At 38.8% G+C, this 111,181-nt stretch overlaps 2 protein-coding genes across 6 annotated transcripts; both read left to right on the top strand.

The window, feature by feature from the left end:
• The first annotated feature begins 34,666 nt into the window (after window positions 1-34,666).
• Window positions 34,667-51,926, top strand: FBXO30 (F-box protein 30). 3 transcript variants are annotated; one of them, XM_021527007.2, is made up of 4 exons: window positions 34,667-34,827; window positions 39,267-39,371; window positions 46,040-48,125; window positions 48,967-51,926. In XM_021527007.2, exons 3-4 carry the CDS (start codon window positions 46,056-46,058, stop codon window positions 49,168-49,170), a joined length of 2,274 nt encoding a protein of 757 aa, XP_021382682.1. In that variant the 5' UTR covers window positions 34,667-34,827; window positions 39,267-39,371; window positions 46,040-46,055; the 3' UTR covers window positions 49,171-51,926. The 3 variants fall into 3 exon arrangements, with proteins under 3 accessions (XP_021382682.1, XP_021382683.1, XP_085431485.1); XM_085575359.1 differs by lacking the exon at window positions 34,667-34,827 and adding an exon at window positions 35,089-35,346; XM_021527008.2 differs by lacking the exon at window positions 39,267-39,371.
• A 145-nt stretch (window positions 51,927-52,071) lies between these two features.
• EPM2A (EPM2A glucan phosphatase, laforin) lies at window positions 52,072-102,184 on the top strand. 3 transcript variants are annotated; one of them, XM_085575360.1, is made up of 6 exons: window positions 66,660-66,783; window positions 74,671-74,853; window positions 75,100-75,249; window positions 78,374-78,548; window positions 98,697-98,938; window positions 100,350-102,184. In XM_085575360.1, the coding sequence occupies exons 3-6, from the start codon at window positions 75,174-75,176 to the stop codon at window positions 100,628-100,630; spliced, it is 774 nt and encodes a 257-aa protein (XP_085431486.1). In that variant the 5' UTR covers window positions 66,660-66,783; window positions 74,671-74,853; window positions 75,100-75,173; the 3' UTR covers window positions 100,631-102,184. The 3 variants fall into 3 exon arrangements, with proteins under 3 accessions (XP_021382679.1, XP_085431486.1, XP_021382680.1); XM_021527004.3 differs by lacking the exons at window positions 74,671-74,853; window positions 75,100-75,249 and having other exon boundaries at window positions 52,072-66,783; XM_021527005.3 differs by lacking the exons at window positions 66,660-66,783; window positions 74,671-74,853 and having other exon boundaries at window positions 74,865-75,249.
• Window positions 102,185-111,181: the final 8,997 nt, after the last annotated feature.

Genomic DNA, 111,181 nt, shown 5'->3' with positions numbered 1-111,181 from the left:
TAACCCTAAGCAACCTGATCCACCTTTGAAGTTGGCCCTGCTATATGTGGTGTGTTGGACCAGATGACCTCCATGGATCCCTTCCAGCCTAAATAATTTTACAGTGTACTGGAGATCATGCTGTACAGACACTCCAGGAACTTTGAGCACAGCAACATTCCAATTTCCTCATCAGCTTCAGATAATTTTGATATTATATGACACAATGTGACTCCACAAGAAACCTCTATTCACTCTGAGAAATAATGTATCTGTGCTACAAACTGTGGAAGCACATAGTGTTTACATTCATAGCTCCCATTTTAATTAACCAGATGTGGGAAGAATAGTTGTCATGAATGTAAAGACAGAAAGGCAAACTGAAGAATGTCAGCTATGAGAGGTTTCCCAACCTCTTCATGCTTTTGGTCCCAACCTCTTCATGTTTTTGGCTTGATGCCTTTTTCGGGCTTACCTGGAAACAGAGTCCTGACAAAGTTAAAAGGATAAAAGCAGATATATATAATGAAGGGCCTTCAGGTACATCAAGGGCAGACAAAGCTTCCCTAAAGGGCTACACCCAAAATGGATGATGGTCATGAGTCTTCCAGACAGATAGAAATTTGGTCTACTTGCAAATCAGGGGGTTAGTCCTCCAATTACAGCTTCAGGTAATGAAGTCATATTCCCCTAGTCCGTGCCCCCAGAATTCACTTTTCATTATACTTTTCGAAGCCTGAGGCTGTAGGGTGTCCTTGAGTTTTAGGCCTAGAGCAATTGTTTTGTCTAACCAAAATGCGAAGACAGTAGTTAACACTTCATATAGAATTTAGAGTTATGCACTAATGCAGTACAGGATTTGAAAAACAGGCAAAATCATAAAGCATCAGGCTTATTTATATAAATATTGTGGTTTCATTGTTTATTTATAAATATGTGGCTTTTGAATTCCTAACCAAAAGCATAGCTTCTTATCAAGCACTGCATGAGTCCTTAGTCCTGGCTTACCTTGTTTTATACTCATATAACAGCATGGAATGCCAGAAAATCTGGTTCTAGGTGCTCTCCTGGTTGCCCTGGAGCAACAGCACATAGAGCTCTGGAGATATTACATTAAAATGTGGCATGAGTTGTGTTACAGCACCTCTTGAAATTGGAACCATCGGAGTATATAGTCAGTGTCAGTACAAAAATGAATTCTTCAAGTTTTACATAATTCCAACACAGACACCAAACTTAATGCTATTTTCCTTTTTTTTTCAATATTTAGTATGTTTGACAAAGGTTTTTCTTTTGGACATCTTAAGAGACTTCTCATTAAATGTTTTTTTTTCTTCTTTATTTCCTGCTAAGTGTGTGGCTTGTACATCTGCAGTGCTTTTCTCTTATCAAAGCACAATAAGCTTGTTTTCATGGTGCTGTCATGGTTTTCTTCTCTATCAAAGCACTTTGGAAAGACAGTATCTTAGCTGAGAACAAAGTCTGCCCTATGCTAAGACTTCCAGTATACTCATAGAAATGGGATTTTCCATTGAAGACAGAAACCTATAAATACTGACTGCAGTGTTTTCGTAACATTTGTGTGTTCCTACCAGAGGCATATACCAGATTCTTGTGTGTTCTCCTGCTAAAACATGTAAATGTGATCCAGCTTAACAGTATTGCTTACCTGAAGCTTCACCTGTTTCCAAATACCTCAGTGCTGACTTTTAAACTCTTTCATTTCATGACAAAGAATGTTAAGAGGTTTTTTGATTGTAGCTGGTGAGGATTTTGGGACAGGTTTTCTCACTGTATATATAAAGTTTAGTGCATTGTAGAAGAGAGCTGTCATTTTAATATCTGTAAAAGCTTGACATTTTTGATATCTGTAAAAGCAAACAGTGAACTTCCTTGTTATGATAATCTTGGAAACTGAGGTGTTAAACTTCTGTTGTTAAATTGAGCTCTGTGAATGTCAGTGTGGATCTTTAAGAGAATTTGTAAGTTAAGATTCCCCCTTGCTCTAAATCAGTCTGTGCCAGGAATAGGTTTACATCTTAACCTGTTAAGTAACTTTTTAACATACTAATGAAAGTCCAGGATATAAGAGAATTTTCATTGTAGTGTATTTCAGGTCAGGTACGACAGAAGAATATTTACCTCAGCCTTCTCTTACATATTCAAGTTTCATATTAACAACTGGACAGAGATTATGTTGATTTTTTGTGAGACGGGCCTTCCAAACCACATGTCTGCCAGTGTGTGCAGATTAGAATTATCTGTGAGTGGGATCCTACAGAGATAAAAAATAATTGTGTCCAGTTAAACCCATAATTAAACATAAATCCTCTTGTAAAATTCTGTCTGGACAAGTAGCTGGGGGCTAGCTTACAGCTCTCTACAACTGTCTCTTTGGACACAAACAGCACATCCATTTTTGCAGTCCTTATGACTATATTACCTCTCTCAGGAGTCATAGAATTATTTGTTCAGTTAAAACTGTGCTTTGGTTAATTTGGAGAGAAAAAGGTCTGTATTAGTCAATCTTGCATTGACAAGTGTAATAAAAAATTAACCTTGAAATTTATTGCTCTCCCAAGGTAAGTAATTAGATGAGTTTCTATGGAAGACCTAGAAATCTAGGGGTTTGTCTAGCTGTAAATAAAGCCCATTTCTAAAGCTTAATCTAAAGACTTACTGCTTAAAATCTGTATGCTATGCTTTTCTCTAGACTGAGAGGTGAATTATAAAGCCACTGTGCCTGTGGTTTTTTTTTTCTTTCCTCCTTTTTTGGTTGCCTGAAAGAAGTGAGATCTTTACCAGATTATATGCTATAAGTGTAGATTAAATTAATTTCATAATGGAGAAAAAACATAAGGCGCAAGACGTGTCTCTCCCTCTGCCTGTGTTTTTTTACTGTGTCTGTCATCTCATCCCACTCTCCACCCACCCCCAACTTGCTCAGTTTGTTACAAAGGATGTTTGTGTTTGGTCAGTGGAAGTAGAGTAAAAGAGTTCTAATCCATAAAATGGCAACAGTAAAATTAGCTTACTGTATCAAAGGAGAGGTATCTGAGGTAGAGAGAAGTGTAGCCTGCAGGCACAGAGTTTGTGGAAATTGTGAGTGGGGCTGTGGCCGAGCCTCATCCCCCATGGGCTGCAGCTGTGAGGAGCAGGTGAGCGGCACTGAAGGAAATGAGCCCTGGAGTGTCCAGGTGCACTGACCATCACCAAAGGGAGCAGAGGGCACACAGGTGCAGTGCAGGAACATGAGGGGTATGAAAGGCTGGGCTTAAGAACAGAAGGAGTAGATGCTTACAGCCTTCTGAAGTGATGTGGTGTTACTCTGTATGAGCAGGTGCTTGAAGCCTTCTGATGAGTTATGGTGTTACTGTGTATGGGTTGAAGCATTCTGAAATTGTATTATGATACTCTGTGTATCTTGGCCATCTCAACTGTGGCATTGCTGCAACAGTGGCCCTGTATAAATTCTTTTTTGTACTGATAATATTTTCATTCACCCATGTTCTTCACCACTGTAGAATCAGATACTGAATTTCAGTCTATTAACTTTCGTATATCTGGTTTTATATTGTACAGCTGACACAGAAAAAGAACCTCACTAATCTAGTTACTGAGTGAGCAGTAAGGCTTAAAAGTTTTTACTTGCCAAGTCTATAGTTTTGGAATTCATAAAGTGTGCCACAAATCACAGTGTATCCACTGACTTCTCTTCTTTAGAGAAGGGGGAAGGAATAAGTAGCTACTGATTCATGGTAGTATTGGATTCAAGTCCCAAGTAGGCACTCTGTATTCTACAGTCATACACGGTGTAAAGAGGACAGGTAGATGGAATTGTAGCTTTCAAATGTTGGTAAGGAATTAAGTCACCTGGTGTAGATGACAAGGTTTCTAAGTACTAGAATAATTCTTAGATAATTGGATTGTGAAATACCTGTAAACCTCTGATTTGGTTTTCTTCTGTGTACAAGATATCAGCCTTCCAGGGCTGACTTCCAAGTTCCTTTGTTTTGTGTATTTATAGAGCTTATACAAGCAAGTTCCCAGCCCTATTCATTGAACTGGACACAAACCAAATTTTATCAGTTGAGGAACAGGTGTCATTGTTTCCATGATATAATATCTCTTGGTTTGATAGCAACCTTCACATCAGGTAGAAACTATCTTTCCAAATGCTACCAATCATAAAGTCTGACTGCTTTTAGAGTGTCTCAGAATGTAAATTGTTGGTGTAGGCTGGCTTTGATAGTTGTGGGGTGTTTTATGCTGGTTTTCCTTCTATCCTGTGGGAACAAGTGAGCTAATGGTATTCATATTATGTTGCTATGAATTGTCGCTTCCTTATGCTAACAGATGTTCTTCATTTGTCAGACTTTCTCTTGACTGTATGATTTGTTTAAGGAAGAAAATCTAGACTGCCTTTTTTGTTATCTTGATGGAATTTTGCCTTGTCACTCTTGGAATCTCCTGAGATGGAGGCTCACAAGTGTGAGAACAGTGACTTCCCATTTGTGAATGGTAGGGGACTAGCTGTACTGGCTGTGTGTTCACAAGTTCATGGGGCCTGATGGGATTCAGCCCAGCATTCTGAAGGAGCATGGTATGGAAGAACCCCTCTTGATCAGGAGCTAGTGTATGATATGGACATGCCAAAGGTCTGGGAAGGTCCCTGCTGACTGAAAGCTAGCTAATGTTCTTCCAGTTTACAAGGACATGAGGGGAGACTCAGAAAACTATAGACTTCTAGTCTAACCTCTAAGCCCTAGGTTTTATTATACCAAGTATTGTTGAAATGTGTTGTTTCTCTTTTAGCCTTCTACAAAATCTTAATGCAGTAAGGTAGGAGTTGTGGACATGATTATACCAGGTAGCATTGTTAGATCTTGTAAGATCTGCTTAGAAGACATTCTATCCTACAATTCTGCCACAGAGGTTGAAAACCCAGAGCACTTCACCACCAGCCAGAAAAGAGATGGAGGGGATATCTCTGAGACCAGGTGATCCATTAATATCTACTGCTGTTGTATGTGCTGCAGCAGAGGTGGAATCTGTACTAGATGGAGTTGGAGGAGATGGGAGGAGGTTGAGGGGGAAAAATGAAGAATAGTTGTAAAATGTTCCTCTGAGTGCCCTTCTGCTGATTTTTCTGTGGGAGGAATGAGTCACTGATATGAGCAATGAATAAACAAAGGGTGAAGGATTGCAAGTATAGCCTATTCATTGGAGCTAAATGTTCATCTAAATTCAGTGGCAACATTTTTGTGGTCCAGATTTGAGATATTAGTCACTTTCTTATTGAAAGTTCTTGGGCTCTGAACAGACAGGGCTTTGCCGTGGTTGAACAAATGGGAATATTGAAAAGTTTTAGCCCCTAGGATGCATGTTTTAATTTGCACCTAAGTCACAGGATTCCCCAGTCAAACATATGCTGTGGATTTGTGAAGGATAATGGTTCACACTTGTAATATATACTTTTATAGATTAACCTCCCTGAACCAAACAGGCAAGTTTTGCTTAATAGAGGCAAGGTAATTAATCACTTCTGCTGTAAACTAACAAGTGTCTCTGAAGGGGCAAGACAATGGGCTTTGTAATCACCACTTGGGAAATTCTGCACCTTGAGAACGTGTGCAGTGGGGATGAAAGGCAGTAAGCCCAGCCCAGTCCTCTTGTGCAGGGAAATGAGTGCTGAGAAATCTTGCCAAAAGTTTGAGCCAACACTGTCAAATGAGAGACGTGCCATGGATATTTTTGGGGAAATCTCTCCTTCTGTGTACTGTAATCTTCAAACATCTTATAAGCATAGATTTTCTGGAGTTTCTAGAATTCTTATCATATGCTTCGTTCATCAACAAGCTATCACTGTTCAGTAGGACTTTTCTTTTTTCCCCGTGGAGTGTGTATTTCTTTTCTGTTGCTTGTTCTTAACAAAGGTGAGTGAACCTGAATCATTTACAACTCTTATTAAAAGCCTCTATAATAGAATTAGAGGACATGAAACACCAAAGGGGTAGGAAAAGTGAATGAAGTGAGGGAAGTTTTATTTCTGCTTCCCTAGAGCTGCTGTAACACTGAGGACAAATGTGAGACCGGGGGAGTGATAGAGAGGGATGTCCAGCCCTGTCCTGGGGGATTTGATTCTAAAGTAGAGAGGAAAAGTTTTCTGAGCAGTGTTGAAGTTACCACTTGTTCCACACTTCAGGAAATCTGTTGTTGGGCACAGGATACCTTTTGATCATGTTTTGGAGCCCTTGATTCCATGGAGAGGTTTAAAGTCGGTTTAAAGTCCAAAGCCACAACCCTGGACTTAAATCTGTAATTACACACATTTTGATAAAAAGTGTTTTCTTTCATATAACTGCATATTAACAGATGCTTTGCCAGGAATTTGCAAGTAATTTCATGTCCTGTAATTTAATTGTTCGACTAATGGAACACTGAAACTAATCAGCTTTTGCCAGCAGCAAGTAAGTGACTTTCAGCAACCAACCCACAGGAGAGAAAAGAACAGTGTTCAATTATGTCCCAAAACTAAAATTCCTGGATGATATGCCAAGAAAAGGGTATTTTGATTACCTCTGTGTTTCCTTACTCTATATAGCTATTTTAATTTCAATGAAATAACTTATTTAGAAAGTAGCAAAGCTAAATTTTTATTTGAAAATTATCAGCTATGGATAAATGTACAACCTTGTGTTCTCTTGGTCTCTGAGTTAACATTCCCATCAATAGCCTTTCTTTTGCACTCAGAGTTTGCTCTCAAAATTACATCATAGTGTCTCTTGAGCTTTGCAGCTATTTCAAAGCCTTTGTGAACATAAATTTTTGTCTTAAATTAACCTGCTACTGAAATAATACTGACTGATGTAACATTCATTACCTTTCCTTTCCATCTTCCTGGTTTGTGGAAAAACAGCTGGTGCCCCCTCTAAGAGACAGCGCTTAATCATTTGTGTTCCTGTTCGTCAGTGTGTAACTGAATTATCTGATAGATGTTACCTGTTAGACACTATTCATTGATAGGAATGCTCTGCAAATATGTAAATAATTGCTATTCAAAACTGCAATTACAATATGTTTAAAAGCACAGGGGTCCATAGTTATTCTTTCCCATGAGGTTGGTTGAAGCCAGCTCCAAAACTGCTGACTTCTGGAAACAGCTCACTCTTCCCTACAGCAGTTCTTCCTTACAGTCTCCTGCTCCATGGAGACCAAGCCTGTGACATCTCCTCGATGAAGTTATCTGTTGGATCAGTTGTATCATATTTTCCTTCCTAGAACTGTAAATCAGTCCTGGTCAATCTCAATATATACAAACTATTTTTAAGAGAGGGGTATAATTAGGAGACCTTTTTGGCCCTTTGGTATATTGCAGTTCATGTGTTACTGTTTATAACTCCATTTAAGATTTTCAAAATTAAATAAAATATTTAAAAAGTCAACTTAGTTATACCTAGATAGAACCTAAAGAATAAAGAAAATAGCTGACACATCTCATAAAACCAAACTTCTTGACAAAGCATGAGAAACTATTTTGAAAAAGGTATCTTAACTGAGTTTTAAGACAGAACTGCAGCAGGGCCTTATTTTTCCTGGCACTGCACAAGTGGATATAATCCAAAGTACAAGTCATAATAGGCTATTTTCTGTGGAGTTAAATGGTCTGTGGAGCAATTATACAGGGAAGAACAACCTGCCACACTGCACAGAGGCTGCAAAGGACCTGAGGGTGGTGAAGGGACTTGCCCAAAGCCAGATGGCAGTGGAGCAGAGATGGAGCCACAGACTCCCCCCTTCTGTGCGGGGAGCAGGCTCACCCATCTGGGCCAGGGGCAGCCAGCACTGGCACGGTGCTGGGCCTGGGCTGCCTGTGTGCCCAGGGCTGCTGGCACGCTGGTGTTGGAGCCATTCAGCACAAGCTGTCATGCACGGTGCCTGCTGGCACAAAACTGAATCCTGTTCCTGCTCTTACTGTGGTATTTATTCTCTGTTGATGCAGCTCCACAGAGACTCTTGTGACTTGCTGGGTTCCTTGCAATGCTCCCTGCTACTGAGCATTGTGTGCAGGCAGAGCAGGATTGTGTTCCATGTCCCCCACACTCAGCTGACAGCTTTAGACAGCCATCCCACACTGACCAGCCAGGCAGTCCTCAAGATGTGTCAATTCTGTCAATAAGGCAGAAAAAAGTGTGACCTTGGGAAAAACACCACATTTATTAACAGGCCAGAGCATGCTATGGCCTGATATACTGAAGTATTTTTGGTGTAAGTAGGCAGGAGATCAAGTTTTCCTATCAAAAAGCCAGTCAGTACACCAGCCAAAACCACTGGAGCCATTGATCAAGGCTCTTATACATCTGTTACACTTTGGAACAAACAAACAGTGTGAAGTGTGTGAGAGGAAGGCACCAAGGCTCTTTGGGGTGCAGTTGTTAAAAGATGATGGCACAGAAGGTCCACAGTGGAGTCTTGTTGACTCAGGAGCTGGTGTGGGTGAGTCACAGGCTTTCATTACAGCCTGTTATGGTGAGAACACTCTATGGCATCACCTGTACCAGCACTCCCACTGATGAAGTTCACTTACACCTTGCTGGAGACAGATACCCCTTCTGCTCCAAATACAGTAGTGTGATGTACAGGGTCAGAAAGGAAAGGTGTGATTTCAGTGGAATCACCCTGAAAACATCCATTTCATATTGAGGTTTGGCTGGGAAGGAGTCAGAAAGCCCCTCTGGCTGTGGGCTTTGGGCAGGTGGGGTTCTGTTACCTATGGCATATGGCTGAAGACTGCACCCAAATCTGGCTCCTGAATCCCTCCTGGCTGATATGGCACAGGATGGTCCCTGTGTCAATTCCGCGAGCCCCTGAAGAGAGCTCCTGTCTTATGGAGCTGTGAGTGCATGACTGGGACCTGTAAGTCTCACCTAGGGAGGATGGGAACAGTGATGTGTGAAGTAGAGCTGCAATAAGTGAAGTGCATGGATAATGCCTGGGGGGGAGGAAACTTTTTCTTTCTAGCACACACAATAAGAAATTATTGCTACATATAGTTTTCCTTTGCTTAGCTATCCATGGTATCCTGAATAAGGAAGATGGTGTGTTAATAGAACAAAAATTGTTAGGCATTTATATGGGAAATGGAAAATCTGGACTTTGAATAGTTAAAAGCCAAACAGAAGTCACAAGTGGAATGAAAGATCAAAAGGCAAGGTATGCTACTGGCCATTTCCAATGAGATGTTCAAACAAGTTCATTCCTTTGGGTATGTTTCAGTATCTGGGGACATGTCTTACTGTCGGTCAGTCCACTGTAAATCTGGAGCTTTATGGAGTTTTGTCGTGCTTGTGCCTGTGCAACTGAGAGTAAACTTTGGCTCTGGTTACATCCATCTAGAGCAAGCTGCAGCTTGCCTTACCCACAGAAGAATTCCTGTTGCCTTCATGGAAGTTTTTCATGACTTGGGACATGTCAATTTGGTACAGTAATGCTTAACATTGTGATGTTGCTGTAAACACCAGGATGTTTACAGAAAGGAGACACAGATCAGACCCCTGCTAACTATTTCACAGGAGCATAGGGTTTCTTCCAAGAAAAATATTTGAGCTCTTTAGGGCAGCATCTGCTCCCATATTTCTGTTCTGCAAGAAAACCTACATTCAAGAAGATTAAAAAAAGCCTCCATGGATTCTTGGAGTCAGCTTGAGAATTTCCTATGTCTTGCAATTTCTAATTGCACTAATTCTTCTAAGTGTCAATGAAGCTGTAATGGGTGCTGAGCAATTGTCTCCCATCCCTTGGGAGTTCCAGCCTCAGTCTACCCTGAGCCAGGGTATGCATAATTTGATAATTACAGGCTTAGCCTCTGTTCCCAGAGAACAGTAAGTGAACTACTGTGAAAACTGAGGATGAAGATGACGAATATTTAGAAAGGGAAAGCTGTATTTTAGATGCACTTCCCTTGTACCTGGGCCTAAATTTTTGAGACTTTCTGAGTTGGATACACCATATGGTTGCCTTTTTGTTTCTCAATTGAACCCCTTCTTAAATACAAACCATCCATTCAAAGCAGAAATTAATTTAGCTTATTTTTTATATCCTGCAGCTCACAAGCCACTCCAGCATGTAAAGTTAAAATAAATAGCCACTGAGACAATTTGGATGACAAACCATCATAAGCTTCAGTTACAGTAAGAACTAAACCGGTCCTAAACCAGCAGGAACTTTCTGTGTGCAATGTGGGAAGAGCATTTGCAGAGCTCTGTGCCAGGGGCTAGCTGGCAGTGAGAGGGAACTGCTGCCACCAAGGTGGAAGTAACTGGCTGCAGCTTCACGTGGATTGGTCAAGTTGATGTTGAACCGGTGACTCAGTGGTAAACAGAGAGCTGGAGCTCTCCCTGTGCAAACTCTGCAAACACAAGAAAAAAGCTTCTCTTCATTTTGCAAAATACTAGAGGTTGTACAAATAATTGCAAAAGTTGGATACAAAGTATCAGGGTTTTTTCGCCATGGCCAAAATAATTGAAATGCTCCCTGGCATGATCACCTTCTTGGGATCTTAGCCCCAGCCTTGAACCAGAGATGTTGCTGCAGTTCTGTCTCTTGTTTACCAGAGAGGGAAGTCTGGTACTTCTTGTTGCTGTTTTCAGCAACTCTACCAGCATGGCTTCCCTTGGTCAGGAACTGAGCCCCAGAGGATGTCACAGTCAAGTTAACAGCTCATGTGGCTGGAGATCATCTCTTCCACATTACCAAGTGGATTTGCTCTTACAGCGAAGTGAAGCTGAATATTGCCTGTCTATTACTAATGCAATACTCAGTATTTCCTTGTTACTTTTCCTGGAGAGTTCAGGTATAAACTAAAGGAAGGGGAAGACACAGCTGGACTTTCCTCTATCAGATAATTTTTCAGCTTGAGGTCTGCTCTTTCCACTGCCAACAGGAGGAGATTACTACAGTCTTCTGTGGAAGTGTCTGTGGGTCACTGCTCTGGTGCTTCAGGAGGTGTTTTTCAGATCAGCTCCTCTGGTACTCAGCTGTGGTTGCTCTGCTGCCAGTGCAGCTGTAAATCAGAGTGAGCTGTGCATGGGAAAAGGGAACTTTCAGGTTTGTTGCACACTGGTGTGGAGTCAAGCCATCATTTGGTGTCAGAGTAGACACCTCCAAAGCTGCCTGGTTCCAGCAGCCTTACTGGGCAGTTAATCAAAATTCCCTTTTCACAATGAGGGGCAGAAAAGCCTCTTTGGTACAACAACTGTGATAAACATTCCACTCTTCCCTAGCCCATCCAAAGGTGTCAGTACATCCCTGATGAAAAACAATCTACACGTGCCCTAATATGAACTCCACATTCAGATTTGTTCCTTGCACTGATTGCTGAGGTCTGAGCAAAAGGGTCCTGCATCTGACAGGAAAAATAAAGGGTGTTCTTTTTCATTTCTGCCTTTTTTTCTGGAGACATGGTGTGCTAGGCAGAGAGGTGAGGGAAGAGATGCTTCAGCTCTTGCACACAACACATAAATATTCTGGATCTCCACCAGCCAGTCTCCAGTTCTCCAGAATCTATGGAGACTAATGAAACTTAAAATAAATACATTGGATTGCATTTACCAGACTGTTTTTTTGTTTTTTCCTTAATCCCTTAACTATTCTCCAGGTTGCTGTACTGGTTCCCAAATTTGAATTCCAGAGCCACTTGACAACTGAGCCATGCCTTGATCATCTTCTGGTCTCAACCTTAACTCTATGCTGTGGCTGTAAGGCCCCTTTTTAAAGCTCAGAAAGAGGAAGCTGTGGCATAACTAATACTGGAGCGTAGGGTAGGTTTGGTTTCTTGTTCAGTTTTTACTCAGAAGACTTTTGTTGCTCTTGTTAAGAAAACATTGGCATAGGAAATATTTGCATTTCTATGAATTAATGTGATGTCCTTCATTAAGGAAATTGTGGGTGGGTGGCTTGTGTAAGAAAAAAGAAGGCGTCGGGCCCAAATAGTTGCTGCAATTATTTCCCAAAGGAAGTTTTTCAAGATTGCAATGTGTTTCACAACTGAAAGATTGGCCTATGAAAAAGAAAAAAGAGTAACAGAATTGTTTTAATGATGGAGATTGTTTGTTATCATATATAAAAGATTTATTGAGTCTCTATTGTTACCAGTGGAAAAGGTGCTGGGCTGGTTCCTAATTTCAGTGATCATTAACCACACTGTGTGACAAGGTGTGGGGCAGTAATTACTGTTTTTCTGTCATATTGTTCCAGCAATCTCTGAGTCAGGGAACTTCTGAATTAGATTAGAGCACGATAATATCTCATGAAGGGGCTCTGAGTCACCCCCTCAAACAACCAGGGATGAGACTTTCCAGACTAAGTTTTGTCTCCTGAGGTGCCCATCCCCACTGCATTAGTTTCCCAATGGAAAGGGCTGCCAAGCACTCGGGCCAGCAGACCCAAGGAAAGGTCCCTAAGAGCTGCTGACTGCTCTTCTCGAGGGGTGCCTGGTTTACTATTTAGGCACACACAGGCTTTACCTTTCTTTTACCTTAGCAGAACAATGCAGAGCTCTTCATTAAAGTCCATGCTTTGGGTAAAAGACTGATCTGAACATGAGTCAAAGAGAAAAAACGTTTTCCTAAAAATTAAAGGTGTACACGAGCTGGACTAGCTCTCTACTACAGACAGCATCACGTGTAATTAGGGGCTCACAAGGCAATACCTGTAGGTGGAGTGCAAAGTTGATACTCTGCTCAGGTTACTCTGCTGACCTGGGGTTTCTGGGCAATATACACCTTAAATACAATATTCGGTTTTTGCAAAAGTTTGCCCTGAGTCATGTTCCTTTGAGACTGTGAGTATAAATGCCTCACGTATCCCAGGGGTCAAGGTGCACTATGGGATTTATGGGAAAGCTGCAGTGAGTGGCAAGAGGTATGGCACAGGGAAGAAAACAGCCTACAACAGGGTGGATGGAAGCATGAAGGGTTTGAGCAAGACTTCCACAATTTTATGTCCAATTGACTTAAAATAAGAACTATTAATTCTTAAATGTCAAAATATTTAAATTTTTTTACATTCTTGAATCGGCATTTTCAAAAATCTGTTTTATGGAGACTATATTTTCTAATCAGGATGTACATAATGCTCAAAGTATTAGGAATTTATGATAAATAGATATTCTGACTTTTCTCCCTTTTCATTGTACTTTTTGTGACTGAGCCTCAGAACATCTGTATTTCTATATAAATTTCAATCCAAGTATCTTTTCTAGATCTGTAGGTAAGCAGGTTATGGTAAGTCTAAATAAGGATTAATTAGGATGAAGACTCAAACTGGCCTTGGCTGTATGAACTCAAATGCTTAATTTTAATGTTTATACAGAAATCAATGAAACCCTTGTCTGTGCCAAGGACCTGACTGAGGTGGAGATTCCAAGTACCTTTCTCTTGAAAAGATTCCTCAAATTCTAGGAAATGTTCATCCACATGAAACAAATAGGGTATTTCTATGCCTTCATCTGATGGGCTTTTTCCCCTTGTAACCTGTATAATTTCATTTGATCTCAGTAACAATTACATATTCCTGTAGTCAGACTCACTGAATAATGTAAAACTTACCAATTTTGGATTGACAGATAATGTTAGACTGTGGACTGTGAATGCTGTGGAGAAACAGCTCCTGCAGTACAATGGGCTCTCTAGACTTCAATGTGAATTTAGATGACTCACTAGACATGCTTGTGTCAGAAGAAAGAGCAAAAATGACAATTTTCTCTTTATTTCTTTATAATTTTTTTCAATAGTAAAGAACACAGACTTTTTCTTTTTGGAAATTAGAAATAGTGGTGGTAGCTCAAAGAGACAACTACAGGCCATCAGTGTGGTGAACGACCAGAATGTTAGGGAAAAAAAGACAAAACAACATCTATCCCATTCCTTTCGTAAGCTGCAAACCTCTTCTGATCATTGCAAAGACTTTACATGACACGAGACCTGTTTCCCATCTGGCATAAATCAGCAGAGACTCAGAGAAGTCAGATAAAGAAGATCTTTCCTAAAGGCTCTTTCCTGAAATGATGAGGGGTTATTCCTGTCACTCAGTCATGGGTTTCTGAAGCATTGACAAGGAATCATCAGGCCTCTGTCACTGTCCCCTCCTGCAGTAGCTGAAAATATTGCCTCATTCACTGTCCCCTCCTGCAGTAGCTGAAAATCTTGCCTCATTCACTGTGAATTTTGATAGCATGTTAAGAAAATATCAGGAGTCTTGAGTACAAGAGAGCTTGCTTGGTCTTATTGTAGTTCTATTAATATTTCTACAGGATTAAAGGTTTGCTTTGCAATTCTCTCCCTGGAATATTTTATCTATTTTCTCTTACTTTCATATGAACAGATAACAGTCTTCACGTCCTGTATCAGAAGTGACATAAAATTATATTTGACTCAGTTTGTCATGTGAAAATCCTTTTTTCATCCTATTTAAGTCAAATGAAAATGTGTTGGTGGTTAAAAATCTTCTATTTTCTCACTTTACCATGTATTTCGCTGAGCTGTGAGAGACTTGCATTCCTGTTTGTTGCCTGCCTAAAGTCAGTGGTGCACAGTGACTTACATTTCAGGGTGCAAGGACGGATAATTTGGAAAATAGCATGAATACAAGAAAATCTAGCTGTTCTTTGCATGCATCTGCTGGAACTGCATAGGAAGTGCCTACATGGTGTTTACTGTTTTGCTTTAACTTCTTACATAATGCTGAGCAATTTATTATTCTCTCAGACCATAAGGAAATAATTGAAAAATTAATTTTTGTGTGGTAAGAAGGCAGGGTTGGGGGGCAGAAACATAGAATTTGAAGGTGAATTTGGCAATATGCTCCAGTTAAACCAAAGAGGACAAAATTGTAAAAACACTGAAATATTTGATATTTTAATTAATTGTTTCATGTTGGAAGAGTAAATATAATATTTTAATGTCTCCAGAAAGAGATATATTTCTATATTATTATAAATAATATATAAATATATGTGATATATGATTTATATATGCTTATATGATTATAAATCAATTGTATTTATATATTATTTAAAATAATATTTCTCATTTTGCAATTAACCTACAGGAAAAATTGAACATTTGAATTAGTTCAAAATGTTCCTGTTTGTTGGTCTGCTTGTTTCATCAGAGATAAACATCCATTTGATTTCCATCCAGACAATTTTTTGTTGTTGCTTTCTTTCTGAAGTTTGGCAGTTGATCCAGAAAACGTGTTTAATTGTCTAAACATGCTGAGATTTAAGCTCAGGGAAATGTCATCTGTTAGCAGACGCTCACTTCCTCCTTGGTGGGATGGGGGAGAGAGTCAGAACAATGACAAAACTCATGGCTTGAGATACACCCAGCTGAAAGGGAAAACAAAAGCTGCATGCATGGCGAATTCTTTCCCTGTTTCCCATGGGCAGGCAGGTGTTCAGCCATCCCCATGAAAGCAGGGCCCCATCACGTGTGTAGATTACTTTGGAAGACGGACACCATCACTTCAGATGTCCCCTCCTTGCTCCTTCTTTGTCGGAATCTGTGGTATTGATGATCCCCAGATTGTAGAAAGTCTCTGTCTTTCTGCTCCATTGCCAAAGAAGAAGTCATAATTCATCTGTGCTGGTTTTCAAGGTTGTTTATTCTTGTTTATCTCTAACATGTTCTGCTGCCCTGCCCAGCTCTGTCCTGCAGGGCAGCACTGGGGCTCTGCCCTCAGTGGGATGTTACAAACATTATATACCAGAAACTACCTGCGCTCTATTTACAATAATATGCCAATATCTGTCACCTACGTTGAACAGTGTGTCCCCAGCCTAAACCAATAGAAAAATGCCAACACTACAGTGAAACATGGAGGGCATGAAGAAGAAAAAGGACAAAACACACCCAATTTCCTCCATCTTGTCCCCTTTGAACCCCTAATCTAGAATCCTAAAATTTTACTTTTGCACCCATGCCACACTTAATTATTACTCATATCAAACACTCAGAGCTTGTAATTCATCCTGTAAGATTGAAAACTCTTTTCCATGGACAGAGATCAGAGACAGTGTCTCTCAGGGCTCTGTACAGGTGGGTTCCTGACCCCCTGCCAGGGTCCCAGGCCCTCCAGGGCAGCCAGAGGAAAGCCCTGGGTTCCCACACTTCTTCCTCCAGCTCTATATGCTGAGCATGATCCCATATGGTTTGGAATATCCCTGTGGTCAGATAGGGTCAGCTGCCCCAGCTGTGTCCCCTCTTAACTCCATGTGCCCTCCCAGCCCTCTCACTGGTGGAGAGTGGTGAGAGGCAGAAAATGCCTTGGCTCTGTGTAAGCTCTGCTCAGCAGTAATGAAAACACCTCTGAGATATCAACACCATTTACAGCAAAAATCCAAACCACAGCTCTGCACCGGCTACTGTGAAGAAAATTCATTCTATCCAAGCCAAAACTAGCACAGTAAGAAAATGTTTTGCAGCAAAAATCAAGCAGTAAAAGTGGAACAAGACTTATAACTGGAGCTCTCTAAATCAAGCTCAGAGGATTTTATAATAGCTGCCTTTCAATTCAGATGATCCAGGCAGATGATCAGACACAGGAGATTGGCCCTTCCAATTCAACAGCAAAACTATGCAGGAAAATATCCAGTGCTTCTGTCTGCATTATTTCAAGGTTGTCTATGGAGCCAAAACGGGAGCTCTACTCAACTACCAAAGAAAATGTGGGTAAATGAGGATTTATATCTTTCTGCAACTCAGCATTCTCCATCAGTGCAGTTCCTAGATATCTACTGGGCATCCTTTGGGTGTGCAGCTCACAGGTGTGTGCAGTTCGCCATGCCTTGGCTGGAAGCTTGATTCCAAGAAAACACCCAAGCCCCTATTTCGGTATTTTGAACCTTTCTGCTGTAGAGCATGTCTTTCTGCTGTAGAGCATGGATATAATTAATATAATTAATAGCTCCTTGTTTATTTTATTCTTTAGAAATTAAATGTTTCTCTTTCAGAGCCTAGAATACATGTAGATAGTGTAGCTGCAAAATTACCTGATGTTGACACATAACAAGATGCTAAAAAGTATTATTTCATTCCAGATCTAAATTACACCTGAATGACCCCAAATAAAAAGGAAATGTTTGTGTTCAGCATTAAAAACAATTTGACCAAAGGAGGAAGAAGAATGGCAATATGTACCACAGCATGCTCTCAGAAAGAAACCTATTTTTCTTTAAATGCTGTGTTTATTTCTTCTGGTGCTGTAGATGGGATGGCCTAAACTGCAGAATAGCACATGTTTGAGTATTAGGCACACAGTTCTGTGCCTTCTCTGTATTTTCTTCACACTGTTGACCTGTCCTAGTTTCTTTTTATTCATTTGAACATCAGTGAGACCTCCTGGTGTTTCCAGAAAATTTTATGACCGTGAACAATTTGTGTAAATTTATTGCACCTTTTGAATAACTAATATGAGTAGTAAGATATTCCTTACATTAGGCAGTGAGAACAAGTATGCCTATTCTGCAAAACTCTAAATTTTCTTTAAGAGACTCACAGACACTAAGAACAAAGCTGATGTTGCTCAAAGTCCATGGGAATAGATTTTTTCATAGACAAAAAAAAAACTTATGTGTGCAGTTGCATTAAAGAAAGAATCATACAACTATAAAGAAAGGTCAAATTCAGAAGTTTTACTACAGATATAATTTGAGAGCTAAAAATCCAGCAAGGCACGTCAGCTTTCTACACTTACATTCCTTTGATTAATAGCCATAATTATAATTCGCCATGTGAATTATTAAAATGTGCAAAATATCATGACAAGCAGATGTGCACTTTGAGGAATTGAGAGGAACAGCAGTTTCCCAGAAGCCAGGGTACTCTGCATGTGGAGGGAGGGGACATGTGAGTGAGACTGCCTGAATTCCAGGTTGTGAACACCTATTGCAGGAGCGGTGATGTGTACTTTTGGCTTCACTGCCTTACACAGTGTGAGTTTAATCATGTCTGGCATCAGATGTTAGTTTGAAATTAGACTAATGAATGTTCATTTTCCCCTCTTAAGCTGCTCAGCTTTTAAAGCTAACAAATGTCTCCTTATGAATTTGAATGTCACTTCCCACCTCCACCCCACTGCCATGGCACCAGCCTCTGTCAACCCCTCCACTGCAAAGTTTTGTTTCTTTCAGGTTTTCTAGAGCATCCACCTTCTGCCAAGCATTAAAAGAATCTGTTCCAGAGCCTCTGGGCTGGAGGGGACCATGCAACCATGTGGTCCAGGTTCTGCTGAAAGCTGGTGTTCATCCAGGACCTCATCAGCCCCAGCCTGGAGTGTCCCTTCCCCTAGACATTTGCACAGTAATGCCTCTAGCTCTCCTACACCTCCTTTTTAGTCCTTCACGGCACCTCCAAGCACTCCAACACAGTGCTCTGTGGCTGGGTGGAAGGCAGCCTGGGGCTAGTGAGCAATGTGTTCATTGAGCCAATGTGTTAACTGGGCTGCCAGCAGCTCACTTCCCAGGAAAGGGAGAGATGTGGCCCTTCTCCTCTCAGCACTGACAAAGTCTCCCTTCTCATCTGGGCATTCCTTTGCACGTGACACATGTGGCACCTTGCTATCCCTGGTAACTGCACCTCTATCAAATGTGGCTGAGTGTGGGCTGTAGGCTCAGAAGCTGCCAGGACTGTGCTGGCAAACAGATGGTGCTTCAGGGAGATCCCTGCAATGCACTGAAGTGCCCCCTCAGAGGCACTAGGGTGATATTAAGGCAATATTAGGGTGCCAGCAAAAGCAAGCCTGGAGCATGTGCCTAAGGCTCCCCTCAAACCACGCCATTCCAAAAGCCTGACTCTGGAGCAGAGCAATCTCATGCCTCAGTGCTAATAAAATAAACATAATTGCTTTTAACAATGATTGCTTTTAATGGAGCTGTGTGTGCATGAAGATGGAAATGTTCCCTTTATGAAGGTTTGTACAAACAGCAGCTGCTAACAAGTCTCCTTGTCTCTCAATATTTCTTCATTAACCTTCAGACTTCCACTGGTGCACATACTGTCTTCACAAACACAATACCGAGCAACATCTCCAGTATAATTGCAAGAACCTTTTATCAGTATTTTGTTTATTTGCCATCCTATTAGTTATATGTCACAATGGCCTGAAAGGTAGAATAAAACTGGTGTTGACATCATGTAATTCTATTTTTCCCTTTAACTGGAGCTAATAAACTGTCCTGTTTAAAGACCCAGTAAGAGAAAAATTAAAGTCTAGGGATGTTCCTCACCTTGAAAGAGTGTCTTTTCACATGGCCTCTGTAATAAAGAATGAGGCTGGCAGAATGGGTTCTGGTCTGCTTCAAACTGTAAGATCTCATGATTAACTTAAATACATACAATTGCTAACTGCAGCTTTGGCCTCTCCCCAGGCCACAAAGCCCTACAAATTTTCAGTACACTTATAAGGATCCTATAGATAAAAGTCTCAGAGTCAGAAATCTCTTGAGCTAATACCTTTGTTTGCCACAGGGATTGTGACCAACACCTACAAACAGCTTCTCCCCTGAGGGGAGAAGATTCATAGGACTGGCCACTTCTCCTTTTTGTGGGAATGTAGTGTCCTGCAGTTTTGAGTGGGGAATTTCTGGCTCACACACTGGACTATGTCAGAACCACTCTGCACCAACAACGTGGAGGGGACATATTCCTGCATGGAGCAAGGGCTGATCTGAGAGTATGGGCAGCTCTGGGCCAGCTTCAGCATTCCTGTGAAAAGTTCAGCATAGCCCATCACACAATGGATCCCAATTCAGCAGAGCACTGAGCTCATGCTGCAGTTACTGTGCCTGTGCCCTAGTGATTTGAGTAGGATCTGAGTTTTAATTTCTGGCTTTGCTGAACTCAGTTTCATCTATCATGTGACAGAGAGTGGCATCAGAAGCATGGTGTGTCCAGCACCACCAAAGTTTGGAAAATATACTGGCTTATGTTATTTCAAAAGCAGTAATTTAGTTTCTTAAAATAAGAGGCTATTCGAAGACACAAGAAGGCAAATAAAAACTAAAAACACCAAAATATGGATAGATGTAAAGCATGCAAAGAGTGATTTTTCAGTTCAGACATGCTTTTTAAGAACCCTTCATGGACTGTTTCACTGTAACTATGTAATTGATCTGAATAGTTCACAGAACAATTACACCAAATATGGAAGATGGTAATTTCTCTATAGATACAAATTTGAGAATATACTAACTGTAACAGCATTTTTGTTAAAATCAGTTTGGTAAGTTATATGCTTATATTTTGGCTGTGTGATAAGGTTTTAATTGTGTGGGGGGCTACAGAGGTGGCTTCTGTGAGAAGATGCCAGAAGCTTCCTCTATGTCAATGCCAGCTGGCTCCAGGACAGACCCACCAGCAGCCAAGACCAAGCCCATCAGTCACTGTGCCTGTGCCTCTGGGAACATGTATTTAAGAAGGGGGAAAAACCCTGCTGCACAGCAACACCTGGAGATAGGCATGCAAATGGAGAGGAGCAGCTCTGCAGGCACCAAAGTCAGTGCAGAAGCAGGAGCAGGAGGTGCTCCAGACACCAAAACTGAGATTCCCCTGCAGCCTGTGGTGCAGACCATGGTCAGGCAGGCTGTCACCCTGCAGCCCATGGACGTCCACAGTGGAGCAGATATCACCTGCAGCTCATGAAGAGCAGGTGGTTGCCCAAAGGAGGCTGTGACCCTGTGGGAAGCCCATGCTGGAACAGGATTTTGGCAGGACCTGTGGCTTTGTGCAGAGAGAGAGGAACCTATGCTGGAAGTGTTTCTGAAGAACTGCAGCCCATGAGAAGGACTCAGGTTGGAGAAGTCCATGGAAGACTCATGAGACTGACCTCACACTGAAGCAGGAGAAAAGTGGGAGGAGTCCTTCCCCTGAGCAGGAAGGAGAGGCAGAGACAATGTGTGAGGAACTGACTGCAAACCCCCCCTCCACTTTTCTCTGTGCAACTCAGGGAAGGAGGTAGAGAAATCAGAATTGAAGTTGAACATGGAAAGAAGGGAGGTGAGGGGGAAAGGTTATTTTAAGAATTCAGTTTACTTATAACTATTCTACTCTGATTTTAATTGGTAATGAATTCAGTTAATTTCCCCCAAGTTGAGTCTGTTTTGCTTGTGATGGTAATGGGTGAGTGAGCTCTACTTGTCCTTATCTCATGCCATGAGCCTTGTGTTCCATTTTCTCTCCCTGTCCATCTGAGTAGGGGAGTGATAGAGTGTTTTTGTTGGGCAAATTATGTCAGCCAGGGTCAATCCATCAAAGTGATTTTTTTTTTTCTAAATACTTCTGAGGTGAAGGTTAGAAGACAGAGTGATGCTAAAACGCTGCTACCACTACTGTGCTTCACAAGCACAGAATCACAGAATCATTTAAGTTAGAAAAGACCTTTAAGATCATCAAGTCTAACTGTGGACAAAAGATAGCACTTCATAAACGTCAACATTTAATCCAGGGAAGAGGTTTAACGATGCAACAAAGGAATAATTTCAGTTGTTAAGCACAGAGGGTTTTAATACAAATATTCTCATTAAGAGTTAATTAAATAAAAAAAAAAAATTGAAGGACAATGACTGTGTATTTCCTCTGAGGCCAGAGTGCTGAAATGGCAATAGATAGCAGAGAAGATTATGACTCACAAACCTCTGCCATGGGGTTGTGTGCCCTTTCTGTCACAGTGATAATCACCACTATGACTACTCCAAGATGTAAGCTCCGGGACCTTCTCCAGACTCCTGTTTATGCTTCTCTGTTCATGCTTCATTCTGGTTCCTGAAGTATTCTCTTTTCATAGGAAAGTTCCATTGCACATTTAGGTCATGCTTTAGATTATCATAATGAGTGATGGACTAATGTGGCTTGCATCAGGTTTTGAGCCTTTGACTTTCCTGTCCTGAGTTGTGGAAAGGCACCCTTTGTTGTTTCCCCATAATGACAGAGGCAGTCAGATGGGGATGGAAAGTAAACAGCTCACAAGAAAAATGCATTTCATGGGTATTACACATAAAGGATGCCACCAGAAAGGTTGTGTCCTTACTTAGCTGGTATGTAATACATGGCTTTTGGTCAAGAGAGGATATCACAGAGAATGGGAGGCTTGAGAAACACAAAGCCCCATCTGACACACCTGCTGTAGCTGACCAAGGGAACAGGCATCCTTGCTGCTATGAGTCAGCAGAAGAGTCAGGCCAAACAGCACCTTCAGTACTTTTGTGGTTCATTTTCTCCTGGGTTGTCTTTTCTCTTGCCTCTGGAGCTCTCTGCCTGGCTGTCCTACTTTTGAGAAGGAGATTGCACAGAAGACCTCACCTTTGCTCTCCTGTGTCCATAGCTGGTACCTTCTCACTGTGTTTTTGCTCTGGTCCACTCATTCACCCTCCCTGGACATGGACTGCCAACACTGCCCCTGTGCTCCCACAGCTTTTCTGTCCCCAGCAGCCTGTCTCCAGACATAATAGCTGGGACATCCAACTTTCAAGGGCTGATCCATTTCAGTGCATTTCTTTTTCTCAAAGTAAAATGAAATGACTGGGAAAAAAACAAAAACCAAAAACCAAAACCAAAACAAACAAACAAACAAACCCCCACAAAAATCTGCTTTTAGTGAAAACATTTTAGTTAGCTGCAAGTTATTAAATAATTCTAACTTTCAGTGAAATGTAAATTTCTAAAATAAATATTATTTTAAATTTGAGAGTTGGCACCTTTTTTGCTGGTAAAAATGTTAAAAAATATTTCCAGGAAGTCCTTTCTCCCTTTTAGACAAAACCAGTTGTTTAACTGAAATGTGTTATGTTCAGCCTCCTTCCACAGTGAATTTGAAGGGAATTTATTCTAAAGAACTGTCAAATTTAAAAGATGTAAACTCAACTGAAATTCTGAATCAGTTAATACTATAAAAATTTTCACCTAAGAATCACTTTTCACTTCTGTCACAAGTACCAATTAGATGTAGGCACAAACAATAGCTTTGAAGCTAAGGATTTATAATCACCACAAAATTGTATGTGTCTCCTTCAGGTTCCAGGACATTTAATAATTCCCACTGGAAACTCTTTGTCTACACCAATAGAAGAACCTTCCCATGCTGTCCAGTACTCCTTTATAGAAGAAAGGCTTATATTTCTATATGATAATTAAACACTAATATGAATCTAGGGTTGACTGAAATTCTTTTGAACTGTATATTTTTATTAGAGAAAATATGCAGTGAAATTGAATAATTTTCTACAGGAACATGTTGACTTTTATAAGAAAATAATGAAAAGAATCAATGTTTGAAGAAAACCAGTGTGCTTCACTTGGATTTAATAGGTTATGAATGAAGTTAAAACTATTCCAAACAAAGATTTTTACTTTATGAGATTAAATACTTGAAAAAGAGCTGCTTGAAATTTTAAAATAATAATTTATTGAATTCTTACTTCATGGGCAAAAAAAAAAAAAAAGTTATCCTTTCAATTCAGGTTAAAAGGAAAAGTCAGAGCAGAAATCTACCACAGAGGATAAATTCTCTACATTGACCAATTCTATTGCAGTATCATTAGCTGAACATATACAGTCTGACCATAAAGTCAGACATATTTTCTTATTTGTATAAGTTCTCATGTAATTTTACTCCAAAATTTAAGAAAGCATTAAAATAGTCACTAGCTAATGCAGGTGGTGAAGAAAACTTCTTAAGTAAATGTAGATTTCTATTGTGATACCTCTGTAAGCCTGCACAAAACACATCCTTCTGCAAGGAGTTTGCAATTCATCTCTGTGCATTACTAAAATGAAGACTGACAATAATTTGAATATATTACCTTTTTGCTGATGATAATCTGAGCAGAAACAGCAAGCTAATGTGTTTATCTGCCAGTAATCAATGGAATGACAAGCCAGGGATGAGCAATAGCTAGTGCTGCAGACTGCAGGGACAGGTACGTGGGCTTTGGTCTGACAAACCATCGACTGCTCTTGACCCAGGTTAAGATGTCACTAAACTGCTGTCTCTCAGTGGCCCATCACATCTTCCTCTCTAAATCCTCATCTCTGCTGGTTTACCAGCTCAGCCGAGAGCTCTGGCTTACCAAGGGAAGCAAGTATTTCTTGTAGCATCAGGTTTTAATTTGGACTACTGTGTTACTGACTATGAGACAAATGGGCAAGTTAGGAGAAGTTGCCCCTCCACCAGGATTCTTTACAATGTATACCCTTTCCCTCAGGGCCTGCAGCTGGGTGCATGTAATTCTCCCTACAATTTTTTGGTGGGAGCACTCAAATATTTCTGGAATTAATCCAAAACAGGTATGTCAGTAATTTTAGGATAGTCTGTCTTGCAATTTCAAGTTAAATCTTTCCATAAAATGATCATCACAGCTTTCACCCTAAGGGACAATTTTAAGTTTTACAGTGTGCAGGCAAACAAAGATGTGTAAAGGCTTGAAATAAATAAAATAAATGTCACTGAACATTTCAGCCAGTGAAAAACTTCATTGAGGCAAATTTATTTACAATAACAGAGTCATTCTTCCCTGTCCTACTCCAAGTATATTACCTGTTTACATGGATGGCACCATGTTCCCTGGAGTCAGAGTTCACTTTGTGATCCAATTCTCCTCTACAGAAAGCTTTTCTGGATAAGATTTTTTTTTTTAAATTGAATTTTTTTTTAAAATATGGAAGATTATCATAAAATCTGTAATGTCTCCAGAATATTCTGATTATAAGGTGCTGGATCTACACCTCTCATTAGGAATCCATTTTCTTTTGTGACCATCAAATTGACCCGACAAGAAAAACCCCCCTTTTCTCATTAATATTGAGAGCTTACAATATGTGATTCTTCTCTCAAATACAATAAACATATGCAATGGTGTAAAATGTGCCTTACTTTATAGCCAAATGTTTGCAAGAAATCACACACAAAGGCTGACTGCAGATGAAACAAACTCAGCATTTCACTGTAACAGCTTTTTAAACAAGCATTAAAATACTTTTGAGGTCTTTGTTTACTCCTAGCATTAAATCACATCCATCTCAGGAATGAAAGCAGAGAGGTTACCTGCTCCAGCCCCTGAGCCAGCCCCTTTGGCTACCCAGCCTCTTTAAAGGGAAGGCCTGGGAGGGATCTCTGAGCACCAGGGAAACAACAGGCATGAGGAAGGGGAGGCAAGAAATGTTGTAAAAACACACCTGAGACAAGGGGTTGTATCACATCCAACACAGCAGCCAACACTGTTGTTTAGACACTGCCTTTTTCTTAGAAAAAGATTTTGTGACTCCACTTTTGGTTTTTGATTTTATTCAAACTATCACAGAAGAAAGTGCAGACAAAAGAACAAAATAATTTTTTTTTTTTCCTTGCAGTCCTTTACTTTTTCTATCCTTCGGTAAATCTGGAAAAATTAAAGATGTTTAAAAAGTAGTGTGAAAATTTAAAATTATTATTTGAAAATTAAGTGGAAATTTGGACTTCTAATAGGAAAATTGAGTTAGTACCTTTTTCTAAAGAGTCTTCTGAATAAGTAACCACTTTATTATTGACATTTAGGAAATTCTTACTGCTTTTCTCAATTTGATTTTGATTCCTTCAATTCACAGTTAGGTTATTTTGTGAGATGCATGAATATCAAATCTAGTCACTGGATTCTGCTGTTGAATTAAATCACTTCAATGTCTGATAAAACCTTTTCCACAGTCTAAAGGTTTAGTGGATCAAACTGCATCACTTTTATTTTATATAGTTGCCCAAAAGTTACCAAGGATGAAACCTGACTATACTGATGAATGGAGTGTTTACAATTCAGGTATTCAGATTTTTTGGTCTCTCACAAGTACATTTTTCCGCATTGCAGAATTCAGATGTGTCACAGCAGCTGCTTGCAAGCCTGTAAATTTGGCATGAGTGATGTGAGGACAAAGATGAAGTTACATTACCGCTGGGCCTAGAGAGCAGGTTTCCTACATGGCAGCTTCTGAATCCCAGCTGCCATCATTTAGCTGATACATAGCTCAGAGCAGTGTTCAACAATGGGGTTTTAGCATCCCCTTTACAAGAATAATTCTTGCAGAAAGCCTGTGCAATGACTTGGCAGAAATGAAACTAAGGAGCAATCGGCACACGTTTTACTTTAGCTTTACTATCGCAGATAGATGGCAAACTATTTAACCATGATTAGAGGCAAAAATCCCATTAAAATCAATTTGTGTTTTGTCTACATTATTTGGACTGACACTTTATATTATTTCTACAGCAGCCTGTCCAGTGATGTGCACAGAAAAAGAAAAATTCCATAGGGATGGAGTTAATTTACAGCTGAAATGACACACTTGTAATCCCGAAGGAAAACAAACGGCAAAGAATCTGTCTCTGTCTCATCAGACAAGGTATGCAGTGCCAGAAAGCACATGATAGTACTTGCTCCTACAGGAGTTATAACTAGGTGACATTTACAAGCATTCAGCCAATGAATTATGGGGTCTTGAAACAAGAGTTGTCTAATGGGAGCACTATAATATCCCAAAAGAACAGATTGTTTTATGCTGGGGTATCCTATAGTGATGATAATAGCAAGAAGATTTATTATTCAAAGCCTGAGGGAGAATACTTTGTAGATCAGAGAAGACAATATTGTATCATATTCCTAGTGCTTATGAGATACCATAACACAAAAAACAATATCTACTCGACAGGTGTCAGGTGGTAGACGTTTAGTCAGTAATGGCTGCTGCCTCATGGCAGCAAGGTTTTACGAACTAGTTTATCTCTTTAAAGATATATCTGAAAGTCACCACACTGACATTAAACAAGGGAAGAAATCAAAGCAGAAGACACTGTGACATTTTGGAAATGGATTCCAAAACAGATGTTAAGTCTGAAAGTCACAAGATTGTAAACGCACTTAAAAAAGAGTCTGAGAAAAACAGGACTAGGGTTTGCTTCTGCTTCCAGATATAAATGTCAGTTATTGCTTCAGACCTTGTTATGTAAGTTGTCCACAAAACAGCATGACTTCCTTTAAAAAGACAAAACTCCCAAAACTTTAGGAACATGTGATCCTGTTAAACCAGTCCTTAGTTCACCTTGTGATTCAAAACCGTGGCAAAACAATGTCATCATAAAATACTTTTGAAGGGCATAAATAAGTAATTTACCATTGCATCTGATTAATTTTATTTTTCCTATGATGATCTAATATAGCCTCATCTAATTATGAAGAAAATGAGATCATGGTACCATACGGGGCAGGCCATATTCCATATTGATTATTGCTCATGTGAGAAACAAAGACTCCTGAAGATGTATCTGCAGAGAGGGTCTTGATTTCATCACAGGGGGTTACCCAGTAGTGGTTGTCTTAAAATGACCTGAATTTCCTTTTGTGTCTACTACTATAAACTATAGCTATTTTGCTTTTACTCATCCATATGAATAAAACTTATGGGGGAGGATAAGAAACCCTTCAAAATGCATTGCTCACCTTTTATCTTCTTCAAAATGTGCAGCCTTATAGCATCTATTTGCAGTAGCTGACTTCATCTTCTCTTTGTGGAATAGGGTAGATTTTTGCCATGCAATTTTTTGGGTTTTGGAACAAAGTGACAATGATTTCTTAGCCTATCATACAGCAAGTGGCCTTCCTCAGCCTTTTGCAGTTGTTAGCACTTACGAGGTCTAAGGTTCGTAAATCCTGCTTCTAGACAAGAAATTGAAGTTCTGCCTAATTAATTCTTCTGCAGATCTCTTTCTTTGGTATTGCACAAGGTCTTTAAGTGGGACATTTCAAGCCTCCAGCATGCGTGTTTATGAAGCAGGAGAGATAGCTACAGCCCCAGTAACTTCTATGCACAGCTGTAAATGGGAGCGAGTTATGGGCTGAGAGCCCAATCAGTGAAGCAAGTTTTTATTTTCGTCTGTGCAGCTGACCTGGATGTTCAGTTCTGGGTATGTTGCAAGGGTGTGAAAGGGGTAGAATTTCTGAATCCTGATCTGTTTTATTATGGATGGTGAAAATTCTTCCCTAATTTGCAGTCTTGTTTTTGAAATTCACTATTTTTGCAGAACTGAATCAAGACAATCACATGCATATCACAATCTTTCCCCAGATAATTAAGCACTTGGGGAATTCCCATCCCCATTCCAACCAAGATGCTGAGAGATTCACTAGCATTGCTCACTGGAGTTCCCCAGCATCATTCCCTAGAACTTGATCTCTATATTTAGGGCCGGGGGAGAGGGAAGGCTTTGTCCCTGGAAAAAGGGAGTGTGCAGGATGCCAGATTTAACCTGTCATTGCAGGCACAGGCAATTATTATGAAGGAATAACCTATCTTCTCTGTGCAGAGAGTCTCAGTTGAATCAGCCTGCTTAGAAAAAAAAATGGAATCAAGGACATTGCTGTAAAAGGCATATTGCACAAATAATTTAAAAATAAACTTCTACCGTACATAATTTTGCCCTCATATTTCTAAATATGAGCATTCATTGTAATAGTGCTGTCTTGGTTAAATCATACTAGAATTCTTCATTTTAGGATCACATTAACAGCCCTGTGTCTTTCATTGTCATGCCAAAACTGCCTCTGATTTATCTCCTTGTGATACATCTGGCAGTTTTGTCATGAAGAGGTAACAGTGTATTAGCTATTCCTAGAAATAGCCACAGTGGTTACTTGTCTTTGCATCTGGTCACCAAAACTTAGACTTTCTGGTGTACATGGAATTTTATTCCATGTAAGAGTAAGAAAATAATTTTTCATTGGCAAGAAAATAATTTTATTTTATATAATATATGGAAATTACATATAATGATGTATAATATAGAAATATAATGTTTAAAGGTATTATATTTAAATATATATTATTATATATATTATAGACAGAAATATAAACAAATATGGGCATTTCTTCTTGTCACATGTGCAAATACTAGGGACAAAGAAACAGAAATCTTTCAAGCTCACTAAGTAAAAATATATATTTCAAACCTGAGCTCAAATCCTAGCATATATTCTAGTATGTCCTTTATAATCCTAGTAATTCACACTGATATGTACAAATAAATTTCCCCAGTTTGGATGTGAACAGCATTGCTGATAACAGTTCTGAACCATAAGTACAATTGGGAGGGCCAATAAAGCCTTGTTGCTGGGTGTATCCCTTGTATGACTAAAACAATATTTGATTAAGAATTAATTCTCAGAGACTGTTAGTACCTCTTTGTGAATAATACCTCTGAAAAAAAAAAGCCCTACAACTTCTGCAAGAAGTGCATTGATTTGCAGTGGTGGAAAATGAGGTGGAAACTTGTGCAAGCTGCCCTGGGCCATCTGTAGCTCCAGGTCTTCATGTGCAGGTTCAGGCCACTGTTGACCTCAAATGACTTCAAATGAGCCTGTCTGCAAAGAAAGTTAGTGTTCTACAACAAGTCCTCTAAGTAGCAGATAGTCCTGCTTTGGCTGCAGGACAAGCTGTTCTGTGACTCTGGAATACATGATATATTGGTTTGTATATATAGGTTCAGAGCCCCCTCTTGAAAGGAGATGGCTCTTATACACAGCCTTCCTCTTCTTGTTCAGCTTTTGTCCTGTGCAAGCAGTTTTGTGCATTAATTGACTTTTCATTTTGGAGAAGCATACACATACCTTATAATTTGCCATTTTTTATCAGAATTGTACTAATTATGGCAGAATGACCAGAAATAATAAATTCAACTTAATTTCCTACTCACACGGTCTCTTATTGTCCCATTAAGCAGCAGCTAACAGCCAACAGGGAAGCAACTCCAACTAAGTGGTTCACTAGAAATAAGAAAATTCTATGTAGCCTACTGAAAATCACTGTCATACTTTTAAAGTAAAAAATGTGACACTGGTTTGAAGTTGAATTCTTGAGATTAAAACTGAAGTCTCCTGTAACCCAAAAAAACTTAAATATCTTCATGCACATGTCATGATGTGGCTTGCTTTCCTTGCCACTGTACTCTTTTGGATTAGCACGTGTGCACAGCCCAACCAGATGTTCCTGTATGACTAATGAACACATTGCTTCCTGATCAGTCCAAAGGGCTGGGAGCTACCATGCCTCCCTGTCAGTAAGCTTTGGTAAAAACCAAAGCCAGACATTTGGAGGCACAAATGGTTTATAGTCTTCTGGGTGATGAATGAGCTCTAAGTGCACTCCTGTTAGTCCTGACTCTTCTCCTCACCTATCATGCCAAAGCCAGAAATAAGCCATGGCATTGTGCAGCAGGCAGTAGGATGTATATGATATTTTCACCCTTGCAGCCCTGCATGACAAGTTCAAACACTTCAGTAGTTCCATGACTTGACCTTCAGCTCCTTTCCCCCTCAGATAAAACTCTGAAGTGACATTTGTCACAGCACAAGTTCTATTTTTTAAGGGAAAAATGAAAAGAAATTAAAAGCACTAGTGGGTGACTGAATCTTTCTAAGTCTTCTGAATGAATCACCCATGACAATGCTAGCTAGCTTTTTGCTTTTACTTCTAAAACAAATGATGTAACTTGGAATCACTAAAACCAGAGATCACACAGTATGGCAAGGTTGTCTAGAAAGAACATTCCCAAACATATGGAAAAAAAAAATATGATCAGATAAAAATTGCCGAAGTGTAGCTATACAAAGAATTTACTAGTGCCAAAGAGAATTACATCCAGTGAAGGTGTTATGTCACTGTTATTTTATTTGTTTAATGGGGCACTCTAGCTCTGCTAAAAACCCAGTTTTGAACTATTAAGCTCAGGAGATGCAATGATCCTCCTGAGCACTGCAGCTTCCAAGTCAAACCTGCCATGAGCTCAGAGAGGTCTCCTGATGCTGCTAGGTAAAACTCAGCCATTCACACAGCTCCTGTCAAATGTGGTGTCAGAGGCCCTCTTTCCATTTTTCCATTACTCCAAATCAGACACAATTCCATTAGGTTACCTATGCCTATGCTGTACCTGTACTTAGACAACTTTAGGAGCAATTCAGTCCTGAAGTCCTGTCTAACCTAACTGTCATCCTTAATGGAAGATGCAACTCAACATCATGGACAGTTTTCCCTTTAGACTGAAGACAGATTCATCCTATCATAGAGGAGGGATCATACAGGATAAAGCCCCTGTGAAACCACAGGAGAGATCCACATGGCTGGAAACAGCTCTTCCCCATGAAAACAACTCCTGAGTTGAAAAGGCAATGTCATATCCCAGAAAATTGTTTCCTGAATGTGTTTGGCACTGAATCATTTTGAGTTCCTTTTGTTTAGAAAACCACCACTGTGATGCTTAGTTTCTCTAACAATCAAACTCTTCCTCCTTGGTCTACAATCAACCAAGGGTGTCTTGGTTGTAAAACCAAGTAAAACCATCTTTTTTACTTTAAAGTAAAACCAACTTTTACTTTAGAAGCATAACAGTGATTTTCAGTAGGCAATATAGAATTTTCTTATTTCTATATACAATTTGGCAGTAGTAAAATTTCACTGACTTTTTTAGATTGTGGAATATCCCTCTCTGGAAATACTCCAAACTCGCCTGGATGCAACCTGCTGTAACCTACTCTGGGTGAATCTGGCCTCCAGAGGACCCTTCCAAACCTAACCATTCTGTGATTCTGTAAGTATTTATATCCCAGCACCTGAGTCAGAGGACCAAGAATTCCTACAAAGCAACTGGGGCAACCACCCACTGCAGCTTTAATGTTTGTAACTAGGTAGGTGGGCAATTATGCTGACATTGAAACATGTGACCCCACAGGGCAGATTTTCCTACTAAAAAACCCTTTTTATGCTACAGACAGTACAGGATGAAACAACACAAAATCCCAAAATTCATTAGCTTATCAAGTAACTTCTTTTATAATCAATGTTCCAGACATTTTAAAATATCAAGTCAAACAGCTTTAGAAAAGGTATTACTATGATTACTATGCTACTTCAAGTCTGTAGGCTACTTAATAATATTTTTTTTAAATGACAAAGCACCTTTTTAAACAGGAGAGTCTTTCCTTGAAAAGGTATAACCATAAAGGCATTAAAGTTGTGCTGTGATGGGCTTAGGTTGAAAACACAAGCTCAAGAATTGCAAAAAACTTATTTTAAGGTCACTGTTGTTTGGAAACATCCTGCTGTCAAAGCTGTGTAGTGCAAATTGCATATGTGGCTTTGTGGGCAGATCTCAGCTGTTTATTTTTACACACTGCTAAATATGAACGCTCGCACATTAGTAAATCTACTTGCAAATGCATTTTGGAAACACTTGAAATTTGTTTTCCTGCTCTGTATCTCCATGTTGAAAGAATTTCCAGACATAAATACCCATCAGTGAAAAGTGACTGTGATTGTTCAAATTTGAAATTAGTAAGTGCTTAAATAATTCACATTTTGTAGAAAGTGACAGCAAACAAATTGTACTACCCGCAACCTTAGGCATAAACGTGGTTTGTTTCACATACAGCCCCTCGCTTACAGGAGATCGTTTACACACCTCAGGAACTGCTTTGGCATTTGATGTAGACTTTACTTCAGATAAAGACACAAATCATACTGCCTCAAGAATTTACACTTCACTCTCCTGTTGGCTTCAGTGACAGTGTCATGTACAGAACAATAGCAGACCAGACGTGTCCATTCATTTTCCATTTATGAGTAACCAGAATGAAGTTTCAGTCATTTTGGATTTAAGCCAGTAGAAAATAACCCCTCCAGTGGTTCACCCAGCGAATCCTCAGAGTCCTTTGTTTGTAGGTCAGTGGTACTAGCCAAATTGTATGATTAAAACCTGCCTGTTTACCTTAAACAGCAGTTCATGAGAATGATGATGACTGTCAGGTGGGGTACCATGGGATAGCTCTAGGACCATAAGCAAGTATATTCACCAAAGCATTAGAGAAAAACCAGATTGTTCCCTTAATGACCAGACAAGTCTCAGCTGAGGTATGAGAAAGGAAGTCCAAGCCACAAAAATTCATTCTCCTCACTCAAAAGAAGCAATTAAAATAAAAAGCCCTGCTTCTGTCGTAGAAGCTCAGTTCCAGCACAGAGCCAGCCAGCCACAAAAGCACTGCAACAGCCCATGTAATTAATGCCTCAGCCAGCCAGCCAGCACACTGCACTGCGGTGAGAGTAAGCAGCGGAGTAACCTCACCTGTCCCTCAGCAGGCACTGCCAGTAAGAGGCAGTTGTGAAAACCAGTGACTGCATGGATTCTGCCCAGCAATTTATATAATGAGCAGATGAAACGATTCTGCTTGGCTTCTCTGAGTCATGATGCCAATCCCTACCATCTTCTGGAGCTCACTTGGCTAGATTAATATATACAGATCCTATAATCAAACCTATAAGGGGAAGAAGGGCCTGTCCTCAGGATCAAGGAAGATCAAGGCTGCCATATAAGGGTGGGGCAACCCTGAGAGTGCTTATTATAGGAAGTGTTGGCAATGATGTCTCAATATTAAGGTCATCTTACATTTTGTCTTACACAGCTAAAATGGAAATGATCTCTTATACCTTTCTTTCATGAGCTCTCAGAGTAAGGAAAAATAAGACTCTTCTCAGATGATAAATATCAGACTTGAAACAGTCACATTTTTATTTACGCCTCACACTTGGGTTAGGTGCTCAGAGATTGAGAGGATCTATTTGGCTAGCTCTTAAACATATATAACCTCTCTCCAACAGAAATATACACAAATGGCAAGGAAAGAAGGTCTTCAAAAGCTGGGTGCAGACCAACAAGGTTTTCCTGGAAGCTTAAAGAAAAAAATAATTTCTTGTCAATTAACTAATCTTCTTGCCCTGTATCTTCTGTGGCCACAACATATCTAGCTATACATTTAATATTTTCTCTCTGAAGAAAGGGCATGATCTAAATTAAACTGTTTTTTTTCCCCTCAGGACTCTTAAGACACACTGCAGCCCCATAAAACCTGGCATGCATATGAGGAATAAGAACCCTTACAGGGGTAACACCCTGTATAACTCCGACCTAGCTACAGCCTCTTAAAGGACTGGCTCCCACAGGCCGAAGGGTAGAACCTGCAAAGGAAGGCTCAGCAACCAGCACGTGTGGGTGCAAGGCTGTTTCTGGGAATAAAGTTCTGGAGCACAGTTCTGACACACTCCAAGAAAGGTGTTAGAGAAGCACTGCCAGTAACACCAAAAGGTGTACTGTGGTGCTGGCTGGCAGGAAAGGTTTTGTTGAGGTGACAGCTTTAGCACGGCCCAGTGCCTGTAGAGGCCCCGAAAAGGTGACCTCGGTTACAGGATGGATCGTGCTGGTGGTGGACCCACGCTGGAAGCCAGGCGGGGATCGGCCCCAGGCGATGGGAGCGGGGCTGTCTGGACCCGAGGCAGCAGCCGTGCTCGCCGTGCCACGGCCTGCACAGGAGGGCTCGGGAGAGCGGCCGGAGGGAGCGGTGACCCCCGGCCAGGGCCGGGCCGCGCCAGCGCCCCCGGCCCCTCACGCCGCCCCCGCCCGCGGCCGCCGCCGCGCACGCGCGCCGAGGGGCAGGGGGAGCGCGCGCGACATCCGGGCACCCCGCCCCCTCCGCCGGGGGGAGCGGGGCCGCGCCGGCGCGCGCGCGCTCCCGCGCCCCGGCCCCGCCCCGCCCGCGCGCTCGCTGTCCCTGTCCCTGGCGCGCGGCCGGCGGGGGCGCGCCGGGAGCCCCGCGGGCGGCGCGGCCGGGCCGGCGGAGGCGGAGCGAAGAGAAGCGAGGAGAAGCGCACCGAGTGCGGCGGCCGCGGCCGGGAAGCGCGAGGCGCAGCGCAGGCTGTCGTGACTGCTCGCCTGCCTGCGGAGCAACGGGGACGGGTGAGCCGCCGCTGCTGGCCGCGAGTGGCAGGGAGAGCCGGGCCCGCTGGGGCCGTGCCCGCTGCCCGGCAGCCGGGCGGTAAACAAATGGCGGCCCGGCGGGGGCCCGAGCGCCCGGCGGCGCCGCCCCGCCGCGCCCCTGACAGGTCGCGGTGGGAAGAGGCCGCGGGGGCTCGATGCGCGGCTCGGGCGCGCCGCCTCCGCCTCGCCGCCCCCCGTGCCCCGCGGGGCCCGGAGCGCCGGGTGCGTGCCGGGCCCACGGGCGGCGCGCACCGGGCTGTGCCGCCGCCGCTTCCTCGGACCCCGCCGCGCTGCCAGCGCTCGCGGGTGTCGCGATTGCACGTGGGAAGGGCGTAGGGCCGGGGGCTGCCGGGGGCTGTGGCGCCCGCAGTCGGAGAGTCGCCTTTCTGCCTGAAAGGAGGGGGAAGAGAGCAAATAATCCAGAGGTGTTGCTGAAATCCTTCTCTAATCCCCCGTGTTTGTGTTATTTCGAGTGGATGTGCTCAGACCGTGCAAGAGGTGATGTTTTCTCTCTTCTCTCAGTCCCTTTTTTTACTGGCATTTTTTTGACGTGCGGTGGAGCCTTTGTTTCCCTTCTTTATGCAGGTAACGAGGGTTGCGTGGTTGTACTCCTGTAACCCCCGGCAATCAGAAGCATACAGGGAGATGACAGCAGCTTGTTGAACGGCTCGCGTCTTGGAACAGTTCTGTGGCCTCTCTTCCAAAAGTTCTAGCGTCGCTGTTGTTCGCAGCAGGTCTTCCAAATTCTTGAGGGAAATAACCCGTGGGCTGGAGAGGTGGCTTTCTTTTGTTCTGCAAAGCTCTACTCGGATTTGGCTGAGGAGCTTTTTATAATCCTTGTTTGCCTTTTGGTGATTGTTTTGTTAATAATGCCAGAGAAGTTTTAGCATACTAGTCCAAACCCAGTGCCCGTGAAGTAACAGCCTCACCTTGCTTGTGCTAGCACTTAAGGCAAGATATCTCCTCTACTTTATCTAGAATTTGTGTGGAGTACTTGATGGTTAAGTCCTTTACTTGGAAACCTGCTGCCCTCTGCTTCACGTTGATGTGATACACCTTGTGCTGTGATTTGGAGGGGTTAAGGTGCATTCATCCAGTTTGAGGAGGATGTCAGTTATTTATGACCTTCCTCTCTGCACCCCTCTCTCAGAAGTACAAAAAATATTAGAAGAACTTTGTTGGTAAGCAAGCCGAGTAACTGGAATACTGAAAAATGCACTGGCAGCTTTACTCTGTCTTCCACTCTATATGTGTGTAAATATCTATGTGGAATTTCTCCATAGTGGTCAAGTTTAATTGAGAGAAGAAATAGATTAGAGAGAGTGAATTGGGATTGTATTGCAAGCTGAGACTTTTTGTGGGGTCTCTTCTCTCATTTGCATCCAAAGTTAGAAGGTGTTAGGGAACAGGAGAATCCCACCAGAATGGGCAAAAGCTATGCAAAAGCAGTGTTTTTACTCCGGTGACTGAATATTTTTTCTTTTGCACCAAATTCTGCATTTACACAATTAACTTCTTAAATTCGGGTTATATTTCCCTTGCTTCCTACTTCAAAGTTAGAAGTCTAATGGGCAAAATAAGTGCTGCATTTAACAAGTAAAATCTGCTTGGAAAGCTTCTGGACAAGATTTCTGCTTGGTTTTGTACAGCCAGGTTTTTTAGGTTGTAAAGAATGTCTACAACAGAGGGTGTAGTCTACCACTTTGTGAAGAAGAAAGCATATGGTTATTAGTTTTTAAATGAGTTCTTGTGGCTGCTGCAGATTTCAGCAGTGTAGGAAATCCCTGTTTTGCCTTCAGTCCAATTGAACTAAAAGGAGCAAAATTTCTCTCATATTGATAGACCTATTTCTTTGGTGGGCTCTAGCTAAAAGGAGGCAAATGAGATCCAGTGGAATAAAGATGGGAGCAGGGAATCATGTATAGTCATCATTGTACTGGTGACAATTTCCCTTCAGTTTCCTTGTCTGCATAATGAGAATAAAGATAATGTATCTATTAGTGAGATGGTTAGCTTGTATAAGGGGTGATTAGTATTCCTGAACTGGCCACAAAGAAATGAATATTTACATTATTGATGGTTACAGAGAAATCTGTGTAAGCTGTCCTAAATGTCAGGACACTGTCTAGTCTCAATATTGAATGAAGGAAAAAGACTGAAAAGCCTTGTAATATAAACTAGTCTAAAATGGGCCAAGAGAGTTAAAATGGCAGGGGAGCTCGAGATTCTGACTTACTTTGCAAGCTACTGTTTTTAATAATTTTTGATGTGACACTTGTTGTCTTATTATAATCTTTTAGTGATTTTTTTAAAGCTGTTTGACGCTTCAGGACCCTGCAAACCCCTACAGTCAGTATAACATCCAGTTGAGTAGATAGTGTTGTTTCTTACCAAATGTCCAACATTGATCTGAGTTCTTAATGTGAGATCATGGTGAAAAAATGATAGGTCTAAACTTAAGACTTGAGGAGGGAGGCATGGTGAGGTAAGTTTCTGAGTGATGTAGTTACAGCTGTTCATGTAAAACTTTACTTAGTGGTTCAGGCTGAATGTGATACCTGGTTCAGACTTTGCTGCAGAGGTGCTGGAAGGTAGGTGTTTTGTTGAAGTTCAGGCTTTTATTTGTCTATTTAGAAACATCTCTAGTTCAAACTGTAGTTTTCCAAAAGTCTGCTAGACAGAGAAATTTGTTGGTGTGATAGATTCATTGCAAATAGGATCGTTATAGGAGTGTGCTTTATTGGCAAAGCTTTAAAGTTCTTACAAAACCTTGTTTTGTCTGAGTCACTGTTGTCACCAGAAAAGGAATGTGTTTGGATAGGATCCTTCAGCTGGAGTCCTTGGGCAAAAAGAAATAACATCAAGCCTGTTGACATTTGTAAAAGGTGGTCTAAATTATTAAATTAGAGATAACAAATTGATTAATAAATTGTATGTCCTAAAACCCTGTACAAACTTGTAGTGAAGATGTTCATGTTTTCCAGTTTTTCATTCATGTCAGAAACATGCTGAAAGAGCTGGTATGACATGCTCACTATGAGATATATTCCTAGCTTTCTGTTGTCTACTGTTTGCGATAGGTGAGGTTTTGTTTAGACAGTCGTTTTATTTAAAACTATTTTTTTTTTTACTGTTTTGTTGGTTTTAAAACCAAGCAGCTTGGAAAAAGCCTGACAGGTGCTGCAAAAAGTGTCTTTAATTTGATAAGAAAGGGAAATACCTGAAAATAGAATAAAGTTGTTAAAACTTTGTCTTATCAAATATTTTTGTTTTACTTCAAATTTTTCAAAATATTTTGAGACAAACTCCCATCATTTCTACCTCAGTGTAATCTGATAAGGTATCCTTGTGGGTATGTCTGTTAAATTCCTTTCTGTACTGTCTATTTTGCTACATATTAGTCAGGCCATTTTCTACTACCAAGGGTGTATCTTTAACAGAAAAAATAATATGGACATAATTAATGACATTGCACTTCAGTGTAGGATGTTGGAGAGAAATTGCTTTCATAGTCTATTTACTTTAAAGTTGTTCTCACATTTTGCTATGGGACCTGGTTAAACTTGTCCCATAGTAAGATGTGAAACAGTATATTAATGAGATGTTTGGCCTGATTCTGTAAGTATGCAGAGGTCAGGAATTCTTCGGCAGCAGCATGTATGAATTAAAATATTACGTAAGAAGGATTTATTTTTGGTTTCATTTGGGTGGTTAAAACTATCTACTGTAATACAGAATGCATTATTTTTCCCAGTAGTTCTGTTTCTGGTTACTGAGAAATAGTTTATTTTCTTTCCTGCTTTTCTGGAGGATTTGTGAGTTCGTACTGGGATAAGAATATCATTGTTCCTTGGGGCATATCGCCTCGGTTTCACCTCTCTCAAGTTTTAGTGGTAATCCTTGGGAATGAAAGAATGGAAGAAGCATCTTGTTACAGTAAAAAGCTTTTTAATAGTAAGCAACTGCTTAATAAGTTTCCATGTATGAAGATTGAAGATGTACCAATTTTAACTAGACTAAAATGCAGTTTGTAAAATAATCAAACTTTATTTATTTTAGTTCTCCAGCTGTTGCAATCTTTCATACAAGTTTGGGGTTTTTTTCCCTGAAGTGGTCAGAGCAGTGAATTAAGTGCAGTAGCTCAGAATAATAACTTCTAATAATCTCTTGCAGCCTTAAATGTAATTAGGTTACCATCCAGTGTGACTAACAGCTAGCAGTAAGCTAAAATGGCAGAACTTAGGTTGTACTTGTGAAGTCTGTTAAAAACTTGTTTATATTCCCATAAAATCTACAGAAAATTTCAGTGTTTGTAGCCCAAGACTGTGTAAGCACATGACCTCTTCAGGGGATTGTGCATACAGAAAGTAATGTCTACACCTGAAATGAAACCTTACTTCTGATCTCATTTCTTGCAGAATCTGCAGCAATCGAGGAGTCACACTGTGTTCAAGTTCAGAAGTGTTTTACACATGAAATCTACTGGCTCTCTAGCTGATTCTGCCCTGTCACCATCTCATCAGGTAGAGTGCTTTTGTGCCTGAGCCATGCAGTAAGTGTAGCTGTTCCTCGTGTGGTTGTCCTGTGTCCGTGTGTGGCCAAAGGCACATTGAGGTCTTTGGGTTTCTTCTCTGGGAAATCTGTCAAGGAAGCAAGAATGCATGGCAGATCTGTCACAAAAGTACTCTAAAGAAAAGCCTGGTAGTTTTGCTTTTGATTTTTAGAACTCGTTTAACAGGGATAGAAGAAAGTGTTCTGTCATTTCATCAGAGCTTCTGTTCTAAAATGTAACAAAGCTAGACAGGTAGGGCATCAGTGGAGGGTCCACTTCAATCAAAGCAGTATTTTGCTTTGGCTCTTTTCCCCTTGAATTTTTTTTTTTTTTTTTTTTTTTTTTAGCTGCAGTGATTTGGGAGGAAATAATTTCACTGTTTTTTCTGAATGGTAGGAAGATGGTTTGCCACTAGGAAGAAAGGATATTTGGGGCAGGGGCAGACAGGGAAAAATCTTCTTTATAAGGTTGACATAAAAAATATTGCAATTTGCTGTAATTCTAGAGTTCATGATTTCTGCTGTAGTTAGAGGTTTCTCTTTTTTGGTCTGGTTTGTTTGTAAGATGGATAGGTAACCTTGATATATGCTTAAAAAGCAGCTAGTATATATTCCTTTGATGTTAGACCACTGATAAAACTAGAATCTTTCTAGAAGTATGTGTCCCCAAGAGGGGCTTTTTCTTGCAGCAAAAAGTCATGTTTTACTGTCTCTTTTGTATTAATACATAATAATAGCTGTAGTCTATGATGGTAATGGTTGAAGTAGCGTCCTGCTTACATAGTAGTTTGGGCTCCTAGTCATAGGAGCTCTTTTAATGTTTTCAGTGATTAACAATAAATTTATGTAAACTCGTTCTAGTATGTTCAGTATGTGCAGTCACTACCAGCCAGGGAAGATGCTCTCGTCTTTGTTGTGGATGAATTTATGTTTGAGAATGCAGTGAACACTCATCCATCCAACTGTTTTGAATATAGTTTTAGCTTCCCTGGTCTACTTTGTTTTAACAGAAATTAGAGTTGTCCTGATGAACTTAGGGGTAGGGGGTGGTAATTAGTATTGTGTAAGGTTGAGAAATTATGTTTGGCATCTGAAAGAGGAGCTCCTGAGAGAAAGCTGGGAAAATGATGGAAGATAGTCCGCTGTCTCTTCTGATGCTACCTCAAACAGAAGCTAGATAGAGTTAGAGAATAAAATGACAATTTATTAAAGGCCTTTAACAGATACACCTTGGGCAGTGCAGGAGCCTCACAGAGTCTATACCCATGGATGATAGTCACGAATTTTTTTGGCAGATACAAATTCAGTCAACTTGCATATCAGGGGTTAGTTGTCCAATTACAGCTTCAGGTAATGAAGTCACACTCCCCTAGTTTGCTCTCCCCCCAATTTATTTTGTTTATACTTTTCGGGCCTGAGGTTGAGATGATCACCTTGGTTCTCAGGCCTGTAAGGATTGTTTTGTCATGCCAAGCTGTGATGAGAGCTTACTAATACTCTATATGAAGTTCAGAGTTATAACTAATGCAGTACAGCATCTGAAAAATAGAAGAGCTAAAACTTCACTTCTGCAGTGCCCAAAACAAAAGGGAATTTTTTAGTATAGTTTATATGTATTTGCTTGTGGGTGAATTTGGATGCTCCTGGGAGTTTAAACCTGTAGTTCAGCTTGTGTGTCTCTAGTCTTCTACTTCCTTGAAGCAGTAGTTCAAGAACCTGTTGGTCTAATCAGTTGAATTTGATAGAAGAGTCTTAAAGGTAGTTGAGCTTCATAGGTTGGATGAATAATAAGGAGCTGTGTAATGGAGGGCTCCAATAGCAGCAATGGTTCCTGTGATTTCCTGTCTTATTGGTCCCAAAGAATTAATATAGAAGAGAGTGAGCAAGCAGGCTTTGGGTTTGATAATACTAAGTACAGTTTTTGTGGTATAGAGGAAAGTGAGAGCTTGCACTTGCAGCTGAAGCATTGTGTGTGTCTGAAACCCTTATTATGCTATTTTAATGTTTGTGTTACAACAGCAACTGGAAATCACGTGGCTGTAGCAGCTGGAATTTTAATCCTTTTAATTATGACAGATTTTCAAAGCATGTTCTGGCTGATTTAGTCAGCTGACTGTATAGTATGTACAATAACATCAAGTGATGGCACAAATTCTGAGAGCAGTGGTCACCTCACTGGAACGGGATGTATTTTTAGGTTTCTCTGCTAGTAACAGTCAAGTGTATGTACTTCAGCACCCTGAACTGAAGGAACTGAAGCTGGTTGCTGACACTACATTATCAGAAAAGGACAGCTGTTCATTCTTGCTGTAGTCATTGATCTGACACTATCTTCTGACCATATTGTGACAAGGAACACAGTGGGATATAATTCTGTTAATATTGGTGTTTTAACATCAGGTATTTTTCTTTGTGTCAGCAATGACCTTCTTTGTTAGCCCTTTCAGTTTGCTGTATTAGAGGAAATAAAAGGACTTGTTACCTCCAGGGAGAATTTTCTCTATCTCCCCTTTACCCAGCAGGTTTTTTCTTTACAAAGCAGTATTTGGGAAGAGGGTGGTTCTTGTTTTCAGTATAGTACTAATGATATATTGGTCGAGGTTCTGTAATGGGAAATTATTCATATGTGAATGCTCTTAATCTATGAATAAAAGAGGTGCTAAGTTCTGTGCTTTACAAAGTTAGCTTACAAAATAGAGTGAGTCATGGTCATTTGCTGATTAATCAGTGTGCTAATTCTTGAGGTGTTATCTATTTATTTTACCAGTTTGATAGGGTCATTTTTTTTTTTTCCTTTGGACTTAATTTGCAATTCAAGAATTGAATTATATTAGAAGCCTAAAGTAGTTCAAGCAGTCCAGGAACTCGCTGACTACCCAAAACAGCTGTTGAATTTGAAGCTCAAGTATTAAAATTAAAAATGCATAAAAGGACACTTAATATATTTAAAGAGACTTTGTAGTAATTGCTAAATAAAATGCAACATTCTGACTAAATTGAAAATTTGCAGGAGGTGCTGAAGAGTTAAGGCTTGTAATCAGAATGCAGAATTTTAGTGAATGTGCTGCTGATGGTCTACTGATGTCTGAAGATATTTTAAATTACATGTTTAGAAAATGGGCCAAAGGATTTGAATTTTAAGATAAATGGCAACTAATATCAAGCTCTTGGTAACCAGTAAAATTCTTATTTATAGAAACTGAGAGAATAAGTTGCTTTAGCTGTGTGATTTTATGCATAACTGTTTCTTGATGAAACCAGCCTGAAGCATCTGTAATAGAGTAAATTTGCATCTAGCTATTGGTAAGACTTGGTCTTTTAGTGTCAGCTTTGGCTTTGTCTGTTAGTGATATTTGATGTTTTCACCAGATTTTGTTTCCTTCTTACTTTGAAAGGTCATTTTTTTATATGAAATAATTAAGTTTTGATGAATATTAGCTTATGAGTGAAAGGAGTTCAGGAGCCTGAAAAAAGCCAGTATCATTATGCAACTCAGGTTTCACAATCTGACTTGTATAGACCAAGATAGTGTGCTGGGGAGGAGGATGTTTTACTGTCTTAATAGAATGTTCTGTGTAAGCTCAGGCTATTTAAAGATGAGTTTAATTTGGTCAACCATTTAATGATGGTTGACTAATTTAGGGTATGTCTCCAGAAATGGTACAGGCAAACACGAGCTCAGTTTGACTGTGTTCTGAGCTGCTGCATGTGGTCCAGCTTTGGCCTGGAAGCAGTAGAATAGTGCTGGCTTAGCAGTGTGTGCTATTTTTCCAGCATAATTGACATGTGTCCCCTTTCTGGGTTAAGTGAAGGTGGCTTATCCCCTTTGCCCAAAATCAGTAAAAGTTTGGCCCAGATTGCTGTCATGCGACACATCTTGACATGATCTGATGGTGTTGACGTGAAATTTCCCACTGAAGTCCAGTTGTCACAGTCAGTATGGAATGGGCTATGGGCAACCATGAGGGTCTGGAAAGGACGTGTGTCTGCACCCGCTCCACGCGCCGGGCTGTGCCCAGTGCGGAGCCATGCGGTGGCAGCTCGCAGGGCAGCCCAGGCCTGCCCTCGCTGCTGTGGAACACACCCGCTCCTGTGGGCATCCTGTGAGTCTTGACAGCACTGACAGGGCTGCTGTCAGACTGTGCCCAGCTTTTCCATCCTGTGGGAAAGGGCATTGGCAGCTCATGACATGAGGGCTCGCTTTTCACCTGGGGTACTGTCAAGTGGATGGTGAAGCCACTCGATAGGGTGAGAACATCCATAACACTCATAGTGAAGCAGAGATCATCTTGGGTACCCTCCTGGGCAGGTGAGACCTGTGCAGCTGAGCCCAGTCAGCAACACATTGTCCTAAGAGAGTCATAGGTACTCGTGCCCTGTGTACTGAACACACCCACATGCTGCTCTCCCAGTGGCTCACTTCTGGCCAGCTTAAAGTGAGCAGATTGTTGCTTTATGGGAGCAGGACTTGGTTTAGATAGATGAAACAGGGGCTGGGCTCTCTAAAGGCGCTGTCATTATAAACTAGCAATTGTCTTTTTCAGTGCTATTTCCATTTTGTCTTATGCACTTTAAAAAACACACATAACCTGAGAGCTTACTTTTGATCTCTGTTCTATCTGTTAACTTGAGGAGAAGTAGTTTGGTTTCAGTATTGATGGAGATTTCTGAGATTTTCTAGCAACAGGCCACATTATTTGGCAAGAATTACTCAGGAGAAGGCTTTGCTGGAAGAACTAAAATTATTTTCAGAGAAGTCAAATAATTTTTCTATTATTTATTGAACATGTTTAATTTCTTTGTAGTAGATGCTATCTGACTTAATTTCAAGTCAAAAGCAGGTTGTGTGCCCGAGGTGTTTGAAAAAATGTGGAACAAGTCAGTCACTGAGTCCTATGACTGATACGCTTGACAATTTATTTGAAACTTACTGTTACTCAGTATATAAGGTAAGGTGGTGGGGAAATTCAGCTGTGTTTTGCCTGCTAAGTGTAGCACATACGCCTTTTTGTTAAAAGTGTTCAGGAGAGTGGGTGGCTAAAATATTTAAGTAATCCAAATTACAACGCATGGGGGGATGAGGACTGATTGCTACTTAAAGTTGGCATGAATTTCAAAGCATTATAAAAGAATACAAGTGAGTGAAGTGTTGCATATATATTTCTGTTTAAACGCTTTAAGTTATTTAAGGTGGAGTGTCTAAAATGCACTTTTGTTTTCTTTTGCCTTCAGTTTCAAGAGAAACAGTTTGCTTTTTATAGTTTAGAGTAATTTTAAGAAGGTTTAATGCATTAAACCTGAAGTGTTTAGTTAAAGACAATGCGTGAGAGCACTTGTTAGCAGAATAAGGAACCATTTTTATTAATCTTAAATTCTTTGAGCATTTTATTTCTCAAGAAAATTGCTGGGGGGAGTAAGGAAAAGATGGAATGAGCTATGTATATTTGAAACAATATTTTTTGAGGTTTGGCTCTGTACAAGTCATTCACTGATACCTCTGAACTTTAATCTGTACTGATATCACTTCTGAGAGGGAGTTTGTAAGAGTGTAGGGGAGAGCTTGGTAACATGTGTGGGCCTGCACTCCAGCTGGACAGCAGTTCCAGACTTTCTCATACTAAAGTATGATACAAAGACACAAAGTTTACACTTCTTTTTTTTTTTCTTTTTTCTTCGTTTTTTATTTATTTTTCTTCAACAATTGAGTTTTTTTTTGTTGGTGTCAATGTATTGTTTTAGATTGCACCATGGATGTATATGTATTTTGATTTTTACTGCTGTTTGGCCTTGTTATGCAGAGTTGTTGATACCCTTACACTTTGAATTCCTGGTATTGTGATCAGAGCAGCAGCAATGGGATGCATGAAAAAAATACCTTTTGTGGGTTGAAGTGGACATAGGCAACTCAAGTTTTATGTAAATGTTTTCAGTGAAATAAAAGGACTTATTTAATATGTACTGTAATTATGTAGTATTATTTGCTACCATTGTACAACAACTACTGTAGAAAATAAAGGGAAGGGCTGTATGCTTTAGATGAAGAAAAAGTGAAGAGCTGTTGTAAAGGACTGCAGGCTGTCAGAAGCAGGGAGTGGGGAGAGAATGTGACATGGCATGGAATCGAGATGCTCACTTGAAGGCTGCAGATTGCCTTAAGCAGCATGCAAGAAGAGGGTGCCAGCGCTTAGGTGGGAGCAGGCAGCCTCTGTTTAATTTAGAGAATTGGACATGAGGATGAATCTGGTTTCCTTTATTTTGTCTCTGTGCAATTATATAATTTATAATTGTTGTTGGCTACAAGTAGTTGGTTATATAGTTAGTCAAAGGTCATGCTTTGTTTTTCATGGAATGATCTTTTTGCAATGAGCAGAGAAAAGGGGCTATTCCACAGTGAAGGATTATACAACATTTTTACTTAAGTTGCATATATTAGACCTGGTAAATAAATACATAGACTATGTTCTGGGCTCTGATACAAATATGTATTTTTAATTTTCAGCTTAACTTTTAAACAGCATTTCTTTGAAAGAGGATGTTACTTGTTTTCTTAAAATGTCTACTGATCAACAGTAGCTAGTAAATATTAACAATATTGAGTCAATATTTTATTTATTCTGCTGTCTCCTTTCTCTTTACTCAGAGTTGGATTTACAGTCATGGAGGAACATCAGCAACACTTACACTGTGTGAACTGTGTCAGCCGTCGTTGTATGACCAGACCAGAGCCGGGCATTTCCTGTGATTTGATTGGCTGCCCCCTGGTTTGTGGAGCAGTTTTTCACTCATGTAAAGCTGAGGAACATCGCATGTTATGTCCACTTGAAAGAGTGCCTTGTTTGAATAGTGGCTTTGGATGTCCCTTCATAGTAGCCCGAAATAAAATTGCTGATCATCTAGAAGTTTGTCCTGCAAGTGTGGTATGTTGTACCATGGAGTGGAATAGATGGCCAGTCAGTTATGCTGACCGAAAATCTTATGAAAACCTGAGTAAAGATGTTGATGAAGTGGAGCAGCTAGATATGGCTTTAGCTCTTCAAGACCAGCGCATGTTATTAGAATCACTTAAAGTAGCAACTATGATGTCAAAAGCAGGTGATCAAATACCAGAATCCAGAGAGCAAACCTCTGTCAAATCAAGTGCCCCTGATACAGTGCATACCAATGGTTTGATGCCTGTAGATGAAGAGTCCTATGGTGCACTTTATCAAGCTACTGTAGAAACAACAAGGAGTTTAGCTGCTGCTCTGGATATCCTGAACACTGCTACAAGGGACATTGGTATGTTAAGTTCAAACCACTGTATTTCACCACATGAAATGAAAGAAGATCCCAAGATTAAAGAACAAGCTTCTAGTGGCATTATTCAGGATAAAAAGTCTGACTCTGAAAATCCAGATGAAGATGTAGGAGCGGTTGGGGGAATTAACTTTGATAGCGTGAGTCAAAATTCACAAACAGAGCAAAATGGTTCTTGTGATATTTGTTATGATGTAGTGCAAAACCACGACTTAAATCTAAACCTCAGTAACTCCTCTCTTCTGTGTAATGGCTTTCATGTAGAAAATGAATGTTCAAAGGTGTTGGACCACAGTGAAGATCTTGGTGTATCAAATTCAAAGCCGTCTAGTGTAGCAAATGGTGAATGTACTGCATCTCATGAGGATGAAGCATTACAGTCTTGCAGCTCCTGCCCTGTAACAGCACAAGTTGAAGCAACACCAGCTGATCACTTAGTTAATGGCAATGCTAGTCATGTACTACTTCCCCATAATGCTAATGAAGAAGAAATGTTAGAGAGACAAGTAGAGCAAGAAAGACTGAGAAACATAGATGCATTTTCACTTTTACGGCATCGATCATACAGATTCCTTGTTAACCATTATTGGTCAACACCAAAAGAAGACAAAGCTGTTGATACATCAGATTTGGAGATAACAGAAGATCCTATGGGTCTTCAGGGAATCGATCTAATCACTGCAGCTCTGTTGTTTTGCCTAGGAGATTCTCCCGGAGGTAGGGGGATATCAGAAAGTCGCGCTGTTGATGTGTATCATGTTGACTTTGGGACCCAAACATTTTCTCTCCCATCTGCTATACTGGCCACAAATACAATGGTGGGGGAAATAGCTTCAGCTTCTGCATGTGATCATGCCAACCCACAGCTCTCAAATCCAAGTCCATTCCAGACCCTTGGATTGGATTTGGTATTGGAATATGTGGCTAGATACCAAACAAAACAGCGTTCAATGTTTACATTTGTTTGTGGACAGTTGTTTAGAAGGAATGAATTTTCATCACATTTTAAGAATGTGCATGGAGACATTCATGCTGGCCTTAATGGCTGGATGGAGCAGAGGTGTCCTTTAGCATATTATGGGTGCACATATTCTCAACGAAGGTTTTGCCCTTCAACACAAGGGGCAAAAATTATTCATGACCGCCACTTACGGTCATTTGGAGTTCAGCCTTGTATATCCACAGTATTAGTAGAACCAGCAAAAAGCTGCTTAATTGGACTACACAATGACCATCTGAGTAGTCTACCTTTTGAGGTGCTGCAGCATATTGCTAGTTTTCTAGACGGCTTTAGTTTATGTCAGCTTTCAAGAGTGTCACGTTTAATGAGAGATGTGTGTGGAAGCTTACTTCAAGCACGTGGAATGGTGATACTGCTTTGGGAGAAGAGAAAGTGCCCAGAAGGAAGTTCTTGGCAGGTAAAAGAAAAGGTAAGTTGGTTTTTTTTTTGGGGTTTTTTTTGGAAGGTGAAAGGGAAAGTATATTGGTCCTATTTCTGATTTTTCTCTTAATATTATGCCTGTTACTACTGGATTTTGGTATAATAACCTTACAAGAAAGAGATTGTTGTATAGAAAACGTGAAAATTGCAGAAGGTTGTCTCAGTCTTCTCCACACTTGGAGAAATAGAAGTAGTGTCTGTATAGTTTTTGTTGCATGTAAGTAAATTAACTTCCATTATTTCTAGTTAAAATGTTATAAGATTACTTCATGATTTGCTTTAAGATCAATAGGCCATAGAAGTGGGGAAGCTGCATACAAAGTTTGATTTTCTTGCCTGTGTAGGTTTTACAGCAATTTTTTTTTCAAACCTGTTGAGATCGTATCTATTGCCTTGGTACTGAATGCCTTAATTATTGTAACAATTTAAAACCTTAGGATGACCTTTGTGTAATACAGTTTTTACCGTTCTCCCCACCCAAAACTGCAGAGTATTTGCAGCACTCACTTGGAGCTGCAGAAGTTGCTAAGACACAAACTGTTATGGCTGGTCTTAAATACCTTGTAATTTAACTTCTGATTGTATCTATTTTGTGGACACAAAAAATATTGCCTTTGTTTCTTCCCAGTGTCCAGAGTTGTCTTAGAGTCTGAATCAGCCTGAGACAAACAATACTGAGTTCTGTATAGTGTATTTTTGTCATGTTGATTTTTAGTATGTGGTTTTGACAACATTATTACCTGAAAGTTCTATAGCACAAGGGTGTAACTTTCTGCTCTGAGTTCAAGTATCTTAAAACACTGTGAGCCTAAGTGCAGCTTATTTCCTAGGTTTGGCGCTTCAGTACAGCCTTTTGTACAGTCAATGAGTGGAAGTTTGCTGACATCGTGAGCATGGCTGACCACTTGAAGAAGTGTAGCTACAATGCTGTGGAGAGAAGAGAGGAGGCTGTGCCACTGCCATGCATGTGTGTGACTCGAGAGCTCACCAAGGAGGGACGGTCACTGCGCTCTGTTTTGAAACCAGTACTTTAAGTACTGCAGCCACTCCAATTGCACATACACTCAAGCACCTGATATAACCTCGGTAATATTATGAGACACTTTATTAATGTACTAAAGATACTTTCTAGCTAAATCTACTCTGTCACTGTGTATATAAGGTTTGAAGTGACATTTATTTTTTATAATACTGTTTAGCTGGAAAGTAATGAAACTTGCCTTAACGTTTGAAAAATTCGGAACTTGCTGGACAGGGTAGTTTTATCTAACTTATGTAATTTAAGAACAAAATCCTAAGGTGTGTTTTCTGATTCACTGGTGCCCATGTAGCTGTTGACTGATAACATTTCAAAAATAGCCTCTAAATGGTATCCGCATTTGGATAGGAAACAATGAATTGTAGTGAGAGAAAAGTCCTGTCCAAATCCTGTACCTTCTGTGTCTGGTCTTTTTTTTTTTTTTGTTTTGTTTTGTTTTGTTTTTTGAAACAAATTATAATCCAAATATTTGAAAGATAAGGAAGAATTCAAAACTTTATTATAGATGTCTCAAACACAGCTTTTAAGCACATTTTTTCTCATGAAATCAGTATTCTACTGCTCTTCCTAGTTAACAGGTGATCTAGGAGCAGCTTTTTTTTTTAAAAATAGGTTTTTTTAGTAATGATCTAAGTGAACTCAGATTTACAGCAGCTTAATTTTTAGTACAACTTTGTTTTGACATGTCAACAATTGCTATTTTTTCTTCTGAACTCTTAACAGTTGTTTTACTTCTGGGAGCAAAACTTTTAGAGCTAAAACAATGGAATACTAGTTTTTACTCTCACACCTAAAATGATATCAATGTCAAATGTTCAGAACATTTTTCCTTGTCCTGCAGTTGGCTGAGGGTTAAATTGCTTGAGCAGTCAGAAATTCAAAGTATGTGACAAACAGTTACGAATTTATAGTGCAGCTAATGAAAGGGCTTTACTTGTTCTGTGGTATTGTGACATGTATTGTCTCCTTTTCTGTTAATTACTCTATAAAAATGCTGCTTTTTTAAGGAGCATTTTAAATTACTGGTATGTATAGCAAATGTATCATCTTCATAAGATGAGACATGATTTGTTAATTGCATAAGGCATATCAGAAATGTTACGTTAATCCACATTTGTTAAACCAGTAACTCCAATTTGCTTCCAGTCTTCCATAAGAAAAGATCGTACGAAGTGTTTGTGAACAGAGAATACATGCTATGAAAAATGGCCTAGTACGGCAAAACTTTAGTAACTTGAACTGACTTTCCAGCTTGTTTGTATTACTGTCAGTGTCTCTAGCCTGTTGCACTTAGCAACTGTGCCACAAAACTAAAACAGAAACAGACTAGAGCTTGGAACAATGAAATACAGTGTGTATTTCCATTACAGGGAAAAAAAAGATTAGTAAGGAGGAGATGTTTACAAAAATGGCTAAATTTATTACTTGTAATTTCTGTACCAGACACTTGTTTAAGGTTAATCTGGCTGTAGTTCACAGCTTTGGTATCTGTGCATTTCCCATTCTGGATTCAGTCCAGCTAAACATTCACTGCCTTTTTTTTCTATTCAGAGTGCTACAGGTGCCCAGAAAAAAAAAAAAAACAAAACAGAAAACCAAAAAGAAACCTAGTTCTTCAGTGCCATGAGTTGAAATTATAAGAACTCAAATAGAAGTTTTGCCTCTTCAAACTCACCCCAACTTCTCTTCTTTGTTGTGTAATCAGAAGAAAGGAGTAAACCGTCTACAGAAGTTAGCAACATTTGCAGTAATTCTTAGCTGTTACCACAGTTATCTGGAAAGGAGCATCTAGATTCAGGTACAGATCTGACTATACCAACTGGGTTTTAGGTAGGAATCTTACACTCCCAGCCTGGTTCTTCAAATGTATTGAAATGCTCATTACCCACAAATTCTTCAGTACTAGGCAGGAGACAACTTTCATCAGTTCTTGTCTTTCAGCTCTAATGGCTCCATGCTGCTGCTCTCCAGTGTTTAAAAGTAATTGCGTGACTGGAAGGATCCTGAAAGTTGAGGAGATAATGCTTGCATTTATGGCTAAATCTACTTCAAAACATCTGTCTTGGGTTACTGGTATTTTTTAGTGAGCAATGTGGTGGTTTTGGTACTCTGCATTCTTTGTAAATTCCCAGAACCCTGATAAATATGGTAGGCAGGCACGTGTCTTGGTGCTTATGGAAAAGAGGATGTTCAGGTAGAGGAACTGGTGTTAGAACCTCGCTTGTAGCACAGTGCAGAACTGCATTTAAAGTATCATCAGTTGTTGGTCTATTAAAATGAATTTTTAAAGTACTCTTTTTAAGAAGTAACACTATTTCTCAATACATGCACTTTTATTTTCAAATGTAGATACAGGCTTTTTTGTTAAATTAGTTTATTTTTTATGAGAATCCAGAGCTATTAAAATATCAATGTTGTAAGCAACATATCTGCCTTGTAAACTGCTCCAAATGCAGAAATACAGTATACTTAGGATAAAACTTTTTTTTTTTTACACTGCTATGCAGTTTGTAAAACATCTATGGTGTATAGTCAGTCTATCAAAATGTGACCTGTTCACATTTACCCTTGAATTTTAAAAATTTCATATCCCTTTCCTGGTACATGTTCCATACAGCATACATAGACAGCTGTTCCAGACTTTCTTTTACTTGATACCACATTGCTACTTTGTTTAAAATATTATGTTTTCAATCATTATGCAATTTTTTTCAATGTCTGTTGAAATCTTAATAAAACTTTTGGAGTTTCTCTTTTAGTGTGATTGTATTTTCTTTAAAGCTCATCCCCAGCCTTTGTGTGTTCAAGCATGGTGCTCAGTGCCTGCCTATAGGATTTCAGTAAGTACTTCAAAAGTGAAGTTACGTACGGGAAACTATTTACAAACATTCAAACAATTTGGAAATTATTAATATTTATACAAATTTCAGTATGATGATTGGCCATTCATTTTCAGATTATCTACCCATTTATATTGTTTTGGTGTATTATGCAGCATAGATTCCCTTCCACAATTAAAGATTTGAGTACACAACATTGAAGACACATATTGTAGCTTGTGGGTTTGTTCTAACTGCTTTTTCTGAATAATAAATTGGAAGGATTGTCTAATCAATATGATATGCTGTTAGTTTGCAAAGAACATTTTCAGTGTGTTGTTCTGTGAGTAAAGCGTCTTCTAAGAGTTGTTCATTAGAATAGTACAGAAACAAAAATTTAGAGCGTTTAGATAATGTTTGTATTTCAGACTGCTTATGGAATGGCAAAATATAAAACATCATCAAATAGAGGACTGCTCAGAAATTGATGTTTGCCCTGACATTTGCTAACACTGGCATACTAATAGTCTTTACAAATAAAAATGGTACCCATACTGCACTAAGTTCAATCTTAAAAACTTGTGACTATTTCACTTTTTAGACAGACTACATTTTGGTTTTCTCTCTCCATAACTGGATTAGATATTCTGCTCTGTAAGGAAATATTTTTCTTTAACTTTCTTGATGCTTAAAGTATTGTACGGGATTTGCCTGTGTTTTAGATTGTTTTTCTGAGATTACTACTGCTAAACTTCTGTGCTGCATGTAATTTTCTAAAATGAGATTTAAGTTCAGTGGAAGTTCAATGCCTGCTGTAGTATCACATTTAAATTATTTTAGTCAGAATGTCTGTTCAGGCAGCTTTGATCATCTTCAGATGAGCAGAACCTAGCGGTTGTTTACAGCACTGAGAAAAAAGTAGTAATCAGATAGGATTAATAAAAAGTTATGGCATGTAAAGCAGAGCTTGAAGAATGGGAATCTCATACCGTGACTTTTTGGCATGTGATGAATATTGAAGTAATAATCCAAACTGAAGAGGGAAACTGAATGAAGAGATAGAAGAACTCAGGCATTGAGTCCCAGCATATACAGACCTTTCTGAGAGACTGTGTGAGAATGCTGGGATTTTGACTTGTATATGCTGCAGCTGTGCTTCAGTGGTGATTTACCAGTTTTTCCATAATAGCAGGAGCTATCCTGCTGCTACTTGTGCTTTACTTGTAAACTATCTCCAAGCACTGCTTGCATTCCTGAATCAAATATTAGTTAAGCTGAATGCAGTTGCCACTACTGAAGGCAAGATACATATTTGATGTGGATTCTACATGCTGGTGGTATCAGAGGCAGTGTTTGGTAAGACTGATAGAAAAGTAATGTACTTCAGAGACAGAGGATCCATCTGCTTGGTTTTTATTGGTATTTGCCAGAAAAAGAGACCAAAAATGTGTTAGAGAATGTGAGGATAGCATTCAGTATAGTTAGGATAGCATTCAGTATAGTTCACTAATGACCTGGTAGTCAAGTAAACGTTATTAATCATCTTTAGATGCAGCATGATGGCAAAAGTCCACACCTCTACCATTTTGACAGACTAAATTCTGTGACACAGCCAGCAGTAGATTTACAGCCTCAGGTAATAGGAAAACAACATATACAGAGTTTAACTGCAAAATATAGGAAAGCTAGAATTTCATTAGGGCTAGATTTGTATAATCGATTAGGAAAATATGATTTCTGCCTTGAGGATATTTCAGTGTTCTGGTTCTTAGTTTTGTCCTAAACTGGGCTGACATTTTATCTAAATCATAAAATGAACAAGCTTCAGGAAAACAGTAGGAAAAGATTAAATAAGCTTGCAAAGTTGTTTCAGTTTCACAGTATCGTAATGTCATATTGAACTGAGAATTTTACAAGATCTTAAAGAAAGGAGCAGAAAAAATAGATTGATACATGCTTTTCATTTAACATTTGCCCTTTTTTTTAACCTAATCTATGTTTTAATGTATGTAACAGCAGAGCTACCTTCAAGTTTATTGTGATTTAAATAGAGGCAATTGTGCTAGTAAAATGAAAGTTGGGTGCCATTAGTATTCATAGCACAGGGGTAGGCTGCAGGACAAAACTAATCTGATTATGTGACTGGTTAACAAATGAACAATCAACGACCTGGTATGAACCTACACTGGACTTTGTTCAGAAGTGTTAATGTTTGGTTGTTATGTAATCATCTGAATATTGTTTTCTCTTTAGTATTTTAATTATATATTTGTGTTCCGTGTGTGATTCCGGAGGCCTTTGCAGCAAACAGGAAATAATGTGCTACTTGAAGAGATTTGAACCTTGGTTAAGGTAAGGTATTAGTGGTATGAACTGTGACAGCAGTTTATGAACATGAGCTGTCCGGAGTTTCACTTGTGTATTTGAAGAGGAAGGGATGGCTGAATGTTGTGTTGCCTAAGTAAGGTGGCTTTACTTAGAAGCAAGATGTTTATAAGGTACAGCACTGGGCATATGTTTTTTAATATACAGATGCATAGCATATTCTTGAATTAACAATGCAGTAAGACTACTGAGTAGATGGGATTGCATACAACAAAAATTGCTTCCATATTTTGTGATAAAACAGACTATCCAAGTGACCTGCATCTTTGACATCAGTTAAATGGAGTTTTAACTTGTAATCATATTTTTCAGCTGGTGGCCTTTTTGGGTACACACAAATACATAATACAAGAAGTCTTTGTATTAAATGTTAGAACCAAATCAACCAAGAAAAAGACCCCACACCAAAAAGAAACCTACCCCAACAACTGGAAAAATCCTCAGTGATATATTTTTTTAATGTATAAACTGTTGATTAATGGTTGTTAGGAGAACCTGGGAAGTAAATAGAAAACTCACTTTCTATATTATGTTCAAATGAAGTCTTCTGCATGTAGATAAGCAAGTGCATCTTTTTAATGAAAACCAAAGCCAAAACAAAACACATTTACAAAAGCTGTATGATTGGCAATATGACTTTTCTACTGTCCTTTTGATCTTCAGGTGAAACTTTAATGATCCCAAATTTGCTGATTTTACCATCCAGAGGGAGGAAGCTCTGTGAGAAGAGACTGGACATTTAAGAGACTGTGAAAAACACTGTGTAGCAGCTGTGAGAGAAGAGTGAGAAAAACGTTGAGAGAAACAACCCTGCAGACACAAAGGGTTAGAGGCAGGAAGTCCCTGATGTGGGAACAGAGATTCCTCTGCAACCTGTGGAAAAGACCATGGTAACTCAGGTCATTTCTCAAGCACATGAAGGACTGCAGAGGAACAGGTATCAGCTCTGCAGCCAGTGAAGGTCCAGTGGGGTGCAGGTGGATCTGCTTTGAAGGGAGCTGCAGTCTGTAGAAAGCTCCCACAGGAGATGGCTTCTGGCAGATTTCACCCATGGAAGGGGGTCTATGCAGGAGCAGGTGTTATGGCTAATACATTAACTAGTCCCACAATAACACACAGAAACCTATGTAAATTAGTTACCTTGTGTAGAGGTGTGGTAAATAAGGTTGGCCAGAACATCCATAGATGAAATAAAATGTAAGTAAGAAATCATTGAAATAAGTGGAGACTTTGGAGTAATTTATGTTTTTGACAGTTAAGGCAAGTCATAACTGGTCTTTAATTTTGCTCTGACCACACATATGCTCTCAGCAAAAGTGGGTTTAAAAACCACTGCTCTAAAGGTAGGGCACAGCCTGCCTTTGGAACATCGTATTTGAACTTTAAGCCACTCTTGGTTGACAGCAATTGAACAACTAACTGTTAACTATGATACTTAGTGAGAACACACAAAGTGAATGACTATTCCTTGGCAGCTGTGGTGACCTAAGAGATCTTGGGGAAAGCTTAACAAGTGGCCAACTGATGCATGCCATGTGACATCAGATCTCAAGCAAAGTACCTGATGGTTGTATGAAGATCATATTATGTTTTTATTCCATATTTTGACCAGGTTAGAATGACTACTTGCATCCATGGTGGTAAAGTTTTAGAGTTGTGCTCAAGCTGAAACTATCATGAGGATTGTTATATGGGGACTCACCCATAGTAAGGGTTAGCAGCCCCCAGACACATGTGACCACACAGCTTTTAATTGCAATTGTTCTCATGAGCTTACCCGTAATGCAACTTGTAAGGAAAAAAAGTCACTATTTATTGTTACATGGACTATATAGATCTAATCACGTTTAAATGAAGTGAGATACTAAAGCTATGACTATAGTAATTCTCTGAAGTGCACGTAGAGTTAATTTTATGCTTAGTTGGATCAATGTGTCAAATGAATTGGTTTCTATTTCCTTGAATTTATGCAGGTAGTAATGTTTGAACAAAGATGTGCTACAGCAAAGCAAATATTAATAAATGTGAAATAAAACCACTCATTTTCTAGTGGTATAGAAATAAACCTTACCAGAACTTAGGAAAGACTACCAGTAACTACCAGATGGATTTACTATATACATGACAACTTTTCACAGATTTTGAGTGATTTTGGTCTCAGTAGAACAATCTGAAGTTTGGTAGCTTATATGTTACACATATTCACGGCATAGACATTTGTACATGTTCACATACTGTCATGACAACACTGTTACTAAATTCACATTAAGAAGTGTTTGTGGGAAAATGAGAGGATTCATTTGACTTTCATGCAGTTTCCAGGATGTTCTGATCTAGGTCACATGGGTTGCTGCTTAAAATATGTCTCAGTTCTTAACCAAAGTACTAACTTTCCAGGTCTGAAATAACCCCTTCTAGGTAATAGTGTGCCATTCATCCACTGCCGTGAAACAATTCAGTAGCTTTCCCTTTTATAGGTCTCTAGTAGAAGACTTGTCCCTAAAGAAAAGGCATATTTGCAATAATTTCTGAATGGCAGAGAACTACAGTTTTCAAAAAAAAATGTATGTAGTACCCAAATCAAGTTGATGAAGCTTAATAGTTCCTTTTATCTTTTGAGCTGATTGTGAGCTTTACTGAAATCCACAGAGCTTTGCAAAAAACATGGCTGAGGGAAGCGGTAGAAAAAGGATCAGTCTCTCTTGGTGTCTGCGTATTTCAGACAGGGAAGAGCTTCTTTGCAATATTTCCTTTTTCCTTAATTTCTGTAGTTTTCTTGGCACTGTTCAAAAAATAATAATACCCCATTGGCTGTTCCTACTGAGTCACTTAATCCACAGTCATACTAGTGTAAATTATGTATCTAAAAGATCATTTTGCATAGCTTTATAAACAGCAATTTTATTTTCATAAAGTCTTAAGTTAAAACTTCCACCTCTGTTAAATACCATGGCTTAAAATAGATGGTCTGAAAGCAGAGAAGATTAAATATATGTTTCCAGAGGTATATAATCCTTTATGTGGTAATAAAGTCAAAGGAGGGTGTGGATTTATCTGTTACCTCTCAAAAACTTTTAGCTTTTGACTTCCAAAAAAAGAATGGTTTTGCTAGTCACTTTGAATCTTTCTGCTAGCAAATGAAGGCACTGACATTCAGTGCTTTTTATTTCATACTTTTTAAATACGAAGAGAGGAAAACCTACTTTGTGACGTTTAGTGTTTAACACAGTTGGAGAACCTCATTTGAGTAAGATTGGTTTAACTTTCCCTACAAAGGTCTGGAGACCAAAATTATATGAATGCTCGTTTGTCTCTCCTTAAAAATATTAAAAGGAAAAGCATTAGAAGGTAGATATAACTGAGTTGCTGCAAAACAATATGCTACCTTGGTGCAGTTCCTTTTGGAGGCAATTAACGATGGGCTCAGCTCTTGCAGTGTTAGATCTAAAAACGTCTAAGTCTCATGCTGGTTTGGCATAGGATCCTTCTGGAATCAAATATTGATGTTGCTGTGCTGCAGATGGTTGTTTAGTACAGATGTGGATAGGTCTGTGTTTGCCACCTCTCCTGCAGTACTTGGCTTTGAGCATGCTGTAGCAAGGATTGTTCCACTGGTCACACATGGCAACAGGCTTGATTTTTTTTTTTTTTTTTTTCATTGATGCTAGTAACTTGCCAGACTGTTAACTTCCAACCCACAGGAGGATGGCTGATAGAGACAAACAAGTATCTGCAGTGACTAAAGGAGCATGGAGATCAGCATGCAAATATTAAATGTGTCTTTTGTGTTCATAATCACTCTTTAGAAATAGTGTTGAAGAAAGCACTGTCAATTAGTTTAGCTTGTTTTATATTGATAGAATTTATGTACTTTGAAAGCAGTGTGTGTACAGCTGAAAGCAAAGTAGTTCAGAAAGCAAAGGTAAGACAAATGCTCTGTTATACTTGGAACCCACAGTCAGTACCTCACATAATACACTTGTATTCTGGTGAGGAGGAACTGTGCAATAATACTGGTCAAATTCACCACACCAGAAGTGATACTTTGAGAATTTCTGATTATGAAAGCAACAGATTGAATTATTGCACCACAGTCTTTGCAAAATGCTGAAGGATAGTTTGTTTGATGTGTCATTTAATGCAGTTCAGGGTAGTGAATGCTAACAATATCATTGATCATAAAGGTATTTTATTTGCATATTCATACTTACATAAGTGAAAATGCAGAGCTTAATTGTTGCTTTCAGTTTAAATCACTTAAAATGTGGATGCTTCCAAAGGAAATCTAATAGTGGCACATCAAGTGCTTCACTGTGCTGCTGCCCCTGTCAATCCAGACTGGCCATCATGCCAGCTAACAGCTCTATTAGCTTTGCCTTTTCCTCCTTACAAATATTTTAGCCAGTGGGATAGCTGTATTTGGTAATATATTTAAATTACTCATAAATATGTGCAGTGTAATAAACCTCTTCTTTGAATAAGATTATGTTCTTGAGAACTTGGAACATGATATGCTACTACATGCTACAAAGAACTGTTGGTTGGCTGAAGTTTGCATGGAACTAGTTCCAACAATCCCTATATAAATGTATTTTTAAAGACTCCCATTTCATTGTTTTATGGTCAGGAGCCTAAAAAGTGAGAGATCAGATCAAGATTTATTCTACAAGTTTCACAGACATGAAATTTGCTATCAAGCAAAAACTAATTCTGATAATTTAAGAAAATAATTCCACTTACCTGGAATTTGAGGTAATGAGTGTAATACTTGAGAATTATGCATTTTTGCCCAAATTAATTTTGCCTGGTATTAATATATGAATCTGTTATCTTTTCTATTTAGATTTATCTCAGAATAGAAAAGGCATTTGGCAACAATATTTTATATAGCACTAAGCCTTAATGATCTTAGCTTGAGAACTTATGCTTATGGAAAAGTGCAGATTAGTTAATGTATAAAAGTAAACCAATAAGGAATCTCTAAAAATTAGATCTCAGTGCTATTTTTCAGTAAATTTAAAACCACTTTAGAGGGCTTAGGTATAAGAAGTTTTGAACAGCTTGAATTATAGTTGAATACAGTAAGAATAAAAAGTAAGCACCAAGAAGGATAATGTAATTTGAAAATTCAAGTGTTCTTATAGCTGTTCAAGACAATGTATGTGTAATTCAAGTGTAATTCTACACATAGAATATTTGAAGTGTGCGCTGTACTTCCAAGGCTGTTGTAATACTGTTGATTAAGATGATGGATCTGGTTTTGGACTGATCTTCCATATCCATTATTCTTTCAAACAGGTGAAGAAAAACCAAGTGATCATCTGCTGACTTAGGGGCCAAGTACAGCTCAAGTGTGGTTTCTGTGGCATTACCTTGAGGTGATGCCACAGAAATACCTTTCTGTGCCATTACCTTGAGGCCATGCTAATGAGGAGGCATCTGTGTGAGAGCTTGAGCTCAAGTGGAAACAGGTTACTATGGTACACAGCAACATACACATACCAAATTAAGTAACAGGAGTCCCCTGTCTATGATCTAGTCTGCAAAGTATGCTATACACATCTCCTGGTTCTTGGCTGCAAGCTGTTGCCATGGCCGGTGGAAGGTTGCTAAGTTGCAGACTGTTTACACTCTCATTCTAGACTGCAATTCCTATTTCCAAGAGTTTCTTTATATCTGGGTGAACATAGTGTTTGTTTCTTAGCAAAGATTATTTGTGTGCCAGGTAAGTGAATTTAGGGAAGCTTGCCAAAACAGCCAAAATAAAAATTCTTTTAAATAAAGAGATGTGCAGTGAAAAATTTGGTCAACACGTGAAACCAGAAAGATAAGCAGCAATGCATTGTATTGATGCAGTGATACAGCAACAGATTCATATATTAAAAAAAAGAGAGTAAGGTATTCTATATGCTGTTATATACACTTGAGCATTAAATCTCTGTTTTATTAGATTTACTGGTGATATAACTGCTTCTTTTTTATATGTTGTGGAGCTGTTGGGTATGGATCAGGATGCTTTCTCTTCTTTTTAAATTTTTTTTCTTTTAATTTCTGCTGCCACTTTTCCTAGGCCTTAAATATCATGTATTGATCTAAATATAACTTCTGGATTTGTATTTTGATCCAGTTTCTGTCTAAGAAAAAGGCTTTAAGATGTTTTTACTTTTTTAATATAACTGGAAAAATAAATTGATTGGTAGGGTCAGTCATCAGTAAGTTTGATTTGTTGTACTATGTGAAGCATATAATAACCACTGAGACTTGTATACTTAAATGAACAATCATTTCTATAATTTCTGTTTCCTTTTGTGATACTGGTCCATGGCTTTAAGGATAATATCCTTCAGTTTGCTTAATTTTTTAAAAAACAAGTAAAGGGAAACCTTTACTGTTCCAAACAGCTTTTGTTCCAAAGCTCTTTAATCATTATGCAGTAAATGCACAGTAACTTAAGTTACTTAATAGTAATTTAAGTAATTAGTAAATTACCTAAAATCTAGTCATAACTTAAGTAATTAGTAAATTACCTAAAATCTAGTCAGATTTGTCAGCAAGACTTCCAATTTTTTGGCTGTTTATTAAATTCCAATCAATTTTGGAGCTAGAAGCCTATTGCTTAAGCACAAATTGAGAAGGAAGTTCTCTTGTCAAACTTCCTTTCCCATGGTTGCTTTTCTCACCTTTTACTCCACATCTAATGCTGTGTGTGACTTCCTGAAATGTTGCTGGTCATACATAAAACAATTGCAATTAAAAGGTCTGCATAATGAAAAATAAACAATTAAATTTTTCTTAAAATGGCCACAGGAGTATAATATACAGGAACTTTCTATCAATCAGTAATTTGCTGGGGATCCCAAGAACACTCAAGCCTGGCACAGGTACAGAGGGTGTATTATTAGGATCAATGAGCACTGGCTTTTGAAAGTGGAAGGATTATTTAAGTCTCCCCAGAAAAAAGGCAGGCACATTGTTCTACTTAAAACTTAATAGCACATAAGTTTTGGGTCAGATTGCATTCTCCTAACTAATGAAATAAAGTTTTGCTATTCCGTACAATCAAGTATTTGTTTTTACACTGTCTTGTTTCCAAACAGCTGAAACATTTCTTTTTTCCCTTAAGTAGACATTTTAATTAGAAACCTGATATAACATTGGTGGAAATAGGCTGGTTTAAAAAATGAAGTTTACAATGAGTTAATATTGTAATGATTACTGCTACATACTGTTTTTCACTCAAGAAGCTCCAGGTACTTGGATCTCTGAGTAAGCACTTGGCCTCTCTCATCCCTTTGTGCCGGGCAGAAGGGCCATGTTCCTGCTAGGGCTACCAGAACTCTGGGCTGGTTTGGGTCACAGCATCCCAGTGCAAATGTACCACAGATGATGTGGAGCATCCCTCCAAAAACTATGGCTCATTCTGGGCAGGAAAGGAGCCATGTGCTGGACTAGTCTGCAATATTTGTTCATTTCTGGACATTGGTGAGGCTGCTAGGACATCCTAAAAGGGCCTCATGCTGAAATATGTTGGAACTTTTTCCAGCTCCCAAGGCATATGAGGCTGGGGAGGATGCAGACAGCTTAACTGGATGTTGAAAAAAGAAACCTACCAGATCAGTTATTCCTGTATGTATTTCTGTAGTGTTTACTGTAATGTTATTGCATATTTATACTGCCAAGTTACTTCTAAAAACAACAACCTGTTTAAAAAATATGCTACACAAACCCCCATGCAAAAGTGGAAACCATCTCCTTTAGTGTCCTATCTATTGTTGCAGAAAATTTTTCCAACACAATTCCTGAAATGGTCATTCCTGACAGAACTTCTGTAGTTAAGTCTGCATAAAAGTTTGCTCCTAGCAATAAGCAGCTAAAATGGATCATGCAGTTATCAGTGCTCTGACACAGCTCTAAACTAAAAATTATGGATAGCAGTGCTTATCTGTTAACAAGTTCTTTAATCTTAGTCTTCTTTCAGTCTTCAGTCTATAAAGGTATTTATTAGCTGCTGTATTGTCAAATTAGAAATATTGGTGAGAGCATTAGTTCATAGTTCTATCAGAATTGATAAGAGAAGGACAGTTAGAATTCAATTAGAAGGTCTGGGTCTGTCGATTGAGTAGTTTAGAATACTTAACTTTTACTTAAACCAGTGGTCTTAAATTATTTGCACTAGAATAAGGTTTCTTTTATATTTAGCACAATCTCTTTGAAGAAATACAGGCTGTCTAAATTTTTCAGCAATGAATATTTTACCCAAATCATTAATACATCTAAATCAGCTTATCACATAATATAAATGTTTGCCTTTTTACAAGCAAGACTGTGTGCCATGTGCTGCTTTTCTCTTTTCTATAATTAGCAGAAACATTTGGGAATTGCAATAACACTTTCTCTGTATCTTTACAAGAAAGAAAATGACCTAAAAAGGGAAGAAAGGCAAGTCTAGGAAGGAGCACTGCTAATCTAAACATCACCCACAACTTGCAATCAGGAATACTCCCTCCCTTCTCCAACCAAATATTTCTGTATTTGTGTTTTGTTTCTGTTATTCAAGCTCTCTCTCTTCACTACAGATTTCCCTACTTGGAAATACCATCTTAGATCACTGTACAGCAATAACAGATAAAGCTGTTCCAAGCTGCAACTGGGCTATGGGGCAAAAGTTTGGAATTGCTAAAAGAAGAACACTTATACTGCAGACACAGGCTACCCCAGCATGGAACTATTAACTTCAGCTGTCATTTTAGTAGTATTCACATTGATCAGATAACTGTGTGCTGTCTCTATACCTAGTAGACACTTTGCAGATAAGAAAACTGTGAAGAAAAATATGACTTTCCACTTGGAAAGCTGAATTTTGAACTGGAGTATGCTGTCAAACTTCTCAACTACTGTCTTCACTAAAATTTCGGCCAGCAATACTTTGCACAATTTTTTTGGGATGTAACAAATGGTTTAAAACTCTTGGGTTCACAAAAATATCATGACAATTTTATTTCTGAAAGAGACACCATAAGAAATTTGACTTCTGCAGAATGTTAGAACTGTGATTCTGCAAATGTTTAGTGCACAGCAAGTGAAAATGCCTTTAAATGTGTTTTACATGTCTGCAAATGAAGTCACATTTCTGGACATTCAGCCTTCTCCGTAGAATCCTTTCAGATACAGCCGTTAGGCAGAAACCTGAAGGCATAACTGATGGTTGGTTGATGTTAAGTTGGTACACAGCCTCGGTGAGTCCTCCTGTGTGATCCCCACTACCTGCACAAATTTTGGATAATAAGCCAGCTAATTAGCTAGAAATTACACAAGGCTACTATGTATTGGTACAATTTAGGTGAACTCCACAAAGCAAGTCATTCTTGCAGAAACTGATCTCTCAAGTCCCTTCTTGCACACTAATGCTGTGTAAAAATAGGCTGTCCTTTTTTTTTCATATAATTCTTCCCTTTTTGCCAGTTAGAAACAACTTTAGCAAATGCCTCGGATGGTAGCAGAAACAATAAACTGAAGGCTTTTAAATAAACTTGGCATTAAGCCTCACTGTGTTGCTAGCTCACTGTTTGATTTGAGGTCAGTCGGGGCTTCCATTCAGCAAGTGGCTGCTGTAAGTATATTGAGAGATCCTAAACAGCTGTGAGAGGCACAAATGCACAGCATTTATGATTGCAATGCAAACAGACCCCTAAGATGGTAGCTTGTTCCCACAGGAATCAATGAGTGACAGTAGTTTTTGTGACAATTAAAAACAGCTTAACTATTGGGGTTTTGCCCCTTTGTGCCAAAGCTTTTTGATGGGAATTGTAAGGCTTGCCAAGTTGGAAGGAAGACTTACTATAGTGGAAAAAAAAAAAAAAAGGAAATAGTCATGTTTAATTTGTGGTTGTAAAAGATGACTGGATTATCATGAAAGCTTTTAGGTTTCAGAATAGTGTTAAGAACTAGGGGAAGAGCACTGGCCAGGCAGTACTAGAATAACAGGTCATTTTGGCAAAGGAAACTATTGTTAATTCCTTAAGAGGCTTAGGGTGACACTTGAAACTAAATTTAGGGTTATGGCAGTGGCTCAACTGTGGAAGTACTTCATCAACTCCTTCAATCCCAAATACTAACAGTAAGTGGAACTCCTCCCTACCTCCTCTGCCTTTACTCCAGCTGAAATTCCAGTTTAGAAGATGACAAATCATAGACCATGCAAATCTAACAGGGGAAAAAACATACATTTGCAAAAACAAACTTCACAGTACCTTTAGCTCCTCAGTCTCAGATCTAATGCTAATAAATTTTATCCTGTCTACAGCCCCCATTCAGCCTGCAATTTCACCAATATAAACTGCTCTTCTGTTCCCACTATACCCAGCCATGGGATGTCCCAAACCAATCTACATTTCTAGTTTTTATCTCAGTCTTGCAGGATCCATCAGTAGATCCAGTTTTTCAGCCCTTCCTGTTGATCTCTCAACCTAACCCTTATCTGCACTAGGGCTTTTGAGGAAACGTCAGGAAATCAAGCTGGCCACTTTCTGTCATCTTTAACACACAATATTGAGTGGCACAAAATGGATTAAGGCAGATCCCGGAGAAGAAATTGACTAAATTAATTTTAAAGATACTACTTGGCACATCAGAGTCTACAGAACAATTTTTTATTGTTCCACAAGGCTTACAGGTCTAAGATGAGGACTCAATATTTACAGGCACAAAGCAGTTCAGTCTTGTCCAAAGATGGATGTTGCTGGTCTCTCTTTACACTGGGGCTTAGACAACAGCCAGGAACTAAACTGTCAATCAGATGCCCTATTGAATCCTGCAGTTTTTAAGCTGTGACTGGAATGAACAGAAGCATATGGTTTTGTGTAGACACAATATGCTGAGGTGGTTTTAGGACTCCTGTCATGCTTGATCTTTAGGATAAAACCCCAGAATTCTTACATTCTGTCTCGTGCTGCTAAAATGGGGGTGTATGGTAAAGAGTTAGATATTTGAAATTATGAGACAGGGTATGGGTAGCTCAACTGTAAGGTTGAGAAAAAAAAATTAAAATGTGCTGCACTGTTCCACAAAAGCAGCAGTGCTACAGTAAAGCCAGCAGAAATGGAGGACAGTGAGAATTTCATTTGTTTTGGTTATGTCTGGAAAAGTGGTAGAATATCACTTACACAAGTTCAATGAGTATCAGTGAAAATTGGCTAAAGCACTCTTAAAAATAAATTTGGCAGCACATACACTTCAGTGTCATCACCCCTGCATAAAGGAAACAAACAGCCATCTCTTGAGGCAGGATTTCTTTTGACTCATTGAAAGGCCTTCATCCTGTTCCCAGAACCTGACCTAAATAAAGTTACCATTTCTCTTTTTCTGTCCTTAAAAGCTTCTGAAATGGGTGTATTCAAGCAGGGACCGCCCATTAAATGGCTGGATTGCATCCTCTTCCTCAGTCTTTTTAAGTCCTTAGTATTGCTACGCGTAGGAGTTGCCAAATTTTCCCCTTCTGGCCGTAAACAGAACTCGTGCAGCGAACTCCAGATTTCTTTAAAAGCTTTCTAACCTCCCTCAGCACTTCACATTTATTTTCTCACCATGACTGGCTGGCTGTCAGCGGGAAAGACATAAACATCATGAACACTACAGCGTTATTTGCAGCCAGTCCTTGTTCGTAGCTGCAAGTACGGCAATTTTCAATGATGTCTTTGCTGCGCTAAATTAAGCCTGAGTTCTTGGCAGTAATTGCAATGGCTTCCTTTAACGCAGCAATAATCCTTGTTACAGTCACCATACGTGACGCGTAGCCTTTGGCAACCAGGAGAGCCAGTGTTTAGCTGCGGAGGGGATTTTCCATCCCCACTTTAGGAGGCGATTGAGGCTCGGTGTTGCTCAACTCCCCTTCGGAGGGGAAGATCCCCGGCAGCGTGCGTGCGGCAGCCGAGCGCCCGAAACAAGCGGGAGCAGCCCCGGCCGAAGGAGGCACCTCTCGGGCTCCGCAAGGGCAGGGCCGGTGGCCGGGGCAGCGTCCGGGCCAGGGGCGGTCTCCGGGCCGGTGTCCGACCCCCAGCCCCGGCGGAAGGGCGGGCCCGGGCGGCCTGCCAGCGGCGGCTGTGCAATAGCAGAGCTCCCGGTTAAGCGCCGTTCTTTGTGTACGATGCTGTTCCGCTTCGGCGTGGTGCTGCCCGGCCGGGTGACGGAGGGCGGCGCGGAGCTGCTGGTGGCCGGGTCGCGGCCGGAGCTGGGCGAGTGGGACCCGCGGCGCGCCGTGCCCATGAGGCGGGCGCGGCCGAGCGCCCCGCTGCCCGCCCAGGAGCCCGCGCTGTGGCTGGCCGAGGTGGCGCTGCCGGACGAGGACGCCGCCAGCCCCTTCTGGTACAAGTTCCTGCGGCGGGAGGGCGGCCACTTCCTCTGGGAAGGTAACGGAGGGACCCCCTGGCCGTGCCCGGCCCCGCCGGGAGGGGCGGTGCGGCTCTGAGCACCGCTGCGGCGCCGTCCGCCCGCTCCCGCCGCTCCCTGTCCCCGGAGCCGCCGGTGCACGTAGAGCCGCCCAGGCTGTCGCGGCTCTCGTGACGTGGGTGCTCGCAAACACAAGTGTTTTTTGGCTGTGTGATGGAGGCGGGTAAATACAGGAGGCTGTCTTTATAGGTTGGTAAAAGTTACTTGAAACAGTTTCATTCCCCCCACCCCCTTGCTTTAGGCATCCATTGTCATGAAGTTTTGTTTCTTCCTCAGAAGTGAAGAATTTAGGATCTCCTAGTATTCACTATGGTGTAGTTATTTCATTTCGCTAAGGTGATGTGTCATTATGGCATTTTCAGGCTGGTAAATTTTGCTATTTTGATTTCTTAAAGAAAAGCACAGGGAGAAGTTTAGTTACAGCTTTTCCAGTCTTCTTGCTGTTTCAGTAGTACTTCCACCGTGTTTTCCTCTTTCTGTGTGTTTTCAAATATTGAATAACTGGTCAGTTTCCATATGCTGTTTAGTATACTGAAGTATCTTAAATCCAAGGGAACACTGAGACAGTCGTTTCCTGAGTCAAATAAAACTCTAAATATACCTCCTGTAACTGAGGAATGGTCTGACCTAGTGAAAGGAAGATAGATCACTTGGTAATTTGTGAGGGTATTTTTTTAACTCATAGCATAATAATCCATGTACCAAAATAACACATTGTAGAGCAGTTGCTCTTCACCCATTTTAAGAATACATACCACATTTCTGAACTGCCTTTCTGTCATGTAGACTAAAACATGCATGTTGTCATAACTGTTGCATTTGTTTGTTCTTCATGCTAATAAAAGACTTCATGTAAATGCTACATTCACAGAAGTTTACATCATAAAGGACTATGTCCCTCATACAATAGTAATTGTTTTGTTTAGCAGCTAAAACAAATAGTATATTCTGCCTGTTTTAACCATGTTTTCTTTTCCAGAATTGCAGGAAAAGTGAATTTATGGAATAAAAATCTTTACATCTGTCCAAGGAAGCAGAATTGGGTCCCTTTGAAGGTGCCAAGTTGTACATAATATGACAGTGATACTGGTATATAAAGCAGTCCTCACCACACAGATTTTAGAAATAATAGTAGAAATAGAAATAATTAGAATTTCATAGAAATAATAGTGAATAATTAGAGAGAATCATCAATTTGAAGGTTGATGGTTATGTTCTGGTTTGGAAGTAGTGGTAGCTCAAATTGTTGTCTATTCAGGGAGCACGTTTAGGAAATGTAGTCAGAGTAATAAACATACTTTGATTTGGCAGATTTGCAGTTTTAGGATTAACCTGGCTGGCATTTTGTTCTTGTCATTGTGAATGCTCAGGAGTTTGAGCTCAGTGGTTACCAGGAACGATAGAAAGCAAGTGGGCACATCGTCTAAATGCAGAATAATTTTTTAATTAGTCATTAATATCAACAGTTTTTTCCTCAATTGATATTTACATGAAAGTACAAATTTGCTTAAACCTTGAAATTTATTTTTCTTGCTTTATTGCATGAAGGAAGCCTAGGGAAATTTTCTTATCCAATAACTGAGCAATCTTGCCATTCTTTTTAATCTGTTTTAGTGTTTTTTGGTTTTTGGGGTTTTTTAACTGTGATCAATGAAAATTTGTCTGTCATCTGTTTATTCTTGTAAAACCCAGAGCTTGAAAAGACAACTCTCTTCTTAAAAAAAGAACAGGTGTTTTTTTGTGCTGAACAAATGCTGTGCATTGTCTCTTTAGTATCCTGTGTGTTTAGAATTAAAATGGGCTTTGGGAAACACTTAGCTCTTGCAGAACATCTGCAGTTTTGAAGACATGTTTGTGAGGGATAGAGGAAAGTGCAGAATGATACTTGCTCTAAGTTTATGAGTTGAGGCATCCATCTGTAACCAGAGAAACTGTAGTCCATGGATGTCAGTCTGATTAGGGGTGTCAGATGTTTACATATATTGGATGTTGAAATCATGTGCTGTATTTAAGAAAATTACTTCATCTTTTTTACTAAGACACATACGTGTGTGAGAATTCCACTGGCAGTGCATATTGTTTTTGTGATAGTACGATACCTATGTATCATCTGTTTTGAGTACAAATTTCAGCCATTCCAATACAGTGGGGAAGACTGAAAGATAAAAGTGGAGGTAGTTATTTATGTGGGCTAGAAGAGTCAAAGTCACAGGCCAGTGTTCTATGGCTTTTGGTAGGAAGCTTTCAGGCAAGGCTTGGCCTGTGCAAGATTCACTGGGTTGTTGCATGTGCCTTGAGGGAACAAGTTCCCCTCCCTAGGAGGACAAAGTGGGAGGTGAGACTCCCCTGTGCTCCTGAAGATACTTGCTTCTGCTGTCCCAGGGAGATGTTGCTGGTCTGCACACAGGACCTGTCACTTAAAGCCATTGAGTGTTTCTGGCTCAGGTCACATGAGCTGTGTGGGGTTTCTTCAGGATTGGTACTTGCTTACCTACTGTGAAAGCTGAAGCCTGCTATCCAGGAGGGTTTGTGATATGCTGTCTCTTTGTATATGCTGTCGAAACAGGTTGGTTATGCTGAGCTTTAGAATCTGGGAATTAGAAAAAAAGCTAAATTCATGTATGTACCTTTTTCTCCCCCAAGTGCACCTGTGTCTGTGTACTTTGTTTTTTGTGTTGATTCTTCAAAACTGGACTTAACATCTCTCAGCTTGGAAACTAAAAGTATTTTGTGTCTGCTGTCAAAACTAAATAAATACAAGATGAAACTTATGCTTGAGTTTGTTTTTGTGAGTTTATGATGGAAGACTCATCTGTGCCTTTATCCCCATACTTTCATCTAAATAAACTGTAGGAACTAATAAAGAAACATGCTGCATAAAAGGACAGGGAATTTGTTAGAGGTATGCCCCAAACTGTATTTTGAGAGGATGGAATACAGTCTGCTGACACTTTGTATTTTTGGGAAGGGAAAAAATAAATTATATAGAAAACCTACATAAGCCTGTAGTACATACACAAGCTTGTACTGTTAAATATTGCCCCTTTGTTGCCCAGAGAAATTGTGGATGCCCCTTCCTTGAAGTGTTGAAGGCCAGCTTGTATGGGGCCCAGAGCAACCTGGTCTACTGAAACGTGTCTCTGCCTGGGGAACTGGGTGATCTTTAAGGCTACTTCCAACCCAAACCATTTTGTTATTCTGTGATTTTTGTGTAGCTCTTAATTTAGATGGTGGAGTTGGAGCTTGCCAGATCCAGTATTACCAGTGAAAGTTCCAAAGCACAGTCAGCCTATATTCTAGTAATTTGTTCAGGTGAGCAGAGCCTTAATTCTTACAGAAAACCTCCATCTCTAGTTTTGGGGAGGGAGGAGGAGAGAAAAGATGTCTTGTTTGCAAGACAAATGATACAATACAGTACAATTTAAATACAATTATGTTACTCAGCCTGTAGTATGTTGGCCTTCCAACATTTCCAGTTCACACTTCTGTGAGCCTATTTGTATAAACCAAAAGACTGGTAGAGTTTTGGAGTAATAAAGGTTTTCACATCACTGTAGTACAACCAGTGAAAATATCAGAAATAAATTCTGATCATAGGATTGAGCACCTGATTAGTTGAAAACATCAGTGATGGTTAAGCATATTAAAATTTGACTTTTAAAGTGTTTGAAGCTTGAAGCAATCAGACTTTTGGCTTCAGCTCTGGATAAAAAAGCTGTAATATCTTCATTAAAAGGAGGGGATTCTTCTGAGGCTTTATGAGAAGGTAAGATCTAGTTGCCATTTGCAATGGAGAGATTCTAATGGAATGAAAAATATTTGGGGCTAAGCTGCAAAATAAAATTTTTGAAGCCATTCTAAGAAGTACAGTTGGATACCATGTTAATTTCTGTAACTGAGATCCATTAATTTTCCCTTTCTTTTTTTCCTCCAAAGCTAATCTACAGATCCCGAAAATAGGTAGCAGTTCCATTATTAAAAACAAACAAACCTGAATTAAAAAAATAAAATTAAAAAGACAGCAAACCTTGAAGAGTTACGTTTCTTTATGGCTCTTTTAATGCAGATGTTTCATGTAGTGCTCTTCCCACTGGGTGGTGCCATATTCCCTGTGTATAGCCAGCGCCTGCCTAGCATCTTGCAGCTACTTGCATGTTTCATTAGTATTTTGTGTAATCTATTAGGCTCTTGAAAATAATCCAGAATTTTACTTATTTTCCCAAATCCCAGTTCTGAAGTAGGTGGTGACTAGAAATGAACATAAAATACAAGTTATGTGATAGTTGAATAATTGTGCATCATAAAGCATTTTGTTCCTGCAAGGCTCTTGCTTTCTGGACAGCACTAGATACCTTAACATCTTTCAGATGTGACAAAACTTAACGAGTGGATAACTTTGAATTCTTCAACCCAATACTTCTTTAAGGAATGGAAAAAAAGCTTTGGTTACAATGTAGCTCACAGTAGCTCACTGTGTTTTGTTCTTCAACCCCCACAAGGCTTATACATAGCATGCATTTTGGTGCAATAAAATGGCATCAAGATTCTCATTACTTTCTATCTGCTTATCAGCATTAGCCAGTTTATACTGAGCAGGCAACCAGACATCAGTAAAAAAAATGTAGAATGGCCACGTGAAACTGGAAAATTACAAGAATAAAAATAAATGCATATACTTGCATTCTTCTGCATTTGGCAGGTGTGGATCTTTTCCTACCCACAAAGATAATCAGGGGCCAGTTCTGATTTCTGTGCGAGTCTAATTAAAGCCTTTGTGGTTATAATGGCAAATTTACAATAAATGCTATTTTTATGCAAATCCTATATTTACCATTTTTCCTGTCCCTCACTTCCAAATGGAAGGTGGGCTCAACAACTTATTTTGAATGGAAAGAAACACTGAGAAGTGATAAGTAATTGGGATGATACTTTGGTCGAAGTATTGCCATGGTTGCTATTTTGATGTAGCTCATTTCCTGCCTATTCTGGTATGGTAGAAAGTAACAATTAGTAGTAGACAGTACAGTAAACAGTGTCAGAACAAACAAGATGATGGTATTAGATTATACATTTTGTTGTTATTAACCATTATTCTCTCATTTGTATTTCCTGTAGTGTTATTTCTACCATCTGCCAGAAAAGAAATTGTCTTATACATGAGGAAAATTTACTTTTAGATGCTTTTCTCTGACTTCATCATTAAACCAGGCATTTGGTTAAAATCTCTTGGTACAATAGAAGTTCCTACTGAAAAACACCTGGGCCTGAGCAGACCTACAGAGAGAAATAAAACATATTTTTGAAAGTTGACTTTGAAAATTCTGATTTTCTTATATCTGATTAAAAAAATAAAAAGAAAAAAAAGCCTTGGTGATGAACAGCATTAAGTATTAAGAATGACTTTCTTGTAAACCATTTAGTTTTCATTCAGGCATAATTTCAAAATGTAATTCCATCAAAGAATTTTCTTGGGTTATATAAATAAAAAGACTTAAATTCTGCCTGGATTTTAATAGAATTAGAACTTGTTTCCATGGTTCTGTGTAGCAGCTCTATCAAAAAGGAAGTCTGCTTTAAGTCTGAAAGAATATAAACATGTGGTGTATGATGCACATGATTTTCTTCTTTTTGGGTATCTCTTCTTGGCTTGCAAATGCAAAGGAACATTTTTGAAAATCAGACCAGTTAGAAGGACTTACTAATACTATGTATTTAAGTAATAAAATAAATTCATCTGCCACCACTTACAGAATCTAAGGGGAAGATGGTTTGCTGACAGAAGAAAAAAGCATTAAAAATCAAAGTATGCTTTTCTTTGGCATACGGGTTAGGCTTCATATGTGGCATATAGAATTGGAGCTATTTGTCAGAGCTGTTAAAACAAAGGGCTGCTACTGAGGGCTTTGCTGAGGCTTGAGGAAGGTGGGACGCCAGAGCCTGTGTCAGACTCAAACTCTCAAAAACTTGATCTCGCTCAATTCCAAAGAGAGGAATTCAGCCCCCTCCACCTCTGTTTTTGTAACAATCGAAAGCAATTCAGTCTTGGCAAGATTGAGACAGATCCTATTTCAAAACATCAGAGATTGAATTTTGTTCACAGGCAGCAGGGAGACTTTTGTGACAGAATCTGGTGTGAAGGGTAAGTAAATTTGAATATTGTGAGTGTGCTGAAGGAAGTTCAGTTAGAGTGATGTGTGATAACCAGACAGTGCAGCAACACATTCAGATAACTGAAAATTGTATCCAAAATATCACTTGAGACATTTCTTCATTGTTATTTTGGTATAAAAGGTAAGGAAGCTACTAAAAACTTACTCTTTTAAATGCATTATTTTTGAGATTCTTTTCATATGTTTTCTTTACTTTCTGTTCTACCACTATTTTTTTTTTATAAAAAATCTTTTATTCCTTGATGCTTCCCTGTTTATCTGCCCCCAGAGTGCTTATAATATTAAACTCTTAGAGGGGAACTTCTAAGCATGAACTTAAGATACTCATTTACCTTAAAAGGTTAAATGACCTCATTTGATAAAAATGGAATTACTTAAAATATTTAGACATAGTTAAAATTTTGAATTGACATTTAAAGTGTGCTGGTTCACGGAAAATTATGACAAAGATTATAAGAGTTAGTCTTTCCTCTGACTGATTTGTGAGTAGGTGATCTCCAAAATGCCTGGCTGCTTGTGGTTTGGGTGGGTTAGTTAATGTGTTTCAGGTTATCTAAGTAGCCCTGTGGTTTTTAAAGAGGTAGAAGTGAACTGAGAAACAGCCTCACCTTACTGGGGTTTGGAGGTTTGGAAGTTGCATATCTGTGTTTTAGGGTCAGGCTAAGGCAGGGATGAAATACCCAGTACCTTTATGGCTGCTGTTGAGCCCTGTAGTTCCTACATACCTTACATAACACAGAATAGAAAAAATTAAAACTTGGAGCAAGGTGTGCAACAAGCTGGTAACTGGGAGAGCAGTGGTTGAGCAGATCCTTTGCTGCAAAGAGCTCTGCAGAGACAGTGGGACAGGCAGTCTTATTTTTTTCATTTATTGATGTGTTTTTTGTTCACCACTCTTAATGGTGATAAGAAATTTCATTGACCCATATTTTGTTTATCTTTTAAGATCAAGCTGGTAATTTCTTCAGTTTGACTCTTCTGTGCAATCTGTGTGCAGTTATTTTCTGTGTCAAGATAAGTCTGCACTGTTGGCAGACTTTTGAATTATACTCTTTCATGCCTGCAGTACAGCTGTAATAAAATAGTAACTGCAGGTTTTTGTGTTTCGTGGTTGTGCCTCATTAGTTCGAATTTCAGGACATCCTCTTCTAGTCTCTGCTTACCTTTTTCAGTCCTAGATCTTTGCACATCTTGTATCACTTTCTATATCTTGCTTCTGGTTTTCACAGGATCAATCAGGTTGCAAGGGATCACAGTGGGTCATCTGGTCCAACTTCCCTGCTCAAGGAGGATCAAAACCAGATTTCCTTTGCTTCATTCTGGTCTCCTCCTTTCATTCTTGTTTCCTCCTTTTACCAGCACCATTTATCAGTTATATGGAGATCTTTGGTTTTATTCTTCTGTTTAGTTATTTCTACAGCCACTTCTTATGCTCCTTTGATCATCCTTCATATGCATTAAACAAGGAGCCATAAACTGCAGTCATGCAGATTCTGAAAGAGCCCTCTGAGAGGCTGGAGCTGTAAGTGGGGCTACTCGGTTGCTTTGCCCTTCAGCAATTCCCTGCGCCAGCGGATTCTGCGAGAAACCATCTGTAGTACAGAGCAACTGGTGCAAAAGCAATGAAAAACTTTATAATTAAATGCCTAGAAACTTATTTCAATCTTTTTCTTTCAGATGAGCATTTCTGATGTGAAGACTCACAAAGATGGGTTTTAAATTAAAAAAAAAAATGCACCTAATGAAAGGAAATAAAATGCTATTCTAGAAGTTAAACTAGGACCTGCATATTCTAATAAACTCTTCCAAAACGCATTTCTTCTTTAATTAGGAAAACCAACATGATCAATTAATGGGAAGGTCAGTACTATTCAAATACTCAGTTTATCCCTTTTTATGGTTGGATTTTACATGTTTTCAGATGATTGTGTATTTGCTTCCCAACAATAAATAATTAAACCTGTGTTTTGCAACTTGGAATATGAATAAAAACAAGATGAAGAAAAATAATGATATAGAAATGGGTTTATCTGTAAAACCATGTGTTTGCTGTTGTGTGAGCTCTTTCTCAAAGGACATTTGTGTTTATTTTCCTTTTCTTCAAAGATGAAGAGGTGAATGTTGTCTCATGGCATCCAAAATATGGTGGATTTCCTGAGAGAAATTGTGCTAGCAGAAGCATGATGTGGACTGAGAAAATAATTTTTTCTCATTTTGAAACTTCCTTCTTAAATGCATATTGTGAAGCAAACTGTGGTGAGAAGCATTTGTGTAATCATGTGGGTATTACCTGGGTAATGAAACCTGATCATTTTTTGGTAGTTGCAGATTTTCAGAATTCCTTTAAGAAGTATAGCGAATTCAGCTTTCTGAACACAATCATACTGAACACTTTGATCATACTGTTCCCTAAATTAGTATTTATTGAAGATGGTAGCACTCTTTCCTTCCTGTATGAAGCTATATTATGTGTGAATATATATGTATATGTTGAAAATATGTTGATGTACATTATGTTGCACAGATGTCTTATTTCAGTAGGAAAGTTGTTTAATTCATAGATCAGTATCTAACATAAGGAGTAGTAAAGAACTAGGCAACTCTCATAAAATATGATATGAGTGCAAGCTGCTACTCTTTATCTGATTATTAAAGGCAAATCAGAACCATACCTTTTGAGATTCAGGTCTGACTGTAGGCCACAGCGGGGAAGCTGAGGCTCAGTTGTGCACAAAAATCAACAGCAATAAATATTCATTACAGAAGACAGTGTTTCATAATGAGATTTGACCAAATCTGTTTGAGGGAACAAACAAAATAAACATCTCATGCCAACTTACTCTTGGCCCTGTTTCCATATGTGGTTTTAGGCTATTTAAGGGAATTAATGATGGTGAAGGTGGTTAGGTTACAAGGCATGGAGGTTGCAGGACTTAGGAAGGCATAGAGGAGGAGGAAGCTCATATAGAAGGAAGGAAGGCAAAAAAGGGACAAGAATTAAAGCTGGAGAAAGGGAGGGATGATGAACTGTAAAACTGGCAGGTGGCAGAAGTCTGTCACCCTGATTCTTAAGATTTTCTAAAGCCTTCTGAGTTTACATTCTGTTGGAGAACTTTCCCACACAATTTCTATAAACAACATATTGTTTACCTTCTTTTGTGGGGGGTGGAGAAACTTGATGTACTAGTGGTTTGTCCAATGTCTTTGGAGAGGTGGCCCATTCACTCTCCAATCCAATGTCACCTTTGGGAAAGTATTAAAGTTGGAGTCGGAGAATAAACTTTCTTCTTTACCTTGCAAATAGCAGGTGGCTCGTGTCGTGCTTTCACGTGTCCTATAGGGACAGAAGTGCATGCTCAAGTGGCAGCAATTGGAAATGGGGCAGTAGGAAGCACATAGTGGGTACCTGTGTACAAGGAAGCACAGGGCTGGGAGTAGCAAAAAAGCCAGAGATCCTGAGAACATGGTTCAAAACTGCCATGGTGCAGAGAGGGCTGGGAACTCCCTGGGGACTGCAGGGACACCCCATGGGACTGGCAGTCAGGAGCAGGCAGCCAGGGGCACAAGGGCAGCCCCAGCCCCGAGCATCAGGCATCTCCCTGGGGGCAGGCTGAGGCTGGGGCAGGACATGGGCCTGTGGGCATGTGGGGGTCAGGATCAGACACAGACTCATGATGGCAAGACATGGCCATGGTGATGTGCATCGCTACAGACAGCTGTTGGACAGTAGAATAGAGAAGGCAAGATGTGGTGTTTGTGGCTGTATTTTGCTGAATGCATGAAATCATTAATTAAATGTCATAAACATCCATAGATTTTGCTACACTCTTGTATTTGTTGATGTGTGCTGTTGTCTTCTTGTATTGTTTAAAAGTAGTAATAATATGTAAACAATTATAAATGTGAGATAAAAATATAGTGGTGAGATTTGTAGCTTCTGAAACTGTATTGATCTTGTTTACCTTACTTATAATCAAAATAATCAAAACCTACATGATGCATAATTACTCAGCAATGTGAAAGAGAAAATAGTTTTCTGCCTCATATTTTAGTTTTCATTTTGGTAAATAATAATATTTCAAAATTATGATTAAATGGCCTGCATGTCATCTGGAAATAAGGAGATTGTTTGAACTTTCCTCTTAAATGTTATTCTTGCTCTCTAATCATTGCATTAATACATCTCCCAAAATGCTCTTGCTCTGGCAAATTTCCCTAACTGTAGTGATGGAAAACTGGTCATGCATTTACGTGCGGTGGGAAATTGAAGATATTCCTTTGGGCATAATTTTTCTCAGAAATATTTTAACATCATTAATAATGTATAAGTGTAACAGGCTTAAGCAAGCCATAGACTAGGTCACTTCTGATCTGCACAATAATTATTCCTACATGACAATTAGTATTACAAAAAATTATGGGGGGAGAATGTACATGTACTCTATTTTTGGAGGCTGGATAACCTTTTGATTGATAATATGACTCATTTCAATTCAAGTTGCTTACTCTGGCATGGTATTAAAAACAGGTTTTCTGACTAAAGCTCACACTATTGCTGTAAGAGAAGAAGTGGAAAACTGTAAGAAAAAGAATCTTACTTTAAACTGGGCTGCTTAAGGTAGTTGTGGTCATTCACCATTGCAATTGTGACTGTCTCTCTGTGGGTCACTTTGGGGCAGCTTCTACTGTGTACAAACAGAATCAAAGTGAGATGTGCATTTGAAGACAAGAAAGTGAGTGTTTATTGGTCCACAAATATAAAAGACACATAGAATTTTATGAACTCCTTGGCTAGATATCCGAATATGTCTGGTCTGCAACAGGAATCTGATGGGTCTTTGCTGGCCAGGCAGCTGTGAATGAGGTGGAAGAGGGCCACCCTTCTTTCCCCCTTTAAGCAAGTCTGCCTTGTTTCTACATTGCTGTCTGGCACCTTCTTTGGGCTTTGATGCTTTTACACATTGATGTTTTTCCTCTTGAATCCTTAAGCTGGTAGTTTTTTTGTGGTTTTACCTTTCTGAGCATGCATGGTTGTCCTCTGAACTTTCTCTGAGGTCTTTCCCATATCTTGGCAACTTCCTTAGAAGCCAGCCTGAACCAAGGTCAGGCTGCCATGGCATGTCTGAGACACAGCAAGATTGATACCCTAGGGAGAGGTCACTGAGCAAGAATTTGAGGTCACATATTATGAGACAGAAAATGAGGAACTTAGATTAAATTAATTATTCCTTACATTGTAAGTGATTTAGGAATTTTTAATATTATGGAGGTTGAAGAACCACTCCTGGCCTTGAATGCTCAGTTCAAATCTCCCTGTCATTGTTTTTTTTTTAAGATTGTCCAGTTACACAACTTGAAACTGTCCTTTCTTCTGTTCTAGGCAATGGGCCCCATCATGATCGAAGTTGTGTTTACAACCAGAGCAACATAGTAGATGGAGTTTACTGCCTCCCAATAGCACACTGGATTGAAGTCTCTGGGCATACTGATGAGATGAAACACACAACCGATTTCTATTTTAATATTGCAGGACATCAAGCAATCCATTATTCCAGGTAAAAGAAATCTGCAGAGCTTGGCTGGAATCAAATGTTACAAACAGAAAATCTGAACAGGCATATCTGAAAACTGCATTTGAATCAAGGAATGTTTGTATGCATGTAACAATAAACTTTAACAAAGATTCAGCACCTCTTTGCAACTGAATGTCAGTTTAGCAGATCCTAAGTTCAAGGATACCTATACGCTGTATAGGTCTGTTATGTTGCAACACATCTGAAAAAGTTTTGTGGCAATTTTTGGGTAGTCATTTTCAAATGCTTGTCTATATACCCGTGGAAAATTGCATGTATGTTATATGTTTAGTTTGGGATGATTTTACTGAAGAACATGTCCTGGGAAACAAAAATGATATAATCCACCACCAGAATCTACTGGTGACATATTGTCACCAGTATTGTGTGGCAGCCACTGCAATTAGTGACAGCTGCTTTTGACGTCTTCCACTTCTGGGCATGTATTTAACAAAATACTAAAACTTAGACAGGCCTTAAAATGTTTGTATTCCACAGTGTTCACGTGGAGTCCACTGTCGCACTGGTGAAGCATCCTGGCTGGAATAAGGAGACAGTAAAGATCAAGGAGAGCACTCACCCTTTAGGGCTGCAGATGAAGCACAGGCTGTATTTAGAGCAACAGGCTGAGCACTGGAGGTTAACAAAGTGACATTGAGGAATTTGGGACCCTGTGTAGTTTTTTTCCCCCATCTCCAGTCCATTGATCCAGCAGGAAGTTCATGGATTGATAATAGTTGTGTGAATGCTGGCAGTCCTGATATGCCACATGCATTACAGAACTGTTAGTTATCCCAAAGGGATATGTATTTTTTTAAGAAATCAAACCACCTTGTACTTAAATTAGGCCCTAGCACTGTTTTGTGTGAATTTCTCCAGACCACTTTATCAGCTACACCAACCTCACCATTGTGTCTCCTCTTTGTCTCCACCCTCTCACAGGGTAGGAAGGAGAATTGTGTTTTCCTCATTAGATTTGCATTGTAAGAGGGAAAGCTTTCTTCCCCTTGGTATTTTTTGGAATAGTAGGGATTCATAAACACTGTCAGGAACATGTAGGTATTTGTGGGACCTTTTCCCTCAGACCCCCTCAAGTTACATAGTATGCCTGATAGACTATAGTGTTACGTGGATCTTAAACATCTGTTCCCAACACCCTATCAGAGTAAAGATCTTGTTTATTCCAAAGCACAGATTTGTCAATCCCAAATAATCTTTGCTTGGCAAAGAAATTTTTTGAGAAAGAAGAACAGCTGTCAGAAAGTGAATATCTAAGTACCAAAGGCTAACTTATCTTCCTTTCCAGAGGCAGCAGTGATCCATTTAATGCCACCTTATCTGCATGACTGTGTGTTTCAAAGATTAGGTAAAAAGCTGCAGATTCTGCTAGAGGATATTTGCAGAAAATTTCCTGGGCTGTGTAGTCTTTTGCAGATGAGGGTCTGTTCCTTCATTCCCTTCTCGCACACACATAGCTTCTTTGAAAGGCAACCTTATATGTACATCTTAGTAACTCTTATCTCATTTCTTTGAGCTATATTAAGTAAGTGTACGCTGTAACAGTCCTGTCACATAATTATTTCTAATACTTTGAAGATAAGCAGTCTTAAATGTTTTTTAATTACTAACAGTTGGGGACAGATTCACCATTTTGCAGCTTATAATAAAGCAGCCCAAATATACTAGCTATTTTAGATTTTGTTGTTGTTGTTTGCAGAGCAGATGAAGTGAGCTGATGAAAATGCCTTTAATTTGCAATGGATTTATTGATTCAGAGGAGTACTATGAAGATTAATTTTTTTTTTAATACCCCATATACCCTCCATACTCCCCAAAGCAAAACCAAAACTCAAACAGAAGCAAAAAGCTAGTCCTTCTGCCTGTACAGCTAAATCTCATAGTATGATCACATCATGGTTTTCCAGCTAACATTACCTTTTTCCATGCTGTACTAAAGGCAGCAGTGCTTCAGGGAACATTATGACCACATATTCTGAGTCTTGTCACCACTTGTAGGATCTTTACAGTGGTGGAGGTTGGAAAGAAGTGATTTATCAATGAAAGCTTTTGATGTGAGCTCATCCTCTATGTTACTCCACTTAATAGGGCTGCCATGTGTGAATTAGTGAGAAAGGAAGGTTTTCCTCTGTCAAAGCAGGTTCCCACATGAGCCCTGGGACTCCTTTTATTTATCCTCTGTTGAATCACAAACAATTGCTCTGAGCTTTGTTGCCATCTTACTTCTTTATAAAACATGAGCTTCTTCTTTATCTGGGCTGCAGCAGGATGAGAAGAGCCTTCCTCTGGCTGGGACCAAAACCAATTTTGAGCTATGTTGAGGCTGACAACAGTGCTCTGAGGAATCAGATTTTTCTTATTTGATGTAGATGTATCACTCATAATTTAGTGAACTTACATTTAAACTTACATTTAGAGAACTCATTTTGTTTGTCATTCAGGTAGGAGAGTATATAATATGGTTTTTAAGCACAGCAGGATTTGAACTAATTTCTTGTAAATGTGAAGTGGAGCTTTCCCATAGCTAAAAGTCATGACTGATACCTTCATGGCATTAACATTCACTTTGTTTGGAGATGTAATGACACCTTTAACCAAAATCTGATTCAGGAAAAATAATCCAAAATAAAAATTCAGTTTGTCTTTTGTGCTAGATATTACTGCAATAAGATGCCTTCAAATTTCAGGAAAGTTCTTAGGATGAAATAATTTTCCACAGTAAATTAGAGTTATTGTAATCTTTTCTGAGAGAAGATGACTTCAGAAAATTTGTGAATCTGGGCCATATTATCTCTGTTTCAGTTCCATCTGTGAAAAGCAGAAGTTCCTCATTTGTAGATGTATTATACCTTATTGTTTATATAAAAACATCTGCATTTCTCAGAATGGCATTACATAAGAGCAAGAGAGGGAATGATGCCTGAAATTACAAAATACTTTAATAATATATTGAAGGCAATGATGCTTGATTGCAGAATTAGGTGTTATGGAAATGAATATCTCTGATAGGAAAAGCCATCTAGTTAGTTTCCTATTTCCCAGCTAATTTTAGGTGTGTGCTTTTTGTGAGTCATATTTCTTAAATCTGACAAAGAAAAATAATTTTTACATGCCTTTCGTGTAAAATGCCGATAAACTGAAATGTGTAAGTGAATTCCTTAGACAACAACCTCTCTAACTGTGGTATTGTATGGCTGTTAAACATTTTGGAGGAAAATATACAATTAGGAATCCACAATCAGGGGAGTCACTACATGAGAGTAGCCATGGGTCCTGACAACAATTTGTTGAGGCACAGGTTTCTTTAGTACCTTTTTTGCATTTTATGTATATATGCCATTAAATATTAATATCACATGTTCATGTTTATGGAGTGATTGGGAAACTGACAAATGTGTTACTATCATCAGTGGGGTTTTTCCTTAAGACAAAATTAAGGTAATGATAAAAGAAAATTTACTCTTATGCTTGGAAATATTATTTTTGTTTCTCAATGGTTGCAAATGAAACATAACTTATGATGTAGTATTTACAAATGGTTTGTGGCTTGTTGGTGAGACAGGTTCCTACAACACTGCCAGTAATATAAGTTATAACCTAAGTTAGGTGTTGAGTGGGAATGATCAGGAGAGTCACACAAGATGGGTGTTCCAGCTTTGTAGTAAATGGTGATGTAGAGCACAGAATTTCTTTCTATGGGAAAAATGAGCATTTACTTGATTGATATGAATCTTTAATTAGGTGGTAAACAAGAACTTTGTTGAGTATATTTGGTTCAGTATGAAATTAGAATTATCTTTGTAGAAGATAAGAGAGAGCACTTTTATTTTTTAGTCTTTAATTCCTCTTTTTACTGGTTGTAACTCATTCACAAAATAAAATGCCTTTCTATTTTAAATATAATTATTTTCTATTTTTTTATTACTGAATTGTAAAAAGGGCTTTAAAGAGTAAGCTGTCACAAAAATCCCCTAGAGTGCAGTGACATGTGCTACTGTAATAGAAAGCTGCACTGATGTTTTATGCCTACATTATGAATTAGGAGAAGAGGTGATGATGTCTACAGAGATTACCATAATTAACATTAAAAGCTGAGAGCTAACTGTCCCCTGTGCCTAAAGCATGCTTGTGATAGTAGAGAAAAGAATAAGAAATAATGAGCTCTGGAACAAAATTCATTGTTTGTGTTCTAGTAAAATAGTCCTGATCAAAAGGATTTAACATCAATAAGATCTCGTCCTTTGATTTCAGTACTTGGGTCTCTAACTGTGAAGTTATCTGGTCATTTTTTACATTAAGTAATGAAAATATTCTAAGGCACATTCTTTGGTCTGTTTATCCCATAAACTAGGATATCTGGCTACTCCTTTGAATCGTTTCATTGTACTGAGCTATAGTCTGAAACTAATATATATTGGAACCATAAAAGGGAATCACCTTTTATAGAACAGTTCAAAGGTTAATTCTATTTCTGTCCTTTGTGTCTTCATTTTTTTTCTACGTCACCCCCAGCTGGAGCTGTGAAATGCTTTTACTGCCCTCTGTTATGAAGAAAATGGGTTTCAAATGAGTGTAAGAAGTGACATTTAAGCAATTTTTTATTTAAGTTCTTGAAAGTGAAGAGAGGGTGTGAGGCAACAGGAGCAAGAGTGCAAAGACAAATTATAAGGGTAGAATTCTATTTGGTTTTAGTTTTCGTTTTTGGTTTTAGTTTTGGTTTTAGTATTTGTTTTCATGTATTTAATTTGGGCGATCTCTGTATTGGGTAACAAATGCATTTTTCTTCCACATTTGTTGTCCATCCAAAGAAAAAGCTTCTCCTTTTGTGAACTCCCCACACTGTGCCCTACATAATAATGGCTAAAACCAGGAAAAATTATTCTATTTTTCCAGGTATTATGATCTTGCTTAGGCAGGATGGCACTTAGCTGGCATAGCCCAAGCCAGGCTATTGTTGAGTTAGTTACAAATTTCAGTCTTGTGAACTGTGAACAGAAATAGGGTTAGGATGTGCCAGCAGTGCAGTCACATGCCATGAAGTTGAATACTGTGGATGAACTAGATGGCAGGAACTCTCTTTTCAGTTATTTTGATTTTTTTGAGTATTAGCAAAAGGCTGCTGCCAGCACAGCTCTGGTTCTCTTGCTGTTACCTACTGAGCACCCAAAAGGAATTTGACATGGAAACCCTGGATGTCACTCATTTCTAATTGCATTTCTTGTGAGTGCCAAGGTGGAAAGGGAAATCTACCTTTAGAAAAGGTGATTATGCCAGTAGAAAAAAAAAGTCACACGGCTTCTAGATTAAAGATTTTTACATGACTGTCATCAGCATTTGAAGTCCCAGTATACTTCTACCTACAGTGACTGGTCTGTTAAACCTGATGAATTAGCTAGCAGGCTGCCAAGTTTGTTACCGCCTTCAGAGGCTGAGGGACACAAATTTTTGGCTAGGCTTTGGGATGAAGTTGAAGTAATATCTGATAAACAGTACACTACCTATGTGAATAAGCTACAGGAAATCCTAGCATGGTGTCTGGTAAGTCTTGTGAGTGTTTTAAGGAGGTTTTTTCCTGTAGTCTTCTTTACCATCCTGCCATTCATATGTGGTTTTGGCAATGTCTGTTTGAGAATTTTTTAATTAGAAAGATCATTGGAATGAGTATTTCATTACTAAAATGGCAGCAGAGTCTGGCTGTTGATTAGATGATGAGACCTTTAATCAGTTGGCCAGTAATGGGTAATAGTTACTTAAAACACTGTTGCTCTTTAAAATGGATCTTTTCATTGTGTGCCTCTGCACAAAATTATTTCCTTACTTCTTAAGAAAAACTTACAATTCTGTGTCCTTCTGGGAGAAAAAAAACAGAAGGAAGATTGGGAACCCTCTGTGGAAAAACCTGGAGGAGTAAACGTAGTTCTGTTTTTCTCTGTGGGATATAACAGAAAAATGTTGCTAGTCCAGTAAGTATGAATTTTATGTGGGGTATCACTGTTAGGGAGCAGAAACTATTGTTGCTTCTAATTTCTCTGTGTGTTTTACTGTGTCTCCCTGCCGCTTGTCCATATTTTTTCTGGAGGTTTTCAGTCCTTTTTCCTGCCTCTTTACTCTTTAACATTCAGGCTGTCAGCAAGGGAGTAAAGCTCTGTCTCCATTGGAAAGCAATTTGCTGGTGTTGCTGGCTGTGAATGAAATTGAGTGAGATTGTGAAATCCTGGGCAATTTAGCTCACAGCTGGGATGACAAGGAAGGGGCAGTGTCACTCTTTCACTGAAGATGATGTTCCAGTTGTCTTGCAGATATTTATTTCCTCCTAGCTTTTACATGCATTTATTAGGTGCCAGGTAATTGCTGGCATTTCTTAATGCAGTTTATCCAAACATACCAGAACTCTTTCTGAAAAGCAGAGATTGTGCACACATTCTAATTGCTATTTAGCTTGCCAGGAGGGAGTAAATTCAGATTTCTGGTTGTTGTTGGGAAAACTTCACTAACACAATTCCATAAGTTACACCTGGTGAACCTGTTGAACCAGGGATGTGTGTTTGCAGAGTAAACCCTCTCTGCCTTCCCTTCCTGTGATTTTTTTGCAGGCACAGCTCCTAGGGCAGATTGGCCCAGTCAGCCTCTTACAGAAAAAAGTCTCAGACCAAGAGAGTTTACTCCCCAAATGTGAAAAGTGATACCATCAGATGTTTTATTACCACCACTGGTGCCCAGTGTATATATATTTCCAAAAGAGGTGATCTGAAAGTCAAAAAAAATCTGAAATAAACAACTGCATAGTTATTTTAAATGAAATGGGAAAAACGTTAAAGATACTTCATTCAAAACACTAGCAAACTGTAGCTATTAAGTTATGATTCTACCTCCAAATTGAATAATTTTTGTAAATGCTGAGAGGTAGAAATGCAAGTTTGCATGCTTTTCATGTTTAAATGCTCTAGATATTTACAAGATCATTTAAAAAATGAACCTCCATATGAAAATATGGAGAGTCCTACTTAAAGGATAAAACATTTTTTATTAGAAAGGAAACTGGAATATAGCTCTAGTTCTTTTGAAGCGTGTCTCACAAACATAAGTATTTTATTTCTCAAGACTAAATAGAGATTATCCAATTGTTGATGTATTTTCCCATATATAATTTTCTCTCAGTAAGGAAAAAAATAGAACAACAGAGAAATGAACTGTATTTGTCTTCCCAGGGAACATATTAAGAGGCTGAATGGAAAATTTGTTCCCTCCTTTAATGCTTGTACTTTGGGAAATTTAATTTCAGGGAGTCAGGTACATAATCCCTGCTGTTGTTCAGAAGTTTAATGTGCGTCCTCCCATGAACTGTGATAAAAATTGAGTCAAGTGTCATAGACATTGCCAAGATTTAAGAAATGTGTATTTCTTCTTTATTGGTTCAGTAGACAGCATGGTTTATAAGTCTAAATGAAATGTCTTTTTTCTTTGATGTGAAAAACCCAGTAATAGAATATATGATTTTAAGCATAAAGAGGATAAAGGCAAAAATATGCATTTCAGTTTTAATACAGACACAAGAAAATGTGGAATATATATAAAAAATTACTATTTGAATAGATGGTTGCTTACTTTCTCCCTTTCTCCCCTTTCCTTCCCTCCTCTTCCCTCCCACCCATCAGCTGTGGGTCAGCAACAAGGCTCTCTATGACTGTCATTCAATTCAGGGGCTGGATGCTGGGCACTAGTACAAGGGGATGGATGTTGATGTACTTCTAGAGACTTTTCTTCTTTAATTATTATTTTTTAGTTTAACTAACTTCTCCAGGACTGCCTTTTAAAAGCACTTCAGAACAGTTCTATCCAGTGCCATCATTTTCCCAAGGTGATGATCTGATAAGGAGGATATGCAGCTTCCCTAACAAGATAATTTCTCTAATGTTCCTTCTTTCTGTGGTCCAGCTGCCAGCTTGAAGGGTTGGCTGTGTGCAGACCTGTCCTAAAGAATGTTAAATACTGCTTTCACTGCAGAAGACTGAATTTCTCAGCTTCCTTGTAATAATGAGTTGCTTCAATCTGGTGAGATAAAAGGAGGAAAAAGCTTCTCAAATGTATCTGGTAATAAGGTTATCCAGTGTGTTTAACAAATGTACAAAGTCAAGCTTCAGCTGATAATGTAAACACATTTAAACAAACTTTAGTAGCAGTAAGTCACTTAGAAATATTTGTTCAAATGCTTGAAATTTCAATTTCCAATCAGGTTCAATGATACTGCTAGGAAAAGAAAGACATCTGAAAGAAAAAAAAGGAGACATTTTTAAAAAATAGAGAACCCCATGTAATTCATCTCAGTTTTTGCACTCCAATAAAAACTGCAGCATTCATTGTTCATAAATTTAACTCTTATTATTTTTTCCCATTTTATCATCCAATACTTCTTCAAGACTTTCCACTATACTTTATAGTTTTGTGTTAAAAAGGTTCTCTAGGTTCTTCTGGGGCCTCTTAGTACCTCCATTACCATCCCAGCCTCAACCTTTGATGTTGGCTACTCATCCACCAGGGTTATTAATCTTATGTTTAGAATCCACAAATCAGGTACATTATCTAAAATGAAGTTTTCTGACAATAATTTTTTGGTAGCACTATATACATGTTCCTTTTTTTGACTTTGCTGTGAGAACACCTTATTTTAGATGTTTATGTAACTGATGTGGTGAGGTCAATCCCATTTTTCTCCATATTTCTAAGATGTTTCACCCAGCCTGTGCTGTTCTGTCAGCATGTATCTGTCTTTAAAATTCAAATAAAGGAACTAATGTGTGTTTATAAATTCTGGATAAATTGGAATGAACATGGATACAGAGCTCATCAAGGCTGTTTTCAGATGGTACTGCAGGGGATGAATGTACATTTTTCTCTGACTGTTGGAGTTCTGAGAGATTCCATTATTTTGTACATGTGAATATGGTGCCATGTGGATCACAAGGCCACCTAGCAATAATCTGTGCTGCTTTGCAATTATGCAATTTTCATTAATATGTACTTGTTTCTGAAGCATTGGAATGTATTTCCATTGGACCTGAAATGCTACATTTTGATAACTGGATTAATCTTTTATTGTTTTCCCAATCTAGATTCCTAACCAGCTGCTCTGAAAGAAGACTAAATACATTTTCACTAATGATTCATGAATCTTATCAGGCACTAACCTAAAGTTCATTTGTAGCAGTTCAAGTCGATTTTGTTGAGGTGATTTAACATATAGGTGCCAGCAGTGGCATCATCCCCATTGCTAAGCATTAATGTTAGAAATTCTCATTTCTAATGCCAAGAGATTCATGGTTTATTGCAGTTTGGCTGAGTTTAGCAGCCTGTTGTTTTTGTGTTTCCGGGTAGTTGTTCTAATTCAAAACAAATGGGAATGTTGGCAATCTAACAGAGACATATGTAGGAACTAACCATTGGCAATCATGGTTGCAGGAGACAAGATTCTTTAATTGGAGCATTTAGGCATCAATGCTCACAAGCCAATTTCCAAGTTGTTCAGTACAAGCCTTGGAACCTGATTCTCTTCTCAGGCTGTATTTTTGTAATTGGCACCCTGTGTCCTTTCAGAGAATGTTTATAAATTTAAAGTGCGAGAAGAGTTATTCCTTACAAAGGCAAATCTTGCTTTCTGCTACATACAGTGTGCTCCTTAGGTGTGGCAGCAGCTCTCTGGCTACAGAGAGAGGCACACAACTTTCCCAGGCATTGTCCTGAGGAAGGCTGTGAGAAGATCAGAAAAAAGAATGATAAACAATTCTTATCTTCACTTGCTGCACCTGTTGTTGTAAACATGTGGAATGTGTTATGGAGATTTGTTTACCAAAGGGTGATTTCTTAATTGGCCAATGGAGATGGTGTTTTAATTGAAGGAACAATTAGGTAAATTGTATCAGACTGGTTTCTTAATAAGTATAGTGTAATAAAGTGATTGATCAGCCTGCTGGAATCATGGAGTCAATGCTAATTATTACCTGGCCGGGGACGCCCTGCTAGGACACTTAGGCATCCATTGGAACCTTGTGAGAATGTTTGAAAATAAATTTTGGCCAAGTCCTGTAAGGCTAGATCTGGACACTCTGTCCTCCAAGGCATTGGTGTGCTTGTGAATAATTTCTTTATCTTCACAGTAGAAATTCATAGAAAAATGTGACATAAAATAAAATATTTCACTTTGAATACAGGGAGAATAACATTTAATCTTCCACATTTCAGTTTTGGCTATGTGGATAAAGTCTTATGTGACCACATTACTTTAGATCATATCTAGACTAGAGACAAAATAGATTATAAGAATGTATAAGAGGTAAAATAATTTGCTTTAAGCTTTTTAATGGAATGAAGTGAAGAAGGGAGAAGATTTTATGTTGTGGGTCTTTTCACTGTATAGTTTTGGATGTACTGCGAGGTTGATAACAGCAATTCCACTGAACTTATTGGAGTATGTGAGTTTAGTTTATAGACAAAATTAGATAAATTTAATCTATTATGGTGTCTGGAGAACAAATATGCAACAAAAGAGAGTGGTTTCCACAGGATATGTAACTTTTATGCCTCTGGAGTTGAAGCAAATTAAATTGGCTTGAAAGGAACTCTGTGCTACCATAGTTTGACTGCTTCTGGTGCTTGGGATAGACAGCATAGTTTAATGAAGACTAAGAAAGAGGATCTATTACTATTTGTAAAAGACATTAAGGAATTACTACAAAGGGGGAAGAAAAATTATTGAAATTGAACCTTCCTTAAGATCAAATGGATACTAATTGCTTCTGAATGAATTTAGAGTGTAAATTAGAACAAGGTTTCTGTCATCAAAGGAATGATGTCTGAATTCTGGTGTGACCTTTCAAATAGGGCAGGAAGGACAAAGAGCCTAAATTATTTCAAGATGGAGCTTGATAAATGAATATAGGTAGTGATTCCAGAAATGGAAATTAAAGTTTATGATTATAGTATCATAGATCATAGGCTCAAAGAGACCTCAGAAAGTATCCAGTCCATTTCCATGCCCCAACTTAATCTCAATTACATTTAAATCATTTCAGGTTTATCCAGCCTGATCTAAAATATGATCTCATCTTAGTGATGAGACTCTGTAGGCCTGTTAGTCTCCCATTAAATTACCTCACTATTCCAACCATTAAAAAGCTTTACTAATCCCAATTTAAGTCTTCTGAGTGCAATTCAAGTTAATTTCTTCTTGTTCTCCCCACAGAAGACTTGAAGAACAAATTAGTATCCTGCCCCTCTATAGCCCTTTAATATATGCTTGGAAACTATTTTTTTCCCAGAATCAGAGTGGTTGACTTTGGAATATCTTACTATATTCATTCTGATATTAGTCCTTGGATCTTTCAGTCTTTTCTCTGAAAACTTGTATTTTAGAACTCTGTTTGTTCTGGCACTCGCTGCTGAGTTCTCCAGGTGTCTCCCTTCATTTTTCTTGATGATGGTCTACCAGTACTGAATGCAACAGAACGATTATTTTGTGACTTTCAAGCATAGTGGTTCTGCTTATCCAAGTATTATTGCCATTTTTGCAGTGTGGGATGTGGTTTACTTCTACATGTTTTCATCCAGTAAGTTCCCTGCTGTGGCAGGATACAGGATGCTAGGAATGTTCTTAATCTCTGCATCTGTCCTTATGAGTTGTTTTTTGTAAGTTTCTTTTAATAAAGCTCTTATGCTTCTTGTAAGGGAAAGTTTGGGGATTGCTGTGGAAGGGGAAAATGGGCCATAAAGAGAAAATTTTCTGGATCTGTAGACTAAAGTCATACGTGACTAATTCTTCTCATGTGGATTTTTTTATCCTGGTGAATTCAAAGCCGGACAATCCTGAAGCACACACAGAATGCACTGGGAGGTTGTGAAAGAGAAGACAGCAAAACACTGGAACCACTTTGTAACCGAGTGTCTGGGTAATACTGTATTTCAGTTACAGGTTTGATATTATTCTTACCTGCTTTACTTTTATCACGTTGTCAGCTTGAGGTCAAATTATGGCTTATTATTATATTAATGGCTTATTTGCTTGGCATATCAGTAAATGAGGTAGTTTTATGCCACAGATTTGTGAACATGGAATAAATAAGATACTACTAAGCATAAGACTCAGAATTCAAGGGCTTGAGAAATGAGAAACTCTGCATATTCTAAGCTGCAAAAGTGTTGTTCTAAAGTGATAAAAGCAGGTGTTTCTTTCTACATTCCAAGTCTGCTCCCATGTGAGAAGCTAGATAAGTAGTTCAAATTACATCTAAGAAGAAAATTTGCCAGACCTTAATTGCTTTTCATCAGAGTTCCAAATAAGGAGGAGTAAAAAATCCACCTTGGAGCTACATTGTAACCTGTTTAATTCTCCTCATTTAAAGCCCTAAGGTAGAAATCTTAACTTCACAATAAACTGTACTCTTTCAGTGGTAAAGCATAACAAATTTATAAACAATGACTTGTGCTCCTTCTACATTTGGCATTTAGGTAAGAACAATTTTTTGTTCAAGAATATAAGTAGCTTCTACAAGGTCTGCAGTTGTGTCATTTCAGTAGGATATAGTTTTATCATTAATCAGTGCTTTTCTCTGGTGGCTTCTGCTAAGGTTATGGCCATTTATTTCATCTTTTCTTGATGAGAGTGATCTTATTGAGCCTGTTTATTCTATCTTGGAGTTAGACCATAGCATCATCAAACCTTTCTGTCCTGGTCTGGCCACTAGTACTTGACTCTATGCTGGGAAATCAAGTGCATCTGACTTGTTCCCAGTCAATGCTGCTTAAGTCAGGCCTCTCACCATGACGGGTCCATCAATTTGTCTTCTGCAAGGAGACTTTATCAGTAAATCAAGAGAAGTAGGGATTAAGACCACAGTTTTTCACCCTTGTGCTCTATGCAATATGCAATGAAATGCGTGTCACAACCCCCCAGTCCTACATTATTATTTCATTGGGCTGAGAGATCTTTCTGTCCTTTGTTTAAATAGACTATAGTAAAACAAAATTCCTGTACAAGACCAAACAAGGGACTCTTCTGTTTTGATATCTGTCCATTCTGTCTGTATTTTGGAGGAAGAGACAAGACTAAAAAAATATTTTAAAAATGTTGCTATTTTTCTCATCTCTTGGTAGTTGCTTTATAGGTGAAGCTATATGGAATTTGATATTTGTTATGCTTTTTGTTTAGATAAAGCCAGTTGGTTTGCCCTTCTCATATATATTATCTTTAAACAGTTGTTAAATTCCCTCTTAAGAATGTTAAATCCTTAGTCTGTTCTCATTTGAAAGTATTTTCACAAAAAATATCTGGAATCTACTGTATTTTGAATATTTTCATTTTTTGTATCTTTCTTGATACAATAAAATATTAAAAAGTTTGAAATTTGAGTGCATAGAATAGGAGCAGTGATTTTTTAGACCATTACTACAAATTTTCTGTTACTTGCAGTTCACTTCTTGGTACAGGCTCATATTTCCACTTTGATCTCTTTATGCTTTCACTAAGTATCACTACAAGCAGGTACTGTTTCCCTTTCTATTTGATTATAGTTAGTTTAAAACACAGTGATGTAGATGTGAGATTATTTATTCTGGGACATATTGCTGAGATGCTTTCAACTGTGAATCTCATCTGCTCCTTTGCTGCATATTCATTTAGTTTAATTTGACACCACTGGCAATTGAAACTAATAATGGTTTGGGCAAACTTTAGTCTCTCCTTGCTGAGTAGGTTCATCTGTTTGGAAAGATCTTAACTTGAAATAGGAATCCCATGTTGAATATAGGTCAGCAATGACATGCTGTAGAAGAACTGCCAGGGAACTTTAAAGAGGGATAAAGCCTTTGAAGCACAAGAAGTAAGTAATCTTTGGTTCTTCTCAGAAATGTACTCTTTTTTAGTAGTGGGCATAACATATTCAAAAAGAGAGAGTCCAAAGGCAAACAAGAGTGATCAGATCTTTCAATATATGACAAGCATGTGTGTGTACCTGTGAAGAATGGAGAGCTGTCTTGGAGTGTGTTAGTAATTCAGAGATAAATAAAAGGGTTTTACGGAGTGGAAGGAAATCATCTGTTCTTTGTGTCTATTGTGGAGACAAGAAAGTGTGTCTATGACCTGTGACTGCACTATTCATATTGGAAAAAGAAATTTTTTTCTGAGGTGAGGATAGTAATCAGCATGTTTTCTACATATCAAAGAATATTTGAACATGCTCAGATCTTCCACTGGAGAACAGAATTTGGTAATCTGAAAATTATTCTCTGACTGTGAATGCATTTCAGGGCATTAGACAGCAATCTAAGTAATGTTTCCAGATTGCTCTGACAAAAGTTACAGGAACCTCATCTGGTTTCTAGGAAGTGCTCACTGTCACAGGTTCAGAGAAGAGAACAAGGAAGGCCTGGAAGAGAGATGTCTAATTTGGTACTTCAGGGAAGGCACACACAGACCTATGAATAAGCTTCTATATGTTAGAAGGATGCCACAGGCAAAAGAAGGAGCACATGCAGGATGATAGTTCTGGGTCATCATAATCCAGTGGTGCTGCCATTTAAAGTGATGTGCCTTGTCACAAGGCAGAGAATATAGAAAAGATGAAAGAGCATCTCAGCTATAGCTGAGGATTTCCTATATTCTCATTTTGAATATGCCCAAAGCAATACTTCTGGAAATCTCTTTTTTGTGTCATATGAGGCAGGGAACAGACATCTGGTCTTTGAACTAGTTTAAATTTGGCTGAAAGTTGAACATTTCTGTGAAGCTTTTGGTTCAGGCAGATCATAATTTTAGATTAAAAATCCACCTTATAAAAAAATTCTGAATGAGTTCCTACTCCAATGCCATCAGGAGAGGAAATAGGAGTGCAGTGTAATTGGAAACAGTCTCTAGCAGTTCAAGTGCTGCAAAAATCGTCTGTAACTGAGTTGTACTTCAGGCCTATATTCCCTTTGGGCTGCTTGCTTGTAGTGGTACCAGGGAAATAGCACTACACTGGTGCAAAAAACCACTCTGTATCCCTAGAAGCAGCACAAAATGCTGGGGGTAAATTGACTGAATTATATACATTGCTCTTCTGGGAATGCAGAGTAAGTTTTACTGCAAGTTCCATGTGCTGTGGTTGCATGCTATACCTTTAGGAAATAAGAGTCTTGAGGGAGGACAGAGTCAATTTAATCATTATTTTGCTTGCTGTTTCAGCTAAACTGCTCTGTTTTGTTATATGTGTATTTTAGTACTTATCTTGCAGTCATCAGATGCTTAATGGGATCTAAGGAAGTCTGGTGTAGAAAAGTGGAGTGCAAGCTTTAACACAGGCTACCCCTTCATCTGGTACTGAGGGATGATTCATCACTTTTCATTTAAAATAATAGAGTGGACCTTGTTCAAAAATATCACTGGTATAAACAAATGGCATTGTTGATGGATCATTCTTGCTAATAACCAATGACAAATACCCTGCTTAGTTTGGCAAAGTCCTCTTTTTTAATCAAAGCTGGCAACTATCAGGATAAAAGGACACCTGTCAGTACCTGATAGATATTCTTATGAAATGTGTTCCTAAAGTGCCAAATCCTATCCTTTTCTATAAGAACTGTAACTCTTTGAGTGTTGATTAATTTTCAGGTAGATTCTAAGACGCCTTCTTTTAGCACACTGATGATTGGTCAGATGTGGAAGCAGTACCTGAGTCATCCCAGCTTGCAAGTCAGCATTTTAAGGAAATTTCAATTTAGGATCTGTTTGTCTCAAAGCATTATCAGCAAAAGTAAAACTGGAGCTGCTGAGGAAGCAGAGTATACATTGGTGTCATGGAGGAAGAGCTGACTGCCTGATGCAATAACCAGGTGTCTTCCCCTAGGTCAGGTCACCTTCCCTGGAAATCAAATCCCTACAATTACAGTTGCTGGGCTGCTTTTGTACTGTACTAAGATTGAGATGTATGGTGTGTCATGCTTTGTGAACCAGCCTGAGAATTAGTCTGCACCATTAAAAAGTAAGTTTCACAGTGCTAATTTTTCATTGCCTCAGACTAATTTTTTCCATAGGGATGGGAAGACATACATATGCATAGCATACACATTGATTAAATGGAATGCATTTGCTATTTTAGATGTATTCATTCTGAATTGTTATATATAATATAACAATGTTATATATAATTCACTCTGAATTGCCGTTTTAATACAGGCTCTCAGGGTCCTGGGGGAAAGCCAACAAACACAATGTATGTCTAGATCATTAAAAATAATTTAAGAGTGCTGGAAAAGAAATGTACAAGTGTTTGCAGGGTGTTCCATATTTACTCTGTGGTAATGATAAATAATTGTTGGTTTTCTCAGTTTATAGGTCAAAAAGCAGGTTTTAAATATGTCAGCCTTCAGTCTGGGCTCTGTAAAAATAAACTAAATGACATTTGCCTAACATTTAGTCTTTGTTACCACAACTTCAAGCTTCTCACATTAATTCATCCATTGGACCCCTAAAAGTCCCCTTAATGTTGGTAAATCTTGTACCCATACTATTGGTGGAGGGCTGAAGTGTAGGGCAGGCTGAAAGTAGCTGACAGAAAGTACCTATAAAGAAAGGGCTCATAGACAATATTCAAGTCTTAATCTCAGAAGATCACTAAATATCCTTGATATTTAAATCGCTCTAGGTGATTTCTTCATTGATAAACTGTCTCTGACTGAATTGACCATGTATTCTGGGGCCAAACAGGCCCCAGATGCACAGAGTACATCTTTGATGCACGGAGTAAAGATGTACATTGTCAAAGTGCCATTTTTATATTAAAGCAAAGTTTCAAGTAGAATTCTGCTAAAACACTGTCCTGTTTTGATATTTTGGGAACATCAAAGGGGTTTGGCTGAAAAGATTAAAGGTCTATTGATCACTAATAATTTCCTAATATTTTTTATGTGCTTAGGGATCACATAATCTGCTGCTGGAATAAACCCATGTGAGCTGAAAAGCAGTGGCTGTCAGAGAGCTCAGATCACTTTAGAGGGGAATGTAAAGGAACTTTCTTTCCCATGCCAAATAGTCTTGTGGCTAAAATCTAGCTACCTACTGAACTTCAGTGGCAACATAAAGAAGGGCCACATTGAAAAAGAAAACTAAAGGTTATATCATTAAAGAAAGAGATGTAAAAATGAAATTATCACATTCTTGCATAATGAATCCTCAGCATAATGAAGGCCTCAGGAGGGCTATCAAAAAAATCTATATATAAAATATAGCTGCTAAACTCTCCCTTAGTCTCTGAACTCACACATGCACTAACCCCTTTTATTCCTTCCTTCTGATGTCAGAAAAAGGTAATGTTTGGACTAGATAAAGCCAAATAGATATATAGGTACTATGCAGTAGGATTATCCTAGAACTTTTACCTAAATTGGCTGACGGGAAACCTCTGCAGTACTGTTTTCTGCATAGTAAAAAGGCAGTAAAGCCTTGGCCAACAAAACTAAGAATTACAGTTATTTCTAGGTGGGTAGATAAGGGGCTTATAGACCAAGGTCAAGGCTACATCTTGATCCTCTCAAAGGCTAAACTTTAGGACTTGATCATAAAATTAATTCACAAGAATAGCCTGTCCTAAATACATCTCTTAGGTCATTCTCTGAATGCCTCCACTAGTTTAGTTAATTGTCGAGTGATTAAAGTGATAAAAATTTGGTAAACTCTTCAGATTGTTCAGTAAATGCAGTTAGTGTTGTGCAATACTGTTAGGCTGCAAGAACAAAATAAACAAATGGTCTGTATCCCAGGGGTCTTGCAGATAGCACAGCTATGATGTTCACCCATTAAAAAATCATTGGGGGAAAAAATTATAAAGCATTGGTTTGTCAGTAAGCAAGAGTACTACTCAGAATTTTATTTATCCCAGGAATGCTTTAGTCACTTTTAATTTAATCCGATCCTAGAAAACACACATTTTTTCCTCCCATCAAGGTAATTTAATGCATTAAATGTTTCACAAAGTATCAAGTGCATTACATATGTATGAGTCTCCAGGAAAGCCTTTGAAGGAAGGGTACTAATGTTCTTGTTCTTGAAATAATATCCTCATATTGTCACAAGTTATTAGTGATATTGCCATTTCTCTGTCCCAGGAATTGGGTTTTGTGGCCATTGCTCATCTCCAGCTATTTGTCAGAATCTGTTAGGGCACTGTAGCTTACATTCAGCACCTTGAAATGCTCTAATCATCGTGGCAGGTTCCTGTGGCAGAATCCTGACAGTGGTCACTCGCTCAGGTTAGGGTGGGGGCTGCTGTGGGGCTGGCACATGGGAAGGGGGGCAGTGAAGCAGTTTTTTCAGTGGACCTTTGCCCATCCCTCTGAGCAGTGGAAATGCTTGAGCTGGTTATGTTGGATTTTGGGCAATTCCTGAACATGTATGTGAAACAAAAATGAAGTCAAATTTTTAAAGTGATCTCACTGTTGGAACATGGTTGAAATTATTATTTGTTATGTAATAGGAATGTTTAAATTGGTCTCAGTTACCATATATTGAGATCAAGTGTTTTGTCCCATTGAAACAGGGGCTGTTAAGGCCAAAGGCTGTGTTTGTTTGGCTAGTATGCAACGCACCATGGAAACAATAAGTAATTGTTAAATTATAAATAATTATTATTTTAAAATAACAATAATTACAAACAGTAATTAGTTCTTCCTGGATCTGAATTTTTATTTTTGATAATATTGCGTGATTTAATAATTACAGTCAATGACAGGTCTTAATTAAATCCTAGTACCTATTACTGTGATGGTAAAATGGAAATAGCTACCTGATGATTTAAGAGTGGTTTATAGGTTCCTGAAAAAACATAAAACATTTCCTTATTTGTTGCTGAGGTTAAAATTGGGAAAGATCATAAGACATGCATGGCAGACATTTTATTTTTGAGGATTTTGCTTTTGTTGTAGATTTGCATTTAATAGTGTTTGCTATGTTTGCAGTTAGTAATGCTACAGATTTGTTGAAGTTAATAAGGTTTGCAAAGTTTTATGTTAAAAGCAGGGATATTTTGTTTAGTTTGTAGATTGCACGTTCAAAATCAAAGTTAATGGAAGCATAAATAAATTAAAGTAGATCCCTAATAATTTAGCATCTGAATTATCCATTGTAGATACCATCAGTTTAATTGCATGTGCATATTAAAACTCCTTATTTGAAAACCAGTTTCTAAATATTCAGTTTATAATGTCAACATCTGTTGAGGTATACAATAGTTTTATGATAATTAGCAATGGGAAAACCATAGAAGTCTTGAAGTTTGATTCAGATAAACAACCATATTTTTGGTACTTTCCCATCTTACATAAAGCTCTTGTTTTCCTGAAAAATTTCTGGTCCTTCAGGTCTTGAGGGAAGCTGTACATGTGTTGTGATTCTGTATTTGATTCCCACTAGACTGCAAGAGATGAGAGAAAAATTAGAAGAAAATGACTCATTAACTTTTAAATTTCATCACAGAAGGGCTGTTCAAAATGCTTTTTCCCTACTTCCCTCATTAGACTAGTAGCTAAAGAGTTGGAAGACTTCTTTATGTTTGACTTATTACTAAAGTAATGCAGATTTCGATCATGTGAATTCTTTATTTTTTTTGTTGGTTTTTTTTTTGGAAATATTTTTGTTTCGTTTTTTTGGTTGTTGTTTTGGTTTTTTTCCTGTGTGTATGTGCAAATTGCATGAATCTTCAGAGTTTTCTTATTTTAACCCCTGATTTAGTAAGCTTCTACTTCAAGCTTAGTGATGAATGATGCACTGAAGACCTGTGCTATAACGATGCTCTGAAATCTTTTCTCAGTACATCTGGCTCCTTGAGGTAGTCTAGGAGCTCGATCCCCAGCATCAGATATCACCTGTAACAAACTCAACTGTAACAAAATAAGTTGGAACGAAACAAGAAGTTTCTTACTGTCTGACATGAAAAGCCTGTGCTTAGCAGTGTTTGTGTGATGATGTCAAGCATCAGTGTCAGTGCTCCACTTCCAAACCTTGATGATGTCAAGGTTTGGAAGTGGAGCACTGCTGAACTTGGCAGTTTCCTTAAGATACTGTAATCAATCCCAATGTTTTCTCAATGCTAGGATTCTGCCAAACATCTGGCTGGGAAGTTGCCCTCGGCAGCTGGAGCACGTGACCATCAAGCTGAAGCATGAGCTGGGTGTTACAGCTGTGATGAACTTCCAGACTGAATCTGACATTGTTCAAAATTCCTGGGGCTGCAACCGCTACCCAGAACCCATGAGCCCTGAAATCCTCATGAAGCTGTATAAAGAAGAAGGTCTTGCCTATGTCTGGCTGCCAACTGCAGACATGAGCACTGAAGGTAATGCTCATGTCAGTCTTACAGTAAATTAATAGCAACAAACACTTTGAGTTACTAATCTGTCACTTTTGTGACAGTTGTGGGGGGAGGAATTCTGTGCACATTTTGCATGAAAATATAGCTGGAACACAAGTTATAGTTTCTTTGTGTGCTGTCTTTAACAAATTATTCATATTTTCTTGTAGTCAGAGAGATTATCTGAAGTACTTTGTGTATGGCAGTATTATTTGTATTTGAGTTTAAAGCCATCTGACATCAGTAACTGCTTGACTATTTTTACTTTCAGCTTCAGTTCAGCCTATATTATGAAAACATGCTGTGTAGGTGGAAGACTGCAAGTTTGAAGAGCAGGGCAACTTGCCACCTTTGCTGATTAAAAATGGAGAGACGATGCTGTGTTGTCTGCTATTCCCTTCCCAACAAACACTTTTTCTTTAACTGTAGTATCCCAGTCTGATGAAACTCCATAGTGACATTTATATAATAGTTTGCAATTAATTTAAAATACTCATAGCACCTGAGCTGTAACATCAATTACTAGTACTTTTAAGTCCTTGGTTGGAATGCTCAGTTCAAAGTCTTGTTTCCAGACAGAAGGTTAGAAAGTGAATGTGTTTTCAAGTGAGCAGCCTGCCACCAGAAGCAAGTGCTTTCAACACAGTGAAATACTACTACCCCAAACAGGTCACTGTCATATCAGCAACAGGACATCAGGGAAGACAGGAGACCTTAAAACAGGAATTTGAATGGGCTTAATGTCAGTGCTTTTATGTGCCATGAGGAAAAGTTGGGCTGTACTGTTTGCAGCTCTGTTTCCTGGACAGCCAGAAAGAAAGTATCAGAAAATATGGTATATTTATTCCTTTGGGAGTGAGAAAGTTTATTCTGTGTTGTTTGACTGTATGCTTAGAGAACAATGAAATCATAACAATTTTAAGTTGTACAGTAAAATGTTCTTCTGCTCTCCCTCCCTCACTTACTGAATTGGTGGCCTTCATTAAAATGTTTTGGAAATCAGCAGTATGTAGGTACCTTCACAAACCTCTGGTATTAAAAAGCAAATTTAATTTTTGGCTTGCTAACTTTAATGCCATATAAGTTGTGCTGTTCTCTATAATGTGCTGCCTTGTCTCAGTTCCTTTGAAAATGAATATGCCACACACATCTGATTTTATCAGAATTTAGAGAAGACTTGGGGCATTTTACTTAGAAATGTCTTAGAAACGACTTCTCTATTTAGCAGCATTGATCTGGTTCTATATTGCAACGAGAAAAAAACAAGTTAGCCTAGAAAGTCATTTGAGAAAAGAAAGAAAAAAGTGGAATATATCAGGTCTGCCATTATATTTCACAGTTCATCAGCCATTAACTTTGTCCAGTGCAAATGAATGTGCCTTGTTTTTAACCTTAGGAAGAATCCAGATGTTGCCACAAGCTGTCTGCCTCCTGCACGGGCTGCTGCAGAATGGACACACTGTCTATGTTCATTGCAATGCTGGTGTTGGCAGGTCTACAGCAGCTGTCAGTGGCTGGCTGAGGTACGTGATGGGATGGAGCCTGAGGAAAGTGCAGTACTTCTTGGCTTCCCGGAGACCAGCTGTCTATATAGATGAGGAAGCTCTGAATCGTGCTGAAGAAGATTTCTACCAGAAATTTGGGCATCTTCGTTCCTCATACCAAATAGAAGAGTAGAAAAGCAGCAGAAGAAAAGGAAGGCAAAGAGGAATCCTTAGATTTGAACCCCAAGGATTTAGAAATTTCTGTGACTTAGGCACTCACCTCTTCAGATTATAAGCTTCTTGTAAAAGTGATGAGAATTTTGTTTAAAAAGTGCCCTAGAGTTTTTAATTTGCTTTCTTTAAAGTGACATGATTCACATTTTCAAGCCTTTTGGTGCAATTATGAGACCCAGAAACTGCAAAGTGAAAGGAGATTTTCTTTTAACTACTTGCCTATAGGAATAGAAGTTTTAGGGCTTAAAACTAAAACTAAAGATGTGAGGTGGAATAGAGTTGGCAATAAAAACTGACAAGAAAGAAATACAAAGATTGACTGGATTAAGATTCAGGTTAGGATGGAGCAGACCATCATCAAAGCTGCTCAGTTATTTTAAGCAGGTATTAGATTGTTGCAGTGTTTTGTAGTAATTCTGTAGACAAGTGGTATTGATGAGAAAGACCAGAAGGAAATTGATTCTTCAATTCAGTGTTTAAAAACAAAAAACTAATGTCTAATGCAGCGAACTAAGATTTGCTCTTTGTCCATCTAGTTAATGTTACATATTATGAGCTCCAGCTGTATTCTTTTATGACATTGGGGTTATGCTGGGCTGTGACATGAAGAGAGGACAGAGCTCCAGCTGTGGCAGCCTTGCTTTGTTGTGGGGCAGGACCACCGTTTGTTACATTATCCTAGGCTGTGAGTTCTCTGAGTTGAAGCTGTGTTTTGCCCCTCTGGTCCATGCAGTGCTGTACAGGAGTTCCCTTAGGTGCCAAATCAGTCTGAGCAGTAACCACTGGGGTAAGACAGGACCTGTAGGAATGGTGTGGTGCATGACTGGCACCACAGCCTCTGGGCTGTTGGTCTAAATTAGTATCTTCAATACAGAAAAAGCCTGTCCTTGTGCAAGCAGTGGGTGTGTGTTAGGTTTAGCTGATTGAAGCTAATGCTGGGCTATCTCTGGGCTGAATGAAGTCAATACATTCCTCTATAGGAACAAAGAGCAACTCTGCAGAGGATGGTTTCTCAGGAGCTTAGCCCCAGTGTTAGCTTTGTGGGGATGATCCCTAATGTTTTCCATTGCTGCTTGGTCCCTTAGCTAAACTAAGCACCAACAGCTTTCAGTCCCACTCAGATGAAACCAATTTGATGTAGATTGAATTCAAGAGAGAAGAGAAAATTAAGGAAGAATAAACATTAAGAAACATAATTTCTGTAGGTTTATTCTTCAGTGAAATCTCATTTTTCCCAGCCAACTTGTTCCTCTAAAGATGTAGTCAGTGACAGAGTAGTTTAAGTAATAAATATTGATTTTCTGAGTATTTAATGGATAAACTATTGGATATGAACTGTTTATGGAGAATGTACAAATGATTATATTTTATTTATCCTATACTTCAATCATCTTGAAAAGAGAAATATTTATTTAAGTTATTCTATGTGTGGTTTTCATTTGAGACTTTTTGAAATAACACTGCCTCTTTAGAAAATGGATGAGAAAATAAAGACAAAATGACTATTCCAGCAGCCCATTTTGTCATGCCTCTTTGCGTCCCAATTTCACAAATAGCAAAAAGGGTCATAACCAGTATTTCGGTATAGTAGTGGAACCACCTCTGGTACCTTCAAAGACAAAAACAGTTGTTTCTTCTCCTAGCCCAGAGCAGAGAGAAGAGGGAGTGTGTAAGTGCTTCTGTCTATGCAAATGTGCAGAGCTACAGCTGCCTGCAGGAGTTACCTCATTTTGACTGAGTTTAAAGTAAAATTGGTGAGTTTTTGCTACCATATTCTCCTTAAAATCAAGCACCAAGAGGAGGAGAATGGTGTGAGAAGCAGAGTACAACTTGCTTTAGTTTTACATTTCTGCTGAGATTTACTTGAAACCGCAAGCTTAAAATGTGTTTCCAAGCATCCCTGACAGAAGCCCTTTCCTCAAGATGCAACTTGTAATAAATGCTGGGGCAAATACTTGTGGAATTGATTATTGTTCTTGTACATATGTAATGTATATATATATGGGTGTATATATAGTTTTAGGGCTCTCGGGACTGAGCAGTGCATAACATGGCACAAACAAGTATATGACTAAGTACAGCCACTCTGTATTGGCTACTTCCTAATTCTGATTATATTGCCAATGGAAGAAGACTGATGTTTCATTTGTAGGGCAGGAATCCATATGACACAGGAGTCAGAGATTCAAGGATGCCCTAGCAAGCTGTTAATTCATTGTTTACTGTCATTTCAGCAAAAGGTTGTTGATTCATTGCTTATTTCCTTTTTAGTTTGTGTTTCTGTTGAACTGCTTGGGAGCACATATCATAGAGATTGCATTAGCTCTTGAATTGCATGAAAGCAGTTCAACACTATTAAATGCCAACTCCATGTTAAAAAAAGAATGCAAAGAGATCCCGGGGGGGGGTCCCAGGGGTTTGCATTCCCTTTGTACCTATTTGTAGCATCCTTTTTTTCCCTCATTGCTACCTTCCTGCCTTTGTCATTGAAGCCCTCTCTGTCAAGCAACATTCATTCAAAACCTTTTCTGTGGAATGCAACTAGAAACTTAAATGCTATAAGGATCATTGCAAGAGACTGCAGCAACAGAAAAATTAATCATATAAAAATATTCAGTTTCTTCAAATGTATAATTACATAATAATCTGCATCTAGAGATAATGTATTAGATTTCAAATTTGTAATGTGTTCTTATGCTGATTGGATCATTAGCTCTTTCCACAGGCTAGCCTCTTGATGTAATTTGGTTGAAAGGATCAAGACAGGCTCTTGTTTATGTTCTTGTATATTTCCTTGCTACTTTAGTCCTAAAACACTACAAAATTTAGAGAAAAAGAGCTCCTATAACAAGAATTAAAATCAGATAGAAAATAATGTTTATTTTGGAGGGGGCCCAAGAAGCCCATAATAATGGGAACCAGGTAAAAATGTTTTGATCACAGAAGAGCATCAGTTGGGGAAAACAGCAGTGATGCTATTAGCATTAGTATTCTCTGCCCTGTTAGAGCCATGTTTTTACCTCCATGAAATTAAAGAATTTGCTGCTTGAAATGGGAACATTTATAACTCCAGGTAGTTAGAGTAGCTCAATGTCATTATAAGGCCAAACAATAGCATATATTCTTTCCCAGGGATAAGCACATGAAGGAGCAAAGCAATTCTTTTACAAGTGATTTTGTAACAAGCACAGCCCCTTGAGGAATGGGTTGGGCTTTGAGGGGTATAGTTTTGTGAATATTTTTCCTTTGGACATCACAAAAGTACTAGTGATAATCTTCTGCAGGACATTTTTACACTGATGATGCAAGCTGATGAAAGAGGACTAGTGTGTCTGGTGTGACTATTGAAAACCTTTTCTCCCTTACTCCTTATTTGCTATTTTGCACTTTGAGCTTCGATCCCTTTACTTATGTTCTAAGTTTATGATTTTCCATCTCAGTACAGCAGCAAGCACAACAAAGCTCTGGCTGCGGGTTTGATACCAGGATGTTCTCCATGGCTGAAAAGTCTCAAACCTGGCAGCTGAGTTGTATACGCTGCACAAAATCCTATGCAAAACAGTCTCTCTGCTCTGGAATGAAATTAAAATTTGAGACTGCCAGTCAAGCCCACTTGGGCAAAGGAAAGGAAAAAAGGCTGTTGATTGTGCTGGAGTAGGTAATAGAAATCCCTATTTAAAACAAGAATGCAAAAAGTCAGACTTATTCCATTACCTATAGTGATGGCCTTCTTGAGCTCTAATCTATAAAACCCACTGAAATTACTAGTCTGTAATTGAGGGAAAGAAATCTAAAGACCAAAGCCAAAGACATTTGCTTTAAGTGTATTAGCCTGTTACTCAATTTATTTTTCATAATTAAATTGCAGTGAGATATTTCAAACCAATGATGAAGTTACAAAAAAATTATTCCTTAAAAAAATACACCATGCAGCAGAAAACAATGAGAAAATACTTAGAAGCATAATAACTACTGAAAAAGCATATATTTGGCAAGCAAGAATTACCTTCTGGAAGGATAACGGACATCAGGCTGCTGTTAGCTAAAATGGAATTGGATTAATGCAGCAAAGGATAGCTGAATGTCTCCAACGCTGTTTATATTCTCAATGGTAAATCACCTCTGCAGATATTTCTTAAAAAGTATTCTGCTGGAAAAAAATTGTGGTTTATTTTCCACATGAATATAATGTAAAGAGTAATGGATGAAGCAGACTGGAAATAGTAGAAGTGGAAAGGAATTAATAATTTTTATGTTTTTCATCAAGAGAATGGCATCACCAACAGCAAGACCAAACCACATGACTTCATAACTGATTCTTTCTTAAATTATTAGAGGAAAGCTGTATTTTCAAGGGCAATGACATTACCATATATTAGGATAATTGCAGGATTTTGATAGAAGTAACCAAAATACTCATTGTTGGCACTTCAGTAGTGCAAACAGTGAACCTACGGGGTGCTCATTATTAATTATACATATTTTGCTCTTGCCCTTCCTTTCACCTCAAGGTCTTTCATTAGAGTCCTAAATGGTTTATTTTTATTTTTGTGGCTAAAAATTTCCATATTTGTAAGAATGAGTAATAAGTACTTGATCAAACCCTTTTTACATGCTGAGATTTGTCTTATGAAGGAAGAACTGGTATACCCTGCAAACTAAAGATGGTAACTAACTTAACCTGACAGGATTCAATATTTTTGTGCTTAAATGTGTTGTCTTATTTGGGATATTGAATTTATAAAGATTTCAGGGTAATGTCAGTGATTTGATAATTACTTCAATGCTAATGTTGTTATATTTACAGCAAGGAATATAAAAAGCCAGTTTATTCATAAGCTGGTAAACTAGTAAATGATTTAGATAATGTGAAGAAAAAGCATAAAAAAGCTCCCAAGAAGAAATTTCTAATGCTGGACAGGTTTCTCTGGCCTTTACTTAATGTCATTATGACAAAATTTATTTTGTGGTAATGCAGTTTCAGCAGGGAAATAATTAATGGTGAGGCCATCATCCAAGAGTAGCAGCCACGGTTAAGTTGGGCAGCCAGCCCAAAGTCACTGCAACAAATCAAATGCTGAAAATTAATCCAATCTTCAAAAATTCAATAAAATACATAAACACATAGGTTAAGAATTAAAGACTGTGTTTAGGCTTAAAATGCAGTTTGCAATATTTAATTGTATAAAAAAAAGAAATGTGGAAGGGTAAGTTTTCAAGAACACAGACCAGTTGGATACCTTCTCCTGGGCAATTAACTCATGCAGTGCACTCGTGCTGGTGAAGCTTCATGAGCACAAAAATGGTTGCTGGTACCCTGTGGTTTGGCAGCCACATAAATCCTTTGTGTGGCTCAGAAATAGGATCAATGTGGATATACTTTAGAAGAGTTAATGGGAAGGGCACCACTTAAAGCATGCTTAAATTATAGCTTTAGGTGGGAGTCTAAACAAAACCACATCTTGATGGAGTCTTTCTCTTCACATGTGTCTTGCTGAAACAGGCAAGCCTCTCGGATGTCTCCCACCCTGCAGCACCTGTGCTCATAGCCAGAGAGCCAGAGTAGGAAATCCTCATGTAGTAGCAGTGGCCCTGACACCAGCCAGACTCTACAGGTGAAATGGATTATTTCATCTCTCCACTTGAGTTATTCTGTTTCTTAACATGTAGCTAAATGGGAGAACTGCTGTTCCCAGTGCCTCCAGTCACAGTGGCTGTGGAGGTGCTGTGAGCACTTGATCACACAGTATTTCAAGTACTTTTGGAACTCTGTGTTAATATGGTCTAAATGACCACCTTAAATTTCACTCAGAGTTTGTCTGGGTTTGAAAAGACAGGTGTCTGCTAAGGAAGGCAGGAGCCTCCTCTGAAATGGAATATGTAAACCCCCTCCCTCCCAATTGTTATAATTTTGAAATTAAGGGACTCTCAGGCAAAGATATGGGAGCAGGAATAACAGTCCTTTACCAGGGAAGTAAAAATAAACCAACCAATTCAGTAATACAAAACAACACTGTCAGAGTCAAAATATGACCTGACACCCTGTGGGTCAGGGTGTTGGTAGCAGTCCAATTGAAATGGTGGCTGCAGTCCTCCTGGAATGACAAATGTGGTTCTGTTGGAGCAGTGATCCTGTAGAAGGGTGTAGTCTTCCTCTGAAGATCCAGTGGTGGTGTAGATGGGCCTGGTCTTCCTCTGGGAATCCAGTGGAGAAAGTGGTCCTGGTGTCCCAAAAACTCAGATTGTATCCAGGTAGGAACAATTGGCTCCTCCCCCTGGGCAGAGCACCTCCCAGTGTGATGGTGTAATTCTGTCAGTCATGCAGTGAGACTCAATGGCCCATTAACAGCAGATATTTCCCAAGGGGAGGTTTGGTTTGTGGAAGAGATAAAGAAAACTGCCCAATTAACAGAAGATAATGGCCACACCTCCAACATATGGCAAATAGAATACACACTTACAATCCAGGACAGTTACTTGTCCATGACCCCCAGATGCTTTCCTGCCACATGTGTGAATATTGCAGCTTGATGGCACACACAGGCAGATCAGGGTCTAGCAATAAGAACCAGGACTCTGCTCATGCCTTCTTCCTACCTGAGATATCCTACTCATCTGGAACAAGGATGCATGAACAGATGCTGTCATCTTTAGCCAGACTTGTAGTTTTTTTATCTTCTGGCACTTTCCATCCAAGTGCCCTTTTCAAAGAATAATGCAAGCAATCGTGATAGGGTATTCTCAGCACCACTGAAAATCTCATTTGTGGGGTGGTTTTAGTTTGTTTGGTTTTTGTTTTTTAAATTAAGTTTAATTTAGTTATTCAGCTATGGGCAATTAAAGCAGAAAGTGCTGCTCTTAATTTCTGAAGTTTTCCAATATGGTAAAATAAATTTTGCAACAATTTTCTTGCAAAGGACAGCAAAATGTCTTGTAAGGCAATAGAGGAAGTAGGCCAGTAGAGGAAGATGGAGAAACAGAAGTAGAAAAATGTGTGAACTGAAGAAATTAGCAGTTTACTGGGATAAGGTAGAGGAAGTGGCCAGATGACCTTACTTTCTGAGCTCTCGTGTCACCTGAGAAGAAGCAGGGGAGAAAGTGAGACTGGCAACAGAGGCTGAGGGCAGGGAGGGGAGACAGGGAGAGCTGTGTGAGCCCAGAGTGGCTGGGGGGCAGCTGAGATCCAGGGCAGAGGCTCAGGGCTGAGGTGCAAGCAGAGCCTGTTCCCTGGGGCAGCAGATCCACAGCCTCCCATCTTCACTCAGGTTCCAGAGAGCTTGGAAATATCTCCTTCAGCTGTTAGCAGACACAGGCATGGGGGCTGAGGAAATGCAGCAGTGGGGCACAAATGCTGAGCACCCAGCAATCACCATAAGTACACAACACCCTTGGGAACAGCAAAGCCTGGCAAGCTATTTAACAAATTCTGCCAAGATCGTTATTTTTGAGAGGAAAAAAATCTGATTAGGTTTCTCTTGATTGCTAGGAACATGACTTGAGTATACTTTAGAAAATGCTGAGCTCTCCATTTGTGTATTTCTGCTTGTGGAGCTAAAATCAGTAACTTAATTTTAGCTATAAACACAGTTTTATTTTGCTTTTCTGAATAGCTGCAATTTCAAGGTATCCTTCGGTGTCACTCTGATTTAAAAAGAAAAAAACAACCCCCAAAGAATTGCATCAGAAATTGATGGAAATTATATCAATAGGATAAATTCTGTGCTTCTAAGTCTGCTTTATTGGGGCATTACTAAACATGGAACAGGTATATTTTTTTACTCAAATGTCTATATTACATACTTATAACTGTCTTGTATTCCTGACTAAAATATATTCTTGGATAACACAGATAATATAAAACTATATTTGAAACTGTTATGTTTTTGTGTTGCTATGAAAATCCAAGGTTCATTGTGTTAAAATTTTTGTTAAAACCCCCACATCTGTAAAACAAACATTGATGAGAAATGCAGGAGTTGCCAGAATCTGTTGTTATCCTGCTGAACCTGCTTTTCATTTGGCAAGGCAGGAGAGAAAATTATTTAGAAAAACGTGTTAAGGTCAAAGAGAAAACATACCTATACACATCAATGTACCTTTCCTCCCTTTTTTCAGCAGTGGACTTGGGTAGGTGATTGGCTGATTCTCCTCCTGTGCTCTGAAAGGCTTTGCTCAGGTCACACATATCCTTTAGATACAAATTGATCTAACAAAATACACACAGTTTGTGGAAATTTAAGTACCAGAACAGTCATGGGGATTTCAAGTTGAATACTTTACACATGGTGCCCAAGTGCTTGGTTGCATTTTCCACTGTGATATTTGATGAAACAAATTAAAAATCAGTTAATTGCTGCAACTAAAATGCCCCTAGAAAATGCCATGAGTTTGAGGATAAGGACACTCTCGTTTCATGGCTGTGACTCAAATAAGCTGTATAAGGTGGCAAAGTGAAATCACTTAATTTTTTAAGATATTGGGTGGTAGTAAGTGTTGGGACTTCTTTATGCAAACAATATCTGCTGTGCACACCAACAGACTTTTCTAGCATGTGCCACATGCCTCCCTGGAACACAAATAAAATGAAGAGCAAGCCTACCCAAGACCAGGGTTTTCAAGACTGCAAATTAAAAGGATGTAGATGTTCATGTAAGATACATACTGGCTGGAAATGCAACTAAGCTCTGCAGTATCTTGGTGAGAGTCTGCATTTTTCAGCAATATTGCTGTTGTATTTTGTATGAGCATCATTTTTCTCTAGTTTCTCTAGTACCCATTTACTCTGTATTTTTCTGCTTAATTTCTGCCCTCCCATTTGAAATGACTCATACTACAGAAGTTTTGAGGAAAATTCTTTGACTTGCAGATTTTTTTTTCTTCATGGGCTTCTGTAATCTATCTTAGTAAGTGCTCATTCCAGACTTGCCAAAAACCAGAGCAATATTATACATACTTCAGTGCTACAGCTGCTTCTTTTCACCTGTGTTTCTTCATAGTGCTTTTATTCAGTGGAGAGAAACACAAAACTATGTAGGGATTTTGCATGGCTCTGAATCACTTCCAAGAGATATGCAGAAATCATAGCAATTAGATAGAAATCTCCCTACTGGAGAATCTGTATCCTCTATCTGAGCAGGACTTTTCCATCAGTCCTTCTATAGTGAGCCTTTTGAAATTGTTCTCCCACAGGCCACAGCTGCGCAGAGCAGTGACATGAGGTCACACTGAGGGCTGCCCCAGCCCAGCACCCCACTCTGGATGAAAGCACAAGCCAAGGGCAGGGTGAGACCAGGGCAAACATCAAAGGTACTTTGCTGCCCCCAAGCTCTGAACATTTGTAGCTCAGGATATTTCCAGAGTTGATGTAATTTCTCTGTTCAGTAATCTAGAATATATCTCTATTAAAGTCCTTGTGCTCTCTTCAGTGTGCATAAGCCTCAAGTATTCACAGCGGCCTCTGGCAATAAACTCAACGAGTCTGTTACATGCTGGAAGAATAACCACATTATTTTGTTTCTTTTGCAGTGCATTTCCTATCCCTAAGTTTTCATACTGGAAGAGTCAAAGTGTAATTAATCTGTTTTCCACCTTTTCCATCTGAGAACACATGCTCTGTTCTCAGAGCACATAACAGAATCTTAAGAACTTGGGGAACCGGGAATTACCAAATCTTTAGCCCAAACCTAAACACTATCTCACCTGCAAATGCTTTGCTGAGCTTGAGAGCTCCAACAGCATTGCTGTGAACTAATTCTGTTCTGCTTTTAAGCAGAATTCCCTGCTCCAAACCTTCATTTAGGTGTAGAGGTTTAAAATGTCCCTTCTAAACTTCTGCCTTCTTTGAGACAAACCTTTTCCCCCATCCCTATTATCTGCTGCTTCAAAAGTCCTCTGGTTTATTAAGTTATTAAATGAAATGTGCATGCCATTCCCACATAACTTTCATTCCCTTAACTCTTCCTTACCTTTGATTTCCTTTTGTTCTTTGCTGTGGTCAGAGGCCACCAGCGCAAAGAAGGAAATGAGTCCCTACATACATCTGACCATCTCACTGAGCCTGAAGATGTAAAACTCCTGTGAGCACTAAATTCTGTTTCTAGGTACTCAAACAACCAAGTGGAAGCAATCACCACATTAGCATTGCTTGTGTGGCTCTACTGGTGCTTGTGCTAATGTAATTCTGGTTTTATTTTATTTGTAAAAATTCTGATGCATAAATGCACAGGTAAAAGACCTAGAAGTAATGGAGGATAATTCAAAGGAGAAAGGGTCCTCATGTTTATGACTAATACCTCATAAAGTCCTTTTCCCCATCCCTTTCCCCAAAGATTTATTTCTGAGCATGTGACCTGCAGTTGTAATAGCCCAGCTACAGACCAGACACCAAGAAGTTCCTTAATAAATTATTTTAATTACCAGCTAAAAACTTCATCAAACCACATAAGTTTTAGCACTTTTATGGACCAGATGAAGTTATATTGTTTGGTGTCCCAACCTCTATATGCCACCT

The sequence above is a fragment of the Lonchura striata genome, chromosome 3 (assembly GCF_050655825.1).
Source record: "Lonchura striata isolate lonStrDom1 chromosome 3, ASM5065582v1, whole genome shotgun sequence".
Taxonomy (NCBI): domain Eukaryota; kingdom Metazoa; phylum Chordata; class Aves; order Passeriformes; family Estrildidae; genus Lonchura; species Lonchura striata.
The sequence above is the reverse complement of the archived record's forward strand: the minus strand, read 5'-3'. Positions and strand labels throughout refer to the sequence as shown.

Excerpts from the sequence above, each read along its gene's own strand:
- FBXO30 (XM_021527008.2), top strand. The coding sequence starts at position 46,056 with ATGGAGGAACATCAGCAACACTTACACTGTGTGAACTGTGTCAGCCGT. Across the intron at positions 48,126-48,966 it reads CTTGGCAGGTAAAAGAAAAG|GTTTGGCGCTTCAGTACAGC; the intron begins GTAAGTTGGTTT and ends CTTATTTCCTAG.
- EPM2A (XM_021527004.3), top strand. The coding sequence starts at position 66,522 with ATGCTGTTCCGCTTCGGCGTGGTGCTGCCCGGCCGGGTGACGGAGGGC. Across the intron at positions 66,784-78,373 it reads CGGCCACTTCCTCTGGGAAG|GCAATGGGCCCCATCATGAT; the intron begins GTAACGGAGGGA and ends CTTCTGTTCTAG. Across the intron at positions 98,939-100,349 it reads TGCAGACATGAGCACTGAAG|GAAGAATCCAGATGTTGCCA; the intron begins GTAATGCTCATG and ends TTTTAACCTTAG.